The sequence below is a fragment of the Lathyrus oleraceus genome, chromosome 5 (assembly GCF_024323335.1).
Source record: "Lathyrus oleraceus cultivar Zhongwan6 chromosome 5, CAAS_Psat_ZW6_1.0, whole genome shotgun sequence".
NCBI classification, from domain to species: domain Eukaryota; kingdom Viridiplantae; phylum Streptophyta; class Magnoliopsida; order Fabales; family Fabaceae; genus Lathyrus; species Lathyrus oleraceus.
Window position 1 is genome coordinate 570,677,666 of NC_066583.1, and position 144,179 is coordinate 570,821,844.

The following is a 144,179-nucleotide window of genomic DNA, read 5'->3' on the forward strand; positions in this document are numbered from 1 at the left end:
TACCTAAGCAAAAAGTTTACCGACTGTGAAACAAGATATTCACTGCTCGAGAAAACTTGCTGTGCTTTGGCCTGGGCTGCTCGCCGACTAAGGCAGTATATGTTGAACCATACTACTCTGTTGATTTCTAGGATGGATCCTGTGAAATACATCTTTGAGAAGCCAGCTCTCACCGGACGTGTTGCCCGTTGGCAAATGATCTTAACAGAGTACGACATTCAGTACACGTCACAGAAGGCCATCAAAGGTAGTATTCTGTCCGACTATCTTGCCGAACAACCAATTGACGATTATCAGCCTATGATGTTTGAATTCCCTGATGAAGACATCATGTATCTAAAGATGAAAGATTGCGAAGAGCCGCTTGTCGAGGAAGGACCGGATCCTGATGACAAGTGGACACTGATGTTTGATGGGGCTGTGAATATGAACGGTAATGGTGTTGGGGCAGTACTGATCAATCCCAAAGGTGCTCATATACCTTTCTCTGCCAGATTGACATTCGACGTCACCAACAATGAAGCTGAGTATGAGGCTTGTATCATGGGGATAGAAGAAGCCATTGATCTGAGGATCAAAACACTTGACATATTTGGAGATTCAGCTCTAGTGATCAATCAGGTCAATGGAGATTGGAATACAAACCAGCCACATTTGATTCCGTATAGAGATTACACCAGAAGAATACTGACGTTCTTCAAGAAGGTGAAGTTGTATCATGTCCCGCGAGACGAGAATCAGATGGCTGATGCCTTGGCTACTTTATCCTCTATGATAAAGGTTCATTGGTGGAACCAGGTGCCACATGTTGCTGTGAATCGACTCGAGAGGCCTGCTTATGTGTTTGCAGCCGAGTCTGTTAATGCTATTGATGATAAGCCGTGGTACTTTGACATCAAGAACTTCCTCAAGACTCAAGAATATCCTGAGGGTGCGTCGAAGAATGATAAGAAGACCCTGAGAAGGCTTGCTGGAAGCTTTTACTTGAATCAGGATGATGTGCTATACAAGAGAAACTTTGACATGGTTCTGCTCAGATGCGTGGATAGACACGAAGCAGACATGTTAATGCAAGAAGTGCACGAGGGTTCGTTTGGTACCCACGCTGGTGGTCATGCAATGTCGAAGAAATTGTTGAGAGCCGGATATTATTGGATGACTATGGAATCCGATTGCTTCAAATATGCTCGGAAGTGCCATAAGTGTCAAATCTACGCTGACAAGGTGCATGTACCACCAAGCCCATTGAATGTCATGAACTCGCCTTGGCCGTTCGCCATGTGGGGCATTGACATGATTGGGAGGATTGAACCAACTGCTTCGAATGGACATCGCTTCATCTTGGTTGCGATCGATTACTTCACCAAATGGGTTGAAGCAGCCTCCTATGCCAACGTCACCAAACAAGTGGTTGCCCGGTTCATCAAGAAGGAAATCATCTGTCGTTATGGAGTCCCTGAGAGAATCATCACTGACAATGGTTCGAATCTCAACAACAAAATGATGAAAGACTTATGCAGAGATTTCAAGATTGAACATCACAATTCTTCTCCCTACAGACCAAAGATGAACGGTGCTGTAGAGGCGGCTAACAAAAACATCAAGAAGATTGTGCAGAAAATGGTCGTTACGTACAAAGATTGGCATGAGATGTTGCCTTTCGCTTTGCATGGATACCGTACCTCAGTACGTACGTCGACCGGGGCAACCCCCTACTCCCTTGTGTATGGTATGGAAGCAGTCCTACCGGTTGAAGTGGAGATCCCTTCTCTGAGGGTATTATTAGATGTCAAGCTGGACGAAGCCGAGTGGATTCGTACAAGGTTTAATGAGTTAAGCCTCATTGAAGAAAGACGGTTAGCAGCTGTTTGCCATGGGCAGTTGTATCAGAGAAGGATGAAGCGAGCCTTTGATCAGAAAGTGCGTCCTCGGACATTTCAAACTGGCGAACTAGTTTTGAAGAGGATCCTTCCTCCCGGTACAGATAACAGGGGCAAGTGGACTCCTAATTACGAAGGTCCATATGTTGTGAAGAAGGTCTTCTCCGGTGGAGCCTTGATGCTTACAACTATGGATGGTGAAGACTTTCCTTCCCCTGTCAACTCAGATGTAGTCAAAAAATACTTCGCATAAATTGACCCGCTGGACAAAAAGAACAAAAGAGTCCAGGCAAAAATGGGCATCCCGGCGAACCAAAAAACAGAAAGAAAGGTTCGGGCAAAAGTTAGGGATAAAAATAAAAAATTTGTACACCCGGTAAGTCGAAAACCCGCAAGGGCGGCTTAGGCAAAAATGGGTATCCCGGTGGATTGAAAACCCGAAAGGGCGATCCAGCCAAAAGAGGGATTAAAGCGAAGACTACAGTCTGAGTCATCTGTACTTCGTCATGCTTCGTCAGCTGCCATCTCGAAAGATGTGATCGGTCCAGTCATTCTTCTCAGAAAGCAAGGAATTGGGAGGAAACTGATGATCTATGAGTTATAACAGAGTTGGGAAACAGTGAATGCCGTATTCACATTGCCATTAGGATAGTTTATTTTTCCTTTTGTGCGCAATTACCTCTTTCTAGGAATTGCTTCCCAATGTACTTGCCTTTTCAGGCACACTTTCAATCAATAAAAGTCGTTATTCAGATAAATTGCTCTCTTGTTTTTACTTTTACTGTTTTGTTTGCAAAAAACGTCCGAATTTTTGATAAACATCGCATATAAAAACATGAAGGCTACACAATGACATGCAGAAAGATTAAAACATTGGAAAATCATTTTGAATGTTGAGGACACTTGACCATATCTTGTCCACGTATTCCCTGGGGCATCTTGTGTTCCGATTTACAGGTCGTCACCTGTGAATATTTTCCCCGGTAAGGTCGTTACCTGTGAGCATTCCCCAGCAGTGCTTCCCCAGACAGAATCATTCTCCTAGCTATGTTTTGTTTGAGCCTTCCCCAGCGAAGCAATTATTTCTCCAGCAGAGTCCATCCCACCAGTTGGATTGGACTAGTTTTCATAGCAGACGGATACCTACATCCCCAGCTGAGTTGTTTCTGCTTGTATGGTATGGGCCGTCCCCGGCGGAGTAACAGATGTTCCCCGAAGCAAAGTTCATCATATCTGAGGATTGTCTGAGCCTTATCCCCAGAGAGTTTCTTGGTTTATCTTCCCCAGCGGAATAGTGATTTCCTCAGCAGAGCAATTATTTCCCCAAGCGGAGTTTTTGTGGTTTGATTGGGCTATCTCCAGCAGTTTACTGCTGTTTCCCCTAGCAGAGTTGTTTTCTTACTCCCCAGCGAGTTGCCTTGTCCTCCCCTAGTGGATTTGTATTGACGGCTCCCCAGCAGTCGTGTTGTTTCCCCCAGTGGATTTATCTTGAAGATTCCTCAGCACAGTCGTCCTGTGCATCTCTCCCCGCAGAGTTCTCATCATATTGCATTGCATATAGTAATCATTGCATCCTCAAACTGCGTAGCATTTCCATCCCATATGGAGCATTACGCCATAGAAAAATTCAAACATATGCATTCATGTGTTCGAAACCACAACAGACTGTATCCCCGACAGAAGCGGATCATCTTTATTCAACATCAGCACCAAGTCTGCTACAGTTGCTTCGACAGCATTCAGAATTTGCTTATCCCCACAGAGGTTTATTTCCTCACCCGATGGTGACAGAGGTTTATTTCCTCACCCGATGGTGACAGAGGTTTATTTCCTCACCCGATGGTGACAGAAAGTTTGTTTCTCCCCAGCGAGACCCCTAGCAAGTGATCAGTCTTGCCTTGACATATCCAAGATATTGTTCTTTGTGATACCAGTAAGTGTCGTATCAACACCCGCGTGTGTCTTCTTTGTTTTGGTGTCGGTAAACGCCATTGCTTCGGTGTCGGTAAACATCGAGTCCCACCCAGTCATCGGTAAATGTCTGGTCATTCTTTTTGATGTCGGTAAACATCATCTTTCGATGTCGGTAAACATCGAGTCTCACCCAGTCATCGGTAAATGTCTGGTCATTTTTTTTGGTTTCGGTAAACACCATTGTTTCGGTGTCGGTAAACATCGAGTCTCACCCAGTCATCGGTAAATGTCTGGTCATTTTTGGTGTCGGTAAACGCCATTGCTTCGGTGTCGGTAAACATCGAGTCCTCTTTTCAGTCATCGGTAAATGTCTGATAAATCCCCAACAGAAATCCCCAGTAGAGTCATCTGTAAATGTCCTACCTGGTTCCCAGTTGCAAATATTTTGTTTGTCTCTCACCAATAAATTTCTCATCCCAGTCATCGGTAAATGTCTGGTCATTCTTTTTGATGTCGGTAAACATCATCTTTCGATGTCGGTAAACATCGTGTTTCATCCCAGTCATCAGTAAATGTCTGGTCATTCTTTGTTCTCTTGTCAATAAAATCAAAATCCCCAGAAGTCGTCGGTAAACGTCTTGTCTGGTGTCACCACAAAGATTTTGTTCCTCCCCAAGCGGAGATGCCATCGGTAAATGGCCCAGTTTTCTTCGATATCGGTAAATATCGAATTTTCAGTTGCAGCAGCCATCGGTAAATGGTCTTGCTAAGTTGACATCGGTAAATGTCAAGTTTCTTTGAAGCCACCATCGGTAAATGGTCTTGCTTCCTTTCTACATCAAATTGTTTCCCAGCAGCCATCGGTAAATGGTCTGGCTGAAGTTGATATCGGTAAATATCAAGCTTTAATCATCGGTAAATGGTTTTGGTTCTTCAGAAGTTGTTTCCCAGCAGCCATCGGTAAATGGTCTGGCTGAAGTTGATATCGGTAAATATCAAAGTCCCAGTTTTAACCATCGGTAAATGGTTCAGATTTTCAGAAATTTTGTTTTCCCCAGCTGCCATCGGTAAATGGTCGTGCTGAAGTTGATATCGGTAAATATCAAGTTTTAACCATCGGTAAATGGTTTTGTTTTTCTGAAGTTTGTTTTCCCCAGCCGCCATCGGTAAATGGTCGTGTTGAAGTTGATATCGGTAAATATCAAGTTTCCAGTTCTTCAACCATCGGTAAATGGTTTTGCTTTTCTGAAGCTGTCATGCAGTTTGTCATCGGTAAATGACGTGGTTCTTGTATTATATCCAGTCGGTGCAAATTTCTACGGTTCTTTTGTATTCAATCCCTGTTTACCCTGAAAGTCTGACAGCCATTGCTATCATCCGTTCGGGTTCCCAGCTGATTGAATAGGGGCAGCTGTAGCACCTCAAATTTGCACCTATCTCTGTACATATCGTTCTCATATTAGGTCATAGCATATCATGATACATGGCATAGCATTTGCATTGTCCCCAGTTGCCTCAAGAGCAAGCAAGCAAGAATTAGGTCAAACTGATCAGGAGATCAGTCAACCAATCAAGCAAGGGTGTTTCTCAAGGAATCAAGGCCCTAGGGTTTGTCCAACAAGTTCACATGACTTGGAGGTCCATCTGAAGTGTTCAAGTCAAGGGTTGGATGTTCAGAAGCCATCAGTGCATGCACAGCCAGGCAAAAACCCTAGACAGTCAACAATCAGTCAAAGCAGTGGATGGTGGCCATTCTTGTGGAATTTGGGCACCATGGTCAACAATCAAGAGTTCATACAACTTGGGATATCATTTGAAGTCAAGGTCTCAAGGAACTAGGGTTTGGAATTCATCAGAAGTACACAGTCAAGTCCAAAACCCTAGAAAGTCAAAGTTGGTCAACTGTGGTTGATTCTTTGGTTTTGATGGATGGAAATGGTTTGAGAGAGCTTATTCATGTCCTAATAGGCCTCATGTGTCATGGCAATCAACATCATGGAAGAATTTGAAGCCAATCAGAAAATTTCCCAAAATAGCAAGTGGACCTGTAATTTCAACTGCCAAAAATGGAAACTTCTTGATCTTAAACTTACATCATGATACAAGCTTCAAATGAATTTTTTCCCAACATGAAAGTTGAAGATCTTGTCTTCCCATTTTCAAAAAGTCCAAGAACTCTCAAATCCCATGTGTGGTTGTCAAGATATGATCAATTCAATTTCAGAAATTTGTGAACTTCAAAGAACCATATCTCTCAAACCATAAGGCCAAATTTGGTGGGGTTTTTTTCCTACAAACCACATTTTTCATCCTCTTTCCAAAAATATAAACTTCATGACCTAAAACCTTGCCAATCAAAATGGCATTTTTGGACCTATTCCTTTAAAAATCAAGGTTTGACCCAAAGTTGACTTTTTTGTTTCTTTGACTTTTCTTAATTTGGCCAATTGGGAAATGTGTTAAATCATATTTGTGACTTGTTCCAAGCCTTAAACCATGTTCATTTCACCATTACATCACCATTATGGACCAAATTGCAAAATTGACCAAATGTGCAAAATGACTTCAAACAAGCAAGGCAAGCTAGCATTTCACAAGCAGACCACAAACAGCAAATTGTTGGTCCTTTGCAGCCTTGCCAAGCCCATTTTCGTGTACAGTTCACACCTCCACTATCCACTTGCACAAACTTAGCATTTTTGCATTTTGATTCATTAAGTTAAAACTGGATTAGCACTTGATTAGGTTTGGCTAAACAGAAGAATATAAGTGAATTTTCTGTCAATCCACAACCCTAGCAGCAGCTGAAAACAACAGAAACACTCTCATCTTTTTCTTCTTGCATTTTGCTCGATTTGGAAGTTCTGCTCAAAAAGCTTCAAGGACCACGAGCTTCCTTCATTGTTCCATGACCTGACCATCTTGGTGAGCTGCTTACAACCATAAAATCACGACTGGAACTCCCTCTTGAAGCTCTGCATTTTCAAAACACCAACAATGGCAGATTGTGTTTTGTTTGTCTTCAAGCATCTTTGAGCCAAGGGAACTTCATCATCCATCATTTCAAAGCAGGGAGGGCATCTGTTTCAACCTCTAGCAACCAGAAAATCACACTTTCACTCAGCTCTTCAAATCTGGTTGGTTTTTCGATTTCTTTGTTTCTTAAAACTATTGCCTGTTTCTCATAGATCTTCACTCCCTGAGCATTATGAATTTCGAATGGTTTAAAATGATTGAATATGGCATGAGATATTTGGAAATAAAGTTTTGTGTTCAATGATAATTTTGCTCGATGCATGAGGTTCAACATGTTTTAATGCATTTGGCTTCTGAATTTGTGATGTTTATGCTTTGCTGAATCGATTGCCATGTTTAATTTGGACTTCTGGGCAATTCGATTTTGTTCATGTTTGAATGATAGTGGTGATACCCTGCTGTCCGAACCTTCATACCTGCCCAGATTTTGCATGGAATTTAGTTTTGGTTGCTGATAGCTGATGTTTGCATGAGCTGTATTGCCATGGTGTTTGTGAATTACTGCATTTGAAATGTTGTTGTTTGACTTCGAGTGATGAACACATGATGCTGCTACATAAACCCTGTGTGAAAAACCCTAGCTGCCCAGAAATTTCGAATGCTATTGGCTGCTTTGGCTCATTGCACTGTTTCATTAAGGATCAACCAATCACAACATTCCCTGCCTTTGCCTTAAACTATGTCGTTTTGTTAAATGAAGGGGTTAATTTCAAAAATGCTGCGTTGACCTTGCTTTGACCTATACCATGTTAATTTGTTCATGTTGCATCCAATTAATCACTCATCTTCAATAATTAATTTCTCTCTCAATTTTCATCCAAAAATCATGAGATTTTTTCCATCATCTTCACAAGAATATCCTCTATTTTATTGTGATTTTTAATTAATTTTTCATTGGCTGGATTTCAAATAGTAATTGGTTTCTTGACTTGTATGCCAAATTGATACTTTGTGCCATTCCTTTTGTGAAATACTCATGTTGTATCAAATGCCTTTGAAATTTTTTGTGGTAAAACTAGACACATTGACCTTTGTTTCCATATAGAGTTTATGCATTTCCCATTTGTGGTTTGTGAGTTACAAATTTTTGAAGTTATGTGTTGCATTTGGTGTTACATGAATGACATGCATTTTCATGATTTTTGTTCACATGCTTCCCTACATCCAAATGACCTCAAATTTTGCATGAATCATCTATCACATGTATAGTTTGTGTATGAATTTTCTTGGAATTAATCTGGCTGTTTTCCATTTGATTGTGAATTTTCTTCCCTGCCTAGTCAAATGTTGACTTTTTGTGATACACATTGCCATATCTTTTGTGAAATTCTCATACCATATTGTATGATCATGAAATTTCATATGTGATAACTAGACATCTCAAGCTTTGCATTGGTGTAAATCTCATTCATTTCTCTTCTGTTTTCAATTTGATATGATTTTTTGAAGTTGACCCATGCTTGTTGACTTTCATTGTGCTTACTTGAATTTGGTTTGACTTCATGATTTTAATTGACTGCCTTCCTCTCATCCAAATGCCATGAAATTTGACATGCTTACCATGTTAGATGTTAGGATTGAGTGTGATTTATTTGGTGATTTTTTGAAATTGTTTGAGTTGACTTTTGATGCAAGTCATTCTGTTGACTTTTGTATGCTTTCCTTTGCCTTACTTTGACTTCAAATGTTCATAAAATGATCATAATGCATGATTTGAATGTGGGCCCAATTGTGATAGCTTCTCAAATGTTTGCCTTTGGTTTTGGTTGACTTTTCCTTGCTGCCTTGACTTTTTCTTCCATCCTTGACCCTAGGCTAGTCCTAGTGGTCTTCTGTGCTTACTATTGAGTTCCTGTTTCAGGTTGAGCACCATTGCCATTGAGATCATACAAATGTGATTGGTTTTGTTTACATGTGAACTAACCTTTGTTTTGCAGATGGTTTGACTCATGTGTTTGAGTCTTGCTTTGCACAGTTGACCTTCTGTAGTTGACTGTTTATCCATTCCTTTTGGTTTTAACTGTGGAACTGTTTACTGATTGGTTTGACTTTTTCAGGTACTTTAGTTGCTTAAGTTCTCTGAACTTGCTTTGCTTTGCTTTTTAGCAACTTGCTTGAGGTATAATCTCTTTTACTTCATGTAGTCTGGAGACCCGGTCCGTTATTTGACCGGGCAAACTGTCTGAAGTCCTCCTTAAGAGGCCATGCTTGTGTGTGTTTAAAATTGTCCCAAGCAGGAAAAGTCCTTCAAAAAGGCAATTGGTGGAAGGTAGGGATATGCAATCTATCCCCCACTACTCTTGTTGTGTCATCCCTCTGCTCACACTGCTGTGTGTTGATGCATTGGGATACAAACCCAAGATCTTGTACAAAGTGTACAGTGTCAGAGTCTTCGAGTATAGAAGGGTTCCCACTTTCTGGACCCATACTCATTTGTCTATTAGCTCTCCCTGGCCAGGGATAAGAGCTGTGAGGTCTCATCCTCACCTCATCCTTTCATCTGCTTCACCTTAGCCTCTCAATGGCGAGGTTAAGAGCAACTCTTTGACCTTATTCCAGTTGGCCCTAGTGCCTAACCTTTTGCTTGAGCCTCTTGTATGCATATAGAGTGTGCTTCTTGTGATTGTGATTGCCTGTTTGCTTTGCCTCTTTAGGTGTAGCTTAGACTTGCCCTTGTGTAAGGTAGGTTGTGCTCGACTTGCTTCCTGTGCAAGTCAAGTCTGTGTGGCTTGCTTCCTGTGTGAGCCATGCTTAGAACTGTTCGGCCGAACTACGGCAACTCTGATTCTCACGTTCAGGTGAGATACGTAGGCACGAGACGCGATGTCTTGCCGAGTTTGATTAACCACTAACACTAACTCTTTTCTCTCACCCCTGTGTGATTGAGATATCCTTTTCTCTCGCCCTCGTTGCGATTGAGACCTCCCCTTTCTCTTGCCTTAGTTGCAATCGAGACCCTTGCTTCCTATGCAAGCCTTGACCAGGATAGGTTGGCCCTTGTGCCATTTAGCTAGGAACCTTAACTTAGGGTTGACTTTGCATGACAACATCTAGGCTCGAGTCGTAGTCTCCCTAGAGTTGTGTCTCCCTCTGTTATCTGGTTAGGCTAGATCCTTTGTCCCTGCGTAGGGGAACTACATCGCCCTGATCTTCACACCAGATGAAGTATGTAGGCAGGAGATTGAGCTGATCTCTCCGGGCGCCCTTTTTTTCTTTTTGTGTGTGTTGTCTGACCTTTGCTAGGCTCGAGTCCCTGACTCCTTAGCATTTGCTGTCTGTCTGTTTGTTTGTGTTTGACAGTTGTAGGCTGAGTCCCAGACTCCCTATCTATCTGTTGTGTTGTTTAGGTTCGGATGCTGACATAAGTCCAGTGATTGGCAGTCGGGCTCCACGTTTGCCTGTGTTTTGTTTGTTTGTGTGCGTGTCAGCCGAGCTACGAATGCTCTGATTCTTCTCTCGTCCGAGAAGATACGTATGCATAAGATGCGATATCCTAGCGAGCATGTGTCGTTTCCCCAGTCCGAACTACTTCGACTCTGATGTCTATGCCTGATAGACTAAGTAGGCCCAGGATGCGACATCCTGCCGAGTCAGTTTCAGTCAGTTTCTTGTGTCTCTTTCAGCCAGTGTGTGTGAGTTTGAGCAGTGTTTTAGCAACCACTTTCCTTCCTTCTGTGCGTGGATCCCGTAGAGTACTACGGATGCGTAGGGTGCCTAACACCTTCCCTTCGCATAACCGACTCCCGAACCCATCCTCCTTGGTCGCGAGACCATGTTCTTTCCCAGGTTTACTTCGAGCGTTTCCTTTCCCTCTTTTGGGATAAATAACGCACGGTGGCGGCTCTGTTGTTTCTTTCTTTTCCCGCCGGTTTTTCGCGTGATGCGACAACAATATAGCTAAATTCAAAGTCTTTTCATTTATGGACGGATTTTCCAGTCATAATCAAATCAAAATGGCATCTGAAGATATGGAGAAGACCACATTCATTACACCCTGAGGAATATTCTGTTATAGAGTGATGCCTTTCGGTTTAAAGAATGTTGGTGCAACGTACCAGAGAGCTATGATATTCTTTTTCATGATATGATGCATAAAGAGATTGAAGTTTATGTTTATGATATTATTTCCAAATAAAGTGATGAAGAAGAACATGTTGAGCATTTGTTGAAGTTATTCAAATGTTTGAGGAAGTACAAACTTCGCTTGAATCCCAATAAATGTACTTTTGGTGTTCATTCTGGTAAGTTATTGGGCTTTATTGTCAGCGAGAAGGGTATAGAAGTTGATCCTGCTAAGGTCAAAGCAATACAAGAAATGCCTACGCCCAAAACTGAGAAGCAAGTTAGAGGTTTTCTCGTCCGCTTGAACTATATCTCCAGATTTATATCACATATGAATGCCACATGTGCGCCTATTTTCAAGCTTCTTCGGAAAAATAAGTCTTGTGATTGGACTGAAGATTGCCAGAAGACTTTTGATAGTATCAAAGAGTATCTGCTTGAGCCTCTGATTCTATCTCCACCTGTTGAAGGAAGACCATTGATCATGTATTTGACTATGCTTGATGAGAGTATGGGTTATGTTCTTGGTCAGCAAGATGAATCGGGAAAGAAAGAGTATGCAATTTTACTACCTCAGTAAGAAGTTCATCGACTGTGAGACTCGATATTCTATGCTTGAAAAAACTTATTGCACATTGGCTTGGGCTGCTAAGCGTCTGCGCCAGTATATGTTGAATCATACTACTTGGTTGATATCCAAAATGGATCCAATCAAGTACATTTTTGAGAAGCCTTCTTTAACTGGGAGGATTGGTCGTTGACAAATGTTATTATCCGAGTATGATATTGAATACTGATCTTAAAAAGCTATTAAAGGTAGTGTCTTGGCTGACCATTTGGCTCACCAACCGATTGAAAATTATCAGTCAGTGCAATATGATTTTCCTGATAAAGAGATTTTGTACTTGAAGATGAAAGATTATGATGAACCGTTGCTTGAAGAAGGATCAGAACCTGGTTCTCGTTGGGGCATGGTATTTGATGGAGTTGTTAATTCATATGGTAATGGCATTGGGGCAGTGATTATTACTCCTCAAGGCACTCATTTTCCGTTTACCGCTAGATTAACCTTCAAATGTACAAATAATATGGATGAGTATGAAGCTTGCATTATGGGGCTTGAAGAGGCCATTGATCTCAGAATAAAATATCTCGATGTCTATAGAGATTCAGCTTTGGTTGTGAATCAGATCAAAGGTGAATGGGAGACAAATCAACCCGGTTTAATACCATATAGAGACTATGCGAGGAGGATTTCAACTTTCTTTACAAAGGTTGAGTTTCATCATATCCCTCGAGATGAAAACCGGATGGCAGATGCTCTTGAAACGTTGGCTTTAATGATTGTGGTGAAATTTTGGAATGAAGTTCCCAATTTGACAGTGATGCGTCTGGATAGGCCAACTCACGTGTTTGCTGTTGAAGAAGTCAAAGATGAAAAGTCGTGGTATTTTGATATCAAATGTTTCCTCCAAAGTCAGATTTACCCGCCTAGGGCATCTTTGAAAGATAAGAAGACTTTGAGAAGATTAGCTGGAAACTTTTACCTGAATGGTGATGTGCTTTACAAGAGAAATTTCGATATGGTTCTGCTCAGATGCGTGGATAGACACGAAGCATACAGGTTGATGAATAAAGTCCATGAAGGTTCCTTTGGTACTCATTCCAATGAACATGTTATGGCAAAGAAGATGTTGAGAGCAGGTTACTATTGACTGACAATGGAATCTGACTGTTGCAAGTTTGTGAAAAAATGCCACAAGTGTCAAACATATGCATCTAAGATTCATGTTCCTCTGACACTGTTAAATGTCATCTCCTCTCCAGGGCCCTTCTCCATGTGGGGAATTGATATGATTAGTATGATTGAACCCAAAGCTTCGAACGGACATCGTTTCATTCTGGTGGTTGTTGATTACTTCACCAAGTGGGTTGAAGCGGCATCTTATGCAAATGTGACCAAGCAAGTTGTTATGAGGTTTATCAAGAATCAGATTATATGTTATTATGGTGTGCCGAGTAAGATCATTACTGATAATGGATCGAACTTGAACAATAATATGGTGGAATCTCTTTGCAAAGACTTCAAGATTGCACATTATAATTCTTCTCCTTACAGACCTAAGATAAATGGGGTTGTTGAAGCTTCAAATAAGAACATCAAGAAGATCATTCAGAAAATGGTTGTGACGTACAAAGATTGGCATGAGATGCTCTAGTTTACTTTGCATGGGTACCATACATCCATCTGCACTTCAACAGGGGCAACCCCTTTCTCTCTCGTTTATGGTATGGAAGCGGTGCTCCACTTGGAGGTTGAGATCCCACCATTGTGTGTCTTGATGGAACCCAAGTTGACTGAAGCTGAATGGTGTCAAACCAGATATGACTAGTTGAATTTGATTGAGGAGAAAAGTTTGACTGCCATGTGTCATGGTCAGTTATATCAGCAAAGAATAAAGAAGGAATTTGGTAAGAAGATCAGGCCTCGTGTGTTTAGAGAAGGTGACCTCGTGCTCAAGAAGATCTTATATTTCAAACCTGATGCTAGGGGCAAATGGACTCCTAATTATGGAAGCTCATATGTTGTTAAGAGAGCCTTCTCAGGCGGTGCTTTGATTCTTAAAACTATGGATAGTGAAGAGTTCACTTGTCCTGTGAATGCGGATGCAGTCAAGAAATACTTCGCCTAAAAAACAAAAGAACATCTCGCTAAGTAGAAAACTCGAAAGGGCGGCTTATGCAAAAATGAGCATCTTGGTGGATTGAAAACTCAAAAGGGCGATCCAGGCAAAAGTCAGAGACACAAAATAGAAATTTATCCCGGTAGATTAAGTACCCCACCTTGGGGAAATCTAGGCAAAAATTATGGATTATGGCAAGTTACTGCATTCGGTTGGTCCTAGTCATGAAGATAATTTTGAGCAGGTCGTTTGGTTCTGATTCATTATTCTTAACTAAAGCCAAGAGCACAGTGGATATTGAAGTTGGTAGAGAGAGTAGTGATCATTATATTCAATATAGCCCCTTTTATATGTAAATTACCATTTTCAACTTTTATAAAGATCTATGGAGTCATGTCATTTATAGACTACCATTCTATTAAATAAATTTGAGCTTTTTATCCAATTGTTTCTACTCTTATTTACTTCTGCTAAGTAAAATTGAATTTTTATGATGATAATTTTGAAATAAATTAATGAATAAATATTATTTTTCTTAAAAAATAATAAAAATAATCACTTTAAGAATAATCAATTTCAGCAAGGAATATCAACAGTAGTCTGAGAACAGGTAAGTCTTGAAGTACGAAGCCTTGTTGGTCTTCCCCGAGCAGTTTGGTTTGGTAAATTTTCCCCAACAGTTCGTCATTCATCCCTAACTTAGTTGATAAGTTTATCCCCGAGTAATTTATCATCCCCAGTAGAGTTGAGCTGATGATCGGTCCCTATCTCACAGTTGCGGTACTCCTCTTGATATCCTCCAGTTTGTGACTTTGGAGATCCAGAACCTTTATTTGGTTTCCATTAGCATACTTTTATGTTGCATTAACTTCGGCATTTCCTCATGTCCGATTATCTTTTCCTTCGAATTGGTTTATTTTGCAATTTCATAAGGGAATTTGTTGATTTTTGAGGAATGAACTGATCTTGGTCATAGCATCCTCAACATTTTTTGCTTACATCCCCATGCAGGGTTTTATCTCTCGTATTCCCCAGCGGAGTTCATATTCAGGTATTGAAGATCTCTCGTTCTCAGCAGTTTTGGATTCTGAGCAGTATTTTGGTTTGGTCTCCTGCAGAGTTGTCTCCCATTTGATATGGTGTTGACTTAAAATTCCCCGTAGAATTGACAATTTGGATCCTCAACAGATCTTTTCTCTTTCTCCATCCAGGGTTGACTCATTCAGAGCTAGATGACTTATGTTCATCCCCAACATTTTCTCCAGTTGGTGTTTCCATCTTGTTGAGATTAGCCAAGTGTTGCATCAATGATTCAAATATGTGATATTTGTATCCTTTGTGTTGTTTTGTCAGCATAATCATTAATCATATACATGTATATTCATGCATAAAATACAACATCAAATATTTCATTATGCATTTTATTGCATTTAATTCCTTTATTCTGATCCCCTGCTTCGGTGATATTATTTCCCTATACATATTTGGTGTGTTTGTCCTCCTTCAATTGTAGAGTGTCAGCCCCCTTTAAACAGAAAGAGTTTAACTTTCTCATTTTCCACTGAGTTATTTCCTCGTGGATGATTTTTATTTCAGCTTGCACCCCAGTTAATCATCTGGATAGAACCACTCCCCTTGATTTATGTCCTCATTGGGTTGAGTCTTCGTTTGACCGTTTCTTTCTAGCTATTACCTAGATGGATATTTTGGTCCCTTGAGAGTCTATTACCCAGTAACTGGTAATATTCTTCTCAATTTTTGAGTACTTTACTTTTTCTCAATACCTGGTAAATGTAATTTACTTCCTGTTTTTTCTCCAGCGAGTTTGTTTTCACGTTTCCCCAGAAAGTATATCCTTGATATGTTCATCCTAACCGATGACAGATATTCTTCCATTTTGGTTTTCTATCCAGTAAAAAGGTAGTTGTAATCCCTACTTTAATTCCCAGAGAGTTAATCCTTGATATGTTCATCTTAACTAATGATGGGTTTTCTCCTCTTTGCGTTCTTCTGCCTAGTAACCGGTAGATATAAACCCTACTTTTTACTTTGAGCTTATCCTTGATATGTTCACTTTAAATAGTGACAGGTACTCTCTCTTCGATCTTCTACCCAGTAACCGATAGTTGTAAATCCTACTTTCCCCTCCGAGTCTATCCTTGATATGATCATCCTAACCAGTGACGGATATTCTCTCTTTGGTATTCTATCCAGTAACTGGTAGATATAATTACTATTTTTCCCGACATTTTATCCTTGAAATGTTCATCCTAACCGATGACAGATACTCTTCCTTTGAGTTTATCCTTGATATGTTCACTTCAACCAGTGATGGATACTCTCTTTTTGGCCTTCTGCCTAGTAACTGGTAGTTGTAAATCCTATTTGTTTTCTTTCCCCAAGTGGTTTATCCTTGATATGTTCATCCTAACCGATGACGAATATTATTCCTTTGAGTTTATCCTTGATATGTTCACTTTAACCGGTGACGGATATTCTCCCTTTGGTCTTCTGCCCAGTAATCGGTAGTTGTAAATCCTATTTGATATTTTCCCCAGCAGGCTATTCTTACCCAATAACCGGTAACAAATACACCTCTTTTTCCTCAACGAGTCATCCTTGATATGTTTACCCTAATCGATAACGGATGTTCCTCCGTCAGAATATATTATCTTCCTACCCAGTAACCGGTAATAGATGATATATCTCTTGTACTCTTGTGTTGAAGTTCATTCTTCCCCAGTTGAGTTTGATTCAGGTATTTCAGTTTTGTTCTAATATACTCGTTTCCCCTGCGGATTTTCCCTTATCCCCAACCAGGTTCTTCCATTAATTTATTTTCATGGAGATACCTCTCGTGTCTCCGACAGTTTTTAAGTCGTAGCCTGGCCTATACACAACTTTTATCCCCCAAAGTCTATGTCACCCCAGTGAGTTTTCCTTATGGAATGCATTATGCTCCTATGGACTTTCAGTCTCTCCGGATTCATTTCCTTTGTAGCAACATATTCCCCACGAAGATTATTTTAACATTCATATCATATGCATCATGAGGTCTCTTAGGGACCAAAATTTGTTTCTATATGTTGTTATTTAAGTCCATTCTACTGAGTTGATACAAAGATTTTAACTTTCACATCCTCAGTTAGAATGTCCTTAAATATGGGCAGCTGTAAGACCCCAATTTTGACCCTAAGATCCCTCATGCTATCTCATCATATTCATTAGCTTTGGGATCACACCTTGGCATCCTCCTTACCCCTCATTCATTGGGTTTCCATTGGGAGAGGTCACCAAGCACATTTGATTGTATCATACTTTGTTTTTCACTATTTACTAACCAAAATACCAAAAATATGTCAATGTATAGCTTACTTATTTTGTAGGTAGTGTGTGTGTCCACCCATGCTCCATCAAGCTCATACCTAGGGTTTGAGACCCTCAATGCAAGAAGACTAATCAAGATATGGTTCACATTTGACTCTAAGAATCATGTATGGATCACCATGATCTTCATTTATCATTTTGATCAAGAATTCATCAAGAGTTTGAAGCTTGTTTGCCTTGGAAACCTAATACATCTGGGTATCTTGTGTAACTTCCTCAACAAGTTTCCCAAACATTTGATAAAATATTTCAAGGAATACTTCATATTAAATGATATTATACATATATGATCCTATTTTAGTCCAAGAGATCAATAGAATTTTAAGTTTGCAAGATGGTTCATGGTGGCTGACTAGAGAAAGTCAATTGGTCAAAACTGGGGTTCCCTAGACCTTATCTCCTACAGTGTTTATCATATGAAAATGATTACAAGATCAAAGTTACTCCTTATGACATTCCAAACAACTTTCATGTTGAAGTTAAGAGCTAGTTTTGTTTGGAAAGTCATATTTTATAATGAAAGATTATAGGTCATTTTGTCTGAACCCTAGTTAGGATGTCAACTTCCAAAGATCCAAACTTGCTCCATTTTTATGCGATGAAATCCATTAAAGTTTCATGATCAAATTTAATGTGTGCTCTCCAACTTTTATTCTTGGAAGAAATTCAAATTCAACTTGCAAGTGGTTTTTCCAATAGGAAACATTATAGGTCATTTCGGGTCATTACCATTGAACAAGTCATTTTCCTCAACTTCTAAAATGCATAACTCCTTCATTACAAATCCAAATGAGGTCATATTTATGACCATATTGAATAGGTTTGAAAGATATACAACTTTGATGAAGGAACATTTTCCATATGAGACCCATAGAAAAAGTTATTCAAGGTGGAAGAAATGAACATTTGACTTGGTACTTAGAAAATTTTCAAATATGTTTGATTTCCACAACTTCCACCTCAAATTTCACCATGATCCAAGATTCAAATGGAAAAGTGTTCAACATGAAAGGTGTTCCCCTTGACCGCACCTTTCCAAAAACTCTAACATCATCTCATTTGGCCAAGAATTGGAGGACTTGCGCATGGGTTCTTCCCAAGGTTTCATTTGGATGAATTTCATGTTCACATTCCAATTACCATTGCTTGATCACATGACACACTTTCAGCATTGCACATGAGGAAATTTGGACCTGATTACATCATTTCATGGGCCTATCACATTCCCATGAATACTTGCAAGGGTAAATTTTTATTTTTGGAATTTTGAATGAAGGGTGTGAAACCAATTGCATTGCCTATAAATGAGACCCTTCATGCTCAGAATTATGGACACCTTGCCCAAGCTTTGAACCTGCAATCCTAACCCTCACCGTTAGATGACAAACTTGAAGGTTTTCATTTGAAAATCGAGTTTCAAATCTCCTTCTGTTTTGAGATTGAAACTCCAAGAATCCTAGCCTTTCCTTGATCCAATTCAACTTCTGCAAACTTCTGAAGTCAAGCCAAGGCCAATTGGAAGCAAGGTCAAGCAAGTTTCAAACTCCCTCAAAGTTGATTTTCCAGTATTTTCATCTATTCGATTCTCTCTCAATTCTTCACCATTCTTTGTGATTTTTGGTTGGCTGAAGTCCTGCCAATGTAGGTGTAGCGGTGTATTCATCACTTTATGATTTATTGACTAAATCAAAAGCAAAGCATACAAAGATAGAGTCGCCACCGCACTTCTATTTATCCAAAGGAATGGCTAGAAAGCGAACAAAAGCCTAAGAAGTTTTACGCAAAGAAAACTAATAAAAGGTCAGAGATCTGGGTAAGGGGGTAATTATGTTGTGGGAAGGTGTTAGGCACCCACAACATCCTAGGTACTCCTAGGGAACCTCTTTTCACAACTTGATTGAAGGGATGAGAGAAGAATATACAATTTTTATTATTTTTTTGTTTGGATGGATGAACCCATTGCCTACGTACCTTTACAGGATCAAAACCTCGTAGTTCGGCTAAAAGATTTCCAAAAAGTGAGTGGATTGATTTTAAACAAGAGCCTTAAGGTCTTTCATTATCAACGGGAGAAAACTCAACTTGAACCAACAATCCACCATGTGAGAACAGCTTCAACATGCTAGTGAGGGGTTAACCCTATAATAAGCATGGAAGTCTTACAATTCAATCACTAAGGATGCGGTGAGATTTACATCAACCACTATGATAATTCAGATCTATGACTAATGTATGAAAACTTGATTAAGAAGTGGACAAGGGCCACAAAAGCAATTGAGTGAATGGAATTAACCAATTAGAATTATTCACAAAGATGGTCAAAGTTGACATTAGATTCAATTCAAAAGAAGTATTGTGAAGATGAAGTTTGAAAATCAAAGGCTTAAGGCCTAGGTTTCTAGTTTTGAAAACAGGTGAAAATGTTTGCACAAAGTTTTCTGGTTTGGGTTACAAATGCAAGTGGAGGTTATAAGGAAACAAAAGGTGGGGATGAGGAGTAAAACTTCATTAGGAGTTCCTCTCTTGAGATCATATGTAGATGATCCAAGTAAGTACCATCCTTTGGAATAGGCAACAAAGCAATAAGCAAGTAAGCAGGCTTAAAGGAGCAACAAAACTGGAAATGGATTGCCAATAAATGGTCTTACGTCCAACTCCACAAAGAAAATAGGAAATGGAGTGCCAATAAATGGTCTTACGTCCAACTCCACAAAAGGAAACAGAAACAGGAAACAGATGGCCAATCAATGGTCTTATACCTGACTCCACAAAAGAAAACAAGATAGGAAACAGATGGCCAATCAATGGTCTTATACCTGACTCCACAAAAAGAAACAGAAAAGGAAATGGAGTGCCAATAAATGGTCTTATATCCAGCTCCCCAAAAGGAACAGGAAACAGATAGCCAATCACTGGTCTTACATCTGACTCCTCAAACAAGACAAATAACAGATGCAAAAGCAAAATGCAAATAATATGCAAAAGCAACATGAAGGATGCACAAGTAAGCAAACAATTAATCAATTAGCACACGCTATACACAATCAAAAGGCTCATACAAGGCTGGGCTTTAGTCAAGGGGTCATATCAACCTCGACAAACAAGCCGGATATGTAAGGGTGTTTAGGCTCTTAACCTCTGACATTGACCGCCAGGGTGAGCAGATGAAATGGGAGATGAGGATTAGACCTCATAGCTCTTAACCCTGGCCAGGGTGAGCTTGAATCAAAGAAGGTGTGAGAGTCCAGAATGAGGAACTCTACTCCACATGACTGACTCTATATACAATGATCTTGGGTGTTTATTCAAATGCATCAGCACATAGTGCGAGCAAGATGAAAGACTCAATTGAATAGCAGGGGATGGATTGCACATCCCTTCTATCTGCCAATTCCTCTTCACTTAGGAGGTCTTAATATGTAACCATGCCTCATTGAGGTCTTTAGCACAAAATTAAACAATCAAGAACATGGCCTCTTAAGGAGGGCTTCAGACAGGTGCCTGCCAAAAATAGCAGGTCTTCCAGACTACATGGAGTTAAAGAGATTACCTAAGTGGTATGCCAACCACAAGCAAAGCAAAGCAACTCAAGTAATGAGTTAAAGCTACTAAAGTACTTGTAAGAAAATCAAACAAGTCAATATTCACATTTAGACAAACCAAACAGACAAGTCAACAGTGAGACAACCAATATACACAATGTAAGTCAACAACTCAAGTGAGTTAGCCACCGAAGGATCTACAACACAATCAAAATTAGTTAAACAAAGCAAATTGTATCTCAATTCATGAGATCAACATCATCCATTAGGACTTATTGCTTGAACCTGAAATGCAAAGCTCAAATTGTGAGTACAAACCCCTAGGGCAAAGCCTAGGGTCAAAGGTGAATCAAAAAGTCAAAACAGCAACCAATATTCAACATAAAGCTCATTTAAACAATCATGAACATGTCTTAAAAAGGACCAAGTCAAAAGCATCAAGCAAAGTCATGTAGTGAGCAAGAGAAGACAAAGGCAATTTCAAAGCACACAATTGGGCATTAAGAATGAAAATTCCATATTAAAACAGAAATGAATCAAACAATCTTGGAAATTTTTATGTGCATACAATATGTCAAACATAATCATCATGCCAAAAATTAGAATCAACAAAGTTCATTTGACCTTGAAATAAAAATGCACAAGTATGACATCAAATTGTGTGACACACATTGTCACACCAAAAGTTTATGTGTCTAAAACAGAGATGAAAAATGAGAAAAATGCACAATCAAGCCTCAAAAGTCAAGCAACATGTTGGGAATCAGTGTGTAAAATTTCATGGCATTTGGATCATTATTGAGCATTTCACAATAGAAAGAATGAAACAATGTCACATTTGCACACATGATCAATCAACCAATCACATTTCAAATTCCAGAGATGATAAAATCATGAAACCACCACCAAAAAATAATAGACATCCATGTGAACATTTTGCAAAAAATTGGGAATTAATTGGATGTGTTTTCAATTTTTAATGATTTTTTGAATGTGACAAAAATATTTGAAATGAAAATGAACCATGCTCATGATAATTGGAGGGAAAGGTAATGTTGGAATTAAATTTGAAATAAGTGCTGTATGCTGGAATTGAACCAGGTAGCAATTCAAAATAAGGCGCTGAACAAATAATATTCCAAAATGCAAAAGCCTGGAATCGAAGTGAGGGAATGCCAAAACGATGCAGTTTCAATAATGCGCTGGCAACACAGTCAGCGGTCCAAGCACATGTGGACGCGGTCAACTAAACCAGAGCCAATCAAAAGGACAAATGGATGCATGCATGGCACACACAAGGGACAAAACCCTAGCCAGCTCGTCCAGTTGCAGACGGCGGCTCCCTATTCACGCACGACAGTTGGCGCGGTGGTTTCCACCGTCTTCTTCATGAAGACGGTGGTTGCTACAGTAACGTTAACCAAATTTTTTCCAGAATTTGCAAATTTATACATCATTTGAACGCTTATGCAATGAGGAACATAGATCAAGCATTCTTTTGGCCAAATTCTTCATGAATTATGAGAATCGAAGAAAAACACATATGCATGTCAAACTTTAAACTCACGTATCTCATGCATTTCTCATCCGTTTTTCATGAATTTTATACCAGAATTATCAGCATGAATAGATCTACAACATTATGGCAATTATTTGAAGAATTAAAAGGTTCAAAAACCTAACCTCTTGAAGAGCAGTCACTGAAATCAATGTGTTCAAGGCCTTGCAAGTGTGTAGATCCACTCCTGAGATGATAACTTGAAGCTTGATGCAATAATTGAGGCTTGGCACGATCTAGATCTAGCTCAAATCACCATTTCCATCTTCATGTTCTTGAGCTTCATGTGCTAAATTCCTGCTCGAATTCTTCAAATCAAAGCTTGATCTCCACTAAATGATGATCAGAGAACCAGCAATCAAATCCAAGTGCTATGTGGAAAAAAATGAAGTTTCAATTGAGAGCAAAATTTGGAGTGAAGAGAAATTTGGATCTAGAATGTTCAAAACCTCCACAATTCTGTTATGCTTTGGTATTTATATGGTCTCTTAATCATGCTGAAAAATGTAATTAGCAATGGTTAATTGAAATTAGCAAAAATAGGGTGTGTGACCAAAAATGGAAATTGTGAGGTGCATGGAGCATTTGGACGTGAACAGTAACATGTGCATGAGTAATTTCACTTAAAATGTTCCAATGAACACAATGGCAATGGCATTTTGTTCATACAATGCACCAATTTCAAATTTGTCATTTTCCCTCCAAAATGGGCATGAAAGAACAAATGATCATATGATGAAATTTCATGCAATGTGATGAATGATTTGGAAATTAGAGGTCAAAAGTTATGAGTCAAAAGTTATGGCCTTTTGAAGTTATGGCCTTTTGAAGTTCCATGCACACTTGGCAAGGATTGGACCATATCTCCTCAACTATTCATCAGATGCTCATGATCTTGGACTTTTTGGAAATGGGAGAGAGAGATATTCAACTATCATGTTGGACAAAAATCCATTTGAAGCTTATTTGATGTTGGAAAGTTGAGTTGAAATTGGACTGAAAACTTTCCATTTTTGGAAACTTGAAATTACAGGTCACTTTCCATTTTGGGAAACTTTTGACTTGACCTCAAAATCTTCAACGTAGATGTTTGACATGATGAATAAGCCTTGTTTCAACATGAATGGGATGAAGAAATTCAATTCCCACACTCAAAGCCTTCAGTTGACTTTCAGTTGACTGAATTGGTCCTTAGATGACCTGAAAATGTTCTGATGAACTTGAGCCTTAACCACCTGGGGAATTTGCTTCACAATGGACCTCTAGCTCATATAAGCTCAATATAATGACACATGATCCATATCTCAATGGAAACACCATCTCTTTCACAAAGGATTCACTTGAATTGCCTTGACCTGTCGACTGCTTAAGCTGCAAGTAACAAAGGTTAATGACATATTTTGTATATTTTGGTTAGTGATTAAAAGAAAAGCAATGATATACAATGCAAGCAATGCTTGGTGATCAAGAACCACTCTCAAGAAAGATATCCCACCCACAGGGAAGGAGGCAAGGTTTCCAATGATCCTTGAGGCTATGCAATGTTATGATATGATGCCATGAGGGATCTTAGGGACAAAATTGGGGTCTTACAGTAGGCAACAATTTTGAATTGCTTTGAGGTTAAATCGAAGCAACTCAGTTCATGATCCTCAAAATTCAAATCCCTGTATCTTTTTATATACTTGGAATTGGAGAAAATTGAGGCCAGATTCGTGATCATGAGCATTTTCTCTTTGAAATAGTGTCATTGTTTTTCATTTTCCATTGAGATGAAGTTGGACCAGTCCGGTGGAGGTCACTAGAGAAGATGACCAAAGCCCTAGCTGCGGTGGTGTGTTGGCACACCTCTTGGCCATCTGATCATGTTTGGATATTCTAATTTGGACCTTTGGTTTGCATTACCACGCGTACAACATGTTGACTGATGACCACCATAGAACGTGCGTGTGTGGCCATCAAATCTGCCACCTCAATTAATGAGGGAGATCTGATGGCCCTTGTTTTTTCTTATTTCATTTTAATTTTTAATTTTATGTTTAATCCTTTTATTTTGTTTAATTCATATAAATTTCATTTTTAATCCCAAAAATATGGGACTTTCACCAAAAATCTTTAAATATTTTTCTCTTTCATATTCTGAATTAAAATGATTTCTTGGGTTAATTTTGATATTTTTCATGAATTAAATGTTTTTGTGCATATTTTTAATTGTTTCAAAATACTTCCGACTTTTCAAAAATCATGAAAAAAAATTCTAAGGTCCCTTGACCTTGTTTAACCTAGGATAAATCTCTTGGCCATTTATTTGGTGTTTTGAAGAGATTTTAGGTTTTGACCAAATTAAAATATTTTTTAATTCATTTTTAATTGATTAAATGTGTAAAAATTATGTTGAGCCATTTTTATGGTCTTGTGATGTTTGACTTTATGTTTGAATCTTGGTCAATGAAATCTCATTTGACCAATGAAATCCCATTCTCTCATTTGACCAATGAAATCTCTAATGTCTTAAGGCTAATCAGTTCATCAATGACCTTGTGTCAGATGAACCAATACAAGTATGACTGAGATAGGTCCCTCCCTCTTTATCTTTAATTTTAGTGCGTGGTATGTTTTAGGAGTTTGGTTCTTCATACCAAATCTCTAACATGCATTAACACCTAAATTCTTATTGTTCGGCCTCAGATAGTTGTGACTTTTATATAAGTCCAATTACGATTGCTTAACATAGAGATAAATTTGACCCTAATGGCATAACATTCTAGTAAGTGAGATTGCAAGTCTCCCATTCTTTATGGTATTGTGTGGAGACTTGACCTTTTTTCCTTTCATGGGAGCTAGTGGCATACTTGTTGAATTATCCAAGTTGGAGCCATTCTCATGGAAGATGTTTTGGTTTAAGGATGCATACTTGTGAAAGAATGGTTGAGTATTTTCCAAAGAATGACTTAATCAATTAAAAAATATAATTAACTCTTGACTGACATTTGACTAACTCTTGTTAATATTGTTTTACTTTCAAGTCATTTACTTTATGCAATTTAAATTTCAGACATTTATCATTCATTGCCATTTACATTCCATTTAACTTGTTTATGTTTATGTCATTTTCACTTTGCTCATGTGAGCCATATCTTGTGATTGTATATATTTGTTTGTGCACTTTTGTTTTGCTTGTGGTCTTAGGACCTTAAAATATCTAATAACAACAAAAACCCTAAAAACATTTGGTGGACTGTTGATCTTGATCTGAACTCTTTGACTTAGAACTAGGCAATATTCCTTGTGCAAAAAGGACTTGGCCAATGCCAACATTTTGAGACTAAGCTATTATGAATTGAACCTTGATCTGATGCAAGTCTTGGAATTTATCTGAATTCATCTACAACTTTGTCTTGGTGCTAATTGTTCTTTTGACCTTGTGTCTGATGCTTTATTTTGAGTTGATCAAGGTGTTGGTTCTATGTGTTGGCATCAATTTTGGTAAAACCTAGAGTTATCACAAGTTGTCACGAGTGTTGCCTTGATATGAGATATCAGTTTCCTGCAGGGTGTTTAAATATGGTTGTGCAGGATTTAGCTGAGATGTCAGACCCGATGTTAAGACATGTGTATACAGAACATTCAGTCTGAATGTTATGTACCTTATGATTGCGCTTTTCATGCAAATCTGTGTGTGATTGATGTGGAGATTGAACGCGCTATTCTGAATTAAAATCAGATTGATTTATTTGCCAAAAAGATATGATCAGCTGTCGTGAATAAGAAGATACGAAAGGAAAATAGTTTTAGGGTTTTATGATGTCCAAGCCCATTCAAAAGCTTCTATTTAAAGGGCATGGAAAAACTGGTTTTAAAACACACAAGAGAACGAGCGAAATAGTGAGAGAGAATAAGGGTTTTAGTCTTGTGTGAGCCTGTGTATTGTGAGCCATTCATTCATCCTATTGATGATTGAATTGGATTGAATTTTGTGTTGTAATTTGTCCACTCTAAGCTTTGAAGCATGAGTGTGTGTTTACTTGGTTGAAGCTTTTAAGCAAGATCAAGTATGTGTTCTTGAAGAGTGTCTTCTTTCTTTGTAATATTTGTTTTTACATCACTGCTGTGATTGAGGGGGAGTGAGTAGGGTCTCTTATCTAAGAGTTCTTAGATAGAAGTCACACGGGTAGAGATTAGGTGAAAAGCCTGTAACTTGAAGTTGTTTACTAAGAGTCTTTGAACTAATTATGTTTAGTGGATTTCCTTCCTAGCTTGGTAGCCCCCAGACTTAGGTGAGTTTGCACCGAACTAGGTTAACAATTGCTTGTGTCACTTGTAATATTGTTTCTTTATCTTTTATCATGTTTATATTGTTTAGATATTAGTGTCGTGACATTACCTTTGACATCTCATATCTGATACCAGAATTTCAATTGGTATTAGAGCAGGCATCCTGCTCTAGTTCTGGGTGAGATCTTGGGACGTTACTTTCTGGTACTATGGAAATAGACGGAGGATCTGTTCACAAACCACCAATTCTAGATGGATCTAACTATGACTACTGGAAACCTCGAATAGTAGCCTTTCTGAAATCTTTGGATAATAAGGCTTGGAAGGTTGTTCTAACAGGCTGGGAACATCCCGTTATTACTAAGGAAGGAGAAGTTATAACTGATAAGAAGGCTAAGGAAGAATGGACCAAGGAGGAGGGTGAACTAGCTCTTGGAAACTCTAAAGCATTGAATGCCATATTCAATGGGGTTGATAAGAACATCTTCAGACTGGTGAACAATTGTGAGGTGGCTAAAGATGCTTGGAATATTCTCAAAACCACTCATGAAGGCACCTCTAGAGTGAAGATGTCTAGATTGCAGCTGCTTACTACTAAGTTTGAGAATTTGAGGATGAAAGAAGATGAAAGTATTCATGACTTCCATATGAATATCCTTGAAATTGCTAATGCCTTAGGAGCCCTGGGTGAGAAGATGTCAGATGAAAAACTAGTGAGGAAAATTCTCAGGTCACTTCCCAAGAGATTTGCCATGAAAGTGACAGCCATAGAAGAATCTCAAGACATTTGCAATATGAGAGTGGATGAGCTAATTGGATCCCTCCAAACATTTGAGTTGGGGATGAGTGATGGATCTGAAAAGAAATCCAAAAGCATAGCTTTCATGTCAAACACTGAAGAGAAAGAGGAAGAAAGTGGTCAGGATACTGATGAAGATCTGGAAAATGATGTGGCATTACTAGGGAGACAGTTCAACAAACTCCTGAAAAGGATGGATGTAAGGTCAACGTCGAATGTCAAGAACAACTCATTTGACATCAGTAGGTCCAATGATGCTGGAAGAAGAACAAAATCTGAAGAAAAGTCCAAACAAGGCAAAGGAGTTCAGTGCCATGAATGTGATGGGTATGAACACATTAGAGCTGAATGTGGGACCTACCTCAAGAAACAGAAGAAGAGTCTTGCTGCTACTTGGTCTGATGAAAGTGAAACAGAAGGAGAGTCTTCCAATCTTATGACTACCTTGACTGGAAGATGGGGTTCTGATGAAAACTTAAGTGATGATGAAGTAACCTTTGATGAGTTAGCCACTACCTATAGAATGTTATGTTACAGAAGTGAAGAAGTGTGTCAACAAGTGGAGAAACAGAAGAAATTGATAACCCAACTAGAGGATGAGAAGACAGAACACTTGGAAACCATTTCTAAGTTGAAGATCTAAGTCGTGTTCTTGAACTCCAAACTGGATGAGATGACAAAGTATGTCAGAATGCTAAACAGTGGATCTGACACCTTAGATAAAATCCTCCAGACTAGAAAAATGGCAGGAGACAAGTCTGGCCTTGGGTTCAATGAATCCACTATTGAGTGTAGTCACACTGGTAGCAAACCAAAGATGTCACATCAGATGTCCCAACATCACAAGGAAAGACAACATAAAGGAAAACACCAAAGATGGAGATGTCATTAATGTGGAAAATTTGGCCACATCAAACCATTCTGCTTTAAGTTGTAGGGTTATCCTAGTGTAAGACCCCAATTTTGACCCTAAGATCCCTCATGCAATTTCATCATAAGCATTGGCATTGGGATCATGCCTTGGCATCCTCCTTACCCCTTCCTTCATTGGGTTTGTGTTGGGAGAGATCACCAAGCATCTTTGTGATTATACCATACTTGTATGTATCATTTTACTAACCAAAATACCAAAAATATGTCTTTGTATCCATCTAACCCTTTTGTAGGTAGGGGCATGATCTCATTGATTCATTGATCACATCTAGGGTTTGAGACCCTCATGAACAAAGAGCACAATCAAGAACTGATTATATATTGGTTATGAGCATCATATATGAGTCCCAGTGTTCTCTACATGTTATGTTGATCAAGATTGCTTCAAGAGTTTGAGGGTGATTTGCCTTGGAAACCCTAGTTTGACTGGGTATCTTGAGTAACTTCTCCAACAAGCTATCTCAACAATTGATCAAATTTCTCAAGGGATACTTCAAAATTCATCATCTTATGCATATATGATCTACCATGAGCCAATAAAGTCAAGAGAATTGGAAGTTAGCAAGTTGGTTGATGGTGGTTGGCCAGAAGAGTTCATCTGATCAAAACTGGGTCTCCCTAGACCCTATCTCCTACAATTTTCACCATATGAAAATTATTCCAAGATAAAACTTACTCTAAATGACATTATAAACAACTTTACTATTGAGGCCTAGAACTAGTTTTGCTTGGAAAATCATTTTCTATGTTGAAACATTATATGTCATTTTGTCTAAACCCTAATTTGAAAGTCAACTTCCCAAGGCCATAACTTGCTCAATTTTTATGAGATGAAAGATTTCCAAGTTGCACAATGAAATTCAATGTGTCTACTTCAACTTTTATGTTTAGAGTGAGAGCTAATTTAACTTCTTTGCACATGTGATATGAGGCTACATTATAGCTCACTTTTGACCTATACCATTGATCAAGTAATTTTGCCAAACTTCAAAAATGCATAACTCTATCATTTCAAATCCAAATGACATGAAATTGGTGACCATTTTCAAGATCTTTGAGAGAGATATAATTTTTATGAAGACACTTTTCTCATTTTAAGCTCCTATAAAAAGTTAAGAAATGTGGAATATTGAGACATATGGATTGACACTTAGAAAACTTTTGATATGTCAAATTTTTCCAAACTTCCACCTCTAATATCTCCAAGTTCCAAGCTCCAAATGAAAAAGTGTTCAACATAAAACTTGTTCCTCTTGATCTCACCTTTCCAAAGAGCTAAAATTAATGCATTTTGGATGAGAAATGCATAGGCTGCACATGGCTTAAACAGGCTGGTATCATGTGTCATGGATCAAACTTCAAATGACAATGCTCAATTGCCTTGCAATCCGATCCATCTCCAATGCATCTGAACTTCATTATGGACTTTCAAACAATCATTTCATGGGCCTATGCGCGCCCATGCACCATGCTTTCATCATTTGCCAATTTTGGAAAGTAAAAGTGAATGTGCAAATATCATCCAATTCCCCTATAAATACAGTTACTTATGCTTAGAATTATCACACACCTTGCGCCAACTTTGAATCCCCATAGAAAACCCTTCATACTAAGAGGATAAACCTGAAAAATTCAGTTGAATTTAAGCTTGAATCTCCACTGTTTTGGAACTCAATTCTCCAGGAGTCCATTGATTCTAAGCCTTTCCATTCTTCTTCTGCAAGCAATTGAAGTGAAGCAAAGCACGATTCAAATCAAGATCTAGCAAACTCAGACCTCCATTGAAGGTAATTTGCAGAAAATTTGATCTCTTCGATTCTCCTTGTTTCTTGCTCAATTCTATTGATTATTGTGTTGGCTGAAGTCCTACCAATGTAGGCAAGGTGTTTGAGTTGCTTTAAGGTCAAATCGAAGCAACTCAGATCATGAACCTCATTTTTCAATTCCACATATCTCTCAATATAGTTGGAATTGGAAGAAATGGAGGTGATATTCGTGATCAATGATGTTTTCTCTTTAAAATCATGCCCCTGTTTGAAATTTTGGTGATGGTTCATGATGACCAGTCCGGCGAGGCTCGCCGGAGAAGACAACCGGAGCTCTGGCTCCGGTGATGAGTTGTCTTTGGTCTAAACCGTGTGATCCATTTCTCATGTTATAATCTCAGCCATTCCTTTTTATTACCATGTTTGCCACGCAGTTGACTAGGACATTGGTGGAACGCGCGTTGTGGATCATCAGATTTGCCACCTCAAATAATGAGGGAGATCTGATGGTCCACGTATTTTAGCATTTTCTGAATTTCCGTTTAATTCCATTTTCTTCAATAATTCATAATAATTTTAATATTGATCCAAAAAATATGGGACTTTCACCAAAAAAATTCAAATATTTTTCTCTTTCATATTCTGAATTAAAATTATTTTTTAGATCACTATTAATATTTTTCATGAATTAATTGATTTTTCATTTGTTTTTAATTGTTTAAAAATATTTTTAAGTGTCCAAAAATTATGATTTTTTTTATCCAAGGTCCTTTGACCTTGTTTGACCTATGATAAATCACATGGCCATTTATTTGGTGTTTTGATGTGATTTTAGCATTTGGACAAAACATATTTGAATTTAATGCATTATTTTAATATTTTTTATTTAATAAATGTCATTTTAATTGTGTTGACCATTTGGATTGACTTATTTGAGTTTCTCATTTGTTGTTGGGCCTTGGTCAAGGTTGATTTGACTTTGTCAAGTTAATATTATTGGATTTAGGGGACTGATGGAATGTACATTCCATCTCCCAAAATGAATGAATAATATTAATTTGGTAAAAGTCCTCCTTTGACCAATTTGTGATCTCATTCATCCCTTTCCCTCTTCATCTAATTCCCCTTCTTCATCCATTCATTTCAATTGGCCAATGACATCTCAAAATCCTAATGCTAGTTGATTGAAAGATTAACATGAGTATGGATGAGATTAAGCTACATCTTTTGCATATTTTTGTGTGTGGTATGTTTAATGAGCATAGTTCTTAATACAATGTCTCCAACATGCATTAACACCAAAAGTTTATTGCCCGGTCTCAAATAGTTGTGACTTCTACATAAGTCCAATTACGATTGCTTAACATAGCGCTAAATTTGTGACATAAAAGGCATAAGCATTCTAGTTAGTGAGATTGTAAGTCTCCCTTCTTCCATGGTATTGTGGAAACTTGGCCTTCTTTCCTTCCTTTGGAAGATGTTTTGGTTCAAGGATCCATGCTTGTGGCAAGTGGGTTGAGTGTTCTCCAAAGAATGTCTTGAAATCAAAAAGTCAAACAAAACTAACTATTAACTTACTAACCATTAACGTTTACTTTCAAGCTTTTATTTTTAATGCAATTTACTTTCATTATTCTATTATCATTTGTCATTGTACATATCATTCTAATTGTTTATGTTTATGCAATTTTCACTTTGTCCACTTGGACCATATTGTGTGATATACTTTGTTGCTTTGTTTGTTTGATTGGTCTTTGACCATTAATGCACATAATAATAACAAAAAAACCTAAAAGACATTTGAGTGGACTGTTGTTTGATCTTGCCCTAATTGGACTTAGAAATTAGGCAACATTCCTTTGCTAATGGACTTGGCCAATGCCAATTTGTTGAAGAACCAAGAACTTGCAAGTTTGAATTCATCTGATACATCATTCAAGATCTCTCCAGATTCATCTGCAACATTGATCATCATTGATCTGTTATGTTGAACCTTTGACTTGTGGAATTCATCTGTTGCATGGACTATTTTGAAGAAGATCTTTGAAGTGGATAAGCTTGGATGAGACCATATTTATTTGATGCCTTTGCTCTTCAAGAATGATATAATTGTGCATTTGTGTGTTGCCTGATTCTGAAAAATCCAAGGGAATTTTGGGTTTCTATTGACATACTTGTCTATTGGGTTGCTCCCATTTTATAAGATATTTTCAACTTTAAACTTTTAAATTTTTATGCAAAGGGTAGTCTCTTCATCTTCTCCCCATTTCTTTAATTTCAAAATCTCTCCCTCCATTTTTAAAACCTTCTTTGTGTGAACTACTTTTGTTCTAAAACTTTGACCACCTTTGCAAAAAGGGTAGAAACTTTGGCCTTATGCCATTGCATTTTCAAACTTATTTTCTTAAATAAAACTTGTGAATAAACTTAACTATACGTGCCTTAAACTTTCAAAAAGCCAAAAAGAACTAACTCATTCAAACCATTTTAGGCCTTTGTGCCTTTTCAAACTTAAATTTTGTTAAAAACCAACACACTCATTTTATAATTTCTAGCACAAACTACGAGGTTTTGATCCCTCATTTTTATGTTGGTATGTAGGAACAAGATCGAAGGTCTTGTCAAACACAAAAATATAATTAATCAATTCTTTTCTCATCCCCCATTCTATTTGTTTGTAAACATCACTTTGTACAAAATACATATGCACACAAAAAGGGCTCCCTAGGAGTACCTAGGACACTTTAGGTGCTAACACCTTCCCTATATGTAACCAACCCCCGTACCTGTGATCCCTGACTTTTATTAGTTTTTATTTGAAAACTTCTTACTATTTGGGTTTTGTTCATACTTTTTCCTTTTTTCCTTGGAAAAAATAAAAGCGCGGTGGCGACTCTTGTTAATTGATCTCTAGCTTGTCAATAGCTTGATGATCATGAATTTTCCGCTACAGAAATTAAGTGGCGACTCTGTTGGGGAGTAGTCTCCAGTGGGTTTAGCCTATCTTTTGTGTGAATATATTTGTATATATGTGATGTTTGTATATATGTATGTGTGATATAATCTGCTTGTTGTGCTTGGTGATCTCTGAGTGGTGAGATAAGTTCTAACCCGAACTTGAGTGCAATTAAGATAGGAGGATGGTATAGTCATGTTCGACTTGTGTGGAGTAGTCCTTAACAAGTTGGCTTAAGATCCATCTGCTCAGTGGAGACTCCTTTGGATTTGGAAATGTCACACAAGTATTTATGGTTAGGCATTACTATTTCTAATTGGGTCTGAGAAGCTAAGGACCTTAGAATACCTAACCCATCTTGGCCTATTTAGGACGTAGTGCGGAAACTGTTCAGGTGTAGACTTGATAATAGTTGCTACGCGATACTACACTCAGACGAGTTTCTCTTGAGAATATTATGGGTTGATGAGTCAGTCATCTTAACCTGCAATATCCGATGGATAGAATTAAGACTCTGGGAACTCTTTAGAACATGATCTACAGGTTTTTATCCTTAGTTCACTCCTTTGGGATGGTTCTTACCCAGACTCCATGCTCGTGACTTACAATAAACCCTTGATTCTTGGTTGATCTAATCAAGTCTTGTCAATATCAATGGAACTTGGGTGTTGATAAGGTGTAAACCATAATCTACCAAAATGGATGATTGATCTTGACAATGACTTGATTCATCCCTTGACCTTTGTTTACCTTGTGTGTGATCCCTTGCTTGTGATTGTTGCATTCATGCATTTCATGCGCATCATAACATTCATCACATGAAAATTTCAAGGAATTAAGGTGTCATTTGCAAATATTTTCAGACCATGGATTATGGATGAAGGAACACTAAGAAGTACAGTTTCAGATGTCCCGACTTGAAAGAGTTAAGGAAGCTAGCATCTTTTGTAGTAGATCCCTTAGACTTTAAACAACGTCATGGGAAGCTTCTGTCCATCTTGTCTGCTGATGTAGTGGAAGGTCTTTTGAGTGTGTTGGTGCAGTTCTATGATCCTCTCTATCATTGTTTCACTTTCCCAGATTTTCAGCTTGCGCCTACCTTGGAGGAGTATTTTATCTTTTGGGGATACCTATTTCTAGTAGAGTGCCTTTTAGTGGATTGGAGGAGATTCCCCGGTCTAGTGTGATTGTTGAAGCTCTTCACTTGAAGAAGTATGAGATACAGGCTCATTGGGTGAAGAAAGGAGGGTTCTTTGGATTGCCATCCGTTTTCCTCATCAAGGAAGCTACCACTTTTGCTCAAGCTGGTAGTGTGGTCGCTTTTGAAGCTATCTTTGTGTTGCTCATCCATGGATTAGCTTTGTTCCCTAACATTGACGATTTTATTCATGTTAACGCCATTAGACTTTCTTGATTGGGAATCCTGTGCCTACTTTGTTGGGTGATATGTATTTCTCTTTGCATCTAAGGAATTCTAAAGGTGGTGGAACTATCGTCTGTTGCATTCCCCTTTTGTACATGTGGTTTATTTCGCACTTGTTGATCGCGACTTTATGAGTCGATTGGGGTACTAACTGCAAGTGCACAGCTCTATCGCGTAGTTTTAAAAGATATCGATCCCACAGGGACTTATGAATCGATATACCGTTTTCTAAGGTTACTTCGTAAAGCTAAGGCGGATGATATTTTGATTGTTTGGGGGAAAAGTTAAAACTAAAATAAGATCTAGGTTAAATATCAATTAAACGGATATCGGTATGTAGTTCGTCGTAATTAGGGAATCAAGTCTTCGTTGGTTTCTTGGTTTTAAGATAAATCTTTTCAGTGGACACCATTGATTAAAAGTCTTCTCTCAAACTCTCACTCTGTTGAATAGACCATGACTTTAAATTAACGTAGCTGTCACTTATTAGTTAAGTCCAAAATCACTTTTTGAAAACAATAGAATCTATAGAAACTCTTTTTGAGAAAATACTAATCGTTTAAACACCCTCGTCTCAAACTCTCGCTCCGTTGACTTAGATTATATAATTAAATTCAAATGCTTTACTCTCGTCCTCACATTTAACTTTTAAAAATACTTTTTGAAAAAGATTAGAATTTAATTAACTCTAAAAATTGCTTTCGCCCTGATCTAGAATTAATGTCCATTTTACACTGTCCAGTTAAAAACTCAAACTTTCGTTCTATTGATTTTAACTTCTTTAGTCTTTTACTCTCGTACAAAAACCTTGGTATTAAACCTGTAAATTAAGACCATAAAAAGAGTGATTTTATTTTTAAACGTAATTAAGCCAACTTAGTTTTGATTCCTTCATTCCGCTTACTTTACATAGCGATACCTAAATAAATTAGCCGGACATGCTAAACAGATCTAAACAATCATCATGCTTAAATAAATCCATCTCAGGCCAACAATATAAATAAACAATAATGCAGGGCATATATAAATTCAAACAATAATTAAAGAACCTGAATAGTTAATGACAAATCTTGAACACTCCGCCACAGATCGGTTGGATTTGTTCTTGAATTCTTCAATCGGACAAGAAAATTAAAGGTGAAGGAATAAAAATCTAGGATCTAACGTAAGGTTAGATCCAGCAAAAGATACACAATAGTTTCCGGTGTAGAAACTATTGTGTGAAAAATTTATTAAGTGCTGAAAGATTGACTGGAAAAGAAAATAAAAATTGCAAATGAAGGTAGAATGCTGAAAAAAAATAGAAAGTAGTAAAAATAAAGCTATGCCAAAAACTAGGAAAAATTCTGAACTTTTTAGGGTTCCATAATTGGTCCTATTTATACTAATCCACTTGTTTAACCGTTTCCAAAAGTGCCTTGCGTAATTGGTCTTCACGTTTCCTGAGTCAAGCGGAAGAATAGGCATCAACGTGCCTCTGTTGCGTTTCTGAAGCCAAAAATATAGGAGAATGGTGTGACGTCCGTCACACCATGTGTTACGCTCGTAACACAAGGCAGCAGGGCGTGACGCTCGTCACACCATGTGTGGCGCTCGTCACAGGCTCAGCGCTCCTGGCTTTTGATTGTGGGCTGGGCTTTTGTGGATTTTGCTTCTCTTCATTCCTTTTTGCACCTCCTTTTCTTCCTTTTTCACTTATGCTTCAAATAAGCTACCTGAGATAAATAGAAGGAAAAATACCCAGTAGTATCGAATAAAATGAAATAAATTGAAGCGAATAATAATATAATTCAATTAAATCGAGTCCAGAAATGTGATATAGTTTCATGTTATCAAACTCCCCCATACTTAGACCTTTGCTTGTCCTCAAGCAAGATAAAGTATAGAAATCCTTTAAAAATCTAGCCAGATGAAATTTCAAAACACACATCAATTCGTACTAGGTTGCAAGTAAATCTTGTTTAGATATAACTTGAGTTTAATCTTGACATCAAGAACTACCGTTACAGCATCCGGTAACCTTACCTCATGCAAACCAGTTCGAGTCATGCTATTATAACTAGCCTAGTTCCTTTACTCTTATTTCACCCGTTTTCATTCAAGCGAAATCACATTAAGCCCTTTACCGTTTCGCGCACATAGTGGAGTGACCGGTTAGTGATTCTGATCCCCTTTTTAGCTTGAAGCTCTGGTACATTAGTCGGATAACTTCGTTTCTCGGTCCATTGCAAATTGCGGGAGATCGAACCGTAGTCCGCCCTACCAAGTTCAGCACCAGATACCTGCTGAACCAACTCATAATGGATCTTTCGTATTATGTTTTTGTATGATCTGCAACCTTTAGATTAAATGATCTGGTAAGGATCACCTAACTTAGTTAGTGCATTTCCTGATATATATATATATATATATATATATATATATATATATATATATATATATATATATATATATATATATATATATATATTATTTATTTATTTTGGGAATCATTCACCTATATTCATCGGCCCTCCACGTAGTTTGCTATTAAGATGGTGCTGACTTCTTGTATAAACTACTCGGGGTTACTATAAAGTTAAAAGTCCAGGGACTTGTATAACAGGTACTTTTCTGATCTAACATGTTGAGGTTTGTTTAGAGCGTTGGTATGGTAATAATTTTGTCTTGATTTCACTCAAGTTTGATAAAATAAGCAACCTTTATATTTATTGATTGTGTTAAATTTTTGTTATGGCTCAAGAAAATTGAGGGGAATAGATAATGGAAATTTTTCACACTAGGGACTTAACTTAAAATAAATATATATTATAATAACTATTTTTTTTATTTTTTTTATATAATAAGGAAAGGAAATAACAATGAAAGGGAAAATAACATACTTGAAAAGGGAAGATTTAAAGAACAAGGTTTTTCCCCCCCACACTTAAATGAAACATTGTCCCCAATGTTTCAAAGAAAACAAAAGAAATAGTAAAAGAAAAGGAAACTAAAATCAGTGTTGCCTGCCGCCTCTGGTTCTTGGACCTGGTGATCGTTGACGTACTTCTAAGTCGTCAAACCTGCTGAGCAACTCAGTGAACCGCTGTTCGGTTATTGCATTCCTCGCTTCCTATTGTTGTTGCATCTGGTGCATCATCTGCATCACTTCGAGATTCTGCGCTTGCATACCATCGATAGCATCCATGATGTCGTTGTTGGTTGCTGGCCTTCTTCGTCGACGACGTCGTGAGGATGGACCAGCTGCATTATCGAAAGGGTTGAGCGGGACTGATTGTTGGGCAGGAACCTGATCACCTTGCTCCATTTCTGCAAACTCGTCTGAAGGCGGGTTTGCTTGTGTAGCTTCGGTAGCTTCGGGAGCATTCAGATCATAGATGTGGCGGTTGGGGTTGGTGACATCTGTTAGGGCAATGTTGGGTAAAACAACACTTGGGACTTCCTGGTTGTTCACCATAAGGTAATACCCTCCGCCTACCCTGTTTTTGATTAGGCGGCTGGACCGACAGTAGCTTATATCCATCAATAGGGGTGGGAGAGATTATAAATTCTGAAGTCGATCCCCAAGATTTAAGCCAAGTGCTATGGTGGTGATTAATCCACCAATTACAAAAGGTTGACGGCCTCTAGCACATAGGGCGCGGATATGATGAAATAGGAAGGAGGCAGCGTTTACCTGTGTATCTGCTGCAAAGACGCAGTGGAGGAAAAATAATTCCTTGGCGTTGACTTTGTTGTTGTTCGGTCGACCAAAAATAGTGTTTTGCAGGATGCGGATGAAGTACCGGATGGTTGGGTTATGTATATGCGAAGCAAGTAATACATCCCAGTTGTTGGTTTCCACGCCGGAAATTTTTCTAAAGAGGTCGAAGGCGTTTATATGCCACTGGGAGTTCGGAGGTATCCTAGGGTGGACTTGACCGTCTACAGGGAATTGTAGCATGGTGCTCAATTGGTTTTGGGATAGGGAGTACTCGGTGTTGAACATGCGGAAGGTTGCGGTACCGGTTAAGTACTCGTCTTCACCGGTAGGAGTGTTGTACGAATAAGAACTTAAAAATTCTAAGGTGAGAGCGGGGTAGGTAGGTTGATTATGAGTGCAAAGAAAGGTTAAATCAGCAAGGCAGAGCATCCATTCTATACCTTGAAGTAATCCTAATTCTTGTAAATAATGTAAATCAGGATACCTGGTGGATTGGACGTCGCGCTGTTGGAAACGCTCAAACTGCTCCCTTTGATAATTTTCATCTTCGGATCGGAAGATGATATTTCCGAAATCTTGGTTTCCCGCCATACCGATAAGTGGTTTGAAAGAGGTAATAGGGAGAGAAGGGAAATGAAATTGATTTTATAGAATGGTTTGTGGTGTATGAAGAAAGGTATGGTGGGTATTTATAGGAAAAGATTTGGAAGTTGGAAAGGGAGTGGTTGAAAAGTAAATAAATGTGGGTAAATGTGAATAAATGGGGAAGGTAAAAAGTGGGTGGTGTAACGGTCGTCTCTCCAACGGTTAGTAACGTTCACATAGCCTATAGGTGTCACGCTCGTGACAGGGGTAATGGATTGTGTGACGCTCGTCACACAATCATTCTTGCAACGTACCTTGTTTTTATCATTATACTTTATTGTTGTTATTTTGTTATGCATATGTTTATTTTATTTTGCTATTGTGATACTTTTAAATTGCCTTGCATGCTATTCTACTTTCATAATATATATATATATATATATATATATATATATATATATATATATATATATATATATATATATATTATATATATATATAATATATATATATATATATATATATATATATATATCTCTTTAATAAGTCATGTAGGTAGCAACAGTAGAGAGCATTATTGATAGATATTTGCATAAGTCATAATAAAGTAAAATAAATCAATAGCTTCATAAAATAATCATAATGTAACATTGGAAGACAAAAGCAAACATGTGAAAGAAAAACAAATACTAAAATAATTTGAAACAAAATTAATGAATAACCTAAACTAAAACTAAGTAACTAAGAAAAACAACTTCTATCCATCTGCATGATCTCTGGCCGGAGGAGCAAAGGAGTTAACACGGTTTAGCAATTCGTGGAACTGATTTGTCATACTGTTCATGTATCCCAGAAATTCTTGTCCCATGTTAGCTAACTCTTCTCTGAGGGCGTCCTGTTCTGACTTCAAAGCCTGAATGGTGGTGTTATAATTAGCTCCGGGCATATGATGTCTAAGATCGGGTATTGCCGATTCTTCGGTCGGGATAGGTTGAGGAGGAGGATCAATATCATAATAACCAGATGGTGTCTGAGGGTCAGATTCAGCATAAGGGATCTGGTCGTCACAAATCTCATAGTCCTGGATGGATTCAGTAGATCTAGCAAGAGAGGGTATTTCGTTCAGGTTGTAGAGCCAGTTATTGCGGTTATGAACACTAGTCCTTGGACTAGGCAAGGTGAATAGGCAAAGAACTTGGTTTTTAATTATAAACTCAAACTCTTCAGACCCTAGGTTTTCTATAAACATAGTGTTGAAGAGGAAGGGTATACTCATAGTCGCAATGCCACAGAAAGGGCTTAAGTCAAGCATAGGTTGACGTAATCCGATAGCATTACCAATCATGGTTATCAAGCCGCCTATTTGAATTGGTGCTCGTTCATCTTGGATAAGGCGGTCAAAATTTGCCAACATAAAAGTGGCACCGTTTACTGGACGGTTCTGGGAAGCACAAAATATGATGAAGAGTTCATCACGTGAAACTGAGGTACTGTTTGACTTCTTCCCAAATAAGGTGTGGGCCAGGATCTTATGGAAATAACGAAAGGTCGGGTTATGTATGTTTCCAGAAAGAAACTCATGTTCCTCGGGAACGTCATTTCCAGTCAAGCTTCCCCAAAAGTGTCCAAGTTCTCTGTATTCAAAAAGTTCTTCTTGGCTCACTGTGAATGTATCAAAAGAGGTAGGGAAACCTAAAAGGTTGGTAAAGTCTTGGATGTTAAATTGATACTCCATGTTGAACATTCTGAACTGGATGAAACCTCTGCTTATTCCTTTTCCATGGGTGGGTAGATAGATCAGAGAACTAAGGAATTCTAGAGTCAGACTCCGGTAAGTGACGAATTGTCTACGGATAGGAGTGGTTTCCCACCCTATTTGACTCAGCAAATACAAGACACTCTCTCTTAGTCCAAGGGCAGTCATTGCCCAATCATCAGCATACAAACTAGGTAGCATCTCTCTCTCTGCTAGTTCCTCAAACTTTTGTTTCTGAGCTTTCCCTCTGAATTTGATACCCATACGATCAATTTGTCCCATCAGGTTAGTGTTAGCTAGAGAAAAGAAAAACAAGAGTTTTAGTCAGGATTTGGCCAAATGCCGAAAGAAGAAAAGAATAAAAATTTTATGAGTTAAAATAAATTAAGAATGAATACTAAATAAAATTTAGAAGAATAATTAAAGAAGAAATAAAAATAAAGATAAAGAAAATTTGTGGGTTGTCTCCCACTAAGCGCTTTGTTTAATGTCGCAAGCTCGACATAAACACTATCAAATATCAATCTATAAAATTTTGGGGCACTACGTCTAAGTGCAGGACTTGTGAATCTTCAATGTTCTCTGTATGATGATAATGTTTTAGACGCTGCCCGTTTAGGATAAACGGTTCAATGGATTTTCCTTTAATTTCCACCGCTCCACTGGGAAAAACATTGGTGACTTGGAAAGGACCTGACCATCTAGATCGTAGTTTTCCCGGGAATAACTTTAGCCTAGAGTTGAATAACAGGACTGTATCGCCTTGTTTGAAGATTTTCCTTGATATGCGCTTGTCATGCCATTGTTTTGTTCTTTCTTTGTAGATTCTGGCATTTTCGTAAGCGTCTCGTTTTAGTTCCTCTAATTCGTTTATATCAAGGATTCGCTTTTCACCGGCGGCCTTATAGTTTAAATTTAGATTTTTAATAGCCCAGTAGGCCTTATGTTCTAATTCTACCGGGAGGTGGCAGGATTTTCCATAAATAAGCTTAAATGGGGTTGTCCCTATGGGAGTTTTGTAAGCGGTTCGATACGCCCATAAAGCTTCTGGTAGTTTCAATGACCAGTCTTTCCTTGAGGTGGCGACTGTTATTTCTAATATTCATTTGATTTCTCTGTTAGACACTTCCACTTGCCCACTGGTTTGAGGGTGGTAAGGTGTTGCTACTCTATGCCTTACGCCATACTTAAACAGTAATTTTTCGAGTACCTTGGATATGAAATGCGATCCACCATCACTGACTACTATTCTTGGGACACCAAATCTTGGAAATATTATATTCTTAAAGAGTCTAGTTACTACTCGTGTGTCGTTTGTTGGAGAAGCTTTAGCTTCAATCCATTTTGATACATAGTCAACCGCTACGAGTATGTACTTGTTACCGAAAGAAGGTGGAAAAGGTCCCATGAAATCTATCCCCCACACATCGAAAATTTCTACTTCCAAAATGCCCTTTTGTGGCATCTCGTCACGTCTAGATATGTTTCCTGTGCGTTGACATCTATCACATTTCTTGATAGCCGCATGCACATCCTTCCATATGTTTGGCCAATAAAGACCGGCTTGTAGGATTTTGGAGCAGGTCTTGGATGTACTTGCATGTCCACCATAAGGAGCGGAGTGACAGTGTTGGATTATATTTTCTACCTCTTCTTCAGGTATACACCGACGGAAAATACCGTCGGGGCCTCTTTTGAAAAATAAAGGGTCATCCCAGTAATAGTGTTTTATGTCATAGAAGAATCGTTTCTTTTGCTCGTAGGATAAAGTAGGTGGAACTATTCCGGCAGCTAAATAATTGACGAGATCAGCATACCATGGTGTAGCACATATAGCTAAGGTGGTTTCTACCTGTTTATCAGCTTTATTTTCTTCCAAAGTAGCTATAAGTTTATCGTACGAGAAATCATCGTTGATCGATGTTGTTTCCGGTTCCAGGTTTTCAAGTCTAGAGAGGTGATCTGCTACTACGTTTTCAATTCCTTTTTTATCTTTGATTTCCAGATCGAACTCTTGTAGCAACAGGATCCACCTTAGGAGTCTAGGTTTAGCATCCTTTTTTGTTAAGAGGTACTTGATAGCAGCGTGGTCGGTGTAAACGATTATTTTAGCTCCGACCAAGTAAGAACGAAACTTATCTAGTGCAAACACTACTGCTAAGAGTTCTTTCTCGGTTGTGGCGTAATTCATCTGTGCTTCATCTAGAGTTCTACTTGCGTAATATATGACGTGAAGCTTTTTATCCTTTCGTTGTCCTAAAACAGCGCCCACGGCGTAATCACTGGCATCACACATTATTTCGAATGGTTCATTCCAATCTGGTGTCTGCATTATGGGTGCGGAGATCAATGCTTGTTTAAGCGTTTGGAATGCTTCTAAACATTTATTGTCGAAGATGAATTCAGCATCCTTCATCAATAGTCCGGTCAAAGGTTTAGTTATTTTAGAGAAGTCTTTAATGAATCGTCGGTAAAAACCGGCATGTCCTAAGAAGCTTCGTACTTCTCTCACAGTTTTCGGAGGTTGAAGGTTTTCGATTACCTCTATTTTGGCTTTGTCTACTTCAATTCCTCTATTTGAGATCATGTGTCCTAAAACAATTCCTTCTTGTACCATAAAGTGACATTTTTCCCAATTAAGTACTAGGTTTACTTTTACACATCGTTCTAGAACTCTTTCTAGGTTTTCAAGACATTCTTCAAAGCTTTGTCCGCATACGGAAAAGTCATCCATAAATACTTCCATGATATTTTCGAGAAAATCGGCGAATATTGCCATCATGCACCTTTGGAAGGTTGCGGGAGCATTGCACAAGCCAAACGGCATTCGTCTATAAGCGAAAGTGCCAAAAGGACACGTGAATGTTGTCTTTTCTTGGTCATCAGGATGAATTGGTATTTGAAAGAAGCTTGAGTAACCGTCTAGATAGCAGAAATGAGAATGTTTTGCTAATTGTTCTAACATCCGGTCAATGAATGGTAAAGGGAAATGATCTTTTCGGGTTTCTTTGTTTAGTTTCCTATAGTCAATGCACATTCTCCATCCCGATTCGATTAGTTTGGTTATAGTTTCTCCTTTTTCATTTTCGATAACTGTTATACCTCCTTTCTTTGGTACTACGTGTACAGGACTAACCCATTTGCTATCAGATATAGGATATATGATACCTGCCTCTAATAACTTGGTTACTTCCTTCTTCACTACCTCACTCAGGATCGGGTTTAGTCTCCTCTGATGTTCCCTGGAAGTTTTACAGTCTTCTTCTAGCATGATGCGGTGCATACAAATAGAAGGGCTTATTCCTTTAAGATCGGTGATGTTGTACCCTAGTGCGGTTGGATATTTTCTTAAGATATGTAGGAGTTTTTCGGTTTCGAGCTTTCCTAGGTCTGCATTAACTATCCTTGGTCATTCAAGTTCTAAGTCTAGGAATTCATATTTCAGATTTTTGGGAAGTGTTTTCAGGTCTAGGGTTGGTTTCTTAAGGCATTGCGTAGGATCCGGTGTTATTGCTAAGCATTGGTTGAGTTTGTCTTCTACAAGATAGTCAGACAATTTGTCATTTTCTAACTCTGTTTCTTTTATGAATTCATCGATGATATCCATGAAGTAACATGTATCTTCTATTGCAGGTGCTTTCAAAAATTGGGAAAGAATGAACTCAATTTTCTCTTCTCCTACTTCGAAAGTGAGTCGTCCTCGTTTTATGTCTATGATCGCACCGACAGTTGCTAAGAATGGTCTTCCCAATATAATGGGTGTAACTTCATCTTCTCTAATGTCCATAATTATAAAATCGGTTGGGATGTAGAATTGACCTATGCGCACGGGAACGTTTTCAAGAATTCCTACAGGATATCTAACAGAACGATCTGCTAGTTGCACAGACATTTTAGTTGGTCTTAATTCTCCCATTTCAAGTTTCTTGCATATGGATAAAGGCATAACACTAATACCGGCTCCTAAATCGCATAAGGCTTTATCTATGACAAATTTTCCTATGTGACAGGGTATAGAGAAACTACCTGGATCTTTAAGTTTAGGAGGCATATTCTGGATTATAGCGCTACATTCAGCAGTGAGTGTAACAGTTTCGCTATCTTCAAGTTTCCTCTTATTAGAAAGAATTTCTTTTAAGAACTTAGCATATGAGGGCATCTGCGTAATAGCTTCTGTAAACGGAATTGTGACGTTTAATTGTTTCAGTAGGTCAACAAATTTTTTAAATTGACCCGCATCTTTGGTTTTAATAAGCCTTTGAGGGTAAGGGAGAGGTGGTTTATAAGGTGGTGGAGGTACATAAGGTTCTTTCTTTTCTACGATTTCCTTATTACTCCCTTCCTTTTCCTTAGGTTTACTTTCTTCCTCAGTTGACTTTTTAGAGTTTTGGTTTTCAGTTCTTGGATCTACTGGTCCTTCCACTTTCGTTCCACTTCTTAGTATGATTGCATGAGCGTGGCTTTTCGGGTTAGGTTGGGGCTGTCCAGGAAATGTACCAGTTGGGGCAGCAGTAGGCGCTTGTTGTTGAGCTACTTGTGATATTTGTGTTTCCAGCATTTTGTTATGGGTAGCCAAGGCATCTACTTTACTTGCTAGTTGTTTGATTTGTTCGCTAGTGTGTATATTCTGGTTTAGGAAATCTTTATTGGTTTGTTGTTGAGAAGCTATGAAATTCTCCATCATTATTTCCAAGTTGGATTTCCTAGGAACATTATTGTTAGGTGAAGATGGGGTCGGCTTTTGATATCCAGGAGGTATAGCTGGGGCTTGATTTGCAGCTTGTCCTGGTGCGTATAAAGCATTATTACTCTTATATGAAAAATTAGGATGATTCTTCCAGTTTGACAAAATTTCATAATCCTAAAGGAAATACATTTTCTATTGCAAAACATTATAGGTCACCTTTGACCTAATTCATTGAATTTGAAAAAGTACCCAACTTCAAATGCCCATAACTTTGTCATAGAAATTCCAAATGATGCAAAATTTGAGTCTAAATTCACTATATTGAAAATATATGCAACGTTTGTGTTGGAGATTCTTTCATTTGAAGCTTGTATCATGAGGACAGAGGGGTTTGATCAAGCTTACTTTTGGTTAACTTTTTCAAAGTGATTTGAACATGTTTTACACTTGAACTTTCCAAGTCAGTTATGATCAATTTACACATGTGAAATGCTTTTTTTCCCATCATGACTTTTATTCCTTATTTCAAGAACTTTCCAACCATTACTCACAATAGTCATTTGGATCTACCATTTGGGAGATTTGAATTTTTCTTCATTTATGTGCATTTTTTATATTTTATGTCAAAACTTGAGATGAAAGCCTTTTCCATTCCATCAACACGACCACATACTTTCCATATGATCTCAGCAAGCTCCTCCAACCATTCACGGGTCTCTCACACGTCCACAAAGGCCCATGCATTCAAAATTGCAATTCCCATGCACATGAGCAAAGTGTGATGATCAGATGCATTTACCTATAAATAAAGGCCTCCTCTCCTTCATTTGATAACCTTTTGGAGATCCCATATGCTGCTGAACTGAAATCATAACCCTCACCAAAGGAATCACTCACCATTTTTAATATTTTCGAGCTTGAAATTCAACAGCATTAGTTGAATTTCAAAGCCAGATTCCTTAGTCAATCATCTTCCCTATAAGGAGCAAAAAGCTTGAAGGATTCGTGGCCAGAAATCACCATTTTTGAAGGTATAAGCTCAAACTGTTTGGAGCTGAAACTCACAATTCAATGTAGTATTCTTGTGTTTTTGTGGTTCTCTGAAGTCCTCATACTTGAGGCAAGCTTTTAGTGCATTTAATTTACCATTTTAAGATCAATCCGTGTGGACACCATGATTTTCTCCTTCATTTTTCTCTCAACATAGGAAGAATGAGAAGAATCTAATGGTACAGTGATGATCTACATCACATGAGCTTCATTTCCATGCCCTTGTTTTTCATTTTTGATGAGATTTATTTTTCTGCAATTTTGGCCAGATTCTATTTGACTGACCAGAGAAGATGGTGGTTTCCACCACCACCACCACATGTGTTAACCACAGCCCTTGGATTTCTCCCTCACAATCTAATCTCGTGCATCCATTCTGATTACTTCTTTTAATGCATTGTGTTGCGCTGTTGACTTGAGTGCATCATGCACCATCAGATCCAGGCCGTGTAACACGCCACGTCAATTAATGAAATGGACCCGGTGGTTCAGCTTTTTTCGCTTTATTTGATTTTCTCTTTATTTTCTTTTAATTCATTCTATTTTCAATAATTCATAAAAAAAATCATATGAGGTCAGAAAAATATGAGACCAACTCTAAAAAATTTCTTGAAAAATCTAGTTTCATCCTATGATTTTTAATTATTTTTGTGGCTTCATTTGATATTTTTCATGGATTATATGGTTTTTAATGATTTTAATTTATTTTAAAATACTTTCTGACTTTAGAAAAATACAAAAATATTTTCATAACATCTATGGATCATGATAAGTCAATGAAAAATAGTCTCAACAATGTCTTGCTTGTTTTGAGATTATTTGAGATTTTAATTCATATTATGCTATTTTTAATTGTTTTTAATTGATTTTAATTACTTCCTGGCTTTTAAAAATTGTGAGAAAATTAGTCAAAGTTTGTTTGACTATGTTGAACCTATGAAAATTTAATTGGATTTATTGAAGTTGTTTTGAATTGAATTTGAGGTTCAACTTTGTTTGTTTATTTTTTATTTGTATTTTCTTTTAATTCAAAAATTACCAAAAAAATATTATTGACTTCTTGACTTGCTATATTCATTCCTCTTCTGTTTGGTGTTGATCAAGGTTGAATTGATTCAAATTTGATCAAATTCATTGGATCTTATGGTTTGAGAGTCCTTAAGGATCATCACCTAGAGAGATGAATGAATTTGATCAAGGATGAGTTATCCCTTGATCAATTAGGATTGGTTGGTGTCTTCTAACCCCCCTCCCTTTCATATTAATCCCTTTCTTTCCCTCAATGGACAATGAGTTAAAGTCATGAGTTTGGTCTTGACAAATAGAAGTTTAATCTTCTTTGATCCAAACCAAACTCAACTTGATCCATGATCTAGTGAGTTATTTTGTGTCAAAGATAGGTTACTTCTTTGCCTATATTCTTATTGGCCGGCCTCAGATAGGTGTGGCTACTACGTTAGTCCACTTACGATTGCTTAACTTAGCGATACATTGTCTTATGACAAGCTAACATAACTCTACTAACTACTAAGTTTAATTTGAGATTTTAAATTCTTGCCATTTACTTTTAATGTCATTTATTTCTTGCTTATTTATTCATCTTGATTTTTATTTTGCTCACTTGAGCACATATTTTATGTTTATGTCATTTTTCTTTTGCTCATTTGAGCCCATTATTGTATATAAATATATTGCTATTTTGTGTTGTTTTGTGTTTGTTTGGATGTGAACCAAAATACAAAAGGAGAAAGGACTTAGAATTAGGATTCGCCCATGCTTAAAGGAGTTCAAGAGCAATTAGGCCTCATGCCTTTAGAATGCAAAATGTGTTGAAGAGCAACTAGGCCTCATGCCTTTAGATTGCTAAAATTCAAAGTTGACCTCCAAGGACTTCTCCTCAAACTTATTCTTTGTCCATTCCCTTTATTATGTTGTGAGCTTTTAATGTGTGTTTTTGTGTGATAGGAATCTCATCTTAAGATTTCGAAAAGAGGACCATTGCCATGAGTAGCCAAGTTAAGAGTCAAGCCAAATGGAGATCCTAGGAGCTTGAATTCAAATGATTGATTGCTTACTTTGTGTGCTAAATCCAAAGGAAATGAGCATTTTGAGTCATCTCTATGACTCCAAGAAAAGAAACTCAAAGGATTATCTCTCCCCTCTTATCTTTGTATGTTTTAGGAATAGCCCTTTTATCCTCTCCCCCCTCTAACCAAGCCAAAAATCATTTTTTAAACTTTGATTTTATTTCAAATTAGAAACCTAGGCCTTAGGCCTTTGACTTTTCAAAACCACTTTCATAAATACTCATTGTAAATAAACTTTAATCCAACTTTGACCTCATTTTGTAAATAAATTTAACTTGTAAATATAACCCATTTCAAGTTGTTTTTGTGGTTCCAATGGCCACTTGTTAAACTATTTTCAAAAACATCAGTCATAGGTTTGAGTTATCATAGTGGTTGATGTAAATCTCACCTCATCCTTAGTGTTGTATTATAAGCCTTCCATGCTTATTATAGGGTTAACCCCTCACTAGCATGTTGAAGCCTTCCTCGCATGGTGGATTGTTGGTTTAGGTTGACTTTTCTCCCTTTGATAACAAAAGACCTTAAGGCTTTTGATTAAAATCAATTCACCAATCTTTGAAATTTTTTACCATGAACTACGAGGTTTTAATCCTCCTCTGTGATGGTACGTAGGCAATGGGTTCATCCATTCAAACAATAAAATTTGTAAGTGTAATCTATTCTTTTCTCATCCCTCCAATCTTTTGCATAAATCTTTTCATAAATACCAACCTACAACACATATTTGCAAAAAGGGTTCCCTTATAGTACTAAGGATGTTTTGGGTGCGTAAAACCTTCCCATTTCATAACCAACCCCCTTACCTAGATCTCTGACATTTTTATTAGTTTTTTATTTGAAAAACTTCTTACTTGGCTTTTGTTCGCTTTTTAGCCTTTCCTTTGGATAAATAAAAGTGCGGTGGCGAGGAACTTAAAAGGTCTATTTGCAAATTTTCAGACATGGATAAGCAAAGAAGGAATACGAAGAAGTACATGTTTAGACAACCTGACTTGAGAGAGTTAAGGCATCTGACATCTTATGTATTAGAGCCCTTGGAGTTCAAAGCTCACCATGGGAAGCTTCTAGCTATTCTCTCTACCAAGGTGGATGAGGGTCTGATGAGTGTGCTGGTGCAGTTCTACGATCCTCTGTATCGGTGCTTCACTTTTCCGGATTTCCAGCTTTTGCCTATATTAGAGGAGTGCTTATCATGTGGGTATACCTATTCTTGACCGATTTCCGTTCTGTGGTTTGGAGAAGATTCCGTCTTCTCAAGAGATTGCTGACATGCTTCACGTGGAGGTATCCGACATTGTTGCCAATATGACTACCAAGGGTGGAATTCAAGGTCTCCCGTCTGATTTTCTGATTGCCAAAGCTACCTTGTTTGGGAAGTCCATGAGTAAGGAAGCTTTTGAAGCGATATTTGTACTCCTCACCTATGGGCTAGTGTTATTTCCCAACATCGATAACTTCGTGGATGTGAACGCTATTAGGATTTTCTCTTCTCTTAATCTCATTCTGACTCTGTTGGGTGACACTTATTTCTCTTTGCATATGAGGAATGCAAAGGGTGGTGGTTCCATTGTATGTTGTCTGCCTTTGTTGTACAAGTGGTTTATTTTGCACTTGCCTCAGACGCTTGCCTTCAAGGAGAACAAGGGATGTCTACGGTGGTCCATGAGACTTATGTATCTCACTAATGATGATATCTCTTGGTATAATCATGTTTATGATGGCATTTAGATTGTTGATTCTTGTGGTGAGTTCTCCAATGTACCTCTTCTTGGTACATGTGGTGGAATTAACTACAACTCTGCTTTGGCTCGCCGTCAGCTTGGATTCCCCTTAAAGGATAAACCTAATAACATTTCGTTAGAACGCTTATTCTTTCAAGAGGGTAAAGATCCCGAAAACCTGAAGGATAGGATGGTCCGCGCCTGGCGCAAGGTTCATAGGAAAGGGAGGAATGAGCTTGGTCCGAGGAACTGTGTTGCTTTGGAGCCTTACACCTCTTGGGTAAGAAAGAGATCCCTCGAGTACCGCATGTCGTATGAGTATCCAAGACCTACCCCTATGGTTATGGTTGGGCCTTCAACCCTCCCTAATAAAGGAGTAGAGGAGTTGAGAGACGAAGACCATTCGCATGCTTGGGTTCGTGAGCGTGAGGAGCTTCTTCAGCAACTCAAGGAGAAGGATGCATTGATCGAGTTTCTAGAGCATCAGGTTATTGATGAGCCCATTGATGTGGTTACTTCTCTCCTGCCTCACTCGTCTAGGTTTTGGAAGAAGAGATATGATCAGCTCGCCAAAGAGAAGGCCGACATGGAAGCAGCTTATGAGAGGGAGGTGAAGAAGCTTCGTGCAAATTATCTTCCGATCTTGAAGGCTTTAGACGACTGCTTATAGGGCTCCATAGGATGTTTATTCTCCTTTTTTCTTGTATTGTATTTGGGTTACCAAGACTGTACTACTTCTTTGGTGTAAAAAGTTTCCAAATATTATATTCCACATATGTCTCAAAAAGTTCAATATTTTCAAAATATTTGCAAATAGATCCATATAAAGTTCCTCCGATAAAAAACAAAAACACATGCATTGCATGCATCATATGCATAAGCAGGTTTTGATTCCGAGCTCTTGATACAGTGATCTGACTCTTTGCTTTTCATTTTTTTTGAAGACAAGCTGACGCATCCATACCGCACTCGCGCAAACGTCAAGGCGATGGCCAAACAACTAGAGAACGAGGACAGAGAACTCAAAGAAGAAGTCAGTCGGTTATCTGCTCTAGTGGAGTCTCTGCTCCAAGCTCAGAAGCAAGCTGTAAATGTACAAGCGTCTGCGTCCAATCAAGCACCTGAAGTAACTCCTACCTCTGTACCAGCCCCTGCTATGGGATCAGTCAATGCTATGCCTTCCGGTTACCCTTGGGGGATGCCCCATAATTTCATGCCCGAAGGATATCATCCGCAAGTGCAAGTTCAGGCGACATCTAGCCCGGTCCCTGTGGTGTCACCCCTGGTGGTTAATTCTGTTCCTATTCCAGCTCCCATTCCTCAAGTCCGTGTTGACGAGACTATCTACCATTCCGAGGCCTTTGAGAACCCGGATGTGTATGACAAATTAGACGAGATGAGAGACCAGTTCTCTGATTTGAGGAAGGAAATGAAAGCCCTTCGAGGGAACGATTGTTTGGGAAGAGCCTGACGAAGTTCAAGGTCTCTGACTTTGAAAAATACAAGGGGAATAACTATCCACTCAGCCATATGGTCATGTATGCTAGGAAAATGTATATGCCTACCGACAATGACCAACTACTCATCCATTATTTTTAAGACAGTCTGTGTGGCGCTGCCTTGAAATGGTATATGGGTCTTGACTGTGGTTCTGTGCGCACTTTCAATGACCTCGGTGAGGCTTTCGTAAGGCAGTACAAGTACAACATGGATATGGCTCCGGACAGAGATCAACTGAGGGTGATGTCCCAAAAAGATAAGGAAACCTTCAAGGAGTATGCCCAAAGATGGAGGTAATTGGCAGCTCAGATAGTGCCACCATTGGAGGAGAAGGAGATGACAAAGATCTTATTGAAGACTTTGAGCTCTTTCTATTATGAGCATATGATTGCTAGTGCTCCTTCGGACTTTACCGAAATGGTAAATATGGGGATGAGGCTAGAAGAGGGAGTCCGTGAAGGACGTCTGTCCCATGATGATAATTCTTCGGCAAAGAAATATGGAGGATTTGCCAGAATGAAGGAGGGGGAAAGTCATGATGTTTCTTCCCATAGTAAAAGAAGGCCCTCTGTGAGGAGGAAGGAAGTTCGACTAGTCGTTAACCAACACCACGTGGCTCAGATAGCACCTATTTTCAGAGAAGCTCAACAACCACAACAACAATTTCGTCAACAACAACAACAGGCTTACCAGCCTCGTAGCAACAATAACAACAAGAGCACCAGCAATTATGAGAGGAAGAGGGTGACTTTTGACCCGATTCCTATGACTTACGCTGAACTGTACCATTCCTTGATTGATAGGAAGTTGGTAACTCCACGTGATCCTCCTGCTGTGCCAGCCAATCCTCAATGGTGGTACAAGCTTGAACTTCATTGTGTGTATCATTCTGGTGCGCCCGGAAATGATGTGGAGAACTGTTTTCCATTGAAGACGAAGGTGCAAGACCTTGTGAGGAGTGGGATACTATCCTATGAGGATACATGCCCTAATGTTAAGAAGAACCCATTTTGCCCGAGTACGGGAAGGCAGCTATCAACATGGTCCAGGGTTGTGCTGGCAAGTATAAGGTCCTTTATGTGAGTGATATAAGGCAGTCCCTGGTGGAAATGCATAGGCTGTTGTGTGAGCACAGTCACTATGAGCACGATCACGACAGGTGCCATGTGTGCACTGTCAATGAAAGAGGATGCCGCAAGATAAGAAGGGACATCCAAGAGATGTTAGACCAAGGGATGATCGAGATACTTCAAAATTGTGATGAGGAAGAAGTTGACGTTATTACCCCTGTGTTCAATATTCCTGATCCCGTTGTCATCAAGTATGATGGCAGCAAAAGGAAGGCGGTGCCAACTCTTGTGATAAAGCCAGCGGGCACTGTCCCGTATGTGTTAGATAAAGCGGTCCTGTACCGTTACAATGTTGTTATGCTTGAAGATGGGAAGGAGGTGTCGTTGCCCTCAACCTCTATTGTAAGCATATCCGATGTTAGTGGAGTGACCCGTAGTGGTCGTGTTTTCTCGGCTCAGCCAAAATCCCACGAAAACATCGTGAAAAGGGATGTTGTTAGTTCTGCCGGTCCCATAAGGATTTCTTCTTCAAATCATTCCATTCCTGTTGTGAAGGGTGTTGACCCTGTTATTGTCAAAACTGATAAAGTTCCTATCCTGGTTGGCCAGTCTGGCATATTGAGAGAGGATGGTGATGAGATGTTAAGGCTCATCAAGAGGAGCGAGTACAACGTTGTGGAGCAGTTGCTTCAAACTCCATCAAAGATATTTGTTCTATCTTTGTTGATGAATTCAGAGCCACGCCGCAAAGCGTTGCAAAAGGTGTTGGACGTGGCATATGTGGATCACAATGTCACAATTGAACAGTTTGGTAGCATTATTGCAAATATAACTGCCTGCAGCAATTTGAGCTTCTGTGATGATGATATTCCCGAGGAGGGAAAAAACCCCAATTTGGCCTTACATATCTCTATGAACTGTAAAGACGATGCCCTGTCCAATGTGTTCCTGGACACATGGTCATTACTTAATGTATTGCCAAAGTCCACTGTCGCCAAACTTTCATATCAGGGGCCTCCCATGAGGCAAAGTGGAGTGGTAGTAAAAGCTTTTGATGGATCGCGCAAGACCGTGATCAGTCAATTTGACCTCCCGATCAAAATTGGACCTAGCGATTTCAAGATCACTTTCCAAGTTATGGACATACATCCGTCGTACAGCTGTTTACTTGGTAGACCATGGATTCACGAGGCAGGCGCTGTGTCATCCACCCTACACCAAAAGTTGAAGTTCGTCAAGAAGAAGAAGTTGGTGGTGATAGGGGGAGAGAAGGCTCTCTTGGTAAGCCATTTATCTTCCTTTTCCTACATCGGCGCTGAGGATGAGGTTGGAACTCCATTCCAAGCTTTATCTATTGTTGAGCCTTCTAGGAAAGGACTTTCTTCATTTGTCTCCTACAATGATGCGAAGTTGGCCATCGAGCATGGCGCAACTAATGGTTTGGGGAAAATGATAGAGATGGAAGATAATAAATCTCGGGCTGGTATAGGATATTGTTCCGGTGCTTCTAATGACCTTGGGCTATTTCAGAGTGGAGGTTTCATCCACACTAATGGAGATTACGAAGCTGCTGCCATCATTGAAGAAGACGAAGAGGAAGACCTCGGCAACTTTGTCATACCTGGTGGGATCTGCAATAATTGGGTTGCTGTTGACATTCCAACAATTATCCATAAGTCAATGTAATATGTTCATTCCTATTTAAAAATCCTTCTCCCGTGCCAAAGGGAGAAGTGAAGACATTGTTGGCACAACTAGTTAATACAATGATATTCATTCAATATTCACATGTTAAATGTTTGTTTTCCAAAATATTTTTCATTTTTGCTTTTCGCATGAAATTGGTGATCACCATAAAACCCTAAAAAAGAGAATAAAATCAATTTTTTTCATCTGCATAATGATTTGCCTTGTTTGAATTTTGAAATCTCTTTTATACCCAAAATCATTATGCAGGTTGATCAAACCCATTGAACATAATGATCCAACACCATCTCCCAACTTTGAGTTCCCTATATTTGAGGCAGGAGAAGATGATGTTGGAGAGATTCCTGATGAGATTAAACGTCTGCTTGAGTTCGAGGAGAAGATCATTCAGCCACTTCTTGAGAATCTGGAAAGAGTCAACTTGGGGTCTGAAGACTGCATTCGTGAAGTGAAGATTGGGGAACTCCTTGAAGAGTCTATTAAGAAGGGGTTGATTGAGTTGCTACGAGAATATGTCAACGTCTTTGCCTGGTCGTATGAAGACATGCCTGGTCTAGATACTGATATCGTGCAATATTTCTTGCCGTTGAAGCCTGAGTGTGTGCCTGTGAAGCAAAAGCTCAGAAGAACTCATCCTGACATGGCAGTGATGATTAAAGAAGAAGTTTAGAAGCAAATTGATGCGGGGTTTCTGGTGACTTCTACATATCCTCAAAGGGTGGCCAATATTGTGCCTGTACCTAAAAAGACAAAAAATTCCGAATGTGCAAGGATTACCATGACTTGAATAAAGCTAGCCCAAAAGATGATTTTCCTCTACCACACATTGATATGTTGGTAGACAATACGACTAAATTCAATGTCTTTTCATTTATGGACGGATTTTCCGGTTATAATCAGATTAAAATGGCACCCGAAGATATGGAGAAGACAACATTCATCACACCTTAGGGAACATTCTGTTATCGAGTGATGCCCTTAGATTTGAAGAACGCCAGAGCCACGTATCAACGTGCTATGACTACCTTGTTTCATGACATGATGCACAAGGAGATTGAGGTGTATGTCGACGACATGATTGCAAAGTCAAAAACAGAAGTTGAACATGAAGAACACTTGTTGAAGCTTTTCCATTATTTGAAGAAGTACAAACTCCGCCTGAATCCGAACAAGTGTACATTTGGAGTCCGTTCCGGCAAGTTATTGGGCTTTATTGTCAGTGAGAGAGGTATTGAAGTTGATCCTGCCAAGGTCAAAGCAATACAAGAGATGCTTGCGCCCAAAACTGAGAAGCAAGTCCAAGGTTTTCTTGGCCACTTGAATTACATTTCAAGATTTATATCCCCCATAACTGCCACATGTGCTATATTCAAGCTCCTCCAGAAAGATCAGCGTCATGATTGAACGAGGATTGCCAAAAGGCCTTTAACAGTATCAAAGAGTATTTGTCCAAACCTCATATTTTGTCTCCGTCTGTTGAAGGGAGACCATTGGTTATGTACTTGACTGTGCTTGATGATTCCATGGGTTGTGTCCCTGGTCAGCAAGATAAATCAGGAAAGAAAGAATATGCAATATACTACTTGAGTAAGAAGTTCACCGACTGTGAGTCTTGGTACTCAATGCTTGAGAAGACATGTTGTGCTTTGGCTTGGGTTACTAATCGTTTATGCCAGTATATGTTAAATCATACAACTTGGTTGATGTCCAATATGGATCCGATCAAGTATATCTTTGAGAAGCCTGCTTTAACTGGGAGAATTGCCCATTGGCAGATGCTGTTATCTGAGTATGATATTGAGTATCGAGCTTAAAAAGCCATTAAAGGTAGTATCTTGGATGACCATTTGGCACATCAACCAATTGAAGATTATCAGTCTGTGCAATACGACTTCCCTGATGAGGAGATTTTGTATTTGAAAATGAAAGATCATGATGAGCCTACGCTCGATGAAGGGCCAGAGCCTGGTTCTCGATGGGGTATGGTATTCGATGGCGCTGTCAATCAGTATGGAAATGGTATTGGGGCAGTGATTATTACTCCTCAAGGCACACATTTTCCTTTTACAGCAAGACTAACTTTCAAATGCACGAATAATATGGCGGAGTATGAGGCCTGTATTATGGGTTTGGAAGAATATGTCGATCTTAGGATCAAACATCTTGATGTTTATGGAGATTCGGCCCTTGTTGTTAATCAGATTAAGGGTGAATGGGAGACGAATCAGCCTGGCCTCATCCCATATAGAGATTATGCGAGGAGGATTTCAACTTTCTTTACTAAAGTTGAATTCCATTATATTCCTCGAGATGAGAATCGGATGGCGGATGCTCTCGCTACGTTTGCTTCAATGATTGCTGTCAATTATTGGAATGAAGTTCCAAAGATTACCGTGATGCGCTTGGATAGATCGACTCACGTGTTTGCAGTTGAGGAGGTGAAAGATGATAAGCCATGGTATTATGATATCAAGTGCTTTCTCCAAAGTCAGACTTACCCGCCTGGGGCATCTGTTAAAGATAAGAAGACTTTGAGGAGATTATCTGGCAGTTTCTACCTTAATGGTGATGTGCTTTACAAGAGAAATGTTGACATGGTTCTGCTCAGATGCGTGGATAGACACGAAGCAGACCTGTTGATGACTGAAGTCCATGAGGGTTCATTTGGTACTCATTCCAATGGACATACCATGGCAAAAAAGATGTTGAAAGCAGGCTACTATTAGCTGACAATGGAGTCTGACTGCTGCAAATACATAAAGAAATGCCACAAATGTCATATTTATGCGGACAAGATTCATGTTCCCCCGACACTTCTGAATGTTATTTCCTCACCATGGCCTTTCTCCATGTGGGGAATTGACATGATTGGCATGATTGAGCCTAAAGCGTCAAACGATCACCGTTTTATTCTCGTAGCCATTGATTACTTCACCAAGTGGGTTGAGGCGGCATCGTATGCAAATGTGACCAGGCAGGTGGTTGTGAGGTTTATCAAGAACCAATTCATATGCCGATATGGGGCTCCAGACAAGATCATTACTGATAATGGATCTAACTTGAACAATAAGATGATGAAAGAGCTGTGTAGCGAGTTCGAGATCGCACATCATAATTCTTCTCCCTATAGACCCTAGATGAATGGGGTTGTTGAAGCTGCTAACAAGAACATTAAGAAGATTATTCAAAAGATGGTTATTACGTACAAAGATTGGCATGAGATGCTGCCATTTGCTTTGCATGGCTATCGTACATCCGTTCGCACTTCAACAGGGGCAACCCCTTTCTCCCTTGTATATGGCATGGAGGCTGTGCTCCCCATAGAGGTCGAGATCCCATCAATGAGAGTCTTGATGGAAGTCAAGTTGACTGAGGTTGAATGGGTTCAGAGTCGTTATGACCAACTGAATTTGATTGAAGAGAAGAGATTAACTACCATGTGCCATGGTCAGTTATATCAACAAAGGATGAAGAAAGTCTTTGATAAGAAGGTCAAGCCTCGTGTGTTCCGAGAAGGTGACCTCGTTCTCAAGAAAGTCTTGTCTTTCACGCCCGATTCTAGGGGCAAGTGGACTCCAAACTATGAAGGTCCATATATTGTTAAGAGAGCCTTTTCAGGCGGTGCTTTGTTGCTCACAACTATGGATGGGGAGGATTTCACTCGTCCTGTGAATTCAGATGCAGTCAAGAAATACTTCGCCTAAAAAAATAAAAACAGAATAGCTCGCTAAGTTGAAAACCCGAAAGGGCAACTTAGGCAAAAATGAGCATCTCGGTGGATTGAAAACCCGAAAGGGCGATCCAGGAAAAAGTTAGAGACATAAGAAATGAATATATATCCCGCTAGATTGATTACCCCACCCAGGGGAAATCTAGGCAAAAATTAGGGATTTGGCAACTAACTGCATCCTGACAAGACTTTGCTCTACAACGGTCATCTGTCAAAGATTCTCGCTCAGTCATCATCAACTAAAGTTTCGAATACAGTGGATTCAGAGTTGGTGGAGAAAAGGTCATTATGTTCAATGTAGCCCTTTTCCATGTATATCACCAATTTCAAATTTGTAAAGATCCATGGAGTCTCGCCATTTGCGGACTACCATTCTCTTAAATCAATTTGAGCCTTTATCCAATTCTTTGCACTCTTATTTGTTTCTGTTTAACAAATGTTTGCATATTTTAATTGATGAATATCAGTGTTTTAAATAAATAAAGTTTTCATGAATAAACTGTTTTAAACAAAGTGAACATTCAGAATGACGAAATGGATAAGTGGAATGTCCTCAGTGCTTTCCCAAGGATAGTATGATCACCAAAGGGTAAGACATTTGTTCATATTCTGGCGTTCTTCCTCCTTATATCCTCTTCATCAGCTTTCGAGTTGACTCCTCAACCGAGCGCAGAAAGAATAATACATCATCAGCTTCCCAGAGAGTCTGGTATGAGAAAGTTCTCCTTGATGGCAGTAGATTGATCTGTCTTATGGATTGCTTTCCCCTAGCAGGATTTTTTGATGTTCATCCAATACATTCCCGATAGGTTGTTTGTGTATACATACTTGGTTCTCCCGCGGAGTTTTAGCAATCCATGATTGATATATGGTTGATCTATGAATGATCCCTTCTTTTCCAAATTTTTGCCTCGATATATCAGGCACTAGCATTTGTGTTTTATCATTTGTATGGTTGTCATCCCTTATGTGGACTGACCTAAAATCCCTTATAGATTGATAAAAGTTTATATGCTTTAAGTTGAGAATATTCCTTGTCTCATTATCCTGACTATCTACTCACGAGGGAGGTTGTCTTTCCCCAGCATGAATAAGAATCTTCAACGGAGTAAGCATGTGTTCCCTGCAGAACTACCCTTTCCAGATATTTGTCCCCTCAGCAGGAAGTTGCCTAGTGCAATTGATGAAGGGCTTATTTCCCATTTTATTTATTTTGAAAAGAGGTATCCCCGGTATGTCGCTTGGTGATGAATGGATTCATTTCCAATTTCTCCAGCAAGGGTAGTTTCCTCAAGAGCATTTACAGCTTGTCCCCAGTAGGGTTGCCAGATCAGAGTTTGATGTTTGTATCTCCTCCGAGTCTGAAGATTTCTTCTAGCATTAAGAGTTGGTGGTGAAAATGTTTATTTCCTTCCCCAGTGGAGCAAAATACTATTATTCCCCTTTGTAGAGTTTCCTCTCCGGCAGATAAGGGATTGTTTTGATTGATGTACATCTGATTGGTGGTTGTTCCCCATGGAGTTTCACATCATTCCTTAGTAAGTTTCCCTAGTAGAGTTTCTTCTCCGACGGATCTTGTTGTTATTAAGCACCTGTCCCTAAGAGAGTTGATAGAAACTCCCCGACAGATTTTTCTGCATCCTCCTTATGTCAGGATTGTTTGCTCCTGGAAGATTTCTCCTATGCAGAGTGTTATCTCCCGCAGTTGGAAGCTTTGACTTTGCCTTTCCCTAGCTATGGTTAAAGTCTTCCCTTGTTTACTCTTATTCCAGGGATAATCCCCATCAGAGTTGAGTTCTCTGTTTGATTATTTTCTTTCGCTGCTCCTGAATACATCTTCTCTGTATCCTCAGGGAGTGTAGCTTTGGGTTAGGGTTTGATATCCCCGATGATTTATTTTCATCCTTCTCGGATTATTCCCAAGCTGAGTTCTCCAGTAGGCTTCGCCCTTTTTGTCGAGACGTTTGTCGAGTGTCCGTTCGTGGTTCTTGGACTTGTTTGTGTTAGATATATCTGTTTGTCAGCATTAATTATACACAAATCATGCATATACATGCATAATCATAGCATTCAGATATTCATGATGCATTCTTTTCCATATATCTTTGCTTGTTATCTCCTGCTATTGGTGAAATGTTCTTCCCCAAGCAGATGTTTGTGTCTGATCTCTCCATATAGAGTCAGCCCCATAGGCAGAAAGTGTCTATCTTTCCTTCTTTCTTCCCCACTGAGTTATGTCCTCGTGGATGATTATTGTTTCAGTTTCCTCCCCAGTTGTATATCGGGATGGAATTACTCCCTTGAGATATACCCTCATCGGGTTGAGTCTTGTTTGATTGTGTCTTTCTAGTTTGTTCCTAGATTGATTCCTTTCTTGTTATCCCCTGCAGTTCCCTGTGGTTCAGTTTTTCAATTGCTCAGTAACCAGTAATTGTTCATCCTTTCCCCAGCGGATTTTGTGGCCTTCTACCCAGTAACCGGTAGTCGTAAGTCCTATTTCTATGGTTTTCTACCCGGTAATCGGTAGATGTAATCCCCTCTTTGTTGGTTATGTTTACCCAGTAATCGGTATTGATATTCCTTCGTTTTTGAGTATACCACCCAGTAATCGGCGATATATCTCTTGGATAATTGCTTTTGTCAGGCAACTTACCCCTAGAAAGTCATCTTTCATTTACCCTTGTTTGGTGAAGATTGTTTCTCCTTCTGATTGGTCATCATTTTACACCCAGTAACCGATATCCCGATGTCCTTTCTTTTCAGTCGATTTATCCTTTATTAACCCAGTAACTGGTTGCGGATAATCTTCCATGCGAGTATATTATTTATGTTCTTACCCATATAACGGTAGTAGATAACATATCTCATACGCTCTTTGATCGAAGTCTTTTTCTTCCCCAATCGAGTAAGATTTATATTTCCTTGTAGAATCGAATGTCCATCCTGTAAGTCGAGTTTGCTTTTTCAGCCCCCCTTTCGGATGATGAGTGTGTTGGATATGTTCCCAATTCACACCTGGTTAGTCACCTATTATATACCCAGTAACCGGTATCACTGGTGTTCCTTCCTTCTGCTCCCTATTATGACTTTTGTCCCCTGTGGAGTCAAATTTTTCCTGAGTTGAGATGTGCCTTTTTGGGTCCTCCTCAGATGTTTCGGATGATTGATATCTTTCACCCTTATACCGGTCTTAGATATTCTTTCTCCCTTAGCGTGTTGTTCTCTCACCCAGTAATCAGTGTTTTGATAACATGTCTCTCTTTGAGTTTATTATCCAGTAACCAGTAATATCTCGTTGTTTCTTCCTTAGCTGAGTCCTTTGTGGACATCCCCGTATGAGTCCGGATTTTATTTGATGTATTCTTTGTGGATAGTTTTATTGTATTGGCATATTCCCCAATACATGCATCTTTGCGTCAGCTCGAGTCTTTCCATCGATTTATTTTCGTGGAATCCCTTCGTGTCTCCCAGCAAGATTTCAAGTCGTGACCTGCTCACGCTTTTTTACCTTATTTTCCCCCAGAGTCTCTATCTCCGTAGTGAGTGTGCTACTCCTATGGATCTTCAGTTCCTCCCGATTTCTTTTCCTTTGTGGCAATTATTCATCATGAAGATTTTATTTTTGCATGCATACATTTGCATCATGAGGTCTCTTAGGGACCAAAATTCGTCTATTTGCTATTATTTAAGCTCATTCTATCCCGCCGAGACGAAGATTTTAACTTTAATATCTCCGGCTAGAATGACCTTAAATAGGGGCATCTGTAAGACCCTAATTTTGACCCTAAGATCCCTCATGGCATCATGTTATTGCACAAGTGCATTGCCTCAAGGATCATAGCATGTTTGGCTCCTTAACCCTAGGGTTGGGACTTGTTTGAGTGATCACCAAGCATGCTTGTATTGTATGTTATTGCTTTTCTTATTTGATTACTAACCAAAAGCACAAAAATATGCCACTAACTCTTTTTGTTTTGAAGCTCAAGTGATCATGTGCTCCACAATGCTCCTAAAAGGCTCTTGAGCCCAATGCAATGGCTAGATGAAGATGAGAAAAAGCATGAAAATGGTCCACAAAGTTCCTAATCATCATATATGTCTCCCAAGTATCTCAATTTACTAATTTGATCAAGATAACCCAAAGGGCTTGAAGATTGTTTCCCAAGGAAACCCTAATTTTACTATGCTTTGACTATGCCTTGCCCATGAAGCAATCTCAACCTCTGATCAAATTTAATCAAGGGAAGTTCTTTAATTTATAATTTTATGCATATATGAGCCTATTTGAGGCTCATCATTCATTTATTCATCAAGATTGGAAGTTTGACTTTGAAAAGTTGACCAGTCAAGTCATCTAACAAAGCTGAGGTTTAATGAGCTATAATGTTTGATGTGTTTGTCAAATGAAGATAACCCTCAAGGAAATAATGTTCCTAAGAACCATGTGAACAACTTTCATGTTCATAAAAAATCCATTTGAAGCTTGGAAGGTCATCATTCATTTCAAAACATTACCGATCATTTTGACTGAAACCCTAATTTTGGGTCAACTTGCCAAGGGCATAACTTTCTCAATTTTTATGATTTTGAGGTGGGACAAAAGGAATTGGAAAGCTTGAGATGTCTAATTCAAATGTTATGTTGGAAAAAAAATCCATAATCGTAAAGGAAATACATGTACCATTGCAAAACATTATAGGTCACCTTTGACCTAATTCATTGAATCTGAAAAAGTACCCAACTTCAAATGCCCATAACTTTGTCATATAAATTCCAAATGATGCAAAGTTTGAGTCTAAATTGACTTTCTTGAAACGATATACAATTTTGATGTTGGTGATTTTTTAATTTGAATCTTTTATCATGAGGAGAAATGGGTTTGATCAAGCTTACTTTTGGTTAACTTTTTCAAAGTGATTTGAACATGTTTTACACTTGAACTTTCCAAGCCAGTTTTGATCAATTTGCACATGTCAAATGGTTTTTTTCCCAACATTACTTTTATTCCTTATTTAAATAACTTTCCAACCATTACTCACAATAGTCATTTGGATCTACCATTTGGGAGATTCGAATTTTTCTTCATTTATGTGCATTTTTTATTTTTTATGTTAAAACTTGAGATGCAAGCCTTTTCCATTCCATGTGCATGACCACATGTATTCCATATGATCTTAGCAAGCTCCTCCAACCATTCATGGACCTCTCACACGTCCACAAAGGTCCATGCATTCAAAATTGCAATTCCCATACACATGAGCAAAGTGTGATGATCAGATGTATTTACCTATAAATAAAGGCCTCCTCTCCTTCATTTGATAACCTTTTGGAGATCCCATATGCTGCTGAACTGAAATCACAACCCTCACCAAAGGAATCACTCACCATTTTTAATATTTTCGAGCTTGAAATTCAGCAACATTAGTTGAATTTCAAAGCCAGATTCTTTAGCCAATCATCTTCCTATATTCAGAGATTAAAAAGGAGCAAAAATCTTGAAGGATTCCTGGCCAAAACTCACCATTTTTGAAGGTATAAGCTCAAACTGTTGGGATCTGAAACTCACAATTCAATCTAGTATTCTTGTGTTTTTGTGGTTCTCTGAACTCCTCATACTTGAGGCAAGCTTTTGGTGCATTTAATTTACCATTTTAAGATAAATCCGTGTGGACACCATGATTTTCTCCTTCATCTTTCTCTCAACATAGGAAGAATGAGAAGAATCTAATGGTACAGTGATGATCTACATCACATGAACTTCATTTCCATGCCCTTGTTTTTCATTTTTGATGAGATTTATTTTCCTGCAATTCTGGCCGGATTCTGTTTGGCTGACCGAAGAAGATGGTGGTTTCCACCACCACCATGTGTGTTAACCACAACCCTTGGATCTCTCCCTCACGATCTAATCTCGTGCATCCGTTCTGATTACTTCTTTTAATGCATTGTGTTGCGCTGTTGACTTGAGTGCATCATGCACCATCAGATCCAGGCCGTGTAACACGCCACGCCAATTAATGAAATGGACCCGGTGGTTCAACTTTTTTCGCTTTATTTCATTTTCTCTTTATTTTCTTTTAATTCATTCTATTTTCAATAATTCATAAAAAATTCATATGAGGTCAGAAAAATATGAGACCAACTTTAAAAAATTTCTTGAAAAATCTAGTTTAATCCTATGATTTTTAATTATTTTTATGACCTCATTTGATATTTTTCATGGGTTATTTGGTTTTTAATGATTTTAATTCATTTTAAAATACTTTCTGACTTTAGAAAAATACAAAAATATTTCCATAGCATCTATGGATCATGATAAGTCAATGAAAAATAGTCTCAATAATGTCTTGTTTGTTTTGAGATTATTTGAGATTTTAATTCATATTATGCTATTTTTAATTATTTTTAATTAATTTTAATTCCTTCCTGGCTTTTAAAAATTGTGAGAAAATTAGTCAAAGTTTGTTTGACTATGTTGAACCTATGAAAATTTAATTGGACTTATTGAAGTTGTTTTGAATTAAATTTGAGTTCAACTTTGTTTGTTTATTTTTTATTTGTATTTTCTTTTAATTCAAAAATTACCAAAAAAATAATATTGACTTCTTGACTTGCTATATTCATTCCTCTTCTGTTTGGTGTTGATAAAGTTTGAATTAATTCAACTTTGATCAAATTCATTGGATCTTATGGTTTGAGAGTCCTTAAGGATCATCACCTAGAGAGATGAATGAATTTGATCAAGGATGAGTTATCCCTTGATCAATTGGGATTGGTTGCTGTCTTCTAACCGCCCCCCCCCCCCTCCCTTTAATCTTCTTTGATACAAACCAAACTCAACTTGATCCATGATCTAGTGAGTTATTTTGTGTCAAAGATAGGTTACTTCTTGGTCAAGCAAATAACCAAGAGTCAATACAAGGCCCTTCCTCTCTTGTTTGGCATGGCAAGTTTATGGAGCTTGGCTTACTAGTCATGACCTCTAACTTGTGTTCTTTGCCTATATTCTTATTGACCGGCCTCAGATAGGGGTGACTACTACATTAGTCCACTTACGATTGCTTAACATAGCACTACACTGTCTTATGACAAGCTAACATAACTTTACTAACTACTAAGTTTAATTTGAGATTTTAAATTCTTGCAATTTACTTTTAATGTCATTTATATCTTGCTCATTTATTCATCTTGATTTTCATTTTGCTCACTTGAGCACATATTTTATGTTTATGTCATTTTTCTTTTGCTCATTTGAGCCCATTATTGTATATAAATATATTGTTATTTTATGTTGTTTTGTGTTTGTTTGGATGTGAACCAAAATACAAAAGGAGAAAGGACTTAGAATTAGGATTCACCCATGCGTAAAGGAGTTCAATAGCAACTAGGCCTCATGCCTTTAGAATGCAAAATATGTTGAAGAGCAACTAGGCCTCGTGCCTTTAGAATGCTAAAATTCAAAGTTGACCTCCAAGGACTTCTCCTCAAACTTATTCTTTGTCCATTCCCTTTATTATGTTGTGAGCTTTTAATGTGTGTTTTTGTGTGATAGGAATCTCATCTTAAGATTTGGAAAAGAGGACCATTGCCATGAGTAGCCAAGTTAAGAGCCAAGCCAAATGGAGATCCTAGGAGCTTGAATTCAAATTATTTATTGCTTACTTTGTGTGGTAAATCCAAAGGAAATGAGCATCTTGAGTCATCTCTATGACTCCAAGAAAAGGAACTCCAAGGGTTATCTCTCCCCTCTTATCTTTGCATGCTTTAGGAATAGCCCTTCTATCCTCTCCCCCCTCTAACCAAGCCAAAAATCATTTTTCAAACTTTGACTTTATTTCAAATTAGAAACCTAGGCCTTAGGCCTTTGACTTTTCAAAACCACTTTCATAAATACTCATTGTAAATAAACTTTAATCCAATTTTGACCTCATTTTGTAAATAAATTTAACTTGTAAATATAACCCATTTCAAGTTGTTTTTGTGGTTCCAATGGCCACTTATTAAACTATTTTCAAAAACATCAGTCATAGGTTTGAGTTATCATAGTGTTTGATGTAAATCTCACCTCATCCTTAGTGTTGGATTATAAGCCTTCCATGCTTATTATAGGGTTAACCCCTCACTAGCATGTTGAAGCCTTCCTCGCATGGCGGATTGTTGGTTTAGGTTGAGTTTTATCCCTTTGATAACAAAAGACCTTAAGGCTTTTGATTAAAGTCAATTCACCAATCTTTGAAATTTTTTACCACGAACTACGAGGTTTTGATCCTCCTTTGTGATGGTACATAGGCAATGGGTTCATCCATTCAAACAATAAAATTTGTAAGCATAATCTATTCTTTTCTCATCCCTTCAATCTTTTGCACAAATCTTTTCATAAATACCAACCTACAACACATATTTGCAAAAAGGGTTCCCTTAGAGTACTAAGTGTTTTGGGTGCGTAAAACCTTCCCATTTCATAACCAACCCCCCTTACCTAGATCTCTGACATTTTTATTAGTTTTTTATTTGAAAAACTTCTTACTTAGCTTTTGTTCGCTTTTTAGCCTTTCCTTTGGATAAATAAAAGTGCGGTGGCAACTCGAATTGTATGTTGACTTTTGGTTTAATCAATAAACCTAAAGGTAACGAAAACCCCGCTTCAGAAAAGTGGCAACTCTGCTGGGGAAACAATGCCCCGTGGGTTTAGCCTACTTTTTGCTTGTATGTGTTGTATGTTTATATTTATTTGTGGCATATTTTTGTGCAAACTTTGGGATGAATGTATTGTTTGTAATGTATGAATTGCTTGATATATTATTTGCTTGTATGCTTCGTGGTTTCTTGTGAAATGAGTTCTATACCCGAACTCGAGTGCACTTATGATAAGAGAATGGCATAGTCTTGTTGACTTGTGTGGAGGTAGTCTTTAAGAAGTTAACTTGCAAGTCCATTCACTTGGTGGAGGTCTTATTGGGATCACTAATGTCACACGAGTAGTCATGGTTAGGCATTACTCTTTCCAATATGAACCCTAGAAACCAAGGACCTTAAATACCTAGCCCATCTTGGCCTATTTTAGGACGTCGTGCGAAGGTTGTTCAAGTGTAAGACTTGATGCGATTGTTACGCGATACTACACTCATAAGAGTCCCTCTTGAGAATATTTTTGGAGGACGAGTAGTCGTTTTATCCGATAATATCCGAAAGATGGGATGATAACTATGGGAACCTTTTAGAACATGACTGTCAGGTTTAACCGTAGTACACTCCCGTTGGATGGTTCTTAACCGAGACTCCATGCTCGTGACTTACAACAAACCCATGATTCGCGGTCGATCCGTTCTCGTATATCCTCAAAATCAATGGAACTTGGGTGTTGATAAGGTGTAAACCATAATCCACCAAAATGGATGATTGATATTGACGATGACTTGAGCCATCCCGTGACCTTTGTGTGGTGTGACTTGCTTGATCCTTGAGTGTGTTTGTTGCATCCATGCATCCATGCATTCATCTGCATTCATGTCATCGACAATAAGATATTGGCAAGGAACTTAAAAGGTCTATTTGCAAATTTTCAGACATGGATAAGCAAAGAAGGAATACGAAGAAGTGCAGTTTTGGACAACCCGACTTGAGAGAGTTAAGGTGTCTGACATCTTATGTATTAGAGCCCTTGGAGTTCAAAGCTCGCCATGGGAAGCTTCTAGCTATTCTCTCTATCAAGGTGGATGAGGGTCTGATGAGTATGCTGGTGCAGTTCTACGATCCTCTCTATCGGTGCTTCACTTTTTCGAATTTTCCAGCTTTTGCCTACATTAGAGGAGTGTTTATCATGTGGGTATACCTATTCTTGACCGATTGCCCGTTTAGTGGTTTGGAGAAGATTCCGTCTTCTCAAGAGATTGCTGACATGCTTCACGTGGAGGTATCCGACATTGTTTCCAATATGACTACCAAGGGTGGAATTCAAGGTCTCCCGTCTGATTTTCTGATTTCCAAAGCTACCTTATTTGGGAAGGCCATGAGTAAGGAAGCTTTTGAATCCATATTTGTATTCCTCCTCTATGGGCTAGTGTTATTTCCCAACATCGACAACTTCATGGATGTGAACGCTATTAGGATTTTCTCTTCTCTTAATCCCGTTCCGACTCTGTTGGGTGACACTTATTTCTCTTTGCATATGAGGAATGAAAAGGGTGGTGGTTCCATTGTATGTTGTCTGCCTCTGTTGTACAAGTGGTTTATTTCACACTTGCCTCAGACGCTTGCCTTCAAGGAGAACAAGGGATGTCTACGGTGGTCCACGAGACATATGTATCTCACTAATGATGATATCTCTTAGTATAATCATGTTTATGATGGCATTTAGATTGTTGATTCTTGTGGTGAGTTCTCCAATGTACCTCTTCTTGGTACATGTGGTGGAATTAACTACAACCCTGCTTTGGCTCGCCGTCAGCTTGGATTCCCCTTAAAGGATAAACCTAACAACATTTCGTTGGAACGCTTATTCTTTCAAGAGGGTAAAGATCCCCAAAACCTGAAGGATAGGATGGTCCACGCCTGGCGCAAGGTTCATAGGAAAGGGAGGAATGAGCTTGGTCCTAGGAACTGTGTTGCTTTGGAGCCTTACACCACTTGGGTAAGAAAGAGATCCCTCGAGTACCGCATGCCGTATGAGTATCCAACACCTACCCCTATGGTTATGGTTGGGCCTTCAACCCTCCCTAATAAAGGAGTAGAGGAGTTGAGAGACGGAGACCATTCGCGTGCTTGGGTTTGTGAGCGTGAGGAGCTTCTTCAGCAACTCAAGGAGAAGGATGCATTGATCGAGTTTCTAGAGCATCAAGTTGTTGATGAGCCCATTGATGTGGTTACTTCTCTCCTGCCTCACTCGTCTAGGTTTTGGAAGAAGAGATATGATCAGCTCGCCAAAGAGAAGGCCGACATGGAAGCAGCTTATGAGAGGGAGGTGAAGAAGCTTCGTGCAAATTATCTTCCGATCTCGAAGGCTTTAGACGACTGCTTATAGGGCTCCATAGGATGTTTATTCTCCTTTTTTCTTGTATTGTATTTGGGTTATCAAGACTGTACTACTTCTTTGGTGTAAAAAGTTTCCAAATATTATATTCCACATATGTCTCAAAAAGTTCAATATTTTCAAAATATTTACAAATAGATCCATATAAAGTTCCTCTGATAAAAAACAAAAGCATATGCATTGCATGCCTCATATGCATAAGCAGGTTTTGATTCCGAGCTCTTGATACAGTGATCTGACTCTTTGCTCTTCATTTATTTTGAAGACAAGCTGACGCATCCATACCGCACTCGCGCAAACGTCAAGGCGATGGCCAAACAACTAGAGAACGAGAACAAAGAACTCAAAGAAGAAGTCAACCGGTTATCTGCTCTAGTGGAGTCTCTGCTCCAAGCTCAGAAGCAAGTTGTAAATGTGCAAGCGTTTGCGTCCAATCAAGCACCTGAAGTAGCTCCTACCTATGTACCAGCCCCTTCTTTGGGATCAGTCAATGTTATGCCTTCCGGTTACCCTTGGGGGATGCCCCATAATTTCATGCCCGAAGGATATCATCTGCAAGTGCGAGTTCAGCCGACATCTAGCCCAGTCCCTGTGGTGCCACCCCCGGTGGTTAATTTAGTTCCTATTTGTAGGTGTTTAATTGGCTGCATTATATGGTAAAACACTAATGTCTTGACTGATGTCCTGACATGTATATGTGACTACATTGTAGTTACTGCAGTTCTAGCTAACACAGGATTATTGAATGCTGTGACATTCATACCTGTCAACAGATACTAAGGAACAGAAGTTCTGTTAGAACTTAGTATTCATTTGCAGTCTGGTTATCAAGGAAGAACCAGACCTGGCATAAGGCCTACTGACTGAATGTCAAACTGGATGTTGTGACATTCATCATTGACAGCAGCTACTGAAGATTAGGCAGAGTGGTGTTCTGCTATACTTCAGCATAAAACTTAGTTTGTTCTTCAAGAGAATAACAGAACTAACTTAAGGCCAAATGTATAAATGTTAAGTTGGACACTTTGACATTTATTAATGTAAGCTGTTACTGTAGTATGGTCATTTTGATCATGTACAGGTCAGCAAATTGTACAGTCTGTTTTCTGGAAAAACAGACTCAGCATATGGACCTTGATGTCAAGCTGAATGTCGTGACATTCGTGCCTGACAGCATATGCTAAATTGTAGGTTGTTCAGTTTTCTGTTTCAGCTTTTTCTCAGGCTATTCTTTAGGGATTCAACAGCTGAGAGAAAATCCAGGAAATCAACAACCAAGCTACATTCAATGAACCTAACAAATAGCCTATTTGTTAGCAACCTAAATGTTGAATTTGAGGGAACTTGTGTGACCTAAAATTCAGGAAAATACAGGTGCAAAAGCCCAGGTGCTGCAATATAAAAAGGAAGGCATTCCTTCATTCAGTTTCGGGGATTTTGAAGCGTGAAGAGTCAGTGTGTCCATCATACTTCACTGCTGTATTTTGTGAGTCTTGTATTAGACGTATCTTGTAAGCCAAGCCCTTATCAAGTAGATGATTGCTTTGGCATAGGGTGTTCATTGAGTTGTAAGTGTTGTGTCACTCAAAGCTTTTAAGCGTGAGTGCTGTGTATCTTGATTTAAGCTGTGAAGCATAATCAAGAGTTGTTTTTGAAGTGTGACTTCAAAGTGTCTTTAATATCACTGAGGTGATTGAGGGGGAGTGAGTAGGAACTCTGATCTTAGGTTAAGATTGAAATTGCATTGGGTAGGGATTAAGTGATAAGTTGTAAACGGGTGAGTTTAGCTTTGAATTGATACTACTAATAGCGGATTTCCTCCCTGGCTTGGTAGCCCCCAGATGTAGGTCATGTTGGACTGAACTGGGTGAACAATTACTTGTGTTATTTACTGCACTTACTGTTAAGTTCTGCATAATCCCTGTCTGTGCAGAATTGGATGTCATAACAACCAGTGTGACATCCAAAGTCTGATAACTAGAATTTCAGTTGGTATCAGAGCAGGCACCCTGCCTGTGAAGTTCTGGGTGAGATCTAGGGAAGTTACTTTCTAGTACCATGGACAAGGATTTAGGACACTCAAACAGACCACCCATGTTGGATGGATCTAATTATGATGACTGGAAGCCTCGCATGATAGCCTTCTTAAGGTCTCTAGACAGCAAAGTCTGGAGAGCTGTCAACAAGGGATGGGAACATCCAACGAGGACTGATGAAGATGGAGTCAGTGTGCAGATTCCCGAAGAAGATTGGGACAAGGAACAAGAGGCATTAGCTCTTGGAAACTCCAAAGCCTTGAATGCACTGTTCAATGGAATCACTAAAAACATCTTCAGGCTGGTGCACCATTGTGAACTAGCTAAGGAAGTTTGGGATACCCTCAAGGTAACTCATGAAGGTACTTCCAAGGTGAAGATGTCCAAACTTCAGATGTTGACAACCAAGTTTGAAAATCTGAGGATTAAAGAGGATGAGACTATTCATGACTTTCACATGAATATTCTTGAAATTGCAAACACCTCTGGTGGACTAGGTGAGAAAATGACTGAAGAGAAACTTGTAAGAAAGATTCTCAGGTCCTTGCCTAAGAGGTTTGCTATGAAGGTCACTGCCATAGAGGAGGCTCAGGACATCAGCAATATGAAGGTAGATGAGCTCATTGGTTCTCTCCAAACCTTTGAAATGGGCTTAGGTGAGTATGCTGAGAAGAAGAAAAGCATAGCCTTTATATCTAATGCTGAAGAGGAGTCAGAAGAAGGATATACTGGAGGTGATGAAAGTATATCAGAAGCCTTAGCCATGCTTGGGAGACAGTTCAACAAGCTCATAAAGAAATTTGATCAGCAGGGTAGATCTAATGTCAAGAACGTCCCGTCTGACATAAAGAAAAGAGCAACTCATGAAGTAAAGGCCAACCAAGGCAAGGGAATCCAGTGCCATGGATGTGAAGGATATGGTCATAGTAAGGCTGACTGTCCTACCCTTCTCATGAGGCAAAGAAAAGGGCTATCTGTCACCTGGTCAGAAGAAGACACTGAGAGTGAATCTGAAGGAGAATCGGCCAAACGAGTCACTGCTCTAACCAGTGTTTGTGCCTCAGAGGATAACTCAAGTGGAGATGAACTCACATTGGATGAGCTTGCTGTCTCATATAAAGAATTATTGTTAAAAGTGCAGAAGTTTGCATCCAAAGAGAAAAGCATAAGAAACTCATCAAAGAACTAGAAGCTGAGAAACTAGAGCAGCTGAAAGTCATAGAGGGTCTGAAGGGTGAGATTTCGTTGCTGATCTCTAAGCTAGACCAAATGACCAAATCCATCAAAATGTTGAATAAGGGATCTGACACCTTGGAAGAAATCCTGAAGACAGGACAGATGTCTGGAACCACATCTGGTTTAGGCTTTGGGAAAAGATCCTCAACTGAACGCAAACGCTCAAAGGCTAAAGTTCAGAAATCCAAAGGGAAGTCTCATCCAAAGTCACAACATCGAGGAACCAGAATGAACAATCATCAGAAGAAGAAATTCAAGAGATGGAAATGTCATTACTGTGGCAGATTCGGTCACATAAAACCATTCTGCTACAGGCTGCATGGTTACCCAAACCAGACCCCTCAAGGTAGGCCCAAGAAAAAGGTGTATACGTATAATGCCCCCATTAAGAAACCAACATGGGCGGCTAAGCAGACACCACAGGTCAATCCTAAGCAACTGGCATCTAAGATGCACTTCTCACCTGAGAATCAACAGTGTGTTGCTAACCTTGCTCACACTTCTTCAAGGGGACATGTCAGACAAGATTGGTACCTTGATAGTGGCTGCTCAAGACATATGACTGGTATGGAAAATCTACTGGTAGATATTCAACCTCACACCACCAGCTATGTGACTTTTGGTGATGGTGCCAAAGGAAAAATAAGAGGTGTGGGCAAACTGGACTGTTCTGGAGTGCCAAAACTGAACAATGTGCTGTTAGTAAGAGGACTAACTGCAAACCTCATCAGCATAAGTCAGCTGTGTGATCAAGGTTTTCATGTTCAGTTTAATAAGGAGCTGTGCATTGTGACAAATGGTGACAATCAGGAAGTTATGAGAGGAACCAGGTCCAAAGACAACTGCTACCTGTGGGAACCTGATCTCTCTAACTTTTCCACAACATGCTCCTTAGCCAAGGAAGAACAGGAGGTGAAGCTGTGGCATAGAAGACTTGGACATCTCCACTTACGGGGAATGAAGAAGATCATATCCAAGGAAGCAGTCAGAGGAATGCCAAAGCTTCTGATTGATGAAGGAAGAGTCTGTGGAGAATGCCAAATGGGCAAGCAAACCAAGATGTCACACCCAAAGCTGGGACATTCCACAACCTCCAGAGTTCTGGAGCTGCTGCACATGGACCTAATGGGACCTATGCAGGTTGAAAGTCTTGGTGGGAAGAAGTATGCCTACGTGGTGGTTGATGACCATTCCAGATACACGTGGATAAGCTTCATCAGAGAGAAGTCAGATACATTTGATGTCTTCAAAGATCTGTGCATAAGACTTCAAAGGGAAAAGGACAGTTGTGTGGTCCGGATTAGAAGTGATCATGGTACTGAATTCAAGAATTCCAAGTTTGATGAGTTTTGCTCATCTGAAGGAATAAGCCATGAGTTCTCCTCCCCTATAACTCCTCAGCAGAATGGAATAGTTGAAAGAAAAAACAGAACTATTCAAGAATCTGCCAGAGCAATGATTCATGCAAAGAAGCTTCCTATGCACTTTTGGGCTGAAGCAATGAATACCGCGTGCTATGTTCACAACAGAGTCACCTTGAGAAAAGGAACCTCCTCCACTCTGTATGAAATATGGAAGGGCAGAAAACCCACTGTGAAGTACTTTCATATTTTTGGAAGTAAATGCTACATTCTCACAGATCGTGAACAGAGAAGGAAGCTAGATCCCAAAAGTGATGAAGGCGTATTTCTGGGATACTCCACTAACAGCAGAGCCTATAGAGTGTTCAACCACAGGACCAATGTCCTGATGGAGTCCATAAATGTCATTGTGGATGATAAAGAGGAAGGAACCGATGTCATGGAGGATGTTGAAACATTCCTTGACAGTCCAACTGACAGTCCAGTCAAGCCTGAAGAAGTACAGGAACCTTCTCCTGAATGTGAAGTAGAAGCACCAACCAAAGTGCCATCTATCAGAATTCAGAAAGACCACCCTAAGGATCTTATCATAGGGGATCCCACCAGTGGTGTAACTACCAGGTCAAGAGGAATAAACTCAAATTCCTGCTTTGTTTCCAAGGTTTAACCAAAGAATGTGAAAGAAGCCCTGACTGATGAATACTGGATCATTGCCATGCAAGAGGAACTCGAGCAGTTCACAAGGCATGAAGTATGGGAGCTGGTTCCAAGACCTGAAGGGTCCAACATCATTGGTACCAAGTGGATCTACAAAAACAAATCTGATGAGAAAGGAGTAATTACTAGAAATAAAGCAAGACTAGTAGCTCAAGGATACACTCAAGTTGAAGGAGTAGACTTTGATGAGACATTTGCTCCTGTGGCTAGACTTGAGTCCATCAGATTGCTGTTGGGGGTAGCATGCATCCTGAAGTTTAAGCTGCTCCAAATGGATGTGAAGAGTGCATTCTTGAATGGCTACCTGAATGAAGAAGTCTATGTGGAACAACCCAAAGGGTTCTGTGATCCTAACCAACCTGAGCATGTATACAAGTTGAAGAAAGCCTTGTATGGGTTGAAGCAAGCACCCAGAGCTTGGTATGAAAGGTTAACCGAATTTCTGACCTCAAATGGATACAGAAAGGGTGGCATAGATAAAACCTTGTTTGTGAAGGATGAAGAAGGCAAAATCATGATAGCTCAAATCTATGTTGATGATATAGTCTTTGGTGGAATGTCAGAACAAATGGTTAAAAAATTTGTTCACCAGATGCAGTCTGAGTTTGAAATGAGTCTAGTGGGAGAACTGACCTATTTCCTTGGAATGCAAGTAAACCAAATGGAGGAATCTATGTTTCTCTCCCAAAGCAAGTATGCCAAGAACATAGTTAAGAAGTTTGGTATGGATCATGCCAGGCACAAGAGGACTCCTGCTCCTACTCATCTGAAGTTAACCAAAGATGATGGAGGGCCTAGTGTTGATCAATGCCTGTACAGAAGCATGATAGGTAGTCTGCTGTATCTAACTGCAAGTAGACCTGACATTTCCTATGCAGTTGGAGTGTGTGCCAGATACCAAGCAGAGCCCAAGGTGAGCCACTTGAATCAAGTCAAAAGGATTCTCAAGTACATCAATGGGACGTGTGACTATGGGATGCTGTATTCACATGGGTCTAAGCATGTCCTATCTGGGTACTGCGATGCTGATTGGGCTGGAAGTGCTGATGACAGAAAAAGCACATCAGGTGGATGTTTCTTCTTAGGAGAAAACCTCATATCGTGGTTCAGCAAGAAGCAGAATTGTGTCTCTCTGTCCACTGCAGAGGCTGAATACATAGCTGCTGGAAGCAGTTGCTCCCAACTGGTTTGGATGAAACAAATGCTCACTGAGTACAATGTCACTCAAAATGTTATGACATTGTTCTGTGATAATCTCAGTGCCATCAAAATCTCCAAGAATCCCATCCAACATAGCAGGACCAAACATATTGACATTAGGCACCACTTCATCAGAGATCTGGTGGAAGACAAGGTGATCACTTTGGAACATGTAGCCACGGATCTTCAACTGGCTGACATATTTACAAAGGCTCTGGATGCTACTCAGTTTGAAAACTTAAGGAGCAAACTGGGAATATGTCTCTCTGAGACCTTATAGCAACCACTGATGTTTGGGATAAATTGTTTAATATCTCTGACTATTAAACAATTTGTACTAGGCTATGATTGGTCAACAGATCATAGCTATGCTGCTTGCAACAAGGGTGGATACAAGAGGGTAAGGAGACACCCTACAGAGAGAAGGCCACTGTACCTGCAGGAGTTCAAGGATGCTATTCATGCAGGAGTGGTTCTGGATGTCAGAAACAAAATCATGGCATCTGATATGGTGGTACCTACTGTAAAGCAAAAGTGGGTGATCACTTGATCGAAGTTGTGAAGCAAGATCAAGTGGATGTTAACTTGGTTGAAACTGTGAAGTAAAACCAAGTCTGGAACTCTGTCATTGTGCTCTGACTATGTTGTTGGCTTTGGCAACATTTGTGACAAAAAGGGGGAGTAATAACCACCAATACCCCTGACAAACAGAGTGGGTCTCTACAACAGACTCTCATGACAGATCTGAAGATTCCCCCCCTGCAGCTGATGTTGAAGTTTAGGTGCAACTTCTAATATGTGTGTGCTGCTATGCGAAGTTTTTATTTAACTTCCATGTGTGTGAGTGTGCTGCCACTCTGAGTGTATTAGCTAGTAGTATTCCGCTGCCATGAACTCTGTTATGGGGATCAAAGTGTTTTAGCCAAAAATTTGCCAAAGAGGGAGTTTGTAGGTGTTTAATTGGCTGCATTATATGGTAAAACACTAATGTCTTGACTGATGTCATGACATGTATATGTGACTACATTGTAGTTACTGCAGGACTAGCTAACACAGGATTATTGAATGCTGTGACATTCATACCTGTCAACAGATACTAAGGAACAGAAGTTCTGTTAGAACTTAGTATTCATTTGCAGTCTGGTTATCAAGGAAGAACCAGACCTGGCATAAGGCCTACTGACTGAATGTCAAACTGGATGTTGTGACATTCATCATTGACAGCAGCTACTGAAGATTAGGCAGAGTGGTGTTCTGCTATACTTCAGCATAAAACTTAGTTTGTTCTTCAAGAGAATAACAGAACTAACTTAAGGCCAAATGTATAAATGTTAAGTTGGACACTTTGACATTTATTAATGTAAGCTGTTACTGTAGTATGGTCATTTTGATCATGTACAGGTCAGCAAATTGTACAGTCTGTTTTCTGGAAAAACAGACTCAGCATATGGACCTTGATGTCAAGCTGAATGTCGTGACATTCGTGCCTGACAGCATATGCTAAATTGTAGGTTGTTCAGTTTTCTGTTTCAGCTTTTTCTCAGGCTATTATTTAGGGATTCAACAGCTGAGAGAAAATCCAGGAAATCAACAACCAAGCTACATTCAATGAACCTAACAAATAGCCTATTTGTTAGCAACCTAAATGTTGAATTTGAGGGAACTTGTGTGACCTAAAATTCAGGAAAATACAGGTGCAAAAGCCCAGGTGCTGCAATATAAAAAGGAAGGCATTCCTTCATTCAGTTTCGGGGATTTTGAAGCGTGAAGAGTCAGTGTGTCCATCATACTTCACTGTTGTATTTTGTGAGTCTTGTATTAGACGTATCTTGTAATCCAAGCCCTTATCAAGTAGATGATTGCTTTGGCATAGGGTGTTCATTGAGTTGTAAGTGTTGTGTCACTCAAAGCTTTTAAGCGTGAGTGCTGTGTATCTTGATTTAAGCTGTGAAGCATAATCAAGAGTTGTTTTTGAAGTGTGACTTCAAAGTGTCTTTAATATCACTGAGGTGATTGAGGGGGAGTGAGTAGGAACTCTGATCTTAGGTTAAGATTGAAATTGCATTGGGTAGGGATTAAGTGATAAGTTGTAAACGGGTGAGTTTAGCTTTGAATTGATACTACTAATAGTGGATTTCCTCCCTGGCTTGGTAGCCCCCAGATGTAGGTCATGTTGGACTGAACTGGGTGAACAATTACTTGTGTTATTTACTGCACTTACTGTTAAGTTCTGCATAATCCCTGTCTGTGCAGAATTGGATGTCATAACAACCAGTGTGACATCCAAAGTCTGATAACTAGAATTTCACTATTCCAGCTCTCATTCCTCAAGTCCGTGTTGACGAGACTATCTACCATTTCGAGGCCTTTGAGAACCCGAATGTGTATGACAAATTAGACGAGATGAGAGACCAGTTCTCTGATATGAGGAAGGAAATGAAAGCCCTTCGAGGGAAGGACTTGTTTGGGAAGAACGCCTCTGAGCTCTGTTTGGTCCCGAATGTAAAGATTTTTACAAAGTTCAAGGTCCCTGACTTTGAAAAATATAAGGGGAATAGCTGTCCACTCAGCCATTTGGTCATGTATGCTAGGAAAATGTCTATGCATACCGACAATGACCAGCTGCTCATCCATTATTTTCAAGACAGTCTGTCTGGCGCTACCTTGAAATGGTATGTGGGTCTTGACTATGGTTCTGTGCACACTTTCAATGACCTCAGTGAGGCTTTCGTAAGGCAATACAAGTACAACATGGATATGGCTCCGGACAAAGATCAACTGAGGGCGATGTCCCAAAAAGATAAGGAAACCTTCAAGGAGTATGCCCAGAGATGGAGGGAATTGGCAGCTCAGATAGTGCCACCATTGGAGGAGAAGGAGATGACAAAGATCTTCTTAAAGACTTTCAGCTCTTTCTATTATGAACGTATGATTGCTAGTGCTCCCTCGGACTTTACCGAAATGGTAAATATGGGGATGAGGCTAGAAGAGGGAGTCCGTGAAGGACGTCTGTCCCATGGTGATAATTCTTCAGCAAAGAAATATGGAGGAGTTTCCAGAAAGAAGGAGGGGGAGAGTCATGTTGTTTCTTCCCATAGTAAAAGAAGGCCCTCTGTGAGGAGGAAGGAAGTTCGACTAGTCGTTGACCAACACCAGGTGGCTCAGATAGCACCTATTTTCAGAGAAGCTCAACAACCACAACAACAATTTCGTCAACAACAACAACAGGCTTACTAGCCTCGTAGCAACAATAACAACAACAACACCAACAATTATGAGAGGAAGAAGGTGACTTTTGACCCGATTCCTATGAGTTACGCTGAACTGTACCCTTCCTTGATTGATAGGAAGTTGATAACTCCATGTGATCCTCCTACTGTGCCATCCAATCCTCAATGGTGCTACAAGCCTGACCTTCATTGCTACCCAGAGCCAAGGTTCTCTGACACCTGCAACTCCTCCCGTGAGGACTGTCATCTCCGAAGTGGTTACTTCTATTGTGCCTACTGCCACCGCCCACTTTGCTTTGAATCTGCCTACTGGATTCCCTTGGGGAATGCCACCTAATTTTGTGCCAGAGGATTTCGCTCCCACTTTTGCTTCCATGCCGGTATCTAGCCCGGTCATGTCTGTGCCACCTTCCGTTGTGCACACTTTGCCGCGTGTAGAAGACATCATCTATCACTCCGAGCCATCTGAGGGCCCGGATGTCTATGAGAATATGGATGAGATAAAGGACGAATTCCTTGAGCTGCGCAAGGAACTGAAAATGTTGAGAGGCAAAGATCTGTTTGGGAAGAGTGTTGCTGAGCTGTGCTTAGTGCCCAATGTCAAGATCCCTGTGAAATTCAAAGTGTCTGACTTTGAGAAGTATAAGGGAAACTCGTGTCTACTCAGTCATCTTGTGATGTATGCCCTCAAGATGTCAAACCAGACAGATAATGATCAACTACTGATTCACTATTTCCAGGATAGCCTGACAGGTGCTGCGCTCCGTTGGTATATGGGGTTAGATAGTGCAAGCATCCGCACTTTCAATGATCTAGGTGAGGCTTTCGTGAAACAGTACAAGTACAATGTGGATATGGCGCCAGATAGGGACCAACTGAGGTCTACGTCTCAGAAATATAAAAAGACCTTCAAAGAGTATGCCCAGCTTTGGAGGGAGTTGGCTTCCCAGATTACTCCTCCTTTGGAGAAGAAGGAGATGACGAAAATCTTTCTCAAAACCCTGAGTTCATTTTATTATGAACATATGATTGCCAGTGCCCCCAGTGATTTTACCGAGATGGTAAACATGGGGATGAGACTTGAAGAAGGGGTCCGTGAAGGACGATTGTTGAAAGAAGAGGCGTCAACCAGCAAGAAGTATGGGAGTAGTTTCAGTAAAAGGAAGGATAGTGAGACATGCTATTTTAAGTGGGAGGCAGAGGAGGCCTCAAGCCAGAAGAAATCTACCACCCCTCCAACATCATCATCATCAACTATCTTCCATTATTCCAGTGTTTTCAAATCAACCAGTAACACCAATTCAACAACAACAACAACATCAGTATCAAAATCAACGTCAACAACAACAACCGCAACAAAGAACAAACACCTACAACAACAACAATTCCAACAACAATCATGACTAGCAACAGAATTTTGAGAGGAAGAAGGTCTCTTTTGACCCGATTCATATGTCGTATGCAGAACTGTACCCATCTTTAGTCCTCAAGAATTTGATTCAACCGAGGAACCCGCCGCAGATACCAGAACCACTTCCTTGGTGGTATAAACCTGAACTTCGTTGTGCTTTTCATCAGGGTCACCTGGGCATGATATTGAGAACTGTTATCCGCTGAAGTATGGTGTGCAAAAGCTTATGAAGAATGGCATGATGTCTTTTGAAGACCGCGCCTAATGTGAAAGCTAATCCTTTGCCCGCTCATGGGAATACCTCAGTGAACATGGTGGATGGTTGTCCTAGTGAGTATAAAGTTTTAGATGTGCGTTTTATCCGTGGATCCTTGGTGCAGATACACAAGGACATCTGTATGGTGAGTGATTGTGAACATGATCACGAAGGTTGTGATATTTGTAGTATGAACCCAAGAGGGTGTGTTGTTGTGAAAAGGGACATCTAGCATTTGATGGATGAAGGCATGATCCAGATTTGTCAATCTCGTCATGAAGATGACGATGTTAATGTCATTGTTCCTGTTTTCAAGCAACCAGAGAAGTTGGTGATTCAGTACGATAGCAGCAGTAGCCAGAACATCAGTAATAGATCAGTTTCGCCGTTGGTAATACGGTTGGTGGGCCCAGTCCCGTATGCATCTGATAAGGTTGTACCGTATCAATATAATGCTACGATGGTAGAGAAAGGTCAAGAGGTCCCACTGCCTACGACCAGTTCAATAGTGAGCATTGTAGATATTACATAGTTTACCCGCAGTGGTCGAGTTTTTGGACCAGTCGTCCCTGAGAGTAAGGAAGAGTTGATTGTTGGTAAGAAGGCGGAGGTGCCTAGTGTAGATCCTGGTTGTTGTTCAAGAGATAAGTCTGGTGAATCCATCAATTTGAAAGCCAATAGTGATGATGATGAGGTACTCCGACTGATTAAGAGGAGTGAATTCAACGTGGTTGAGCAGTTGCTTCAGACCCCCTCAAAGATTTTCGTGTTGTCTCTGCTATTAAATTCTGAAGCGCACAGAGAAGCACTCTAGAGAGTCCTTGAACAGGCATACATGGAGCAAGATGTTATTGTGGCTCAATTTGATCATATTGTGGCTAACATCACTTCATGCAACAATTTGAGCTTTTGCAATGAAGAACTCCCTGAGGAGGGAAGAAATCACAATTTGGCTTTGCATATTTCGATGAGTTGCAAGGAAGATGCTTTGTCAAATGTGCTAGTTGACACTGGGTCGTCACTCAATGTGCTTCCAAAGTCAACATTGTCAAAGTTATCTTACCAAGAAGCTCCCATGAGGTACAGTGGAGTAATTATCAAGGCCTTCGATGGCTCTCGCAAGACAGTTGTAAGACCCCAATTTTGTCCCTAAGATCCCTCATGGCATCATAACATTGCATTTGCATTGCCTCAAGGATCATTAGCATCTGAGTTCCCTTTGCCTTTGGGTGGGACCTTTTGTGAGTGGTTTGAGATCACCAGGCATGCTTGAATTGTACATTATTGCTTTTCTTATTTTGTCTACTAACCAAAAGCACAAAAATATGTCACTAACATCTTGTGTTTGTAGCTTGAGCAATCCCAAGGTCAAGAGCTTCAAGGAGAACCTTTGTGCAGAGATATGGTCAAGGGAAGATGATAGCAAGCATGGTAATGGTTCCCAAAGCTCTCCTCCATCAATTATGCCTCCCTAGCATCTCAATTCATCATTTTGATCAAAGCAAGTCAAAGGGTTTGAGGTTTGTTCCCAAAGAAACCCTAATTCATCTCTGCACCACAATGCCTTGCTCTTGAAGCAACCTCAGCCCATGGCCAAGTATAATCAAGGGAAGTTCTTTAATTCTTCATTTCATGCATATTTGAACTTTCTTGAGTGTCCTCAATCATCAATTCATCAAGATATGAGTCATGGACTTGAGAAGTTGATCAGTCAATTCATCTAACTATTTTGAAATGCACTGAGACCTAACGTTTTATGTGTTAGTCAAATGGAGATGATTCCAAAATCAAAAATGTTCTTAAGGACAATGTGAACAACTTTAATGTTCATCAAAAATTTATTTGAAGCTTGGAAGGTCATATCCCATTCCAAGACATTATAGATCATTTTGACTGAAACCCTAATTTTGGGTCAACTTCCCAAGGACATAACTCATTCATTTTTTATGATTTTGAGATGAGATCGAATGAATTAGAAAGCTTAAGATGTCTACTTCAAATTTTATGTTGAACAAAATTTCAAAATCTCAAAGGAAATACATGTGATAATGTAAGACATTATAGGCCATTTTGGGCCAAATGCATTGAAAGGCAAAAAAGTCCAACTTCAAGTGCCCATAACTCTTTCACCAAAAATCTAAATGATGCAAAATATAAGTCCATTTTTATTGTATTGAAAAGATCTACAACTTTAATGTTGGAGGTTTTTTCATTTGGGGCTTGCATCATCAAAACAGAAGGGCTTGAACATTGGCCAAATTTAGAAACTTTGCCTTTTCATGTTTTGCACCTTGCACTTTAAACTCCAATTTCACCAATTTCCACACTTCAAATGGATTTTTTCCCAACATAACAATTGTTCCTTACATCAAAACCTTTCCAACCATTACTCACATGCTCATGTTTGGATTTGGCAATTGGTATTTTCGAAGAGGAGAAGCTTTTAGTTCAATTATGCATAACACCTCAATATTCCATGCACAAGCAATTACCATTCAGATTACACGTCCATTTCGCTTTGGTATGATTTCAGATTGCATTTGGCTTTGGTTTTGGGCCTTGTGCATGATCATGCAAGCCCATGCAAGGAATGTCCAACTTCATGCACACGGATTGAATCACCCTCTCCCTGCCATTCCCTCTATAAATAGAAGCTCCATTCCATTCAAAATTGATCCTAGAATTAACCTGAATTGCTGCAGAAATCAAAACCCAACCTCTCACCAAAGAAGCTATTTCAGTTTTCTTCAAATTTTTCAGATCTAAAATTCAACTACATCTGGTTGAATCTTTGGATCTAAAGCTTCTAAACCTTCATCCTTCAGTTCATTGATCTTCTATTTTGATAAAGGAAGCAAGGAATCAAGCTCAAATCTCCAGAATCCAAGGTTATTCTTCAACTGGTTTTTTCTTCGAAACTCATCATCTATTGACCTATTTGCTTGGATTTTGTGTTGGCTAAAGTCCTCTCAATGGAGGCATCATTATTGTGCATTTAATTTTTGAAATCCATCAAGTTCTCATGAACATCACAGAATTTCCATCTCTGATTTCTCTCAATATAGAGATCTAGAGTGGAATTGAGTGATACAGGGATTATGTACATCATCCCAGCTTTCCAACGGTGTATAGATCGTGTATTTTGGTTATGTTTTAGTTGCCTGCAATTTTGGCCGGAAAACACAAGCTCACCGGAGAAGAAGTTGGCTCAGGTGGCCGTCCCATTACCAGTTTGAATATGGATCGTTGGATTCATTTTCCAGATCTAATCGTGGCCTTCCATTGTTATGACTCATTTTAATGTTGGATGTTTCTCATTGACTTGGACTTACCATGAGCGCGCGCTTCTGAACCTCAGGATTGGCCACGTAAATTAATGAGATCCAATCCAACGCTCCTTGTTTTTTCTTATTTTCTATTTTCTGATTTAATTTCTTTTATTTCCATTATTTTCAAAAATCAATATCTTCTTCATTTTAAATCCCAAAAATATGGGACCAATTGCATTCTTCTCCAAATAATTTCTAGTTTCTAATTCTGATTTTTAATATTTTTTATTTCATCATTTGATATTTTTTGTGAATTTTCTCTTTTCTGGTTGTTTTTAAATAGTTTTTGATATACAAAAAATACAAAAATATTTTCCTAACCTATTTGGATGATGATCAATCTATGAAAAATATTCTCATCAATTTTATAATTGATTTGAGATTTATTTGAGATTTTAGTTCAATTAGGTTATTTTTATTCATTTTTAATTGATTAAAAATAGTTTCTGACTTTTAAATATGCTGAAATTTTTTGTCAAACTTAGTTTGACCTTGTTGAACTTGGGATAAATCACTTGGACCTCTCAAGGTTGATTTGAAGTAATTTTGAAGTTTGACCTTTCTTTTATTTTTAATTCAAGTTTATTTTAATATTAAAAAATGCCAAAAATATTTTGCTTATTGTTTGATCTCCAATCTTCGTCTCATTTCTGATTTTCTATTGTTTGACTTTGACTTTCAACGTCATTTGGTCAATACATATGGATTGGTACATCTTATTTCATCTTATGCATTTTTTATCTTTCCATTTCCTTATCCATTCTTCATCTCCTTCTTCTTCTTCTTCTTCTTCTTTCTCTTTGATCAATGAGTTGAAGGTTGATAAGTTAGCATTGATTAGGGAGACTTAATCTTCCTTGATTCAAATCTAGTTCATCTTGATCAATTAATCAAGTGAATGGCTTTGCATTAAGGATAGGTTGTTTTCTAAATCATGCAAAAGGCTTAAACCAATACAAGATCAATTCTCTTTTCCTTTTTGGCATGGCAAGTTGTTGGAACTTGGTTCACTAATCAAGACTTCTAACTTGTGTTATTGCCTACATTATTATTGACCGGCCTCAGATAGTTGTGACTTCTACATAAGTCCAATTACGATTGCTTAACATAGTGCTAAATTGGCCTTATGGCACACTAACTACTAACACTAACCATTAACAATTAACATTTACTTTTTGCCCTTTACTTTTATGCAATTTACTATTCTTGCACATATTATCCATTTGCTTTTCCCTTTGCTCACTTGAGCACATGTTTATGTTAATGCCATTTGCCTTTTGCTCACTTGAGCACATAATTGTGTATATATTATTGTGCTTGTGTTTTGTTTTGATTGTTGTGAACCAAATGCAAAGAATTGGACAAATGGACTTAGACTTTAGGACCTTCCCTATGCAAATTTGGAGTCAAAGAGCAACTAGGAATTGGGCCTTTAGAATGCTATAAAAAGTCAAAGAGCAACTAGGCATCGAGCCTTTAGAATGCTTAAGCTTGAAGATGAACATTGAAAGGACTATATTCTAAACTCCCTCTTGTCCATTCTTTGATTGTATTATAGAACCTTTTGATGTATGTTTTCTTGTGCTAGGAGTTCTAACTTGAACTTATTTAGGGAACCATTACCATGAGCTTCTAAGAGAGAGAGATCCAAGATGCATTGAGGAGTCTTTCCAAGAGTTCATTTGATTGATGATTGCTTGAGTTTATGCTTTATGTGATTGCTTATTCCAAAGGATGGGAGCTACATGGATCATCCATATGATCTCAAGAGAGGAACTCTTTTTGTGGTTTTGTTCTTATCCCTCACCTCTTGTATGCTTAGGATCTTAGCCATTCTTCTTCTTCCCTCCACTCTAACCCAAGCCAAAACTTTTTGTGCAAACATTTAACATTTGTTTTCAACATTAGAAACCTAAGCCTTATGCTTTTGATTTTCAAACTTTCTTTTCATAGCACTTATCTTGAATTGAATCTCTAAGCCAACTTTGACCATTTTTGTATATACTTCTAATTGGTAAATATAACCCATTCAAATGTCTTTTTGTGGTTCCAATGGCCACTTTCTTAATCAAATTTTCCATAACCTTTAGCTATTAGGTTTGAGTTATCCTTGAGGTAGATGTGATACTCACCTATATCCTTAGTGATGGACAATGAGTCTTCCATGCTTATTATAGGGTTAACCCCTCACTAGCATGTTGAAGCTATCCTCACATGGTGGATTTGTGGTTTTAGGTTGAGTTTTCTCCCTTGGATAACAAAAGACCTTAAGGCTTTTGGACCAATCAATTCACCAACTCATTTTGAGATTTTTACCCCGAACTACGAGGTTTTGATCCTAATCTTTTTTAAGATGGTACGTAGGCAATGGGTTTATCCATCCAAACACAAAAATGTAAATAATTTGTATATTCTCTTCTCGTCCCTTCAATCATGTTTGCACAAACAAATTTTTCACAAAAAACAACAACCTTTACAACAAGTGTGAAAAGGGCTCTCTAGGAGTACCTAGGATGTTTTGGGTGCCTAACACCTTCCCATTACATAACCAACCCCCTTACCCAAATCTCTATTTCTCTTTTACTAGTTTTTGTTAAAACTTTTAGGTTTTTGTTCGCTTTCTAACCATTCCTTTGGATAAATAGAAGTGCGGTGGGGACTCGACTTGTATGATTTACCTTGGATTTAGTCAATATCTCTAATGGTAATGAATACCCCGCTACAACAGTCATTAGAGAAGTGGACCTTCCAGTCAAGATAGGTCCGAGTGATTTTCAAATTACGTTCCAGGTAATGGATATTCACCCGGCCTACAGCTGTTTGTTGGGATAGCCATGGATTCATGAGGCAGGGGCTGTTACTCCCACTCTGCACCAGAAGCTCAAATTTGTCAAGAATGGCAAGTTGGTGATTGTGGGAGGTGAGAAAGCACTGTTGGTCAGCCATCTGTCATCTTTTTCGTATGTAGAAGCTGAGGATGAGGTTGGAACGCCGTTCCAAGCCTTGTCTATTGTTACTGAGAAGAGAGTTGGGGAACCTATGTCCTCTCTGAAAGATGCACATAAGATTTTGGAAGAAGGTCCTGTTGGTCAATGGGGGCGCGTGGTAGAGGTCGCCGATAACAAAGGAAGAACTGGTTTGGGGTTCTAGAAGGGCTCGTCAACCGTTAGATCTGAAGAAATGCAACTCAGTTTCTGTAGCGGAGGGTTCATTCATGGGAATGAACAACACTTAGCTGTTGTGCTAGAGGACAATGAAGAGGAAGACTGCACCAACTTTGTGACGCATGGACAGACATGCAACAATTGGACTGCTGTTGATATTCCTGTTATTTTGCATCGATCTAAGTAATTGCTTTTATATTTTAAAATCCTTCTCCTATGCCTAAGGGAGAAGTGAACATTGTTTGGGCATTTTAAATTGATCATCAGTAAAATTAATTCTATTCATCCACATCTTTGATGTTTTGTTTTTACTTTTTGCTTATTTCTGAAAATGGTAATCACAAAAAACATAAATAAACAATATAATTGTCCATCTGCATAATATTTGGTCACAAATTCATTTCTCTAAAATCAAAATATCAAATCATCATGCAGGTTGGTTCCTAACCCCATTGAATACAATGATCCTTCTCCTTCTCCAAATTTTAAATTCCCTGTGTCTGAAGCCGAAGAGGAGAGTGATGTAGAAGTGAGTGAGCAATTGTCTCATCTTCTTGAGCAAGATGAAAAGATTATTCAGCCATTTGAAGAGCAGATTGAGCTTGTCAACTTGGGTTCCGAAGATGATGCGAAGGAAGTCAAGATTGGGTCTCGTTTGTATCCAGATGCTAAGAAGGAGTAGATTGATCTTCTTCGAGAATATTCAGATGTGTTTGCTTGGTCCTATCAAGACATGCCTGGGTTGGATTCTGATATTGTGGAGCATAGATTGTCGTTGAAGCCAGAATGCCCGCCAGTCAAGCAGAAGTTGAGAAGAACGCATCCTGATATGGCTGTGAAGATCAAAGAGGAAGTGCAGAAGCAGATTGATGCCGGTCTTCTTGTGACCGTTGAGTATCCGCAATGGGTGGCCAATATTGTGCTTGTATCGAAGAAAGATGGAAAATTTCGCATGTGTGTTGACTATAGAGATTTGAATAAAGTCGGTCCAAAAGATGATTCCCCTCTGCCACACATTGACATGTTAGTAGACAATACTGCTAAGTTCAAAGTCTTTTGGTTTATGGATGGATTTTCCGGATATAATCAGATCAAAATGGCACCCGAAGATATGGAGAAGACCACATTCATTACACCCTGGGGAACATTCTGTTATAGAGTGATGCCTTTAGGTTTGAAGAATGCTAGCGCAACTTACCAAAGAGCAATGACTACTCTTTTCCATGATATGATGCATAAAGAGATTGAAGTTTATGTCGATGACATGATTGCTAAATAGATTGATAAAGAGGAACATGTTGAGCATTTGGTGAAGTTATTCCAACGTTTGAGGAAGTATAAACTCCGCTTGAATCCCAATAAGTGTACTTATGGTGTTCGTTCTGGTAAGTTGTTGGGCTTTATTATCAGCGAGAGGGGTATTGAAGTTGATCCTGCCAAGGTCAAAGAAATACAAGATATGCATGCGCCCAAAACTGAGAAGCAAGTCAGAGGTTTTCTCGGCCGCTTGAATTATATTTCCAGATTAATTTCCCACTATATTCAAGCTTCTTCGGAAAGATCAGTCTTGTGATTGGACCGAAGATATCCAGAAAGCATTTGATAGTATCAAGGAATATTTGCTTGAACCGCCGATTTTGTCTCCACCTATTGAAGGAAGGTCGTTGATCATGTATTTGACTGTGATAGAATATAGTATGAGTTATGTTCTTGGTCAGAAAGATGAGATTGGGAAGAAAGAATTTGCAATCTATTACCTCAGTAAGAAGTTCACCGACTGTGAGACTCGGTATTCAATGCTTGAGAAAACTTTTTGCGCTTGGCTTGGGTTGCTAAGCGTCTGCGTCAGTATATGTTAAATCATACCACTTGGTTGATATCCAAAATGGATCCAATCAAGTATATATTTGAGAAGCATGTTTTAACTGGGAGAATTGCCCGTTGGCAGATGTTGTTATCAGAGTATGATATCGAATACCGATCTCAGAAAGTGATCAAAGGTAGTATCTTGGCTGACCATTGGGCTCACCAACCAATTGAAGATTATTAGTCAGTATAGTATGATTTTCCTGATGAAGAGATTTTGTACTTGAAAATGAAGGATTGTGATGAACCATTGCTTGAAGAAAGGCCAGAACCTGATTCCTGTTGGGGCATGGTATTTGATGGAGCTGTTAATCAATATGGAAATGGCATTGGGGCAGTGATTATTACTCCTCAAGGCACGCATTTACCATTTACAACTAGATTGACTTTCAAGTGTACAAACAACATGGCAAAATATGAAGCTTGCATCATGGGGCTTGAAGACGCCATGAATCTCAAGATCAAGTATATGGATGTCTTCGGTGATTCGGCTTTGATGGTGAATCAAATCAAAGGAGAATGGGAGACGAATCAACCCGGTTTGATACTATATAAAGATTATGCGAGGAGGATTTTAACTTTCTTTACAAAGGTTGAGTTTTATCATATTCCTCAAGATGAGAATCGGATGGCAGATGCTCTTGCAACAGTGGCACCAATGGTTGTAGTGAAGTATTGGAATGAAGTGCCCAATTTATCTGTGATGCGTCTTGATAGGCCAGCTCATGTGTTTGTTGTTGAAGAGATCAAAGGCGAGAAGCAGTGGTATTACGACATCAAATGTTTCCTCCAAAGTCAGATTTACCCGTGTAAGACCCTAATTTTAAACCTAAGATCCCTCATGGCATCATATCATTGCACATTGCATTTGCCTCAAGGATCACAGCATCTTGGCTCCTTAACCCTAGGGTAGGACTTGTGTGAGTTGGTTTGAGACCACCAAGCATGCTTGAATTGTATATTATTGCTTTTTTCATTTTTGTTTACTAACCAAAAGCATAAAAATATGTCACTAACTTGTTTGTTTTGTAGCTTGAGCAATCATGAGATCCAAGGCTCCTAGGAGACCCCTATGCTCAAAGAATGGCCAGGTGAAGTTGAAAGCAAGCATGACAATGGTTCACAAAGCTCTAAATCATCATATATGCCTCCCAAGTATCTCAATTTGTCAATTTGATCAAGATAAACCAAGGGGCTTGAGGCTTGTTTCCCAAGGAAACCCTAATTCAACTGTGCATCAACTGTGCCTTGCTCATGAAGCAACCTCAACCCATGATCAAATACAATCAATGGAATTTCTTTCATTCATCATTTTATGCATATATGTGCCTATGTTAGTGTCCTCAATCATTAATTCATCAAGATTTGAAGTTTGGACTAAAGAAGTTGATCAGCCAATTCATCTGATTATTTTGAAATCCACTGAGACCTAAATTTTAATGTGTTTGTCAAATGAAGATGACCCCAAGAGAAAAGATGTTATTAAGAACCATATAAAAAACTTTCATGTTCATCTAAAATTTATTTGAAGCATGGAAGGTCATCATCCATTTCAAAACATTATAGGTCATTTTGACTGAAACCCTAATTTTGGGTCAACTTCCCAAGGACCTAACTCCTTCATTTTTCATGATTTTGAGCTGGGATCAAATGCATTGGAAAGATTAAGATGTCTACTTCAATTGTTATGTTGAACAAAATTTCATAATCCTAAAAGAAGTACATTTGATAATGCAAAACATTATAGGTCACTTTGGACTAAAGCCATTGAATCTTGAAAAAGTCCAACTTCAAGTGCCCATAACTTTCTCATAAAAAATCCAAATGATGCAAAATTTGAGTCCAAATTGATTGTATTGAAAATATCTACAACTTTGATGTTGAAGGTTTTGCCATTTGAGGCATGAATCATTGAAACAGAAGGGCTTAAAGTTGGTCCATTTTGGCAAAATTCACATACACATGTTTGGCACCTTGAACTTCATGATCAGTTTTTATTAATTTCCCAATTCCAAATGGATTTTTGTTCAACATAAAAAATTGTTCCTCATGTCAAGACCTTTCCAACCATTATCCACAAGGACATGTTTCATTTTGGTAAGAGGCATTTTCGAAGAGGTGAAAGTTTATGTTCATTTATGCATAACATGTTAAAACTCATTGCACAAGCCAATTCAATCACATTTGCACGTCCAAAGCACTTCCATGTGACTTCAGCATGCTAAACCAATTGCATTTGGGCCTCCCATCCGCCTGTACAGGGCCATGCATGGAGGCCCTCATTTCATGCACACATGAATTTTGCCTTGCTTGCATCAACTTTCACTATAAATACATGTGCTCAGCTTCATCTATTTCCAACCTGAAAGTGCCTAAATTGCTGCAGAATTGGAATCCCACACCTCACCTAAAGGAATTTTGCATTTTCTATTCAATTTTTCAGTTTCAATTTTCAACTTCCTTGGTTGATTATTGAACTCTAATTCCTTAGCCTCACTTCCTTTCCATCTCATGAACAAGCTGCATAAGAGAGTTGTTGTGGATCAAGTGTTTGAAAGTTGCTCTTCAAAGGTTTTCCCTCAAACTATTTTGATTCTAAACTCCATATATATTGATCATTTCTTGTGTTTGTTGGTTCCTCTGAAGTCCTCTCATAAGAGGCAATTGATTGGTGTACTTAATTTCATAAATCCATCAAGTTCAGTTTGAACTCCATAATTTTCTATCTCTGATTTCTCTTTCTATGAGAGTCTAGAGGAGAAACCAATGGCACAGGGGTTATGTACTTCAACCCGGCTTTCCAATGATATGAGGATCGTGTATTTTGGTGAACTTTTTCAAACCTGCAAATGTCACCGGAGCTGGCATGCTCGCCAGAGAAGACGGTGGTGTACACCACCGTCCCCCATGCCAGATTGCATTTGGACCGTTTGATTGCATTTCCAGATTGAATCCCAGCGTTTGGTTGTTATGACTTTTAATAATGCATTGTGTTTCTCCTTTGACTCTGATCCATCGTGCGCGTGCGCCTTACAGCCTCTGGATGTGCCACCTCATTTAATGAGTTTGATCCAACGCACCAGGCTTTTTGTAATTTCTGATTTATTCCATTTTATTTTCTTTATTCCATTTGTTTTCAAAAAATCATATCTCTTTCATTTTAAATCCAAAAAATATGGGACCAAATGCATTATTTCCCTTTTTAATTCTAGTTTCTGAAAATGATTTTTAATATCTTTTATGATGTTATTTGATATTTTTTGTGAATTTTCCCTTTTCTGGTTATTTTTAATTCATTTTAAATAGTTTCCAATATTCAAAAAATGCAAAAATATTTTCTTAACATCTTTGAATGATGATGAATCTATGAAAAATATTCTCATCAATTTCTTAATTGATTTGAAATTTATTTGAGATTTTAGTTCAATTATGTTATTTTTTATTCATTTTTTATTGTTTAAAAATAGTTTCTGGTTTCAAAAAATGCTGAAATTTTTTGTCAAACCTTGTTTGACCTTGTTGAACTTAGGATGATCCATTTGGACTTTTCCAAGTTGATTTGAAATGGATTTGAAGTTTGACCTTTATTTGATTATTTTAATTCAAGTATTATTTTAATTCTCAAAAATACCAAAAATATCTTATTTGTTTCTTGACTTCTAAGCTTCATCTTGCTTCTGTTTACCATTGATTGACTTTGATTCTATTCATGTTTGATCAATGTGTGTTGGATATTTCATTTGACTTTCAATGATGTACATTTCCATTTCTTCTTCTTCTTCTTCTTTTTCTTTTTGATCAATGAGTTAATGATTGGTGGTTAGCCTTGACATATGAGGGGCTTAACCTTCTTTGATTCAAATCTAATTCATCTTGATCAAATATCAAGTGAATGGCTTTGCATTAGAGATAGGTTGCTTCTTGGTCAAGCAAAAAACCTAAATCCATACAAGATCATTCTTCTTTTCTTTTGGCATGGCAAGTTGTAGGAGCTTGGCTTACTAGTCATGGTCTCTAACTTGTGTTTGTTGCCTATAGTTTTATTGACCGGCCTTAGATAGGTGTGACTACTACATTAGTCCCCTTACGATTGCTTAACATAGCGCTAAATTGCCTTATGGCACACTAACACTAACTTTTACTTCAAGTCTTCAATTCTTGCAATTTACTTTAATGCAATTTAATTTCTTGCTCATTAATTCATTTTCATTTGCCCCTTTGCTCACTTGAGCTCATGTTTATGTTAATGCAATTTTCCTTTTGCTCATTTGAGCATATTATTGTGTATATACTATTGTGCTTGTTTTGTTTTGATTGTGTGAACCCAATGCAAATGGAGAAAGAACTTAGATTTTAGGACCTTACCTATGCTAATGGAGTTTGAAGAGCAACTAGGCCTCATGCCTTTAGAATGCTATAAAATGTCAAAGAGCAACTAGGCCTCATGCCTTTAGAATGCTTAATCTTGAAGATGAACATTGAAAGAATCCTAATTCTAAACTCACTCTTGTCCATTCTTTATTTGTATTGTGGAACTTTTTGATTTGTGTGTTCTTGTGTGCTAGGGATCCAAACTTGCCAATTAGAAGAACCATTGTCATGAGCATCCAAAGTGAGAGATACAAAAGCCATTGGAAGACTCCTAGAAGCTTGATTGTTATTTGCTTGATTGTTTGAGTTATTTGCTTATTGCTTGCTAATTTCAAAGGATGGGAGCAACTTGGATCATCACTATGATCTCAAGAAGGGAACTCCATGTGGTTTTATTTCTCTTCCTTCATCTTTGCATGCTTAGGACCTAGCCATTCTTCTTCTTCCCTCCACTCTAACCCAAGCCAAACTTTTGTGCAAACATTAACATTATTTTCAAAGATTAGAAACCTAATCACTATGCTTTTGATTTTTCCAAACTCTTTTCATAACACTTATTTTGAATTGAATCCTTAAGTTAACTTTGACCATACTTTGTGAATACTTTTCATTTGTAAATACAACTCATTCAATTTTTTTGTGGTTTCAATGGCCACTCTTGCCAAAGCTTTTCATAAACATTAGCTATTAGGTTTGAGTTATCCTAGAGGTTGATATAATACTCACCTATATCCTTAGTGATGGACTATAAAACTTCCATGCTTATTATAGGGTTAACCCCTCACTAGCATGTTGAAACTCTCCTCACATGGTGGATTTGTGTTTTTAGGTTGAGTTTTCTCCCTTTGATAACAAAAGACCTTAAGGCTTTTGACCAATCAATTCACCAACTTATTTTGAGATTTTTACCCCGAACTACGAGGTTTTGATACTAATCTTTTTTAAGATGGTACGTAGGCAATGGTTTCATCCATTCAAACATAAAATTGTAAATAACTTGTACATTCTTCTCTCATCTCCCCAATCATGTTTGCACAAATCTTTTTTCATAAATACCAAGCTACCTTACAACATTGGTGAAAAGGGCTCCCTTAGAGTACTAAGGATGTTTTGGGTGCTTAAAACCTTCCCATCGCATAACCAACCCCCTTACCCAGATCTCTGACATTTTTATTAGTTTTTTATTTGATTAAACTTCTAGGTTTTTGTTCGCTTTCTAACCTTTCCTTTGGATAAATAAAAGTGCGGTGGCGACTCGAATTGTATGATTTACTTTTGATTTAGTCAATAAATCTAAAGGTAACGAATACCCCGCTACAGAAAAGTGGCGACTCTGCTGGGGATATACATTTGCCTAGTGGGTTTTGCCTACTTTTCACTTTTGTTGTATTGTATTGTATATTACTTGTGACATATTTTTGTACAAATTTAGGATGACCGTATTGTTTGTAATGTATGAATTTCTTGATATATCAATTGCTTGTGTGCTTGGTGGTCTCTTGCGAGATGAGTTCTATACCCGAACTCCAGTGCACTTATGATAGGAGAATGGCATAGTCTTGTTGACTTATGTGGAGTTATTCTTTAGCAAGTTGACTTGCAAGCCCAATCACTTGGTTGAGGTTATGTTGGGATCAATAATGTCACACGAGTAGTCGTGGTTAGGCATTACTCTTTCTAATATATGCCTTAGAAGCCAAGGACCTTAGATTACCTAGCCCATCTTGGCCTATTTTTAGGACGTAGTGCGAAGATCGTTCAAGTGTAAGATTTGACCAAGACTCCATGCTCGTGACTTGCAACAAACCTTTGATTCATGGTTGATTCGTTCTTGTATATCCTTAATATCAATGGAACTTGGGTGTTGATAAGGTGTAAACCATAATCCACCAAAATGGATGATTGATATTAAGGATGACTTGATCCATCCCATGACCTAAGTGTGGTGTGATTTGCTTGATCCTTGAGTGTGATTGTTGCATCCATGCATTCATGCATTCATACACATCCATATCATCAACAATGAGAAAATTTTCAAGGAACTTAAGAGGTCTATTTGCAAATTTTCAGACATGGATAAGCAAAGAAAGAATACAAAGAAGTACAGTTTCAGACAACCCGACTTGAAAGAGTTAAGGAGTTTGACATCCTATGGATTAGACCCCTTGGAGTTCAAGGCTCGTCATGGGAAGCTTTTGTCTATTCTTGCTACTCAGGTGGATGAAGGTCTGATGAGTGTGTTGGTGCAGTTCTATGATCCCTTGTACCGTTGCTTCACATTTCCGGATTTCCAGCTTTTGCCTACGCTTGAGGAGTATGCCTATCTTGTGGGTATACCTATCCTAGATCAGTTGTCGTTCAGTGGCTTGGAGAGAGTTCCTTCTTCCCAAGAGATTGATGATCTGTTGCATATAGATGAATCTATTGTTGGTGCTCATATGACTACCAAAGGTGAAATTCAAGGTCTCCTAGCTGACTTCCTCATTGCTCAAGCTACTTTGTATGGGAAGGCCATGAGTAAGGACGCCTTTGAGGCCATATTTGTACATCTCATCTATGGGCTAGTGTTATTCCCCAACATCGACAACTTTGTGGATGTGAACGCTATTAGGATTTTGTCTACTCTTAATCCCGTTCCTACTCTGTTGGGTGACACTTATTTCTCTTTGCGTATGAGGAATGCAAAGGGTGGTGGTACCATTGTGTGCTATTTGTCTCTATTGTACAAGTGGTTTATTTCGCACTTGCCACAGACGGTCGCCTTCAAGGAGAACAAAGGATGTCTACGGTGGTCCACGAGACTTATGTCTCTCACTAATGATGATATTTTTTGGTATAACCGTGTATATGATGGTGTGCAGATTATTGACTCTTGTGGTGAATTCTCCAATGTGGCTCTTCTTGGTACATGTGGTGGGATTAACTACAACCCTGTTTTAGCAGGTCGTCAGCTTAGGTTCCCCTTAAAGGATAGACCTAATAACATTTTTTTAGAAGGTGTGTTCTTTCAAGAGGGTAAAGATCCCCAAAACTTGAAGGGCAGGATGGTCCGCGCTTGGCGCAAGATTCATAGGAAGGGAAGGAAAGAGCTTGGTCCGAAGAATCGTATTGCTTTGGAACCCTATACCTCGTGGGTTAGGAGGAGAGCTTCTGAGTACCGCATGCCTTATGACTACCCGAGACCTACACCTATGGTTATGGCTGGGCCTTCAACCCTCCCTAACCAAGGAGTAGAGGAGTTGAGAGATGAAGACCGTTCGCGTGCTTGGATCCGTGAGCGAGAGGAGCTACTTCAGCAACTTAGAGATAAGGATGCATTGATAGAGTTTCTTGAGCATCAAGTTATCGACGAGCCTGATGATGTGGTGACTTCTCTTCTTCCTCAGTCTTCCTGGTTTTAGAAGAGGAAGTACGATTAACTCGCCAAGGAGAAGGCAAATATGGAGGCAGCCTATGAGAGAGAGGTGAAGAGGTTTCGTGCAGCTTATCTTCCGGTCTCGAGAGATTTGGACGATTGTTTCTAGGGTTCCATAGGATGTTCATTTTCCTTCTCTCTTGTATTGTATTTGGTTACCAAGACTGTACTTCTTTGGTGTAAAAAAAATTCCAGATATGATTGATATGATTATTCAATATATGTCTAAATGATTAATATTTTCCAATATTTGCAAATAGAACTCTAAAGTTCCTCTGACAAAAAAATAAAATCATATGCACAAGCATTGCATGCATCATGTGCATAAGCAGGTTTTGTTCCAGGGCTTCTTGTTCAGTGGTCTAACTCTGTGTTCTTCATTTATTTTGAAGACAAGCTAACGCACCGGTACTACACCAGAGCCAACTCATCAAAGCTAATGGATCACCTAGAGCTAGAGAACAGAGAACTGAAGGAGGAAGTGGCGAGATTGACTGTCCTGATGGAGTCTTTCTTGGCCGCCCAAAGTCAGTCTTCTCCAACGCCTTCAACTCCTCCCCAGAGGACAGTCATTTCTGAGATTGTTGCCTTTACCGTGCCTGCTGCCAGTGCTCATTTTGCGCCTACTGCCATGCCAGCCGGGTTTCCTTGGGGGATGCCTCCCAACTTTGTTCTAGAGGGTTTCGCCCCTACTTTTGCTTCTCTGTCGGCATCTAGCCCGGTCCTTGTTGTGCCACCTCCAGTCGTGCATACTTTACCGAGAGTATATGACACCATTTATCACTCTGAACCATCTGAGAGCCGAAATGTCTATGAGAAAATGGATACTATGAATGATCAATTCCTTGAGTTGTGCAAGGAACTCAAAACTCTCAGAGGGAAGGACCTCTTTGGAAAATCTGCTGCTGAGCTTTGCCTGGTACCTAATGTCAAGATTCATGTCAAATTCAAAGTGCCTGACTTTGAAAAGTACAAAGGAAACACTTGCCAGCTAAGCCATCTTGTGATGTATGCACGCAAGATGTCGACTCAAACCGACAATGATCAACTCTTGATCCATTACTTCCAGGATAGCCTGTCCGGTGCCGCATTGAGATGGTACATGGGTTTGGACAACGCGAACATCCTCTCCTTCAATGACCTTGGCGAAGCCTTCGTCAAGCAATACAAATACAATGTTGATATGGCTCCCGATAGGGACCAACTGAGGGCCGTGTCCCAAAAGGAGAAAGAAACTTTTAAGGAGTACGCCCAGAGGTGGCGAGAATTGGCTGCACAGATTGTGCCTCCGCTAGAAGAGAAGGAAATGACCAAGATTTTTCTGAAGACCTTGAGTTCATTCTATTACGAACGGATGATTGCTAGCGCTCCTTCCGATTTCACCAAAATGGTGAACATGGGGATGCGTCTAGAAGAGGGAGTCAGGGAAGGGCGCCTGACTAGAGAAGAAGGCTCTTCTGCCAAACGTTATGGGGCGTTTGCAAAGAAGAAAGATGGAGAGGCACATGTTGTGACCTCCCATATTAAATCCAGAAGACCCTCTGTGAAGAGGAAGACTGTGCGTCCCGCCAGTAACCAGCACCAGGTGGCTCATATAGCACATGTTTTCAAAGAAAATCAACAATATCAGCATCATAATCAGACCAGCACAAGCTATGATAGGAAGAGGGTCAGTTTTGATCCTATTCCAATGACCTACGCAGAGCTATATCCTTCTTTAATTGAAAGGAAGTTGATCACTCCACGTGACCCACCTGCTATACCTACCAACCCTCAGTAGTGGTATAAGCCTGAGCTTCACTGTGTTTATCATTCCGGTGCTCCCGGACATGATATGGAGAACTACTACCCGTTGAAGGCTAAGGTTCAAGACCTTGTGAGAAGCCGTATATTGTTTTTCGAGGACGTAGGTCCTAATGTCAAGAAGAACCCATTGCCCGAGCATGGGAAATCTGTTGTTAATATGGTTCAGGGTTGCCCTGGCAAATATAAGGTCCAATATGTCAGCCATATCCGACAATATTTGGTCAAGATGCACAGACTATTGTGTGGATACATTCACTATGAGCATGACCACGATAGTTGCCGTGTTTGCACTGTCAATGAGAGAGGATGTCGTCAAGTCAAAAAAGACATCCAAGAAATGCTGGATCAGGGTATCATTGAGATACTTCAGAATCGTGATGAGGATGATGAAGTTAATGTGATATCATATGTATTCAGGATACCTGAGCCTGTTGTCGTCAGATATGATGGCAGCAAGCAGAAGGCTTCTCCTACTCTCATAATTAAGCCAGTTGGCCCTGTGCCATACTCTTCCGACAAGGCTGTTCCCTATCGTTATAATGTGGTTGCATTGGAAGATGGGAAGGAGGTGCCTCTACCCTCCACTTCTGCTGTGAATATTGTTGATGTCAGTGGTTTGACCCGTAGCGGTCGTGTTTTCTCGGTGCCGCCGAAACCTCAAGCTGACACCAGAAGAGTTTATATTGTTGATAGTGTCGTTCGTCCTTTGGGGAATACTTCTATTTCTCCGAATCCAGCACTTGTTGTTAACAGACCTGCCATTGCTGCTAGAACTCATGTCCATGCTGGCCAGAATGGCATGATGAAAGAGGATTGTGATGAGATGTTGAGGCTCATCAAGAGGAGTGAGTACGATGTTGTAGATCAGCTGCTACAAACACCTTCAAAGATATCTGTGATGTCTTTGTTGATGAACTCTGAACCATACCAAGAAGCTTTATAAAAGGTGTTGGACGTGGCGTATGTAGATCATGATGATCACTTTAGAACAATTCGATAGCATTGTTGCAAACATTACCGCTTCTAACAACCTGAGCTTCTGTGATGCTGATCTTCCCGAGGAGGGAAAGAACCACAATTTGGCACTTCACATCTCCATGAACTGCAAGGATGATGCCCTGTCTAATGTGCTGGTAGACACTGGATCATCGCTGAATGTGTTGCCAAAATCCACTCTGGCCAGACTTTCTTACCAAGGGCCTCCCATGAGGCAGAGTGGAGTGGTCGTGAAAGCTTTTGATGGATCGCGCAAAACTGTGATTGGAGAGGTTGAGCTCCCAATCAAGATTGGACCTAGTGATTTCCATATCACTTTTCAGGTCATGGATATCCACCCATCATATAGTTGTTTGTTGGGCAGACCATGGATTCACGAGGCAGGCGCCGTGACATCCACCCTACACCAAAAGTTGAACTTCGTGAAGAACAAAAAGTTGGTGGTGGTAGGGGGGGAGAAGGCTCTCTTGGTTAGCCATTTGTCTTCCTTTTCTTAAATTGATGTTGAGGATGAGGTTAGGACGTCGTTCCAAGCCTTATCTACTGCTGAGCCTTCTAAGAAAGGAACTTCTTCATTTGCGTCGTATAATGATGCGAAGTTGGCCATTGAGCATGGCGCAACTACTGGTTTAGGACAAATGATTAGGCTAAAAGAAAATAAATCTTGGGCTGGCATAGGGTATTCTTCAGGCACTTTCAACAAGCACGGTCTGTTTCAGAGTGGTGGTTTCATCCACACGGTTGAAGACCAGGAGGCAGCTGCGGTTGTGGAAGAGGATGCAGAGGAAGATTCTGGCAACTTTGTCATCCCTGGAGGAGTCTGCAATAATTGGGTCGCTGTTGATGTTCCAACAGTTGTCCATAAGTCCACGTAATGTTCATTTTTGTTTAAAAAACCCTTCTCCCATGCCAAAAGGAGAAGTGATGACATTGTTGGCCCATAAATACAATGATATTCATTCAATAAATTCAAGTTAAATGTTTGTTTTTCCAAATTATTTTCACTTTTTTCTTTTTGCATGAAATTGGTGATCACAAAAAACCCTAAAAATAAAATAAAATCAATCTTTTCATCTGCATAATGTCTTGCTTTGCTTGAATTCTAAAATCTCTTTTATATCCAAAATCATTATGCATGTTAATGAAACCGATTTAACATAATGATCCAACACCATCTCCCAACTTTGAGTTCCCTGTATTTGAGGCCGAAGAAGATGATGTTGAAGAGATTCCTGACGAGATTACTCGTCTGCTTGAGCACAAAGAGAAGATCATTCAGCCATATCTTGAGAATCTGGAAACAGTCAACTTGGAGTCTGAAGATTGTGTTCGTGAGGTGAAAATTGGGGCACTCCTGGAAGAATCTGTGAAGAAGGGGTTGACTGAGTTGTTATGAGAATATGTCGGTGTCTTTTCCTGGTCATATGAAGACATGCCTGGTCTGGATACTGATATCGTGCAACATTTCCTGCCTTTGAAGCCTGAGTGCGTGCCTGTGAAACAGAAGCTCAAAAGAACTTATCCTGATATGGCAGTGAAGATCAAAGAGGAAGTTCATAAGCAAATTGATGCGGGGTTTCTGGTGACTTCTACATATCCTCAGTGGGTGGCCAATATTGTGCCCGTGCCTAAGAAAGATGGAAAAGTCCGAATGTGTGTGGACTATAGAGACTTGAATAAAGCTACTCCGAAAGATGATTTTCGTCTACCACATATTGATATGTTGGTAGACAATACAACTAAATTCAATGTCTTCTCATTCATGGACGGATTTTCCGTTTATAATCAGATTAAGATGGCACCCGAGGATATGGAGAAGACAACATTCATCATACCTTGGGGAACATTCTGTTATCGAGTGATGCCCTTAGGTTTGAAGAACGTCGGAGCCACGTATCAACGAGTTATGACTACCTTGTTTCATGATATGATGCACAAGGAGATCGAGGTGTATGTTGATGATATGATTGTGAAGTCAAGAACGGAAGTTGAACATGTTGAGCACTTGTTGAAGCTTTTTCAGCATTTGAGGAAGTATAAGCTTCGTCTGAATCCTAACAAGTGTACATTTGGAGTCCGTTCTGACAAGTTATTGGGCTTTATTGTCAGCGAGAGAGGTATTGAAGTTGATCCTGCCAAGGTCAAAGCAATACAAGAGATGCCTACGCCCAAAACTGAGAAGTAAGTCCGAGGTTTTCTTGGCCGCTTGAATTATATTTCCATATTTATATCCCACATGATTGCCACATGTGCGCCTATATTCAAGCTCCTCCAGAAAGATCAGCGTCATGATTGGACCGAGGATTGCCATAAGACCTTTGACGGTATTAAAGAGTATCTGTCTGAGCCTCAGATTCTGTCTCCGCCTGTGGAAGGGAGACCCTTGATCATGTATTTGACTGTTCTTGAAGACTCTATGGGTTGTGTACTGGGTCAGCAAGACGAATCTGGGAAGAAAGAGTATGCCATCTACTACCTGAGTAAGAAGTTCACTGATTGTGAGTCTCTACACTCAATGCTTGAGAAAACATGATGTGCTTTGGCTTGGGCTGCCAAGCGTTTACGCCAGTATATGTTGAATCATACGACTTGGTTAATATCCAAAATGGATCCAATCAAGTATATCTTCGAGAAGCCTGCTTTAACTGGGAGGATTGCCAGTTGGCAGATGTTGTTATCTGAGTATGATATTGAGTATCGAGCTCAAAAGGCTATTAAGGGTAGTATCTTGGCTGACCACTTGGCACATCAACCAATTGAGGATTATCAGTCAGTTCATTACGACTTCCCAGATGAGGAGATTCTGTATTTGAAAATGAAAAATTACGATGAGCCTACGCTCGATGAAGGGTCAGAGCCTGGTTCCCGATGGAGCATGGTGTTTGATGGCGCTGTAAATCAATATGGAAATGGTATTGGGGTAGTGATTATTACTCCTCAGGGCATACATTTTCCTTTTACATCAAGGCTCACTTTCAAATGCACGAATAACATGGCGGAGTATGAGGCCTGTATTATGGGTTTAGAAGAGTATATTGATCTTAGGATCAAGCATCTTGATGTTTATGGTTATTCGGCCCTTGTTGTTAATCAGATTAAGGCTAAATGGGAGACGAATCAGCCTGGCCTCATCCCATACAAAGATTATGCGAGGAGGATTTCAACGTTCTTTACTGACGTTGACTTCCATCATATTCCTCGAGATGAGAATCGGATGGCAGATGCTCTTGCTACACTTGCTTTGATGATTGTGGTGAAATATTGGAATGAAGTCCCCAATATCACTGTGATGCGCTTGGATAGACCAGCTCATGTATTTGCAGTTGAAGAAGTAAAAGACGATAAGCCATGGTATTTTGATATCAAATGTTTTCTTCAGAGTCAGATTTACCCGCCTGCGGCATCTGTTAAAGATAAGAAGACTTTAAGGAGATTATCTGGCAGTTTCTACCTCAATATTGATGTGTTTTATAAGAGGAATTTTGACATGGTTCTGCTCAAATGCGTGGATAGACACGAAGCAGACCTGTTGATGACTGAAGTCCATGAGGGTTCATTTGGTACTCATTCCAATGGACATGCCATGGCAAAGAAGATGTTGAGAGCAGGCTACTATTGGCTGACAATGGAGTCTGACTGCTGCAAATTGTCGCAACCTGAAAAATACAGTGCGCAAAAAAACAACCGGCGAAAGAAAATGACAGAAGAGTCGCCACCGTGCGTTGTTTATCCCAATGGAGGGAAAGGAAACACTCGAGGTAAACCTGAAAAAGGAAAGGACAAGACGGGGTCTCGCAACCAAATCTTGGGTTCGGGAGTCGGTTATGCGAAGAGAAGGTATTAGCACCCCTACGCATCCGTAGTACTCTACGGGATCCACTTTTGTGGTTTTTGTCTAAAGGGTGTGAGTTTATCTTGTGTTGTTTACCAAAAAAAAGGGTTAAATGAGAAAGACTCGCGTAGATGTCGCATCCACTGCATACGTATCTCATCTGAATATGAGAATCAGAGTCTTCGTAGCTCGGCTACCTATGGGTTGAGGGGATGTGTGCTCGCTAAGACATCGCGTCTTATGCCTACGTATCTCATCTGGCCTGAGAATCAGAGCAAAACATAGTTCGGCTAACTATGGGGTTATGGATTGGGTTTTGGACGAACGACGTCACTACGCAATCTACCGGATGCTCGACCTTTGGAGACTTACTCGCCTGTAGTAGAAGGAGTTAACGTGTTGCTTTGGGTTTTAGGGTTTAGGATGCTCAAGGGCAAAAAGGCAGTCCTTGATGAAGGAACCGCGCTACCTGCAGGAATACGAACACATACAAAACAAACATGTATAAAGTAAATGTGCCAACAAGGGGCTCAGAAGTAAATAAACAAAAGAAAACAAATGTCTCCTATCGAGGTCTTCCAGCTAAGAAAGCGATAAAATGCGGAAATGAGGTAAAAGTACCACACGGATGAAGATCCGAAGTAACAGCAATTAAAGGAGTAAGAAACCCAGGGACCTCCCAAGCTAATGCTATCAAAGAAAAGTGAGTCAGTACAGGTAATCAGAATGAACCTCCAGGGGGTATCCCACAAATAAAGTGGGAAAACCACGCAAACCATCTCTACAAGAGTCTGTGAGCCCTCACAAAAACTCAACAAAAGGGTTAGTGAAACACGATAAGCATTTTTTTCATGAATAAGAGTATGGTTTCAGAAACCTCAAACCCTGTGGCATACATTTCAAAAATCATGTGATTAAACATTCAAGGCATAGGTTTCACCCATTCACAATACATCACACATTTAGAACATTCAAATTGAAGGCGTAAAATAATGGGAATAGGGCAAACCTGATTGGAGAGCTTGATTGAAATTGAGTTGCACCCGTGAGGCCCTTCAGGGTTTGGAGGCTGCTCTGAGTTCTCTGTCAGGTTTCTCTCCAGGTTTTGTCAAGGGTTTTGTTTCAAGGAAACCTCAGAGTATTTTGCTTCTCCTCCTTTTTCTCAAGTGAAGCCTTGGTATTTATAGACTGAATTTCATGGTTTTGTGGGCTCAAATGAGAGAGACCCAAGTCCAAAATTTTTTATTATATTTTATTTATTTTTTATTATTATTTTTATTTATTTATTTATTTTTTTGTAAAAAATTCGTTTTTTTTTTTTTTTTTTTTCGGATCTAATTCTGATTAACATGATGAAATGCAATATGAAATGAATGCATGAATGAGGAGGGCAAATTTTGGGGTGTTACAGCTGCCCCTATTCAATCATCAGCTAAACCGAGTAGGATGAAAGCGAACAGCTTATCAGACAAACGGGGTGAGCTGTAATTGAATACCAAAGATAGACCGAAAATTTGCGCTCCGAGAACACCACAAAAACGCGGAAATACACCGCGCTGTTTATTTTTCTTCCGGTCCTCTGGCTTAATCTGGAGTTTCGATCCTCTGGCTGGATATTAATTTTGATCCTCGGGCTAGATACGATTTTGATCTTCTGGCTAGATCTTCTTCGATCTTCTGGCTAGATCTCCTTCGTTTCGATTCTCTGGCTGAATCTACTTCGATCTTCTAGCTAGATCTGAATTGTTTCGATTCTCTGGCTGAATCTATTTCCGGTCTTCGGGCTAGACCTGACTTCGATCTTCTGGCTAGATCTTCTTCGATCTTCTGGCTAGATCTCCTTTGTTTCGATTCTCTGGCTGAATCTATTTCCTTTGATTCTCTGGCTGAATCTACTTCGATCTTCTGGCTAGATCTGAATTGTTTCGATTCTCTGGCTGAATCTATTTCGATCTCCTGGCTAGATCTGGATTGTTTTGATGATAAATTCCCATCATTAGGATCCCGCATCTGAGGCATGCGCTGGTTGACCCTCTTTTGAAATCTACACCCAACCTTCATATTAGATATGCAGCTTCGAGCATATTCCACTTTTGGGGCTTCGTACATATTCTTCGGGCTAGAACATGTTGTAACGACTCCTCAATTAGACTTGCTGGGGAAATAAAGCTTGTAGGCGACTTCACTGGGGAATCTTCGAAATGACCCTCAGGCTGGATCACTGGAACACGATTCTCAGGCTGAATCTTCGAAATGACCCTCAGGCTGGATCACTCACGCTTGATCCTCTGGCTGGATCTCATGACCTTGGTTGTAAAGTAATTCTTCAGTCTGCTTGGAAGAACCTGTTTATCAGCTTATGTGTATGCTTGATATGATATGCATGCAAATGCAAATGTTATGCATGGTGTAAAAAGAAATCTGCTTGGGGAAGCAAACTCCGGTAGGGAACAGATCGCTGTATCAATCCTTGAATGCTCTGTGGGGAATGATCCGTCTGCCGGGACCAATGAGCCACCAAAAATAAATTGGCTGCTTGAAAAGTTGACCTTGCGGGGGGAGTATCAACTATGGAAACTTTTCTCGGCGAGGCTCTGTGAGGAGAGTCTGTGGGGAAAACACTTCCTGGGGAAATGTCGTAGGAAACGACCTTTGCTGGGGATATGAACTTGCTAATCGTCCTCAAGCTGGGGATTAGAACAAATCTGTTAGAAATAATCTGCTGGGGATGAGATGAACACTGGGAACACCACCCTCTTGTCTGTTGGGTATGCAACCACTCCGCTGTTGCTAGGAAGATACAGTCTGACACTGTCAACTCCGCTGGGGATATATAGTCTGGATACTGTCAACTCTACTGGGGATAGACAGTCTGGATACTGTCAACTCTGTTGGGGAACATGCTCTGCTGAGGAGAGACTTTGTCAACCGCTTGGGGATGAGGATTCATGACTTGGCATCCGGTTCCTGTGACCTGCAACCAAAAATACACGTATGCCTCGGGGGAATTACTCGGTTTGAATTCACCGTTCGGGATTAAGCACATTCAAAGCAATTTTAAATGTTTTCCTGTGCAAATCATCTGCAAAAGCCACCATTACGTTCATATGCAATATGTTTTATCAAAAATTCGGACATTTTTGCAAACAAACTGATAAATGAAAAATAAAGAGGCTCTTTAACTGAATTATTCGACTCTTAATGGGGAGAAAATTTGTGCCAGGAATAGGCGAGGGTATCAGGAAGCTGATCCCTGAAAAGAGGTGATCGCTATAAAAAGAGAACTATCCTAATGGCAATGGGGATACGGGGTCCCACCGAGTTTCGACTTTGCTATGGCTCGTATGTCCTCAAGACGCTCTGCTCATCTTGCTTTCTGAAGTGGATGATTAGTCGATCTTTAACCTTCGAAGATTGCCAGATTGAATGAAACGGTGATATAACACTGATGAACTCAAATCACAGTCATTCGCTTATTCCCTAACTTTTGCCTGGATCGCCCCCTTTTCGGGTTTTCAATCCACCGGGATACCCATTTTTGCCTGAGCCGCCCTTTTGGGTTTTCGACTCACCGGGTGTACTCTTTTTTTATATCCCTAATTTTTGCCCGAACCTCTTTATTCTTTTTTTTTTGGTTCGTCAGGATGCCCTTTTTTTTGCCTGGACTATTCTTTTTATCGTCCAGCGGGTCTATTTTATGCGAAGTATTTTTTTTTTAACTGCGTCTGAGTTAATAGGGGACGGGAATCCTTCGCCATCCATGGTTGTTAGCATCAAAACTCCGCCATAGAAAATCCTTTTAACCACGTACGTACCCTCATAGTTCGGTGTCCATTTGCCCCTGTGATCTGTGTTGGGAGGAAGAAATATTTTGAGTACCAATTCACCGACTTGATATCCCCGAGGGCGCACTTTCTGACCAAATGCTTTCTTCATTCGTCTCTGACCGAGATACGTCAATTATGGGTACGTACTTCCAGCATAGCACCATTTCTCGTTGGTTTGATTGATGACCAAAGTTGAATCCCCGTATACATCCAGGGTTTTAATCTGTATATTGACGGCTTCCTCAAGTCTTAGGATACAAGCTTCGTATTCAGCTTCATTGTTGGTGCAGGGAAAAGTTATTCTGGCACCAAATGGCATATGAACCCCCTTCCGGTGTGATCAACAGTACACCAACTCCGCGACCATTGACGTGGACCGCCCCATCAAACATCATAACCCATTTGGATTCAGGGTCAGGCCCCTCCTCCGAGAGTGGTTCCTCTCAATCTTTCGATTTGAGAAACATGATGTCCTCATCAGGAAAGTCAAATCGGTTGCTCTGCAAGATAGTCTGACAAGGCACTTCCCTTGATGGCTTTTTGTGAAGTGTATTGGATGTCATACTCTGTCAGTATCATTCGTCACCTAGTAACCTTTCCGGTAAGTGATGGATTTTCAAAAATATACTTGATTGGATCCATTTTTGATATCAATAGAGTCGTGTGAGTCAACATATACTGTCTTAGTCGGCGAGCAGCCCATGCCAAAGCGCGGCAAGTTTTCTCAAGCAATGAGTATCTTTGTTCACAGTCGGTAAACTTTTGCTAAGGTAGTATATTGCATGCTCTTTTCGACCTGACTCGTCATGCTGACCGAGCACACAACCCATTGACCTTTCTAACACAGTCAAGTACATGATCAACGGTTTTTTTCTCTTGGCCTGTAGACTTTCCCCGATCTTGATCTCTTTCTTGTCATCTGCGGTACTGATGTTGACGGTCTCAATCACCTCCTGATAAGGTGTAATAGCTCGGTCCTCCTGTTTCAACAATCTGGCTAACCCTTCAGGCAATTCACAATCTTCCTCAACCCCTTCTTCGGCTTAATAGATAGGATTGTCGAAGTCATACTTGGCCATAGCAGTGTCGTTAGTAGTGAGATCCGGGTGGTCCGCTCTGCATGATGGAGGATCATGCTTTACCTTAGAATGAGAGATTTTTTTTTTTGGAAAGGAAGAAAAAACGAAAAAAGAAACATTGCCATTTTTTTTGTAAAAGTAAAAAAAAACTGAAAGAAAGAGAACACAAAATTGTTTGCAAAAGCCATCCTTTATTGATGATAAAAATAATTGCAAAATGTAACTAAATGGGTGGCCCTACAAATGAGCCGTTACACCTTGGGCAAAGTGTAAGACTTTATTATGCATGTAATAAAGGAAAACAATAAAAATCACTCTTTCAGTAGAGTAACCCGGACAGTTTTTTCAGACGACCAATTGTCGAGCTTTTCTCCCGGGACACACGGGCGAATCCAGCTATCTAAGTCACAGTCGCTGTCAGCCTTGTCTTCATCTGCAGCATTGACGATGTGGGGGGAAACCAAACCCCCGCTGGAGAGAGTACCGGTTTCATTCTTCTGAGATCCCGGAGCATACCCCAATCCAAACTTGTCTTCTTTGATAACTGGCTCCACAAATTTGCCCCAGCCTTGGGCATTACCAGCTTTAATCACTTCGACAGCTTGCTTGTATGAAGAGATAGAAGTCCCGACCTTCTCAAACTCAGGTGAAAAGACAGCTTCGGGCGCGACCTCATTGATGTTTGTAGTTTCGAAGCCCTGACACAGCATCTCATGCATCTCGCCGTCCATCTCTACATACTTAAATGTAGACAGGTGGCTAACAAAAATATCCTCTTCACCACATACAGTGACGATCTGACCTTCTAGTTCATATTTGAGCTTCTGGTGGAGGGTAGAAGTAACAGCACCGGCAGCATGAATCCAATGCCGACCTAGCAGACAGTTGTAGGCAGGCTGGATATCCATCACATAAAAGGTTCTCTTGAACACCTGCGGTCCAATCTTAACTGGCAACTCAACTTCGCCAAAAACAGCTCTTTTAGAGCCATCAAAAGCCCTCACAACTAAGTTACTTGGCCTCAGGATGATGCCATCGCAATCCAACTTCGTTAAGGCTTTCTTTGGAAGAACATTCAGAGAAGAGCCTGTATCAACCAAAACATGGGAAAGCACCACCCCTTTGCACTCCATTGTGATATGCAAGGCTTTGTTGTGATTCCTGCCCTCAGGTGTCAGGTCATTATCGGTGAAACCTAGCCCCCGGCTAGCGTTTACATTGGAAACTATCGACTCCAGCTGGTTAACAGTTATCTCCGGTGGAACATAGGCCATATTCAGTACTTTCAACAAGGCTGCTCTGTGCGCCTCAGAGCACAGCAATAGTGAGAGAATGGTGATCTTTGAGGGTGTCTGATTTAGCTGGTCGACTACCTTGTAGTCACTTTTCTTGATAATCCTCATAAACTCATCCACTTCCTTCTCGAATGCGGTCTTAGGAGGATCTTCCTCAGTAGTAACCTCTTCGGTGGATACCTATTTCCCTTTAGCCTTGGCAGCTGCCTCGGCTTCAGTATTTGCGTGTAATGTTGATGGTGCAAATAGGCGTCCACTGCGAGTGAAGCCACCAACCCCTCCAACATTGTCTACAGCAGAGCTACCAATGTTAATGTCTTCTTCGTTAACTTTCTGCCCCTGGCAGTAGATATCAGCCCCATAGTGCCACAGGATAGCACTGTCTTTCTCATACGGAACAGGTCCTGGTATCGTGATGGTGATTGGACCAACCAAAGTCGGTTGAGGGCTGTCAGAGTAAATTGCGACTGGTGCTGAACTTTCGATGTTCACCGCTGCTGGTTCTGTACTTTTTGGGAAATATATTGTTGTCGGAGCGAGTCTCTCGGGAACATATATTTCTTCAGGAGTGAAATAAAACGTCATCGTCGATACATCATTCTTCACCGGACGGGCCTGATCGAACTGAAGACAACCTTCATCTATCAGCTGCTGAATACCCCTTCTCAAACTGTCACATCCGTTTTCGGCAGCTTGACAATTTCTGCATTCTTCCCCACAGCCCGGGAAAATCTGTCCTTTCAGAAGTCGGTCTTTAACCACCGATAGCGAAGTCTTCACCTTAGTCACATCAGAAACCAAATTCAAAGTTTCCCCACTATCAACAGCATTAATCATCTGGCCGCCGTGAGCCGGCATCGGGTTCTGGATAACATTAGGCACCGGAGCAAAATTGATAGCCTGGGCATCTCTCAAATCTTGTACCTTTAACTGGAGAGCCTTGCAATTATCTGTAGTATGGCCAGGTGCGTTGGAGTGAAAAGCAAATTTGGCGTTGACATCATAACCTCTAGGCAAATTATTGGGATCGATTGGTGGGGCCAGAGTTCTCAACGCAACCAGATTCATGTCAATCAGCTTGGGAAGTAATACTGAATAAGGCATTGGGATTGGCTCGATGACCCGGTCCGTCTGCCTTGGACGTTGTTGATAGTGTCTCTGCTGACCCGGATTACCTCCTTGTTGTTGATTGTTGTACCTGGGTTGTTGTTGCGGATGATATTGCGGTTGAGGAACATGTGTTGGAATAGTGACTGCGGCCACTTGATCTTGATAATAATTAGGGCATCCTCTACCCCTGCCTCTGCCGGCATACACAACGCTTGCCTCGCCTTCTTTTCTTCGCTGACCGTTACCAGCAAACGGTCTCTTGGAACCTGATGAGTTGGAAGCACTATTGTCTTGAATTCGGCCCATCTTCAACAGACTCTCGATTCTTTCTCCAGCAATTACTATCTCTGCAAAGCTGATTAACGGGCAAGCAGCCAATCTCTCAATATAATTGCCTTGAAGAGTGTTCATGAACATGTCCGCCATCTCCCTTTCAGACATAGGGGGTTGGACGGACGCAACAATCTGTCTCCAACGCTGAGCATATTCTCTAAAGGTCTCCTTGGCAGTCTGGGACATACCTTGCAACAAGGTCCGATTTGGAGCCATGTCCAAGTTGTATTGATATTGCTTGACAAAAGCCTCTGCCAAGTCTTTCCAGCTCTTGATGGTAGTACGAGACAAATGAGAATACCATTCACGAGAAGCTCCAGTTAGACTGTCTTCAAAATAGTACATCCACAGCTTTTCATCTTCCGTGTGAGCTCCCAACCTTCCCAAATAAGATTGGAGATGAGTGTGTGGGCAAGAAGCCCCGTTGTATTTCTCAAAAGTAGGGGGTTTGAACTTGTGAGGAATCCTTACTCCCTGAACCAGACCAAGATTTATGACATCAAAGCCTAAGGAATTTTGAGACTCCAAAGATTTGAGCTTCTCAGCAAGCTCATCCATACGGCGAGTGGTCTCGAGGGCCTCGTCGTGCAAAGAAAATTGATCATACTGATAATCTTCAGTAACGGGGTGCCCGTTAATCCGAATTCCTTGATTCACATCGTACCTTCCGCCAATACCATTCCCAACATTCCCTGTGTTGCCAGCATTACCCGGGTTTCCATCAGCATTTGCGTTACCCGCGTTACCAGTGTTCACAGGGTTATCAGCGTTCCCAGGGTTACCAGGGTTTCCCTTAGCATTTGGTATCTCCACCTCCGGATCGGGTCTCGGTTGCTCAACCAATTCCCTCAGCTTCGCTTGGCCTTCTGCCATACCAGTCATCAATGTCATGAACTGATCCATCCTTTCACGCATATCAGCCAGCTCTTTCTGTACTTAGTCCATCGCTAGCTGTGGACGATTTTCCTTTGTTGGGTACCTGTGGACTCGCTTGGGACCAATAACTGCCTGATACAGGGAACAAACATTAGACACTGCGGTGACACCTGCAAAACAGACAAGAGTTAATATGCATGGTATGCGATGCACTGCTTGTTCAGTTTTAAGGCACCCCTATTTTGAAAGGGAATACCCTGCAAATGAATAAGCATGAGATGTTGGATGCAAATATGCATATGATGTTATGCAATGCAAAGGCATGTCAATCAGAATTGATGGATCCACTTGAACATCTGTCAGGTTGCACTGCCTGGAGAGAAATTCACTGAGGAATATAATACAAGACCAAAACTCTGCTCCAGAAAACCGGATTGGTTGGAGGTTAAGGTTTCCTGAATTTAGCCCACCCCTCACTGGTAGGTTCTAAGAACAGAAGTTCGTCAGCTTCAGCCCTTCAGTCGTGAATAATACGTTTACCACTGAAGGTTTGGCATTATTACGGGATAAAAGACCTCCACTGACTCCCCTCAACAGGACATCCTAAAGCAAGTTCCCAGTCTCGGGGTCCTCGGATTGATCAGCGAGAATGCGCCCACCAGAGCTAACATAATCACGTCTCGGAGGAGAGGCCTCAACTGAGTTCTCGGGAAATGGTCACCAGAGTCGACGATTTCTAAAGGAACACCATGTCGTTACGGAACATCCGTAGGACATAATATATCCAAAAGAAACCTCGTCTGGGTGTGGTTCTTCACGAACGACTTAACGTAGCAACATGCCACGCAAGCCTCATGATCATCCACTCTAAAACCTGTGTGTACACTCAAGCCTGGGTAATGGGCTTATCTCTCATAGAACATCCCATCCCAACAAACAAACAAACAGATCCAATAGATACAACAGATGCATGCAAGCAGGTAAGCAAATAAATGTACAAAAGCATGAACGCCCAATAAACACGAAATCACACAAGCTAGGAGGGACTCGCTTAGGAAGATGGACCAGCAAGAGGTCAACTTCTTAGTGTCCCCAGTAGAGTCGCCAGTTGTCGCAACCTGAAAAATACAGTGCGCAAAAAAACAACCGGCGAAAGAAAATGACAGAAGAGTCGCCACCGTGCGTTGTTTATCCCAATGGAGGGAAAGGAAACGCTCGAAGTAAACCTGAAAAAGGAAAGGACAAGACGGGGTCTCGCAACCAAATCTTGGGTTCGGGAGTCGGTTATGCGAAGGGAAGGTATTAGCACCCCTACGCATCCGTAGTACTCTACGGGATCCACTTTTGTGGTTTTTGTCTAAAGGGTGTGAGTTTATCTTGTGCTGTTTACCAAAAAAAAAAGGGTTAAATGAGAATGACTCGCGCGGATGTCGCATCCACTGCATACGTATCTCATCTGAATATGAGAATCAGAGTCTTCGTAGCTCGGCTACTTATGGGTTGAGGGGATGTGTGCTCGCTAAGACATCGCGTCTTATGCCTACGTATCTCATCTGGCCTGAGAATCAGAGCAAAACGTAGTTCGGCTAACTATGGGGTTATGGATTGGGTTTTGGACGAACGACGTCACTACGCAATCTACCGGATGCTCGACCTTTGGAGACTTACTCGCCTGTAGTAGAAGGAGTTAACGTGTTGCTTTGGGTTTTAGGGTTTGGGATGCTCAAGGGCAAAAAGGCAGTCCTTGATGAAGGAACCGCGCTACCTGCAGGGATACGAACACATACAAAACAAACATGTATAAAGTAAATATGCCAACAAGGGGCTCGGAAGTAAATAAACAAAAGAAAACAAATGCCTCTTATCGAGGTCTTCCAGCTAAGAAAGCGATAAAATGCGGAAAAGAGGTAAAAGTACCACACGGATGAAGATCCGAAGTAACAACAATTAAAGGAGTAAGAAACCCAGGGACCTTCCAAGCTAATGCTATCAAAGAAAAGTGAGTCAGTACAGGTAATCGGAATGAACCTCCAGGGGATATCCCACAAATAAAGTGGGAAAACCACGCAAACCATCTCTGCAAGAGTCTGTGAGCCCTCACAAAAACTCAACAAAAGGGTTAGTGAAACACGATAAGCATTTTTTTCATGAATAAGAGTATGGTTTCAGAAACCTCAAACCCTGTGGCATACATTTTAGAAATCATGTGATTAAACATTCAAGGCATAGGTTTCACCCATTCACAATACATCACACATTTAGAACATTCAAATTGAAGGCGTAAAATAATGGGAATAGGGCAAACCTGATTGGAGAGCTTGATTGAAATTGAGTTGCACCCGTGAGGCCCTTCAGGGTTTGGAGGCTGCTCTGAGTTCTCTGTCAGGTTTCTCTCCAGGTTTTGTCAAGGGTTTTGTTTCAAGGAAACCTCAGAGTATTTTGCTTCTCCTCCTTTTTCTCAAGTGAAGCCTTGGTATTTATAGACTGAATTTCATGGTTTTGTGGGCTCAAATGAGAGAGACCCAAGTCCAAAGTTTTTTATTATATTTTATTTATTTTTTATTATTATTTTTATTTATTTATTTATTTTTTTGAAAAAAATCGTTTTTTTTTTTTTTTTTTTCGGATCTAATTCTGATTGACATGATGAAATGCAATATGAAATGAATGCATGAATGAGGAGGGCAAATTTTGGGGTGTTACACAAATATGTGAAGAAATGCCATAAGTGTCAGATTTATGCGGATAAGATTCATATTTCCCCGACACTTGTGAATGTTATTTCCTCTCCATGGTCTTTCTCTATGTGGGGAATTGACATGATTGGCATGATAGAGCCAAAAGCGTCCAACGGTCACAGATTCATTCTCGTAGCAATTGATTACTTCACCAAGTGGGTTGAAGCGGCGTCATATGCAAACGTGACCAGGCAGGTGGTTGTGAAGTTTATCAAGAATCAACTCATATGCCATTATGGTGTGCCAGACAAGATCATTACTGACAATGGATCTAACTTGAACAACAAGATGATGAAAGAGTTGTGTAGCGAGTTCAAGATTGCACATCATGATTCTTCTCCTTATAGACCCAAGATGAATGGGGCTGTTGAAGCTGCTAATAAGAACATCAATAAGATTATCAAAAAGATGGTTATTACGTACAAAGAATGGCATGAGATGCTGCCATTTGCTTTGCATGGTTATCCTACATCTGTCCGCACTTTAACAGGGGAAACTCCTTTCTCCCTTGTATATGGCATGGAGGTTGTGCTCCCCGTGGAGGTTGATATCCCATCAATGAGAGTCTTGATGGAATCCAAGTTGACTGAGGCTGAATGGGTTCAGAGTCGTTATGACCAACTGAATTTGATTGAAGAGAAGAGATTAACTGTCATGTGCCATGGTCAGTTGTATCAGCAAAGGATGAAGAAAGTCTTTGATAAGAATGTCAAGCCTCGTGTGTTCCGAGAAGGTGACCTTGTGCTCAAGAAAGTTTTGTCTTTCGCGCCCGATTCCATGGGCAAGTGGACTCCAAACTATGAAGGTCCATATGTTGTTAAGAGAGCCTTTTCAGGAGGTGCTTTGATACTTACAACTATGGATGGGGAGGATTTCACTCGACCTGTGAACTCAGATGCAGTCAAGAAATACTTCGCCTAAAATAAAAACAGAATAGCTCGCTAAGTTGAAAACCCGAAAGGGCGGCTTAGGAGAAAATGAGTGTCTCGGTGGATTGAAAACCCGAAAGGGCGATCCAGGCAAAAATGAGTGTCTCGGTGGATTGAAAACCCGAAAGGGCGGCTTAGGAAAAAATGAATATATATATATATATATATATATATATATATATATATATATATATATATATATATATATATATATATATCCCGCTAGATTGAGTACCTCACCCTAGGGCAATCTAGGCAAAAAATTAGGGATTTGGCAAGTAATTGCATCCTGACAAGACTTTGTTCTACAGCTGTCTTCTGTCAGAAATTCTCGCTCAGCCATCCTCAATTGAAGCTTCAAATACATCGGATTCAAATTTGGTGGAGAAAATGGTCAGTATGTTCAATGTAGCCATTTTCCAATATATATCACCAATTTCAAATTTGTAAAGATCCATGGAGTCTTGCCATCTGCAGACTACCATTCCATCAAATAAATTTGAGCCTTTATCCAATTCTTTGCACTCTTATTTATTTTTATTCAACAAATGTTTGCATATTTTAATTGATAAATATCATTGTTTTAAATAAATAAAGTTTTTATAAACAGTTTTTAAACAAAGTGAACATTTACAATGACAAAAAAGGATAATTGGGACATCTTCAGTGCTCTCCCAAGGATAGTATGATCTCCAAAAGGGTAAGACATTTGTTCATTATTCCTAGCATACTTGTATCCTCTTCATTATCTTTCAGGTTGTCTCCTCCGCGGGCGCAGAAGAGGGTTAAGCATCACCAAATTCCCCAGAGAGTCTAGAGCTTTGGTCCAGATTTGTTTAGAGAAGTATATCTCTAACTCCACCAGATCCCCTGAGAGAGTCTGGAGTTAGGTCTCGGTCTTCTAACTCCCTAGTTGAGTCTGGATCTAGCATTTGTGTTATCAATTATATGGTTGTCATCCCTTATATGGATTGACCTAAAATCCCTTATAGATTGATAAATTGATATGTTATCTTTTTGAGGAAGTTGGTATTCCCTTTATTCAGATTGGAAATCTTCTGCAGAGTGAGCAGGAAATCCCGGCATGAGTGGAATTTTTGACAAATTGGTTTGTAGCTTATCCTCAACAGATTCGCGTACTGTGATCTCTAGCAGGTTTGCTTCCCATCCATCCTCAGCAGGGTTGTTCACTTTAGACTGCCCCAATTTGATCGCCAACGGGTTATCTCAAGCTGATCGCCTTCAGGTTATCCCTGGTTTGATCACCAACAGTCTTCCCCACAGGAGAGTTTCCTGATCGGAGCCTGATTGCCATTGCCTCCTCCTTCTCTGATGGTTTTCCTTCCTAACAGAACGGGTGATGAAAATGTTTATTTTCTATCCCCAGTGGAGTGTTGTTTCTCTTTTCCTCGGTAGAGTTTGTTTCTCCAGCATTATGAGGAATTGAAGAATTGCGTTGAAACTTCTGTCTGGTGGTTGTTCCCCACAGAATTTCCTATCTTGTCCCGATAAGTTCCCCAGTAGAGTTTCTTCTACGAAGGAATCTTATCTGTGTAGTTCCCCTAGCTGAAGCTTTGTCTGATCCTGTTTTGGCGTTGGAACTTTTGAGGAAGATGTTTTCATTTCCTTCCCCAGTGGAGTGACTGGTTGTCATTCTCTGCAGCAGAGACATTCCTTCCATGGCTAGAAGTGGATGGTTTGTTTGACGTGCTTCTGTTTGGTGGTTGTTCCCCACAGAATTTCACTTCACCTCCTGATAAGATCCCCAGTAGATTTCTCCTCTGAATGATCTTATCCTTGTCTCTGCGTACTATTGGAAGATCCCCAGTTTTGGTTGTGATCCCTTGTGTTTTTCCCAATAGCGGTCTCTGATCCCCAGTGATCATGTTTGTTCCCCTAGCAGTGATCTTTGTCCCCGGCAACAACTTTGCTCGATTCTCAGCATTGGACTTTCTCCCCTGCAGAGATTGGTGTTTCCTGGTATTGGTTTCCCCCCACCAGATTGGATTTTCTCCTGTGGGCCTGGCTTTGTCTTTTGAGATGTAGTACCAGATGTTTGTCCATTGATTCCTGGACTTGTTTGTGTTAGATATGTCTGTTTGTCAGCATTCATCATACATAAACCACGCATATACATGCATAATTATAACATTCAGATATTCATGTTGCATTCTTTGCCATATATCTTTGTTTGTTATCTCCTGCTATTTGGTGATATATATTTCCCCAAGGAGATGTTTGTGTCTGATCTCTCCATATAAAGTCAGCCCTGTAAGCAGAAAGCGTCTATCCTTTCTTCCATATTCCCCACTGAGTTATGTCCTCGTGGATGATTATTGTTTCAGTTTCCTCCCAAAACATGTATTGGGATGGAATTACTCCCCTGAGTTATATCCTCATTGGGTTGAGTCTTGTTTCATTGTGTCTCTCTAGTTTGTTCCTAGATTGACCACTCTTGTTATTTCCCCTGCAGCTTCCCTGTTGGTTCAGATGAATGATTGCTCAGTAACCAGTAATTGTCCATCTTTTCCCCGGCGGAGTTTTGTGGCTTTCTACCCAGTAACCGGTAGTTGTAAGTCCTATTTCTGTGGCTTTCTACCCAGTAACCGGTAGCTGTGAGTCTTATTTCTGTGGTTTTCTACCTAGTAACCGGTAGTTGTAAATCCCATTTTTATCCCCTTGCAGAGTTAACCCTTGATTTTGTTCATCCTAACCGAAGACGGTTATTCTCTTTTGTGGTTTTCTACCCAGTAACCGGTAGATGTAATCCCCTCTTTGTTGGTTATCTTTATCCAATATTCGGTATTGATATTCCTTCGTTTTGAGTATACCACCCAGTAACCGGTGATATATATCTTGGATAATTGCTCTGATAAAGCAGTTTATCCCCAGCGAGTCATCTTTCATTTACCCTTTTGTTGGTAATGATCGTTTCTCCCCTTGATTGGTCATCATTTTTATACCCAGTACCCGGTATCCCGATGTCCTTTCTTTTCGATCGATTTATCCTTTATTAACTCAGTAACCGGTTGTGGATAATCTTCCATGCGAATATGTTATCTATGTTCTGACGGTAATAGATAATATATCTCATGTGCTCATCGGTCGAAGTCTTTTTCTTCCCCAATCGAGTGAGATTCGTATTTCCTTATGGAATCGAATGCCCATCCTATAATCGAGTTTGCTTTTTCAGCCCTCCTTTTGGATGATGAGTGTTTTGGAAAATATTCCCCAATTCACGCCTTGGGTGGTCACCTATTATGTGCCTAGTAACCAGTATCCCTGGTGTTCCTTCCTTCTGCTCCCTATTATGACTTGTTGTCCCCTGTGGAGTCAGATTTTCCTGAGTTGAAATATACCTTTTTAGGTCTTCCTCATATGTTTGGTTGATTGATATCTCTCACCCTTATACCGGTCTTAGATATTCATTCTCCCCGAGCGTGTTATTCTCTCACCCTTATACCGGTATTTTGATCACATGTCTCTTTGAGCTTATTACCCAGTAACCGGTAATACCTCATTTGTTTCTTCCTTCCTCGGCTGAGTCCTTTGTGGATGTTCCCAGCCTGAGCCCCTTGGTGGATTTTCCCCATCTGAGTCCGGATTTTTATTCAAAGTATCCTTTGTGGATAGTTTTGCTGTATTGGCATATTCCCTAATACATGCACCTTTGCGTCAGCTCGAGTCTTTCCATTGATTTATTTTCATGGAATCCCTTCATGTCTCTCAGCAAGTTTTAAGTTGTGACCTGCTCGCGCATTTTATCTCCTTTATTCCCCAGTAAAGTCCCCAGAGTCTCTGTCCCATTTTTTAGTGTATTACTCATATGGATTTTCAGTTTCTCCTGATCTCTTTTTCCTTTGTGGACATATATCCCCATAGAGTATTAACTTTTGCATACATACATTTACATCATGAGGTCTCTTAGGGACCAAAATTCGTCTCTTTGTTATTATTTAAGCCCATTTAACCTCGTTGAGACAAAGATTTTAACCTTCATATATCCGGATAGAATGACCTTAAATAGAGGCATCTGTAAGACCCTAATTTTGACCCTAAGATCCCTCATGGCATCATATCATTGCACATTGCATTTGCCTCAAGGATCACAGCATCTTGGCTCCTTAACCCTAGGGTAGGACTTGTGTGAGTTGGTTTGAGACCACCAAGCATGCTTGAATTGTATATAATTGCTTTTCTCATTTGTTTTACTAACCAAAAGCACAAAAATATGTCACTAACTTGTTTGTTTTGTAGCTTGAGCAATCATGAGATCCAAGGCTCCTAGGAGACCCCTATGCTCAAAGAATGGCCAGGTGAAGTTGAAAGCAAGCATGAAAATGGTTCACAAAGCTCTAAGTCATCATATATGCCTCTCAAGCATCTCAATTTGTCAATTTGATCAAGATAAACCAAGGGGCTTGAGGATTGTTTCCCAAGGAAACCCTAATTCAACTGTGCATCAACTGTGCCTTGCTCATGAAGCAACCTCAACCCATGATCAAATACAATCAAGGGAAGTTCTTTCATTCATCATTTTATGCATATATGTGCCTATGTGAGTGTCCTCAATCATCAATTCATCAAGATTTGAAGTTTGGACTTGAGAAGTTGATCAGTCAATTCATCTGACTATTTTGAAATCCACTGAGACCTAACTTTTAATGTGTTTGTCAAATGAAGATGACCCCAAGAGAAAAGATATTATTAATAACCATATGAACAACTTTCATGTTCATATAAAATTTATTTGAATCTTGGAAGGTCATCATCCATTTCAAAACATTATAGGTCATTTTCACTGAAACCCTAATTTTGGGTCAACTTCCTAAGGACCTAACTCCTTCATTTTTCATGATTTTGAGGTGGGATCAAATGCGTTGGAAAGCCTAAAATGTCTACTTCAGTTGCTATGTTGAACAAAATTTCATAATCCTAAAATAAGTACATTTGATAATGCAAAACATTATAGGTCACTTTGGACCAAAGCCATTGAATCTTGAAAAAGTCCAACTTCAAGTGCCCATAAATTTCTCATCAAAAATCCAAATGATGAAAACTTTGAGTCCAAATTGATTGTATTGAAAATATCTACAACTTTGGTGTTGAAGGTTTTTCCATTTTAGGTATTCATCATTGAAACAGAAGGGCTTGAAGTTGGTCCATTTTGGCAAAATTCACATACACATGTTTGGCACCTTGAACTTCATGATCAGTTTTCATTAATTTCCCAATTCCAAATGGATTTTTGTTCAACATAAAAATTGTTCCTCATGTCAATACCTTTCTAACCATTACCCACAAGGCCATGTTTCATTTTTGTAAGAGGCATTTTTGAAGAGTTTGCACAAGCCAATTCAATCACATTTGCACGTCCAAAGAACTTCCATGCGACTTCAGCATGCTAAACCAATTGCATTTGGGCCTCCCATGCACCTGTACAGGCCCATGCATGCAGGCCCTCATATCATGCACACATGAATTTTGCCTTGCTTGCATCAACTTTCACTATAAATACATGTGCTCAGCTTCATCCATTTCCAACCTGAAGGCGCCTAAATTGCTGCAGAATTGGAATCCCACACCTCACCTAAAGGAATTTTGCATTTTCTATTCAATTTTTCAGTTTCAATTTTCAACTTCCTTGGTTGATTATTAAACTCTAATTCCTTAGCCTCACTTCCTTTCCATCTCATGAACAAGCTGCATAAGAGAGTTGTTGTGGATCAAGTGTTTGAAAGTTGCTCTTCAAAGGTTTTCCCTCAAACTGTTTTGATTCGAAACTCCATATATATTGATCATTTCTTGTGTTTGTTGGTTCCTCTGAAGTCCTCTCATAAGAGGCAATTGATTGGTGTACTTAATTTCATAAATCCATCAAGTTCAGTTTGAACTCCATAATTTTCTATCTCTGATTTCTCTTTCTATGAGAGTCTAGAGGAGAAACCAATGACACAGGGGTTATGTACTTCAACCCGGCTTTCCAATGATATGAGGATCGTGTATTTTGGTGAACTTTTTCAAACCTGCAAATGTCATCGGAGCTGGCATGCTCTCCAGAGAAGACGGTGGTGTACACCACCGTCCCCCATGCCAGATTGCATTTGGACCATTTGATTGCATTTCCAGATTGAATCTCAGCGCTTGGTTGTTATGACTTTCAATAATGTATTGTGTTTCGCCTTTGACTCTGATCCATCATGCGCGCCTTACAGCCTCTGGATGTGCCACCTCATTTAATGAGTTTGATCCAACGCGCCAGGCTTTTTGTAATTTCTGATTTATTCCACTTTATTTTCTTTATTTCATTTGTTTTCAAAAATTCACATCTCTTTCATTTTAAATCCAAAAAATATGGGACCAATTGTATTATTTCCCTTTTTAATTCTAGTTTCTGAAAATGATTTTTAATATTTTTTATGATGTCATTTGATATTTGTTGTGAATTTTCTCTTTTCTGGTTATTTTTAATTCATTTTAAATAGTTTCCAATATTCAAAAAATGCAAAAATATTTTCTTAACATCTTTGAATGATGATGAATCTATGAAAAATATTCTCATCAATTTCTTAATTGATTTGAGATTTATTTGATATTTTAGTTCAATTATGTTATGTTTTACTCATTTTTTATTGTTTAAAAATAGTTTCTGGTTTCCAAAAATGCTGAAAAATTTTGTCAAACCTTATTTGACCTTGTTGAACTTAGGATGATCCATCTGGACTTTTCCAAGTTGATTTGAAATGGATTTGAAGTTTGACCTTTATTTGATTATTTTAATGCTCAAAATAACCAAAAATATTTTATTTGTTTCTTGACTTCTAAGCTTCATCTTGCTTTTGTTTACCATTGATTGACTTTGATTTTATTCATGTTTGATCAATGTGTGTTGGATATTTCATTTGACTTCCAATTATGTACATTTCCATTTCTTCTTCTTCTTTTTCTTTTTGATCAATGAGTTAATGATTGGTGGTTAGCCTTGACATATGAGGGGCTTAACCTTCTTTGATTCAAATCTAGTTCATCTTGATCAAAGATCAAGTGATTGGCTTTGCATTATAGATAGGTTGCTTCTTGGTCAAGCAAAAAACCTAAATCCATACAAGATCATTCTTCTTTTCTTTTGGCATGGCAAGTTGTAGGAGCTTGGCTTACTAGTCATGGTCTCTAACTTACGTTTGTTGCCTATAGTTTTATTGACGGCCTCAGATATGTGTGACTACTACATTAGTCCACTTACGATTGCTTAACATAGCGCTAAATTGCCTTATGGCACACTAACACTAATTACTAACACTAACTTTTACTTCAAGTCTTCAATTCTTGGAATTTACTTTAATGCAATTTAATTTCTTGCTCATTAATTCATTTTTGCAATTTAATTTCTCTTCCCTCATCTTTGCATGTTTAGGACCTAGCCCTTCTCTCCTTCTCTCCACTCTAACCCAAGCTAAACTTATTTTATGCAAACATTGACATTGTTTTCAAAACTAGAAACCTAGGCACTATGCCTTTGATTTTTTTCAAACTCTTTTCATAATACTTATTTTGAATTGAACCTTAAGTCAACTTTGACTTCCTTTTTGTGAATACTTCTCATTGGTAAATCTAACTCACTTCAAATTCTTTCGTTGTTCCAATGGCCATCTTTGCCAAAGCTTTTCATAAACATTAGCTATTAGGTTCGAATTATCATAGTGGTTGATGTAAACCTCACCTTATCCTTAGTGATTGGACTATAAGTCTTCCATACTTATTATAGGGTGGATACCTCACTAGTATGTTGAAGCTCCCCTCACATGGTGGATTTTGGTTTTAATTTTGAGAATTAGTTAACTTCAGATTGAACACCTCATTTTTCAACCTCAGATTTCTTCCTCCATAAGAATCTTGAGAGAAAACTAAGGTCACAGGGGTGATGTACATCACCCCAGCTTTCGAATGGTATATGGATCGCGTGCTATGGTTGAGGTTTGAAAACCTGCAACTGGTGGCCGGATTATGGCCTTCTCACCGGAGAAGACGGTGGTTTCCACCACCGTCCCCACGCATCCAAACCTTTGCCCTTGGATCCAGTCTTCTAGATCTAATCTCAGCCTTGTGTTATTATGACTTTTTTAAATCATTCATGTTTCGCTGTTGACTCGTCCACACAATGAGTGTGCGCTTCATAGCCATCTGATCAGCCACGTCAATTAATGAGCGCTGATTAGACGCTTGTGGATTTTTGCTATTTTTTAATTTCCATTTTATTTTCTTTTATTCCAATTATTTTTAAAAATTCATAACTTCTTTATTCGGAATCACAAAAATATGGGACCAATTGCAAAAAAAATCTCAAAAATTCTAGTTTCTAAAAATGATTTTTAATTATTTTTGTGATTCCATTTGATATTTTTTGTGAATTATTTCATTTATGATTGTTTTTAATTCATTTAAAATACTTTTTGATATTCAAAAATGCCAAAAATATTTTCTTAACATCTTTGGATGATGATGGATCTATGAAAAATATTCTCATCAATTTCTTAATTGATTTGAGATTTATTTGAGATTTTAGTCCAATTATGTTATTTTTTCTTCATTTTTAATTGTTTAAAATTAGTTTATGTTTTCAAAAAATGTTGAGAAAATTTGTCAAACCTTGTTTGACCATGTTAGACTTATGATGATCCAATTGGACTTATCCAAGTTGATTTGAATTGGATTTGAAGTTTGACCTTTATTTGTTCATTTTATTTTATGCATTATTTTAATTCCAAAAAATACCAAAAATATGTTTGACCTTTCTTTACTTCTAATCTTCATTTTACTTCTGTTTACCATTGATTGATGTTGATCCCATTTATGTTTGATCAATGTGTTTTGGTTATGTCATTTGAATTTCAAACTTGTACATTCCATTTCCATTTCCATCTTCTTCTTTTTCTTTTGACCAATGAGTTAATGATTTGTGGTTAGCCTTGACATATGAGAGGCTTAACCTTCTTTGATCCAAATCAAATGAATTGCTTTGTGTCAAAGACAGGTTGCTTCTTGATCAAGCAAAGAACCTGAAATCCATACAAGGTCATTCTTCTTTTCTTTTGGCATGGCAAGTTGTAAGAGCTTGGCTTACTAGTCATGGTCTCTAACTTGTGTTTATTTGCCTATAGTTTTATTGACCGACCTCAGATAGGTGTGACTACTACATTAGTCCACTTACGATTGCTTAACATAATGCTAAATTGCCTTATAGCACACTAACACTAACTACTAATGATTAACTTTTAATTCAAGCATTTAATTCTTACAATTTACTTTAATGCAATTTAATTTATTGCTCATTTATTCATATTATCTTTTCCCTTTGCTCACTTGAGCTCATGTTTATGTTTATGCCATTTGCCTTATGCTCACTTGAGCAGATTATTGTATATATTATTGCCTTGTGTTTGTTTTGTTTTGTTTGTGTGAACCAATGCAAAAGGAGAAAGGACTTAGAATTAGGACCTTACCTATGCTAAATGGAGTTCAAGAGCAACTAGGCCTCATGCCTTTAGAATTCTAAATATGTTTAAGAGCAACTAGGCCTCATGCCTTTAAAATGCTTAATCTTGAAGTTGAATTGAAAGGACCTCTATTCTAAACTCACTCTTGTCCATTCTTTCTATTGCATTGTGGAACTTTTTGATTTGTTTGTTCTTGTGTGCTAGGGATCCTAAAACTTGAGCTATTTAGAAGGACCATTGTCATGAACATCCAAGATAAGAGAGAAAAGTTCACATTGGAGGATCCTAGGAGCTTAATTGCTTGAGTTAATTGCTTATTGCTTGCTAAGTCCAAAGGAAAGGAGCTCTTGAATCATCTTTATGATCTCAAGAAAGGAACTCCAAGGGTTTTATTTCTCTTCCCTCGTCTTTGCATGTTTAGGACCTAGCCCTTCTCTCCTTCTCTCCACTCTAACCCAAGCCAAACTTATTTTGTGCAAAAATTGACATTATTTTCAAAACTAGAAACCTAGGCATTATGCCTTTGATTTTTTTCAAACTCTTTTCATAATACTTATTTTGAGTTGAACCTTAAGTCAACTTTGACTTCCTTTTTGTGAATACTTCTCATTGGTAAATCTAACTCACTTCAAATTCTTTCGTTGTTCCAATGGCCACCTTTGCCAAAGCTTTTCATAAACATTAGCAATTAGGTTCGAATTATCATAGTGGTTGATGTAAACCTCACCTTATCCTTAGTGATTGGACTATAAGTCTTCCATACTTATTATAGGGTGGATCCCTCACTAGTATGTTGAAGCTCTCCTCACATGGTGGATTGTGGTTTAGGTTGAGTTTTCTCTCTTTGATAACGAAAGACCTTAAGGCTTTTGTCAAATCAATTCACCAACTTATTTTGAGATTTTTACCCCGAACTATGAGGTTTTGATCCTACCTTTGTGATGGTACGTAGGCAATGGGTTTATCCATTCAAACAACAAAATTGTAAATATTGTATATTCTTTTCTCATCTCCCCAATCATGTTTGCACAAATATTTTCACAAATACCAACCTACCATACAACATTTTCAAAAAGGGCTCCCTTAGAGTACTAAGGATGTTTTGGGTGCTTAAAACCATCCCATTGCATAACCAACCCCCTTACTCAGATCTCTGACATTTTTATTAGTTTTTGACTTGATAAAACTTCTCGGTTTTTGTTCGCTTTCTAACCTTTCTTTTGGATAAATAGAAGTGTAGTGGCGACTCGAATTGTACGATCTACTTTTGATTTAGTCCATAAATCTAAAGGTAACGAATACCCCGCTACTGAAAAGTGGCGACTCTGCTGGGGATAAGATGTTTTCCTAGTGGGTTTAGCCTACTTTTTGCCTTTGTTGTATTGAATGTTTATATTCTTAGTGACATATTTTTGTGCAAATTTGGGATGACTGTATTGTTTGTAATGTATGAATTGCTTGATATATATCAATTGCTTGTGTGCTTGGTGGTCTCTTGTGAGATGAGTTCTATACCCGAACTCGAGTGCACTTATGATAGGAGAATGGCATAGTCTTGTTGACTTGTGTGGAGTTATTCCTTAGCAAGTTGACTTGCAAGCCCATTCACTTGGTGGAGGTTATGTTAGGATCAATAATGCCACACGAGTAGTCGTGGTTAGGCATTACTCTTTCCAATATATGCCTTAGAAGCCAAGGACCTTAGAATACCTAGCCCATCTTGGCCTATTTTAGGACGTACTGTGAAGGTCGTTCAAGTTTAAGATTTGATACGATTGTTACACGATACTACACTCATAAGAGTCTCTCTTGAGAATATTTTTGGAATACGAGTAGTCGTTCATTCGATAATATCCGAAAGATGGGATGATGACTATGGGAACCTCTTTTAGAACATGATTGTCAGGTTTAACCATAGTACACTCCCTTTAGGTGGTTCTTAACCGAGACTCCATGCTCGTGACTTGCAACAAACCCTTGATTCGCGGTTGATTCGTTCTCGTATATCCTTAATATCAATGGAACTTGGGTGTTGATAGGGTGTAAACCTTAATCCACCAAAATGGATGATTGATATTAAGGATGACTTGATCCATCCCGTGACCTTTGTGTGGTGTGACTTGCTTGATCCTTGAGTGTGATTGTTGCATCCATGCATTCATGCATTCATATGCATCCATATCATCAACAATGAGAAAATTTCCAAGGAACTTAAGAGGTCTATTTGCAAATTTTCAGACATAGATAAGCAAAGAAGGAATACGAAGAAGTACAGTTTCAGACAACCCGACTTGAAAGAGTTAAGGAGTTTGACATCCTATGTATTAGATCCCTTGGAGTTCAAGGCTCGTCATGGGAAGCTTCTGTCTATTCTTGCTACTCGGGTGGATGAAGGTCTGATGAGGGTGTTGGTGCAGTTCTATGATCCCTTATACCATTGCTTCACTTTTCTGGATTTCCAGCTTTTTCCTACACTTGAGGAGTATGCCTATCTTGTGGCTATACCTATCTTAGATCAGTTGTCGTTCAATGGCTTGGAGAGAGTTCCTTCTTCTCAAGAAATTGTTGATCTGTTGCACATAGATGAATCTGTTATTGGTGTTCATATGACTACCAAAGGTGGAATTCAAGGTCTCCCATCTGATTTCCTCGTTGCTCAAGCTACCTTGTTTGGGAAGGTCATGAGTGAGGACTCCTTTGAGGCCATATTTGTACTTCTCATCTATGGGCTAGTGTTATTCCCCAACATCGACAATTTTGTGGATGTGAACGCTATTAGGATTTTCTCTTTGCATATGAGGAATGCAAAGGGTGGTGGTACCATTGTGTGTTGTTTGCCTCTGTTGTACAAGTGGTTTATTTCACACTTGCCACAGACACTCGCCTTCAAGGAGAACAAAGGATGTCTACGGTGGTCTACAAGACTTATGTCTCTCACTAATGATGATATCTTTTGGTATAACCGTGTATATGATGGTGTCCAGATTATTGACTCTTGTGGTGAATTCTCCAATGTGCCTCTTCTTGGTACATGTTGTGGAATTAACTACAACCCTAGTTTGGCATGCTGTCAGCTTGGGTTCCCCTTAAAGGATAAACCTAATAACATTTTGTTAGAAGGTGTGTTCTTTCAAGAGGGTAAAGATCCCCAAAACTTGAAGGGCAGGATGGTCCGCGCTTGGCTCAAGATTCATAGGAAGGGAAGGAAACAGCTTGGTCCGAAGAATTGTATGGATTTAGAACCCTACACCTCGTGGGTGAGGAGGAGAGATTCTGAGTTCCGCATGCCCTATGATTATCCGAGACCTACACCTATGGTTATGGTTGGGCCTTCAACCCTCCCTAACCAAGGAGTAGAGGAGTTGAGAGATGAAGATCGTTCGCGTGCTTGGGTCCGTGAGCGAGAGGAGCTACTTCAGCAACTCAGAGATAAGGATGCTCTGATAGATTTCCTGGAGCATCAGGTTATCGACGAGCCTGATGATGTGGTGACTTCTCTTCTTCCTCAGTCATCCAGGTTTTAGAAGAGGAAGTACGATCGGCTCGCCAAGGAGAAGGCAGATATGGAGGCAGCCTATGAGAGAGAGTTGAAGAGGCTTCGTGCTTCTTATCTTCTTGTCTCGAGAGCTTTGGACGATTGTTTCTAGGGTTCCATAGGATGTTCATTTTCCTTCTCTCTTGTATTGTATTTTGTTACCAAGACTGTACTTATTTGGTGTAAAAATTTTCCAGATATTATTGATATGAATATTCCATATATGCCTAAATGATTAATATTTCCCAAATATTTGCAAATAGATCTCTAAAAATTCCTCAAAATAAAAATAAATCATATGCACAAGCATTGCATGCATCATATGCATAAGCAGGTTTTGTTCAGGGCTTCTTGATCAGTGGTCTAACTCCGTGTTCTTCATTTATTTCAAAGACAAGCTGACGCACCGGTACTACACCAAATCCAACTCTTCAAAGCTAATGGATCACCTCGAGCAAGAAAACAGAGAACTCAAGGAGGAAGTGGCTAGGTTGACTGCCCTGATGGAGTCATTCCTGGCCGCCCAAAGCCAGTCTTCTCCAACGCCTGCGACTCCTCCCTAGAGGACGATCATTTCAGAGGTGCTTCCTCTACCGTACCTGCTGCCAGTGCTCATTTTGCTCCGTCTGTTATGCTAGTCGGGTTTCCTTGGGGGATGCCCGTGAATTTTGTTCTAGAGGGTCTCGCCCCTACCTTTGCTTCGCTGCCGACATCTAGCCTGGTCCTTGTTGTGCCACCTCCAGTTGTGCACACTTTACCGAGAGTTGATGACACCATTTATCACTTTGAGCCATCCGAGGGCCCAGATGTCTACGAGAAAATGGATGCTATGAATGACCAATACCTTGAGCTACGCAAGGAACTGAAAACTCTGAGAGGGAAGGACCTCTTCGGTAAATCTGCTGCTGAGTTGTGCCTCGTGCAAAATGTCAAGATTCCCATCAAATTTAAAGTACCTGACTTTCAAAAGTACAAGGGAAACACTTGCCCGCTCAGCCATCTTGTGATGTACGTGTAAGAACAAAAATTGTTCTACAACAGATTCCTTGATTTTGATGATAACAAAGGATGAAACCAAAAATGGCACCCTAACGAAAAGTTTCTAAGTGTGCAGGGTTCTAAAGAAAGAAGGAAGAAATCTGATGATGTCATCAGATACAGAACCAGATCAGATACAAATTATCAGAAGATAAGAAGCATCTGAAGTAGAAACACGTTCAAGAAAGTCTAACTCTGAGCAAAACAGCAAAGTATCAGAAGCATCTGAACAAGAAGTAAGCTCTAGAAGTTCTGACTCTGATCAACGCTATCTCTAAACTCCAGAACTTATCAGCGCTATCTGAAGAATCCATCAGAATCCAAAAGAGATCAACATCAGAAGCAAGACTCCAAGATTCTCAGATACACGAAGACTCTGATCATGGAATTGCTAATTATGAAAGAGTAACGTTAAAGTCAAGTAAAGGTTTGCAAATGGTTTTCCTAATACAGAAAGAGACGTTAATCTCCAATTTCAATAAAGAAGATACTATATGTGGTAAGTAGTCATTTTAAGGAGAGAAAGTTATCCTGCAGAAGCTATTTAAGTGATGGCGTAAATTCATTTTAATATTCACCAGTTTCAACCACTACTTCTCTTCTATATAAAGGACTGCAAATCAACATTCAGTATATAACACATACAAGGAAAAATTATACTGAAACATCAACGCTCAAGAAAACACTCTTGCTCTCTAAATCTTCACGAAGCTTTTGCTTATAACGTGAATCACTTTGTTCTTACTATTGTAATATTTGCTTTCTTAGAAGCACTTTAGATTACATAAATCGTTTATCTATTGTTTGTTTATTTCCTCAAGTGACTCTGTGTAGTCTGTATACTTGAGAGGACTAAGAGATCTTTCTCTTAGACGTTGTTTGTAATCAATCTTTCAAGATTAGTGGATTAAGTCCTTGTTGAAGGCGAAATCACCTTGGCCGGGTGGACTGGAGTAGCTTTGTGTTATAAGCGAACCAGTATAAAATCCTTGTGTGATTTTCATTTTGAAAAAGCGCTTATTTTCCAAACAATTCAAACCCCCCCTTTCTTGTTTTTCTCACCTTCAATTGGTATCAGAGCTCCGGCTCTGTTATTGATTTTCTAATCAAACACTTAACAGTGTAGAGAGATCCAGAAAGAGAAAAACTATGGCCCACACAAATGAAAAGGATAGTTATAATGCTAAGCCTCCTGTCTTTGATGGAGAGAAATTCGATTACTGGAAAGATAGAATTGAAAGTTTCTTTCTAGGCTATGATGCTGAACTCTGGGACATTGTCATAGATGGATACAAACCTCCTGTCACAGAGGATGGAGCTGAAGTTCCCAGAAGTAAGATGTCAGATGATCAGAAACGAGTTTTCAAGAATCATCACAAGGCCAGAACCATACTCCTAAATGTTATATCTTACAACGAGTATGAAAAGATCACCAACAGAGAAACAGCCAAAGACATACTTGACTCTCTAAGGATGACTCATGAAGGAAACTCTCAAGTCAAAGAGACAAAGGCTCTGGCGCTTATCCAGAAATATGAAGCCTTCAAAATGGAGGATGATGAAGCCATAGAGGCAATGTTCTCTAGATTCCAAACTCTGATTGCAGGTCTCAAGGTTCTAGATAAAGGATACACAACTGCAGACCATGTCAAAAAGATAGTCAGAAGTCTGCCAAAGAAATGGAGACCTATGGTTACTGCTCTGAAGCTGTCAAAGGATCTGAACAATATTAGCCTTGAAGAACTTGTCAGTTCTCTCATAAGCCATGAGATAGAACTAGAGGAAGATGAGCCTCAGAAAAGGAACAAGTCTGTAGCATTAAAGTCCAGACCTGAAAGACGCAAACTTGACAGAACCAAAGCTCTCCAGGCAGAAACTGAAGATGCTGACAACTCTGAACCAGAAGACTCTGATGATGAAGAAGAATTGTCCCTACTAACCAGAAGAGTTAAGCAACTCTGGAAAAAGAGGAACAACAACTTCAGAAGACCAAGACCCAGAGGGGATCGATCAGAATCAACTTCAAAAGGTAAATCTTACAAAGATATTACCTGTTATGAATGTAAAGAAACAGGTCATTACAGGAATGAATGCCCCAAGCTAAAGAAAGACAACTCTAGAAAAGAAAGCTTCAAGAAAAATACCTTCAGGACAAAGAAAGGAATGATGGCTACCTGGGATGATAGTGAATCTGGATCATCAGAATCTGACTCTGATGAACAGGCCAATGTGGCACTTATGGCTACCACATCCAGGAGTAGCTCAGATGAAGAATCTAAAGAGGTATTTTCTGAACTTTCTCGATCTGATCTAGAATCTTGTTTGTCAGAAACTCTTAGCTCATATCAGAAATTAAAACAAAAGTTTAAAAACATTAAAGGATGTCTTAAAGCAAAATTTGAAGAATGTAGTGAACTTGAGATGACAATTCTAGCACGAGAAGATACGATCAGATCTTTAACACTAGAAAGAGATGGAGCAAAAAGAAAAAGCTTAGAATTAGAAGAAGCAGTGTCTCAAGCACCACAAACTTCAAATAAAATTATTTTTGAATACGAAGAAGCCTTTCAAGAATTTCTGAAAAATGGAATAGGTAGGAGTATTATGGCATCCATGATTTATGGAGTCAGTCAGAACAATAAAAAGGGAATTGGGTATGATCCTAAGGAAGATAAAACTTCTACCAGTGACCAACTTAAATCTCCCTTTTCATATCATTACACACACACACAAGAACAAAAATTTAAAAATGCTAGAAAACCCAAAGTTATAAGAAACTCTGGGAAAACTAATCTGAAAGGACCCAAGAGATTCTGGGTACCAAAAGATAAGATTGTGTATGTTGCAGATATCCTATGCAGCAAAGTTCAGACACCAGTCATGGTACCTGGACTCTGGATGCTCGCGACACATGACGGGAAGAAAGTCTATGTTCCAAAGTCTGGAACTTAAAGACGCTGGATTTGTAGGCTTCGGAGGAGATCAGAAAGGAAGGATCAGAGGCTCCGGAACTATTGGTAATGGTACTCTTCCCTCTATATCTGATGTTCTTTATGTAGAAGGATTAATGCATAACCTGTTATCCATAAGTCAATTAAGTGATAACGGTTATGATGTAATCTTTAATCAAAAAACATGTAAAGCCATTAATCAGAACAATGGCTCTGTCCTTTTCACAGGCAAGAGGAAAAACAACATTTATAAAATTAATCTTTCTGATTTAAAAGAACAAAATGTTAAATGTCTGATGTCTGTTCACAAAGAGCAATGGATATGGCATAAACGCTTGGCCCACATTAGCATGAGGAAACTTTCTCAGCTAATTAAACTCGAGTTAGTCAGAGGCCTACCTAAACTGAAGTTTTCTTCAGATGCTCTGTGTGAAGCATGTCAGAAAGGAAAATTTTCAAAAACATCCTTTAAAAAGAAAAATGTTGTTTCTACCTCTAAGCCTCTGGAACTTCTCCACATTGACTTATTTGGTCCTGTGAAAACAGCATCAGTCAATGGAAAGAAGTATGGACTAGTCATTGTTGATGATTACAGTCGCTGGACATGGGTGAAATTCCTAAAGCACAAGAGTGAGTCTCACTCTGTATTCACTAGTTTCTGCTCCAAAGTGCAAAAAGAATTTGATGCTAAAATTGTTAGAGTCAGAAGTGATCATGGTGGAGAATTTGAAAACGAAGATTTTGAAGAATTATTTGACTCTAATGGAATATCCCATGATTTCTCCTGCCCTAGAACTCCACAACAAAATGGAGTTGTAGAGAGGAAGAATAGGACACTCCAAGAGATGGCTAGAACCATGATCAATGAAACTAATGTGGCAAAGCATTTTTGGGCAGAAGCTGTAAATACAGCGTGTTACATTCATAATAGAATCTCTATAAGACCCATTCTGGAAAAGACTCCCTATGAACTGTGTAAAGGAAGAAAACCAAACATTTCATATTTTCATCCTTTTGGATGTTCTTGCTTTATTTTAAACACTAAAGAACATCTGAACAAGTTTGATTCCAAAGCACAGAAAGGTATTATGTTAGGATACTCAGAACGCTCTAAAGGCTACAGAGTATACAACACAGAAACCAAAATTGTGGAAGAATCAATTCATGTCAGATTTGATGATAAGCTTGACCCTGAAAAGTCAAAGCTAGTTGAAGATTTTGCAGATTTAGAAATCACCCTTGCAGGTTCTGATAAAGCTCCAGAAGCAACTGTCACTCAGAACTCTGAAGAAATTAAAACCCCAGAAATCCCAAAGAAAGTTAAAAGTCGTATCAACGTATCTGAAGATTTGATTCTGGGAAACAAGGACGAACCTGTCTGAACCAGATCTACCTTCAGAACCTCTGAAGATACTCCTCTGGGACTAGTGTCTCTGATTGAGCCTACGTCCTGTGATGAAGCACTTCAAGATAACGACTGGGTTTCAGCCATGCAAGAAGAATTAGATCAATTCACAAAGAATGATGTCTGGAATCTTGTTCCAAAGCCCAGAGGCACTCACGTTATTGGAACCAGATGGGTATTCAGAAACAAGCTGAATGAGAAAGGAGAAGTCGTCAGAAACAAAGCTCGACTGGTAGCTCAAGGTTATAGTCAACAAGAAGGTATTGATTATAATGAAACTTTTGCTCCAGTCGCAAGGTTAGAATCTATTCGTCTTCTTGTATCTTTTGCTATTAACCATTCTATTAAATTATATCAAATGGATGTCAAGAGTGCATTCCTTAATGGTTATATATCAGAAGAAGTGTATGTCAACCAACCTCCAGGTTTTGAAAATCCAAACTTTCCAGAACATGTTTTTAAACTTAAAAAATCTTTATATGGACTTAAACAAGCTCCCAGAGCTTGGTACGAACGTTTAAGCAATTTTCTTCTGGAACACAATTTTATCAGAGGGAAAGTTGACTCCACACTTTTCTGTAAGAACCTTAACAATGATCTCATGATATGCCAGATATACGTTGATGACATTATTTTTGGTTCAGTTAACGCCTCTGTTTGTCAAGAATTCTCTAAGTTAATGCAGGCAGAATTTGAAATGAGTCTAATGCAAGAACTAAAGTTCTTTCTGGGAATTCAAATTAACCAAACTTCAGAAGTTACATATGTTCATCAAAGCAAATATATTAAAGATGTTCTGAAGAAATTTGACATGGCTAACTGCAACTCTGCAAAAACTCCAATGCATCCAACATGCATTCTTGAAAAAGAAGAAGTAAGCTCAAAGGTTTGTCAGAAGCTCTATCGAGGTATGATAGGCTCTCTTCTCTATCTGACTGCTACTCGTCCTGATATTCTCTTTAGTGTCTGTCTCTGTGCCAGATTCCAATCAGATCCTAGAGAATCTCATTTAACAGCAGTTAAGAGAATTCTTAAGTATCTGAAAGGAACTCCTAACCTGGGCCTGATGTATAAGAAAACATCAGAGTATAGACTTTCTGGTTACTGTGATGCAGATTATGCAGGAGATAGACTAGAACGAAAAAGCACATCTGGAAATTGCCAGCTTCTGGGAAACAATCTAATCTCCTGGGCTAGCAAAAGACAGTCAACTATCGCTCTATCAACTGCAGAAGCAGAATATATCTCAGCATCACTGTGCACAACTCAGATGCTCTGGATGAAGCATCAGTTAGAAGATCTGCAAATTTTTGAGAGTAACATTCCTATCTTCTGTGATAATACCGCTGCCATTTGTCTAAGTAAGAATCCCATTCTACATTCCAGAGCTAAACACATTGAAATAAAACATCATTTTATCAGAGACTATGTTCAGAAAGGGATAGTAACATTGAAGTTCATTGATACAGATCATCAATGGGCAGATATCTTTACTAAGCCTCTAGCTAAAGATAGATTTCTTTTTATCTTAGAAAATCTGAACATTCAAAATTGTCCAGAATGAAGTGTGGCTCTGAAAATGTAAAATGAGACTCTGACATAAACAAATGTGTTTCTGCCTCTGACTCTGATACTTCTACCAAGTTAAGAAGATATCTGAGTTAGAAATCTCCAGGAACCAATCCTTTGGTATTCCTGAAGATCAGATACATCAACACGTGGAGCACTTAGCGTCCAACCCTAGAACTTCTAGACAGCTGTCCAGAAGAAAATCAAAGGGAAACGTTTGAAGATCTCCTCGAGCAGTGTGCATACTGTTGGGATTAGACATTCATTAATTAGCCTTAATCATTTCTCCCCCAAGCGTGCTTACTTGAGCTTTGTGCTAACGCAATATTGTGTGTCGTTTTGCATGTGTTTTAACTTAGGGTATTTAAACACTTTTCTCACTTTTCACACACTTATCACTCTCACTCACTCTCAAATCCTCTCTAAAACCCTAAACCTCTCTGAAGCATTTCTGCAAACTCTTCATCTTCTTCTTCAACCATGGACGCTCAACAACAACAAGTTTTCAACTTTTCTCAACAAATGGAATCAAGCTCAACTGCTCAAACTTCAAGCATTCCAACTCCAACTGTTACAGGAGTCTCCATCACCCCAGTTTACAAAGAACCCCATATCCTTGATCGTTTACCTCACATCAACCTAGCAACTCCCTTTGAGGGATTGGATGTGTTATGTGAAACACTGGTGGACTTTGACAACTTGAGAAGAAATGGAGTTGATCTTACTGAAGAACTTCGTCAATAAGGTTGGGGAAACTACTTCCAAAGGCTCTATGGCCCTGTTTACCCACTTCTCATCAAGGAGTTCTGGAGATTTGCAGATGCTGATGACCATTTCATCGTCTCCTATGTTTTGGGGGTAAAGATAGTAATTACTGAAGAGTCAATTGCTTCTTTGTTGAACATGGAGAAAGATGGAGGAAAAAGGATTTACAACATCAACCCAAGATCAAGGCGCGTTGCTGAAGTAATCAATCCAACCATCTTCAAACCCAACACTGAAGGAAATCCTTCAAAGAACAAAGAGCTGCATCAGAACCTCAGAGTGTGGCTCAAGATCATTCTGGGAACTATTCACCACCGCCCAGCATCTAACTCCTCTGATTACATCAATGCATATCAGAAGTGCATTCTGTATTGCATTCACAAGGGTGTGAAGATCTGCCTTCCTGCACTACTCTTCAGATACCTAAGAGACTCTGTCAGGGAGACCAGAAACAACATGAAGCCCAGATCCTACATCCCTCTGGGAAGATTGTTATCTGATGTTTTCATCGAGAATGGGCTGGTAGATCATCTGGAGAAGGCCAAGCTGATGCAAGATCTGGCAATAGATACTGGGAAGCCTCTGAACGCCAGAAATCTCAAGAGTATGGGAATAATAAAGAAGATTCAAGTCAGACCCACGCTGGACACATCCTGGGATTCCTTGAAAGATCAGAGGAAGCTGCCTCATGGTCTTGCTAGGTTCTACAAGAATGAACCCAGAGATGCGGTTGCTATCTATCTTAATCGTCTACTGGATGAAGGTGTTGACATCTCTGACTTCAGCCTCGACGATTGTCTAGATTCAGAAGAAGACTTCGTCAGGTACAAGAGAGGTCTCTCTGAGAAGAAGGTAACATCACAGGCAAAGAAGGCAAGACTTGGAGAATCTTCTGGAAGCAGATCTCCAGCTCCTCTGCAAATTTCTACTGGTACGTCTGTTCCTCCTATTTCCTCTGAACCTCTGATGGTTTCCTCTACTCCTTCCTCTAATCCTCTCCCAACACCACCCATTTATGCAACCTCTGAAATCCCACCTTCAACCACCAGAACCTCAGAACCTCGACCCAAATTTAATCTTGCCCATACAACACTACCCTTATCTGAAGCTGAAGAACTGAACCAAACCAGTTCCTTTTCATCTTCAGCCCCAGAATAACCCCCATACCTTCAAATCTCCTCTGACCAAGAATACTCTGACCCTGACTCCCCAACCTTAGCCCAAATTCAGGCTCAAAACCTTGTTTCACAACAACCAACACAAACACAATCTGAAGCAACTTCACCTCCACCAGAACAAACAACCAACATTACTTCTGAAGACCAACCCTCTGAAACTCAACCCTCTAACCTCCACACCTCTGATATCACACCTTCAAACATCTCCGCTGAATCTGAACCATTAGACTTAAACCCTCTTTACGCTTCACCCCAAAGATCTGAACCTCCACCTGAAGCAGAATCTGAACCTCTCACATTAAATCTCAGCCCTCCAACATCTCCACCTCATACCTCTGAACCTGACCTTTCTATACCTACCCTTGAGGAAGCCATCATGTTGGTCGCAGGGGCTTCAGTACAAAAGGTCAAGTCTCTGACCACTAACTCTGAAGTCAGTGATGATCCTGACTCTGTAAGGACACACTGGAACAGAGTCATTGGCTGGATGACCTCTGAGGCTTTTAGACTGAAGAACATCTCTGAACAAGTCAGAAATGGCTACATCAGAGATGCTGAGGCAAGACTTCAGGAAAGACTTGCAAGAGAAGCTGAAGCCAGAAGGCTGGAAGAAGAGAGATTAGCAAGAGAAGCTGAAGAAGAGGCTAGAAGGCTGGAGGAAGAAAGAGCAAGAGAAGCTGAAATTCTAAGGATAAAGGAAGCTGAAGCACAAGCTGCTGCTGAAGCTGAAGCACAAGCTGCTGCTGAAGCTGAAGCGCTGGCTGCTGCTGAAGCACAGCAGGCTCTGACTATGGGGGAGTCTTCTTCTTCTGTTATCCCTATGGTTCTCCAGACGCTGAAAGAACTTAAGCAAGATCAGAATGAACTCCGTGCCAGAATGGATAAGCAAGACACTGTCAACGACAACATTCAGAACATGCTGGCTATGTTGCTTCAGAGAATGCCTCCGCCTCCGAACCCCTAGGCACTTAGGATATTTTTTTTGCTTGCCTGTTGTTTTGTTTGCTTTCTCTGATTCTGATGTTTTCCTGTTCTTGTTGCCTTTGTGCTTTTATCTGAATACAATGTTTTTCTCTTGAATTCCTTATTTTTTGCTATGTCTTTTTGATTCTGACAAAAAGGGGGAGAAGTCATTAATAGCTCTGATGAAAATATTGTCTAAATACCTTAAGCATTCTGCAACATATTTTTCTTAAAAATAAATTTATCTAACCTGGACTTAAGAAATTGCAGAAGGTATCAAGAAACCTCTTTACTTAGAAGCTCTGGTAAGAACTTCTGAACTCCCTAGCACTATCTCAGGGGGAGCTCTTATCTATCTGATCTGATATTATTCATGTTTCATCTGCTAATTAAGATTGTTTTGTCATCATCAAAAAGGGGGAGATTGTAAGAACAAAAATTGTTCTACAACAGATTCCTTGATTTTGATGATAACAAAGGATGAAACCAAAAATGGCACCCTAACGAAAAGTTTCTAAGTGTGCAGGGTTCTAAAGAAAGAAGGAAGAAATCTGATGATGTCATCAGATACAGAACCAGATCAGATACAAATTATCAGAAGATAAGAAGCATCTGAAGTAGAAACACGTTCAAGAAAGTCTAACTCTGAGCAAAACAGCAAAGTATCAGAAGCATCTGAACAAGAAGTAAGCTCTAGAAGTTCTGACTCTGATCAACGCTATCTCTAAACTCCAGAACTTATCAGCGCTATCTGAAGAATCCATCAGAATCCAAAAGAGATCAACATCAGAAGCAAGACTCCAAGATTCTCAGATACACGAAGACTCTGATCATGGAATTGCTAATTATGAAAGAGTAACGTTAAAGTCAAGTAAAGGTTTGCAAATGGTTTTCCTAATACAGAAAGAGACGTTAATCTCCAATTTCAATAAAGAAGATACTATATGTGGTAAGTAGTCATTTCAAGGAGAGAAAGTTATCCTGCAGAAGCTATTTAAGTGATGGCGTAAATTCATTTTAATATTCACCAGTTTCAACCACTACTTCTCTTCTATATAAAGGACTGCAAATCAACATTCAGTATATAACACATACAAGGAAAAATTATACTGAAACATCAACGCTCAAGAAAACACTCTTGCTCTCTAAATCTTCACGAAGCTTTTGCTTATAACGTGAATCACTTTGTTCTTACTATTGTAATATTTGCTTTCTTAGAAGCACTTTAGATTACATAAATCGTTTATCTATTGTTTGTTTATTTCCTCAAGTGACTCTGTGTAGTCTGTATACTTGAGAGGACTAAGAGATCTTTCTCTTAGACGTTGTTTGTAATCAATCTTTCAAGATTAGTGGATTAAGTCCTTGTTGAAGGCGAAATCACCTTGGCCGGGTGGACTGGAGTAGCTTTGTGTTATAAGCGAACCAGTATAAAATCCTTGTGTGATTTTCATTTTGAAAAAGCGCTTATTTTCCAAACAATTCAAACCCCCCCTTTCTTGTTTTTCTCACCTTCAGTACGCACGCAAGATGTCAACTCATACCAATAACGATCAACTCCTGATCCACTATTTCCAGGACAGCCTGGCCGGTGCCGCATTGAGATGGTATATGGGTCTAGATAGTGCGAACATCCTCTCCTTCAACGACCTTGGTGAAGCTTTCGTCAAACAGTACAAGTATAACGTTGATATGGCTCCCGATAGGGACCAACTTAAGGGTTATGTCCCAGAAGGAGAAGGAAACATTTAAGGAGTACGCCCAGAGGTGGCGTGAATTGGCTGCACAAATTGTGCCCCCGCTCGAAGAGAAAGAAATCACGAAGATCTTTTTAAAGACTTTAAACTCTTTCTACTACGAGAGGATGATCGTTAGTGCTCCCTCTGACTTCACCGAGATGGTGAACATGGGGATGCGACTAGAGGAAGGAGTCAGGGAAGGACGCCTGACCAGAGAAGAAGGCTTTTCTGCCAAACGTTATGGGGTGTTTACCAAGAAGAAAGAGGGAGAGGCATATGCTGTGTCTTCCCTTTCTAAAAGAAGACCCTCTGTGAAGAGGAAGACTGTGCGTCCCACCAGTAACCAGCACCAGGTGGCTCATATAGCACCTGCCTTCAGGGAAAATCAACATTATCAACATTAGCAACAGCAACATCAACAGTATCAACAACAGCAGCATCGTCCGCAACAGCAAGCCTACCAGCCTCGAAACAACAATAATACCAGCACTAGCTATGATAGGAAGAGGGTCACTTTTGATCCGATTCCCATGACTTATGCAGAGCTATATCCTTCATTGATTGAAAGGAAGCTGATTACTCCACGTGACCCACCTGCTGTACCGACCAATCCTTAGTGGTGGTACAAGCCCGAGCTTCATTGTGTTTATCATTCTGGTGCTCCCGGACATGATGTGGAGAACTGTAACCCTCTCAAGACCAAGGTTCAAGACCTTATTAGAAGCGGTATCTTGTTTTTCAAGGACATAGGTCCTAATGTTAAGAAGAACCCATTGCCCGAGCATGGGAAGGCTGTAGTTAATATGGTTCAGGGTTGCCCTGACAAGTACAAGGTCCGATATGTCAACCATATCATACAATCGTTGGTCGAGATGCATAGACTGTTATGTGGATACAATCATCACGAGCATGACCATGACAGCTAGTGTGTGCACTGTCAACAAGAGAGGATGTCGCCAGGTCAGGAAGGATATCCAAGAGATGCTGGATCAGGGTGTGATCGAGATACTTCAGAATCATGATGAGGATGAAGTTAATGTTATATCACCTATATTCAGACTGCCCGAACCTGTTGTTGTCAGATACGATGGCAGCAAAAAGAAGGTCTCTCCTACTCTCATTATCAAGCCAGCTAGCCCAGTTCCATATTCTTCAGACAGAGTTGTTCCCTACAGATATAACGCGGTTGCGTTGGAAGATGGGAAGGAGGTGTTGTTGCCCTCCACTTCTGTTACAAGCATTTCTGATGCCAGTTGATTGACCCACAATGGTCGTGTTTTCTCGGCGCCGCCGAAACCCCAGGTTGACACAAGAAGAATTGATGTTGTTGACAATTTTGACACCCCTGTGGGTACTTCTTCTTCTCCGAATCCGGCACTTGCTGTTAATAGACCTTCCATCGTTGTTAAAGCTCCTGTCCCTATTGGCCAAAATGGCATGTTGAAAGGGGACTGTGATGAGATGTTGAGGCTCATCAAGAGGAGCGAATATAATATTATAGATCAGCTGCTTCAAACTCCATCAAAGATATTTGTGTTGTCTTTGTTGATGAACTCTGAGCCATACCGTGAAGCTTTGTAGAGGGTGTTGGACGTGGCATACGTGGATCATGATGTCATAATAGAACAGTTTGATAGCATTGTTACAAACATCACTGCTTGTAACAACTTGAGCTTTTGCGATGCTGATCTTCCCGAGGAGGGAAAAGACCACAATTTGGCTCTACACATTTCTATGAACTGCAAGGATGACGCATTGTCTAATGTGTTGGTAGACACAGGGTCATCGCTTAATGTGTTGCCAAAATCCACTCTGGCTAAACTTTTGTATCAGGGGCCTCCCATGAGGCAGAGTGGAGTGGTAGTCAAGGCTTTTGATGGATCCAGGAAGACTGTGATTGGCGAGGTTGAGCTCCCAATCAAGATTGGACCTAGTGATTTCTAGATCACTTTTCAGGTCATGGATATCCACCCATCATATAGCTGCTTGCTTGGCAGACCCTGGATTCACGAGGCGGGCACCGTGACATCCACCCTACACCAAAAGTTAAAGTTCGTGAAGAACAAGAAGTTGGTGGTGGTAGGGGGAGAGAAGGCTTTCTTGGTAAGCCATTTGTCTTCCTTTTCTTACATAGATGCTGAGGATGAGGTTGGAACACTGTTCCAAGCATTATCTATTGTTGAGCCGTTAAGGAAAGGAACTTCTTCATTTGCGTCCTAGAATGATGCGAAGTTGGCCATTGAGCATGGCGCAACTACTGGTTTAGGACAAGTGATTAAGCTGGAAGACAAAAAATCCCGGGCTGGCATAGGGTACTCTTCAGGCACTTTCAATGAGCGTGGCTTGTTTCAGAGTGGAGGTTTCATCCACACGGTTGAAGACCAAGAGGCTGCTGTTGTAGTGGAAGATGATGTAGAGGAAGATTCTGGCAATTTTGTCATCCTTGGAGGAATCTGCAATAATTGGGTCGTTGTTGATGTTCCAACAGTTGTCCATAAGTCCACGTAATGTGTTCACTTTTATTTAAAAACCCTTCTCCTATGCCAAAAGGAGAAGTGATGACATTGTTGGCGCATTAATACAATGATGTTCATTCAGTAATTACATGTTAAATGTTTGTTTTTCCAAATTATTTTCACTTTTTGCTTTTTTGCATGAAATTGGTGATCACTAAAAAACCCTAAAAAGAGAATAAAATCAATCTTTTCATCTGCATAATGATTTGCCTTGTTTGAATTCTAAAATCTTTTATATCCAAAATCATTATGCAGGTTAATCAAACCCATTGAACATAATGATCCAACATCATCTCCCAACTTTGAGTTCCCTGTATTTGAGGCAGAAGAAGATGATGTTGAAGAGATTCCTAATGAGATTACCCATTTGCTTGAGCACGAGGAGAAGATCATTCAGCCACATCTTGAGAATCTGGAAACAGTCAACCTGGGGTCTGAAGATTGTGTTCGCGAAGTGAAGATTGGGGCACTCCTGGAAGAGTCTGTGAAGAAGGGGTTGATTGAGTTGCTACGAGAATATGTCGACGTCTTTGGTTGGTCATATGAAGACATGCCTGGTCTGGATACTGATATCGTGCAACATTTCCTACCTTTGAAGCCTGAGTGCGTGCCTGTGAAACAGAAGCTCAGAAGAACTCATCCTGATATGGCAGTGAATATTAAAGAGGAAGTTCAGAAGCAAATTGATGCAGGATTTCTGGTGACTTCTACATATCCTCAATGGGTGGCCAATATTGTGCCCATGCCTAAGAAAGATGGAAAAGTCTGAATGTGTGTGGATTATCGAGACTTGAATAAAGCTAGTCCGAAAGATGATTTTCCTCTACCACATATTGATATGTTGGTAGACAATACAGCTAAATTCAATGTCTTCTCATTCATGGACGGATTTTCCGGTTATAACCAGATCAAAATTGCACCCGAGGATATGGAGAAGACAACATTCATCACATCTTAGGGAACATTCTGTTATCGAGTGATGCCCTTCGGTTTGAAGAACGCCGGAGCCACGTATCAACGAGCTATGACTACCTTGTTTCACGATATGATGCACAAGGTTATCGAGGTATATGTTGATGATATGATTGCGAAGTCGAAAATGGAAGTTGAACATGTAGAGCACTTATTGAAGCTTTTTCAGAGTTCGAGGAAGTATAAACTTTGTCTGAATCCGAACAAGTGTACATTTGGAGTCCGTTCCGGCAAGTTATTGGGTTTTATTGTCAGTGAAAGAGGTATTGAAGTTGATCCTACCAAGGTCAAAGCAATACAAGAGATGTCTGCGCCCAAAACAGAGAAGCAACTCTGAGGTTTTCTTGGCCGCTTGAATTATATTTCCAGATTTATATCCCACATGACTGCCACATGTGCGCCAATATTCAACCTCCTCCGGAAAGATCAGCATCATGATTGGACCAAGGATTTCCAAAAGGCCTTTGACAGTATCAAAGAGTATCTGTCCGAGCCTCCGATTCTGTCTCCGCCTGTTGAAGGGAGACCCTTGATTATGTACTTGACCGTTCTTGAAGACTCCATGGGTTGTGTATTGGGTCAGCAAGATGAATCAGGGAAGAAAGAGTATGCTATATACTATCTGAGTAAGAAGTTCACTGATTGTGAGTCTCGATACTCGATGCTTGAGAAGACATGTTGTGCTTTAGCTTGGGCTGCTAAGCGTTTACGCCAGTATATGTTGAATCATATGACTTGGTTGATATCCAAAAGGGATCCAATCAAGTATATCTTTGAGAAGCCTACTTTAACTGGGAG